Here is a 144,179-nt window from a genome sequence, read left to right as displayed (position 1 = left end):
AAAGAGTTAGCATAAATTATAAAATTTAGAAATTATGGAGAAGTTCTTGCCTAAAAAAAATTCAAGAAAAAAAATATTTAAGAATTTCTTAATATAATTCGTATAGCTATTTTAATTCCAGAGACGAAAATAAATTAATATTTATTCATTGCAAAGAAGTTCTATCCATATTTGAGTTTGGTTTGAATATATACATATGTATATTTATAAATTTTTTATGTGTTTGTTATTGTGTGTGGTAGATAATATTGTGTGATATGAACAGCATTCGGGATTTTTTAATACACTTTTTTCATGAAAATCGAATTTCAATCGAGTTTATATTACTACTTAAGACCTTCTGCCATTTTTAATGTAACTTCATAATCCCATCGATGTAAAATTTTTGTCGTATATCAACGGAAAACGGAAAGACCAAAACAAATGGCAATCAAATTGTGATAAAGATAGGCTATCTGGTGGACGCATTTAATCTTCCCAACTAGTTCCGTCAATTTGTTTCAAGTCATCAACGATGTATGTAGCCTGACAACGTCTTAATGAAACATTATTACCAAATCTTTTTGCCTATTTATTTGTCTGACATACTGCGTGTAAATGGGTTACAGATTTCAAACACACCTTTCGCATCGTTTCAGTCTCTATCTGTGTTCACTGAAGTCGTTAAGGTTTTAGCTGAACCTCACTTCTCTTTAGTTTTGGGTCATTCAAAATAACTTCATTTTCTTCCAGTGGTACCGGTTTGTAACATTAGAAAAACCGATTCATTTTTAACTCTTGAAGTGAAGATTCGGAGAATGGAAATTGCAGAATAAGCACAAAGTAAACTGTAGCTTATATGTGCGGAAGTTAAATCCGAAAGATTATAGATAAGACTAAGAAATGCATCCATTTTCTTTGATATTGAAATTTTTCGAGTTACAAGGAAATGAGTGAAACGGAAAAAATGTACATAACTGATTGATCCTTCCAATAAAATATCAATCACTGCCTGAATTATTGAATATTTCGACATTCTTTGTATAGAAGAAACCTGCAACTAATTACTGTGATATTCTTAATACCTTTAATAGGTTTCACATTCCTTTTCCAATCGTAAAGCCATACGTGTTATAGATTAAGATTTAAGTATGCGCATGTTGTGTCCTTGGCTCGGATTAGCGACCGGTGCACGCCGTTCGTCATATTAAACCCTGCATAGGAATTTAACTTTTTATGGTTTGCAAGAAACTTTTACAAATTTCAATTTAAACTTTTAAATATTAAAATAAACTTTAAACTTTAAGTTTATTTAAAGTTATGAGCACATATAACTTATAAGAAAGGAAAATGCAGGAAAAAATATAATAACAAAATGGTGGAATGCAAAGTACATAATACGCTCGACCATGACCGAACTAGAAATTCCAAATGAAATCTGCTCCACTGCTCGCTCTCCACACAATGTCCTTTGATATTACTTTGGCAACACTATAAAGAAGTTGCACACATATATTATAAGAACAAGGCTGCGTATAGGGAGTAGGGGAGATGGAGACGTTGGGCGGTTGAGAGGTTGAAAACAAATTGGCACACATTTTTATATATACAAATAAAAATTTATAAAAAATATAATAAGTGATATGAAAAATTTATTGTGATAAAAGTAATCATATTAAGCACAGCAACTGCAAACAAGATGGTGGATGCTGGATGGTAACATTGAAATCTTAATTTTCACAGGAAACCTACATTTCCGGTGCGATATGATGCGATGTAGCAGGAAATTTGTCACATCGCAATGGTGCACAGCTTCAGAATATGTTATGCGAAATTAAGTAAACAAATAAAATATGCATTTCACTTTAACTACACATAGGACAAGAACAAGCACAAACAACAAAACCAGCAGTGATAACAACACTGGTACACTCTTGCTTCCGAGTTTTTAGCACAAGCTTTAGCTGGGGCTTCGTCTAATGCAAGCGTCTTGAGTGTTCGCAGTGTTCGCAGTGCGAGGAGCTCCTAGCGCTAAAACAAAGCACCAAAAAATTTTCTTACATATATTTGTTGTTGTTGTTGGTGTTGTTGGTGTTGTAGTGTCAGAGCCATTTGCTTTGTATTTTCTTTTTTCAGTGTTGTTTTTGTTGCAGTTCCTAAGCTCGCTTCTTACTAGCCGCCGCTTCTCGCCTTTCGCTCCTCGCCCCTCGCCAAGCGCCCTCCGCCAATAACGAAATAAAGCATTTGCGTTTCCTGTGACCCACTTACAATATTTTTTCATGGATAAAACGTGAAATAAAAAAAGAATCAAGAGAAAATATTAAAAATTGTGATAATAAAAAATAGAAAAAAAGAAAAAGAAAAAGAAAGCACAGAAATATATTTATATATTTACATATGTATAAATAAACTAAAGAAATCATATATTAAGTAAAAAAACACAACACAACACAACACAACAACACAGAGGAGATGGCGAAAGTAGCGATTGTTTTTTTCATCCATGTTGAAAGTCGGGACTGGTACGTGCTTTATACATAGAAATGTACTCGTTTCTTTGCGGGTAACGTTACGGCATGCCTTAGCAGTCAAATATGGTATCTTTTCCTGTACTTCTCGTCTACTTCCATCTGTTGTTGCTGTTGTTGCTGTTGTTGTTGCCATCATATGCAATATTGGCATAACGTGACTAACAACAACAAATACAATAACACGTACCTTAAAGCAATAGCAATAGCAATAGCAATAGGAGCAGCAGCAGCAGCAACAGCAATAGCAACAGCAACAGTAAAAGCAAGACCAAGAGCAATAAAATGTTGCCATATAAAATAAATACAATTTGAATATGAAATTATGCAAAATGAGGTTATGTTTACTAGCAAACGCCATTTGCATAAATTGTGCTGCAATTTTATAAATGTATTTCAGTTTGCATATGAGTGTATGAATGTATGTGTGCGTGCGTGTAAGTGTGCATATAAGTGTGCGTGCATGTTACAGTTTGCACTTTTTTGTATGCCACACAGTCTTCGTCATTGATTCATAGTGGCTGTCTGCCTTCTTAAGCGTATCCTTCTTGTCCCGGCCGTTGGCTAACTTATGCTGGCTAACTTATGCCACAGCAAAGAATAGAGAAGTAAAGGAATATGAACGAGAGCAACAACTCGAACAACAGAAAAAAAGCAACAACAACAACAACAAAAACAATAACAAAATAAAATTAGAATAGAGAAAATAAAATTGCTCCAAAATTAAAGTTAATAAAAATATATTTCGAAAATCAAAAGTTACCAAGTCAAATATATTAAGTTACTCTGGCTATTGACTTGATCGACACATCCATGGTCTCTTTTGTACTCCACGTAAGGGGGCAAGTCTGCACTTCTGTTAAGTCTCAAATAGCTTTAGGAAGCTTCTATTGACACAGTAAAAACTAAATTTATTTCAGGCGAAATTATTGATGGAATTCTTATCTGAGAAGCACAAAAAAAAGTCTTACCAATTTATGCCAGAATAACTTCTTTCATAAAATGAAGTAGCAGCCAAGCCCCATCAGATTAACTTATACGCTACAGTTTTCTCATCGAGGACTGCAGTCTACAAAATTAGTAATAAAGAATAGTTTTAATAAAGTATATAAGTACAATATACTTTTACTATATGTCAATTTATATCAATTTAAATATGGTAATCCTTTCTGATGAAAGGTTATATTAGCTTTTTAATCAGTGGTAACTAACATCGCAATTGATCAGGACATAGACTTCTATACGAAAAGATGAATAAAATCAAAGAAGTGTTTTCTAAGAAGAAGTGGAAGTCTTGTTAAATGATAGGAATACTAATAACAACCGCTTCCTTTGTTGTTTTCTAATATTCAATGAGGCCTAATGATTTTTATGAGACCTAATGATTACTTTTATGAAACTCAGTATAGACTCTAGATAGTCCGAAATGTGTGAAGTGTATAAACTAGGCGATCTTTTCTTTCAACTATTGACAATCAAAAAGGATTAAATAAGAAAACAAAAACATGGTTCCAAAAAATATATAGGAGATAAGTCCTTGAACGTTATATCACATCATTAAAATTTTTTAATGTTTATTTCTGACTAATTAAAGAGCTTTGTATTGTATTTAAAATGTTTTTAAGCAATAAAAATAAAGTGGATTTTTTAGAGAAATAAGTCAGATATAAGATATCTTCGTAAAAATCATGTTAAGGTTAGCTAAAGACACTATCTATATGACTTTAAGAACTTCGTTTCGTGCAGTAGGACTAAGTGGTTTCATGGGATCGCTGTTATAATCCAATTGTTAGAACCTCAACCTTGTCTAAACTAACAGTTAATTTTTGTATTTTGGAATACACTTTTGTCAATGGTCGAAATACTAAAAAAAAATTAGTTCTTTAAATTCATTATAATATATATGTTTCTTTATATTATGTTGAAGCTAGTTCAGTCAGTGCACTTGAGCACTTTTACTTTTTCTTAACTGCGAGGTTTCTTCAAAACCGCTCTCTACGTCTTGACTGGACTATTGCTTATCACTTCATCAGACTAAGCAATAATTGACCTCTAACCATTCTGAGATTCGGTAACGCGGTGTTGGTAAGTCTGTCAGTTTTCATAAATAATTTCAAGGCTCTATCCTTTATATATATTTTGATTGGATCAGTCTTAAGGTCCTTGGGGATGTTAATCGTCCTAATGTACCATGGTACCTTGACCACTCAGGCATTACATAAACAAAACATTAATATTTTGTATCATATAGATAAACAATATATTAACAAAATAGTTTTCTAGCAAAGAAGAAAACTATATTCTATTTCTAACTATTCTATTTCTAATATTACAAAAACTGAAATGATGTGTGATATTTCGCACTGAACTACCCAAAATACTGTGTAACTGTGTAATAGCTTAGAAATTGATATGTCTCGGAGTTCTGCAAATATTTGAGCAATAATGGCGATTAACATTTTTTTCAGGAAACTGTTCGATAGTTTTAAGAAACTAACGAGAACATCGATAGGACTATCGATAAGTTGCTGCCAGCAATATAGACGTTTTATTGAAAGCAAAAAGTTGGCAAAATATAATATCTCATTCTCTCCAAATCGACTTCTGTGAAGAACATAGAAAAAACTATACAGAAAACTGTGCAATATTAAATATTATTATTTTTTTTGAAGATAATGAAATAATTTTATTTAATTCACTTCAGTTTACTGAAAGCAATAAAACGTAACAAGCTTGCTTATTACTTTTTAACTCGCATAACTTGGAGTTGTGAAAGTGTGCCAACAAGGACGTCAAAGGATTAGTTCAAGAAAAGTTCATTTAAAAAATTTCCAAAAGAAAAAGAAAAACAAAACGAAGAAAACAGAGCAAGAAAGGAAAACTTTAAATTAACAATTTTTATGCTTTACTACATTTCGATTTGCCTGCTCTACATTTCGCTTAGTTTTTTGGTACTTGCTTTCCTTTCCTTGGAATATTTTAACAGTTAAATCGAAATTATTGCCTCTCACGTGATTAAGTCCTGAAAAAGTAGCGAGCAACTAGCAGTGAAAGTGAGCAATGGCGTTCTCGAACATAAAAAGTGAAATGAATTACTTGCAGAAATATTTTCACAAAATTAATGTACTTTTGTCAAAAATATACATAGGGTTTGGTATATGGGTGGAGTCGGAGGGAAACGTGTATATTTGCGTTATTTAAACATTGTTATAAGCACTGTTCCTCTAAATAATAACACAGTGTACATATATCTGAATACCCTACTGTTAATCCTTTCCGCTGGCATACATCACAGTCTACTGATGAAGCCAACATTATTGACATGCCCTGTTAATCAACACCCCACGCTTATAGTACAGAAATCGGTATAAGCCTGTAGTACAACCAGTTAAGCTATAGCTTCACAGACCCAGCACGACAAGTGCTCTACTGAGTTTAAGATCTATAGATTTTATAAGCTTTGAACGTATTTATTATTCCAAAGATCTACTTACTGTCATTTGTTTCAGCATGGAGAAAGGACTGGTTTTATCGATTCGTATTTTTAGATTTTGTCTGATATCAACAAATTTTATACACTGTCTGGTTATATGGCCAAGACAGCAACACCATTTCCGCCTAATTTTAAAAACAAATCGATACAAGTATTCAGGAAAACATCAGTGACCAGTGTTTTTAGTTACTCCATTAATGCACACTTTTATGTTTGGAATTAGAAAATACGTTCATCTTGACTTCTGGCAGTTATCCGACCGATCTTACCATTCATTATGGCAATTACCTCTGATTTGTAGATAAGAAACTGAAAAAGATTACATACGCTTTGCGTTATGTGTACACCAGCACCTGCAAAAATAATGCATTACCTTAACCGCTACTTGATCAACTGCCATACATCCAGCAAGCACTCCTGCTGCATAACTCGAGACTGCACTTTTATTTGCACTTGACTATGAGTTTTCAGATATTTTATAAATACAATAAGACTAAAAAAATTTGTATTTGTACTAAGATCATCTGTGAGTTACTAGACGAGTACAATTTCAGAACAATACACTGATTTAGTAATATCATCGAAATCTCATTCACAACTGTGCTTTCTTAAAATTTACTTTCTAAACTACAAAATGGATAGACATAAGTCATATCTAAAATGATACAATTTTTCCCCGATTTCGAAAAAGGTGGTCGCTTGGTTATTATTCTTACGTAGAATGAGTCCCATATATACCTATATGAAAGAGGTACTTACGCAATACTCAATGGATGAGACTTAAAACTTAAAATACTGACAAGTATTAATATATTGATAAAATATCTGCAGAGAATAGCAATTCTTAAATTATAATAATCCCCGAAATTATAAATCATACCATGGGTTGCTATTATTTATTATGGATCGTGCATACGACGTAAAACGTTGAGAAACTTGCTTATTTAAAAGACTATGACGAAAATCTAGTAAGGAACCGTTATGGAGTTGTCAAAACTCAAGTGAAAGGAAAATGCAACTTAGTGAAAATAGTAACAACTCTACAATACTTCGATGGTGAAGGGGTGACGAATAATGGCTACACGTCTTGATTTCGAAGTGAACAGGAAAATACCTGCTCCTTACTGCTCCTTATACCTGAAATTAATTTTTTTCATCCTTTCCTTAAGTTTTCCTTTCACCGTTCACTGCGGTTTAGTTTCTTTTTTAGATTTAATGATTGTTGTTGTTGTTGTTGTTTGTTGTTTGTTGTAAAAAGTATAATGGAAATAAGCTAAAGTACAATAACTCGCTTAATTATGAAATTTATGAAAATGTTGAAAAGGAACGCAAAACTTTTACTCAAAACCGAAATAAACATGAGCTCGAGTAAGTAAAAGCCATCTAAGGAATAATGGGGCGCCAAATAGGATACGAAAAAACAAGTGAAGAAGAAAATTGTATTATTAAGACAAGTTTCCTTGCTATTACGGCTTAAGCTCATTATTAATGCTGTTGCATGAAATCATATTTTTGTAGTAAGTTCTCTCCATGAACAGCAAATGGAAATGTTAAATTTATGTAAAAGTAGTTTGCATATCGCCCGGCAAGGATATTGGGGGTAGAATAAAAGCGAAGTTATCGGAAGTAGGCCAGGCGCCAATTTAATGAGGGTAATCAAATATTTGACATTTATTTCGGGAAAATAGAGTGCAGCTAAATTATAAAAGTTGTGTGCAAAACGTGGCATGATATGAGCAACTTTCTCTTCGCCATCCGCTTAAATTATTTGTGCTGTCCTCTATTTTAATTGCAACTCAACTTCATATAAATAAATAACCAAATTAACTATTTTTTTTGTTCAAAAATGTGATGCGAAGTCAATTTTCAATTAAACAAATTATAATATATGAGATTGAAAATTATTTCTTTTTCTGCTAAGAACATCTTGGCCAGTGGTAATGCTTTAAACATAAGCTTTTTATAATATTCAGATATAGAGGTTTCTTCGAACAGTAGTGAACTACAACAACAAAAAATTTATTTTTTATATTATTTTATTTAATTAAATTTGTGGCTGACCATACAGTTGCTTCGAGTATTGCCAAATACCCATCATCAGTGGTCTTGGAAATAGTTCTTGTATTTAATTATTTGTAAATAATTATTTTCGAGACTAAAAGTACCAGGAATCGAACTCGGGTCCTGCCAAATGTGAAGCTCAGAATCAGCACACCTTAACCAACTGATCCAAAGCCGTACTTGACTTTTTGGTTCGCATATTTTTCTGGAGTTTTGTTACTTTTCCTATGAAAGTTTTTATTAACAATTTTACTTCCTGTGTTTATATTAGAACAAAATCATAAACCAGCTGTAGAATAAATGAATTAATTAATTTATTATATTTTTAATTTTTACTTGTTAAATTTCAATACTATTCTTTTCGTAGAGCCATTATTTGTTGCATAATTTGTTCTTTCTTATGTATAGAACCTAGGAAAGTAATGCTGAGAAATTCAAATATTTTATTATCATAAGCATAGATCATGTATGGCATATTGTCCTTAGCCTAGAAGTGTTTTCAAAGTAATACTTATGTAATATTGAAAAGACGGTTCATGGGGTTTTGAATTAATGTGCTTCATCGTTGGTGTAGTTATGGACCTTTATACCCAGTAGAAAAAGTGGTCTTCGAAGACATTGTCTTCAAGACGGTCTTTGATACCGCGTCCGCATGTTCAAGCAAATTTGCAAAACAATTGCTCAAAACATGAATATAAATACTCTTTCTTTGCTTCCTCTCTCATTTTTAGTGTTCATAGCAACGTATTTGAATTTTGCCTCAGATGACGCTATGTTTTATAAATGAAGTGACGCAATAATTTTGAAGTGTAGTAAATAAACATTTGTGAAATAAATATTAAAAAAATCAAAATGAATAAAGAAACAAAATCATTAAACTATGAAATATTAAAAAAAATAAATTAAATCAAAACAAATTAAATATTGACTTAGTTCCTGGAAAATATATTGATATTAATATTGAAGACAATAATTCCAGTGAAAGTTGTTTAAGAAACGAAACAAAGGATGTTGAAAATAAAAAAACTAAAAACACTTGTGAAAAATTAGCTGTTATATTTAAAAAACACAGGATTAACAGGCGTTGTGGTAATGATATTTTAGAACTCCTAAGATCAGAAGGTTTAATTGTACCAAAATCCTTTTCAACGCTTTTGAAAACATATAAAACTTCAACAATAGATGATAGCGAAATGCTATAAATTATTTTATATTAATTTTAGTTAATTTTAGATATGCTAAGTTATATTAAGTTAAATATTTAAATTAATTTTCATTATGTTTTCTTAGTTTTTAAGTTTTATTGTTTAATTTAATTTATTTTTAATGTCTTAATAAAATTTATAATTTACTTTTAATTTTGAATGTAATGTAAAAAATTATTATATAAAATAAATAAAAGTACAAAATACAACAATTTCTTTCTACTTATTTAAAGAGAAAATTGAATTTAAAGAGCGCAATAAAAGAGGAGAAATAAAAAAAAGGGTGAAAAAAGTATATGAGCACTGCACTAAGAGCGCACAACTTTCTGTCGAATGCGTCCGTTATGCAAGACATGGTCTTCGAGACGGTCTTCGAGACTTGTACGCAATAATTCATTGAAGACATTTGGCTATTTTGTATGAAAGTGTCTTCGAAGACCGTCATACATTTGGATCGATCGGTCTTCATGTATGTATCCATGTCTTGAAGACGTCTTCGATGACGGATCGATCCGTTTTCTACTGGGTACATGCGGGTAGTTGTGTGAAGGTGTGCAAATCGATTTGGTGCGCTGTATTAAAGATTGATATCAAAATAGGTTTTAATTAACTTATTGTAATAATCTTTCCATGTTTCTGTTTGTATAAACTTTTCATGATAGTTTATACAAAGAGATATCTCTTTAAATATGACTCCTCCATGGCTCACTTGCTGGCTAAGTCCGCGCTGACAATTGCTTAATAACTTAAAAGAAAAGATGTGTACTGAAAAAGTGGAGAGATTAATAAACATAAATATCTATGACTAAATAAATATAGAGTATTTTCAAAACGAATTCCTTTAACAGCCCAAACCGACTGCAGTAATCCCATTACAGTAACACATGCCTAATCATATGTTTTGTGCATAATCGCGTTTGTACTTTCAAACGGAATCATGCAATTGCTCAATATTAATAAATCTGATTAGGGAACCCAGTATGCTCTTGCTTACATGAATGTTTAATAGCTAGGACACTGCTGTAATCCAGGCACTGCGATGTCGGGACTCAATCTTTATCGCAATCTCTCTTGCCGGACAATAAAAAATTTTTTTTAATTTTTTCTGAATTTTATTTTAGTATATCCTATTTATTTATTCATAGTAGTAGTACTTTTCAATAAAATTCTAAATTAATATTGTGTTAATTTTTAGTTGAAGTTGATTTTTAGTACAGAAGAAACCATTGAGAATTAATATTGACAATGAATGTAATACAGTAAATATAATATAATTAGATTTGTAAGAGAAATAAGTATACTCACACACACACATACATAAATTGGCTGTGACAATAATATATAAAAAAAAGTAATAGAATAGCAACGGAAAATGAGGCAAAATATAAAGAAGGAGTTACCACAGTCCATTTAAATTGACTACTCTATCTATCCTAAATTAAGTAAAATAGAGTAGACTATGAAGTAGGCTATGAGTTGCTGCCAGTTTTCAGTAAAATATAATATTGATGAATAATAGTATTCATGGTTAATTATAGTTAATACAGTTATACGTAATTTATTCCCAATTGGATCTAGTTATTTCATGGATCATTTGTTTTTGTTTTCTCTCTTGCTGCCCGCAGTGCACTTGCTGTTGTCGCTTGCAATATATGGACCTTTTGTCAGTCTCTGTATTTCGATTCTTGCTTGAAATATCAACCATATGACGGCTCTGCTTACCATGTGGCTACTGTGCTTTATTCATGAAACTGCTGCTCATTTCAGCTATAATGTGATAGTTTATAGCTAGATCTCTCTTGTTCACAATCTGTGGGGTTTTAGTCTCTGATATTCTCTAAAAATTCATTTTGAAAACGTTTGTGTTTTTATTGTATTCAGCCGCTAGTAGATTCCGCTGTTCAAAGAAGTGTTATCTGATTTTACGGACACATGTTGTGACTATTCTGGATAAACGGTTTACAAACATTTTCATTACATTGTTTTAGTATTCAAAACGTGACTGTAAAGCGTATTTTGACTTCATCGATAGACCCGTTTTCAGAAAAATTACGTGATTCGGGTGGTTTGTGAAAAAAAAGGCTTTGTATAAAAACGAAATAGATGTTCCATCTAATTGTACTACGAATTTCTACGAAGACCAATAATTGTCCCAGGTACTCTTTGGAGATGGTGTCCATAATTTTAGTTATATGTGAGTGTCTAAAAAATTGTGTTTCAACTCTATTCCTAGTTCCTAGTTCTTGCACCCCTATCATTCATTTTTCTAATAATCAATACTTTTGATATTGACGCATTTTTTTCCAGGCTTTGGGTTTTCTTGTGAAGACACAAAGATCAGGAAGATCAGATTATTGGCGAATTTCAAGACTTTTATTTATTCAGCTGCATTGAGTATGGATGAAATACGAGTATCTCTGATAGATGTTGCAAATGCAAGATAACTGAGAAGTCAACTTTTTTTCATGCCCATATTGCACTCGAATCAATCCGATAACTGATGCCCATCCCAAATTCTTCTATCGTTTTTGTTACATAGACTTTTAAATATTGTTTATAAATATATTGCAACTTTCCTTGCAAGTACCTATGAGAGATAAATGAATCAAATTTGATTGTAAAATTAATGTCATATAGACTTGTACGACATACCTCCGCCATATATTGGCTGATGCAAATATAACAAGGTAGTTTACACAAAAAAAAAAACATTGCAGTTTAGTTAAAAATAAAGGTAAAGGTCTCCGTAATCCAAACAACCCCTTTATCATAATTATGCGTATTATCGAGACCATACTGTATACAAAAATAGCAAAATGAAATAATTAAAAAAATAGAATATAAATGGGAAAATTAGTAGTCAAAAGTACTTAAAAAAAATTATATGAATGAATCTATGAAATGGCGAAATACAACAAAAACCATAAAAAAACAATGCGTTCAATATGTTCGACTAAGCGGCTTTGGTTGTTGATACCGACGCCGACATCGCTGTCGCTCGTGTGGATCGAAGCAGGGCTTTGACAATAAGGCCGATGAATTCAATGTATTTGTGAATATTTACTCAAATGCTTGTTTATTTATGTGATTACGACTTTTAATAAAAAACAGTAAATAATTTATTATTTTCATATAGAACAAAAATAGTTTCTTTGCGACTTCGACTGAAGTGACCGGGACACCGTAAGAATGGTAATGACCCAGCTAAATAAATTTCACATGCTTATAATTTAATGATGGTTGTTTGTGTATTGCAGGGGTCGGCATTAGAATCTTTTACTTCTTATGACTGAATTTATTTGTATACGCACACAAAACAGACCAAAAATATGTAAGTGTGTATATAGCAAAACACTGTTCTTTATTAATACAATTTTTGAATTTCTGCGATATAAATGGGGATTAACATTTTAACAAACCTTCTCATACAAACCCGCTCATGCATCAAACGGGATTAGTGTTCTTCAGTGGGATTTCAAGTTTTCTTCTCCCAGCTACTGCTTTAAATAACATTATCGCTGGAGTAACATTATCCATTCCAACGACATGTTCAAGTCGGCGAGGTCCCTGAATGTTGATTCGCCCATAGATGTCAATCTCGTAATAAAGTTCGTACAGCTAATAATTTATACTACACTAAAGCGTATGCATAATGTAGAACTTATATAGTGTGAGTTTTGTAGGTTGAGAAATATATCTATATCCCAATTCCCTGCTTAAATTATAGTAGTATCAATTGGCAGTGTCAGGCTAGTATCTTTGTTTGATCTTCAGGATTACATCGTTGTTGTTAGCAGCCGTGATGCCAGGATAGATACTACTTTCTTACTTCGTTTTCTATATATCAGACTCCTTCTCAATATTGAGAAGGAAAAGGCGTAAATAAGGAACTGTGTACATTTGCAAAATATTGTACTTTGACGATAAACACCCGCTTAAGAGGCATACCGAGCTCCTATACTGCGGCTTCAGATAAGCACGCAAATACATATAACTTAGAAACAAGAAGGAATAACCCATCAAAATTGTAAGGATTTCTGAAAACTAAAAAAAAACTCTCTTTTAATAAAATTAATTAAAATTCGATATTGTGATTTATTTTTTGTTTTTACAAACATTTATGCATTGCATTGGAAAATCATTTTATCTAATTATGAAAAGTAAGAATAATTAGTAAACGCTTTCTTAAGTAGACCTCAACGGGTACAAAAAAAATCGTAAGTTAAATTTATTATCTTAAATATTGCAGAATTTCGCAGCATATACTGTAAGTTACCTTTCCCTTCATTTAAGAGAAGAGATCTACGTTCTACAGACTTCTTACTTTATTATCCAATTCTTATAAATAGCAAAGCATGTTATTACTTTTTTTTTAACCATTAGATTAACCATTAGAAGCCATTAGGAAGATGTTTGGTATGTATACATTATACTACACAAACTGTTATCTTAAATACTTATAAGTTATTAAACTTACTATGGTCTACCCCTTGGTAGCTGTCCTACATTATTTTAGCCTATAATCGATGTCATTGGAAAATAAAGCTGTCGCCGTTAGCCTTTACATGATCTCCCATTTCCTGCTGTGTTCCAAAAACTAATTTTTATTTCTGCGTTTATCTATGCATTGTGTATTCGTACCGCTGCGTCTCAGCGTTCTGGAAACAACTGCCGGTGGTGATTTGTTAAAATCGTTTAAATCATTTAAGCTCGTCAAATTTATGTCAAGCGATTTGCGCATGTTTTGTTTGCTTATTTCCCCCTTTCAGTGTTGTGTACCTTTACGTACTTTACGTACGAAATTAAGATATATGTACGCCGCTCCTTGAATGAAAAAACGAGTACGAATTCAATGAAACGCTACGTACCGTGAATTATTTCTATAGAGTAGCAGCAGTTTCGAATTAATAAATATTTTTTTTTCCTTTTAAATGCAAAATAAACAAAAATGTTTTATACAAAGACAGCGGCGTGCATATTCTATTTGTGAAGGGCTGTATTCAGAACACAATTTATTGTAGTCACCCCAAAAAATCACAAGCAGATATTCAATATGCGTATTGAATCCGGTCAGCAAACGGGTTTCTTCAGGTAAGACTATGGGTTAAAACAGAGTTAATTGAAAACCATAAAGTTTTGAAACTACACCACTGGCAGTAAAATAATCCCCCTTCAACTGTTGTGATTGCTTTTATTTACTTTTCAGTTTTTGTTGGATATTTTTTTTCAAAAATTTTTTAATTAAACGGAAACACAAAACACGTTGTTAAGCGATATTCTCAATTCCTGTTCAGCGTACCTAAAGCGGATTAGTGAAAACCCTTTTTGACTCTCAATGAGAAATCAATTGAAAAATCAAATTATTTCAAATCATATCATTGCAAACAAAGCAGGATATCGGACATTTATTCTACGTTGCAGTTAACAATTGCGTTAAACTGTAAACAAAGGTGACTGACTGACTCCATGACTGCCTGACTGACTGCAAATGCGTACATGTACTATCTGAGATATATAAGTTACAAATCGTTACAACAAGGGATAGAAAAGACATCACAAAGGAAGAACAAAAGCATATTAGGATTAGAATTAGAATAGAAAAAAGTTTAATAATTCATTGCAATTCATTCGAGGGTAATTTCAGCAAAGTAAATGTCCTGGAACGATATAACAAAACAGTGACAGAAAAAGGTAATATAAATGTTGCCTTTGAAAGACATGCAAGAACCTTGCTACTGGTAACCTTCGCACACAAATGCTCAGGCCGACTCTCTGATTATGAAGACACTACTGTTAATGATGTTCAGTGTTAATAATGAGATACAAGGACAATATGTCCTAGAAGGTGAGCCCTGGTTGCTGGTTGCTGTGCACTCCGATGTGTACACAGTCTTACTTATGCACAATTATCGCAAATGCAATGCATTGCAAGTAAACAGACCGATTAGCGTAGATACAAGTAAATATGTATTTACGTATCCCAAGGCTTCCATATATGAACAACGAACACTAACACAACAAACAAATGTATGTAAAGATCCTTTTTACTATTGCGGCGCTTATCATGCGTTAAATTGATTCAATTTGACAGTTTATCTTCTTGTATCTTTGCGTAGACATCATTTTATGTTTGAGGATATGTAGAACGTGTTGTGCATCTAATAGAGTTGCCATTAATAGATTTATATATTTATAATTTTGTATTGATAAACCTTTAGATAGTTTTACCTATCTATTTATACAAGAACTATAGATTTAATGTGATAAAATCAAAAAAAAAAGAAATTTGGAGCGCAGTACTCTCGGATCTTTTAGAGAAGCCATTACCACTTTGTACGCTTTTCCCCACGGATCAATATTTGCATTCACTTGAAGTGTTTTACAGTGGTCACGGGAGCTCTTTTTTATTCTTCTGCTACACTTCGTATGTTTGATTATGCTGCCGTCTCTGCAGCCTTCTTCGTGTTCTGTTGCACTACTGTTGTGGTTCAGTGATTTTTACGATCCATCAAAACCTAGGTATTTGTACTAGTTTGGGTTTTGCGCTTGGCATCAATGCGTTGCACACTGTTTTTAAGTGTCTTGCAATACCAGTCGCCATATCTCTAGCAATGCTTTCTAAAATTTTCCCATCTTTCGATACTTGAAGGAACATTTCACTGTAGATTTCCAGCCCATAGTTTGTGCAGTTTTTATTTACTCTTTTCACCCATCTATCAAATCACCCACCTTTCAAAGGTATGTTATCCATCGTTTAGCAAATGAGGTATATAGAAACGTAGCGTTGGATGATTTAGCTTCGATTTATTTTTTACTACCCCATGTAATGACTACACATTAAAGTCTGCTGCGTCAATTGCGAGGAATTTATCACACAGTTCTGTTACAATTTCTGACATCATGCCTTTGAATTATCTTAGCTTCAAGCTAGGGGGTGCGTAGCAAAAAAAGTAGTACACTCCTCCTCTTTTAGCTCAGGTGAAACCGTATTTTGAAGAAGAACAAAGTGATATACTCGCGCTATGGAACTACTTCTTCAACTCTATGTGCACCGCTGCAGAAGAGGTGATTAGCTATTATCGTAGACAAAAAAATAGCTGGTAGGACCAAGAGTGTCGTGACACTACTGCACAGAAAGACGCAGCATATCCAGCTACCCTGCGGTCAGCCACTATGCAAAGCGCGGTGTTAAAGAACGATAACGTCAAAACAGAAGGGAAGAGAAACGTCTTTTCAGGCAAAAAAAAAGAAGCAGAAAGACATGAGTACGAAGAGGCTGAGAAGCTGGACGACAGGAATATGACTCGAAAACTCTACCAAACAATATAAAACGCTTTGCTAGATAATTTGTATCGGCAAATACAAACAAAAGCATCCGTGGGACAATAATATGTCTCAGAATATTTGGTACAATCAGTTGGTTATCAGTGTGGCTTCAGACCCAGCAAAAACACACTACACCAGATATTTACAGTGCTACTTTACTCTGGAAATGATAATTCGAGCAGCAGATTTAAACCGCACTGGCACAATACTCTACAAGAGTGTAATGCTGCTTGCGTATGCTGATGATATTGATATCATTCGCCTGAACACCCGCTCCATTAATGCGGTATTTTCCAACTTAGAAAAACAAGCAAAGCAAATGGGTCTTGTGGTAACTGAGAACAAAATAGAATACTTTCTATCAACAAACAAATCTCCTGAGGATCTTAAGACCCACGTCACTATTGATAATAATAGGTTCAAAGTTGGTAAAGACTTGGTTTATTTGGGAAGCAGCGTAAACACCAAAAATGACGTCAGCCCAGGGATTCAATGAAGAATTACTCTTACCAACAGATGTTAGTTCGGGCTAGTAAGCAATTGAGAAATTATTAATAAATTTTATTAAATTAATTAAATTAATTAATTTATTTTGAATATTTCAGACCATTTTTGCGAGGTTATCTGTAACAAATCATTTGTCATTTAATCCTTAATAGTAAATGAGTATTGATGCCAAAGGATAACCTATTCGAGTTTATAGCATTGCTTTTCAACGGAACTTTCTAATAAAACAGTCTGTCAGCTGTGTCTTATTCATCGTGTAAGAATACCTTGCTAATTTCGAGATGAGTAGAGATTATAATTTTAAGATTTCTTGACTAGTCCATTCCACAAATCACTTAAAACATTTTAACCTTAAAATTTCTTATCGGAATCTCTTATCTGGCAAGACTGTCTTGCTTTTTTATTTAAAACTGCAAAAATACATTGAACAAAAACTCTTGAATCCGTCCTGGCATACAACTATTATTTCAGCCTTAAAATCTCCTACTGCAGTGTATTGTTTCCTAACAAGTTATATCCGAACAGTTATCATAATAAACACATCAAGGGAATCTTTATAGCAGTATAAGAGAAAACTGTAATATTTTATACTAGTTTGCTCTTCTTTGAAACATAAGAAGGATACCGGAGCAAGTTCTTTTGACTCTATTGGTAACCAAAAACCAGCCAAAGACATTCTGCATATAGCGAAGCGCTCGGTTTTAATATAAGGGAACTAAGTGCTTGCACGACCTCTTCTTCATTCAGTAACCTGCTTCCCTAACATCTATTTATTTTTCTATTTTCAGTAAAAAATAAAACAAAATGTCTAAACGATCTAAATATCACCGATCTAAAATATCGTTAGTTAAGTATTTTTAAACAGAATAATGAGAACATCATATCCACCATCCAAAGAAATATTAGAACAATATCGCCGCCTATTGACCATACGCTTCATTTTAAATAATTTCGGGTAGGTTTGGCAACTCTGTTGTGCACTACGGTTGCATTTTGCTCATATAATAGTTGCAGATATATTGAAAGTGTCCTTTTCGCTGCACTCCTGTAAACGGCATATCCTGCATTTTCTTTTATTTAAATGCAGTTCTTGTGTTTATTTAATAAATTGTACTTGTTTTATGCTTGCATTACTTTTGTTTTTGTTGTTGTTGCTTTCTACTATCTGTTGTTTGTTGTTAAGGTTATTGTTAAATTTATAAATTTGCATATCCCTCGTGTGCCTTAATATGCAACTGCAAGTGCACTATCTGTTGGCGTACTGCTTATTTACACACTATGAATGCAATAATTGGTAGCGGTTTCATGTTTTCATGTGTGAGTGTATGAATGTTGCCCTCACAGCAGATTATTAAGCGAATATTATTAGCTAAGATATTTCTATTTAGGTTAGTAAACTTTACGAAGAGTTATAATGTATCAGAGCACAATATTGTCTCTTTTTTAAATTAGTCAAAAATTCATTGCATTTGATGGTGCGTAAGAAGCACGATTTTAATTAAATAAAGGACTTGAAAAGATATCCTCGTAGTCTTACTAAGCCACTGATTTCCTTAAGTAAGGTTTGGTCAATGTATCAGTTGGCCCAAATGAGCAACGCGCTTAGAGAGATTCTAAAGAATTTCATCAGCTTTTTTAACTTATTTTGTTAAAAATATGAAATAGTGTTATGCTTTTTTAAATAACAACAGTTCTTATCTAACATATCATTGAAAATATACTTCAATAATGGAAATAGTGGCTTAAAAGTTTAAATTTTATTCCAAATTTATTTTATCTCCTTCAAAATATGCTTCTTTTGAAGCGATACACATGTGTTATGTCAACGCTTAACCCAATCTTTCATACACTTTTCGTAGGCTCGTGAAGGTATGGCTTTTAGTTCCTTCAGCGAATTCTCTTTTACCGATTCAATCGACTCAAAACGCTTACCACGGAGTGGCAATTTGAGTTTCAGGAACAGAAAAAAGTCGCACGGATCCAGATCTGGTGAATATGGTACCTGAGCGATGACAGCGGTACCGTGTTTGGTCAAAAAATCGCGTACGACAAGAATTTTCCACAGTAAAAATCGCTAAATGTACTTGAGGTATTGAGGTAGTCTCACATTAACAGCTGCTGTAAACAAAGGGTGTACCAACATAACAAAATTAAAGTTTTTTGAAAAAGGTCTATTACTTAGGGAGTAGTTAACAAAAAACCAAATCCGGTTACTTTTGGTTAGAAGTACTCGCAAAGCATCACTTGTACAAGACTTTATTCTCTGTGATACTAAACTACTAAATTAAATGATATGGTTTGTTAAGTTTATTTCCTGCATTTCTTTATTATTTTTCATCACAATACCGGGAAGACAAATGGGACAATCACTTTCAGCACAGAGATGAATAGATCATTCTGGAATTTCTTTAATAAGCATATATTATTCTTACAATTATATTAATTCACTTAATCATGGTAAGTAGTTGGATATTTCGTACCTTGGATTATTCCAACAGCTGTATGGTCAGTATAGGAATTTATTGGATATTAAAATTTCCTCACTAATACCCCCTTACGTAGTCTAAATAAATTTCTTTTCATATGCCTTTCTCATTGTTAATGAGAAATACCAAATTTTTTACAAAAGTCATTACAAAATTTCACTAACTTTCAGTAAGTTTTTGCCATATCAAGTGGTGATATCACAATCGCAAGTCACAACAGTGACTTAAGTAATACTAAATTCTGTCACTTAACTAATGAAATGCATATTTAAGCAGTTTTGGAACTTAAGTCATGACTGTGAAATCGGCCTTAAGGAGTGTTTACGTCATGCTTTTTCTGGGGATAGTTTCTCTTGAATGCTTGTTTATCCTGGCTTGCACCCTCAACATCTTAACGATTTTTTTAGTTTCGTGGGAGAAGAAATCATATCTTACCTTTATTTCAAGAAGTTCTCTGAAAGCACGTTATTAAATAAAGTGAACTCAAAGCAATCATAAGGATATATTATGTACGAAACCTCATATTTGCTGAAGTGAAACAACAATCGAATCACTTCACTACAATCCTGTAACGATCCTACTCGCTACTTATTCCAGGTACAATCGATTTCTAATCAAGTTGCTTCTCCAACATTCGCTGTTGCTTATGTTGTTGCAATTGCTTATGTTGCTGTTGTTACATTTGTTGTTGTCAGATAGTAATTTAATACAAACATTACCACTTATTATTTTCATAACAATTTTTGGAGTTTAATTCCTGCAAATTTAGTCAGTTTATGTGGTTTTGATGTGGTTTAATAAACAATTTTCCATTCGAAAACTTAATTATTTATTGAGTATGGCAGAGTTTAAATTATGTTCTGACAATTAGTACACAACACAAACTCACTTGTGTGGAAACATGTGTACACACATAAACAAACTCAACCAAAGGAACTACCTATTATATATATACTGCAAGGATATTGGTTCGTCATTCGGTTGCTGTGAAATGTATACGTAGAAGGACTATGCTTCTACGTCTCCTGCTGCTGTGCATCTGTTCAAATGTCAGGAATTAAAATTTATTTGAATGCAACACATCATTATAATTTTGCATAATTTTGTTTAAAACTTGAGCACAATAAATCTGTATACGTAAATATTTAATAATAAATTTAAGAACGATTTAACTACTTCGAAAGTAGCAGAAAATCCTATTATTTGATATTTGTTAAGTCAGTGTAGTTTTAGGACGATGTACTGAAAAGATGAGGAGGAGGAGCGGGAGAAAGGGAAGAGCAACAAATTCGAATCTGGATTGAAGTGTGGGTTTCAGTTATTGTCAGCAGTCCAGAATTGTTAAGTATGAGTTGTAATTGTCAGTTCTATATAAATAAATGTATTAAACTATTATTGAAATAATATTACTAATTATTTTCCATGAAGCTGCTGTGCGACATTAAGGATTTCTTGCCACATACATTGGAATTTTTAACAGTCTTTAATTCGATTTACAAAATTCCTAAAATTAATTGCCCTAAGTTCTTCAAAACTTAATTTCAATGCATTATCTGATTATTATTACTTGTTGGCTGTGTCTGGAATAGACAGGTTCTTGTTACAGATAATGGCTAAGATTATACTGTTGCATTGGGTTATCAATGTGACACTGTTGAATGAGAATAAAACTCAGTTCGGTTAATTTTTGTATTAGTGCAGATGATATTTTTTTCTGGAAAATGATATTAGAATAATGAGTAAATAACCATATTCTTCCAAGCAAATAATATATACAACATATATATATTACAAATACAAACAATATATATATACATGTACAAAATACATATATGTAATATATACAAATATCAATGTGAAAATCGTCATTTTCATGCTCATTTTCAAAAAAGTTGGTTCTATGATGTTTAAAAAGTGAAAAACACGACAACCCTTCTAGGTGGATCAATGATCACACTTTAAGAAAAAAAATAACATGCGAGATTGAACTGAAACCCTCAAAGTGAAAACGAAATCACAGCAATAATACAGTATTTATGTAATCACATATTTTATTCCTTGAAATCTTACAAGCATGCTATACGTATATCTGTATGTTTATACAAGCATAATTTTAATGTTCCAGATTTAGTATGATTTAGTAGACGTGAATAAAAGGATACGATAATTGTAACTATAAAATTTTCTTCAGAATGGCTAATGCTTTAAATATTAACCTATGATGTAAACTAACATAGTCTGTCTGCAGGCCTAGTCCAAGCACCCATTCTAGTTCAAACACCCATTCGCATGCCCCCATCATCCCCCTCTGTAATCGTGGCACTCGTGACCCCGATCACAGAGTCTATCACCAGTCCACCACAGAAGATTAATCAACTGGTGTTGTTGCTTAATCAGCCTTCAGCTATCCGCACTACACCCATGCTTTCTGTCTGAGATAAATCTACTCTACTTGGGATTAAGCCTCTCGCTCACATCTCTTTCCGCTAACTATTCGAATGGAGCTTCTATATTGCGCTAAGTGGTGGTTTTCAACTACTGGTCGATAATTTCCATCTAAAGCTGTTAAAAACTAACATACTTACGTTCAATATATATATTTTCTGAATGGGGAAATATAATTTAACCGATCCCAAATTAATTATGTTATATTTAGCCTGGTGCATTTATTGCTACTGGCTGTGTGTTCAATATACATGTGTAGAAGTGTTGAATATTATATATCCTCTGATGAAATAATTTTATTTGTCGCAGAAAAATGCTTAAAAAATTATGGTATCGGTATATAACTGTAAGTAATCTCTACATTATGCTTTTGTCACGAATCCTTTACTCGATTTTAGTTTAATAACAGTCTAGAAGAATGCAGACTATTGGAGATTGGTTGTTGCATGCAACTATTTCACCTCCACATTTATGGTAGGAAAAATACTAGTAGGATACTTTATTTTAAATTTGGGAACGTTATCGTTGAAGAAAGTTTCCTAATTATGAAAATGTTGTGTGAGGCCAGCTTTTTATCTTACCGAAATCTTATTAAAAGTTAGTATTTAGAAATCTTCATCAATGTTTTCAGTTCTACTTTTGTAATTTACTTTTAATACAACTGGACGTTTTGGTAACATTGATTTTAAGTCTTGCTCTTTTTGCCATACTTATCAAACGATTTAGGTTGCGAGACCTGTCATTATATCTATGTGCCAGCACATAAGTCATCGGCGTAATCAAGATCACTCAAGCTATCTTGAAGACCCCAAGTTATTCCGCCACCTTGAGTCAATGCCTCTGACAAGACTACGTCCAGGAGGATGTTGAACAGCAACGGCGACATTACGCATAACTGTCGAACGCCGGTTTTTATGAGTATTTTGTAGGTTAGATATTTCTCGTGCAGTATTCGACAACTTGCATCCTCGTATAGGGCTTTGATGAGCCTGATGATCTTTTGCGGCACACTCTTATGTTCAAGCGCGTTCAAAATGACGGTGTGACATAGTGTGTCAAAGGCTTTCTCAAAGTCTATATATAATAAATATAGAGTTGATCTCCATTCTAAAGACTGTTCGACGATTACTCTTAGGCTGTTTATGTGATCAATACAAAACTTGTGTGGACGGAATCCAGCTTGTTCTCTATGCAGCGTTGCTGTTAATGCTGTTGAAAGTCTGTTGGTGATGACGTGCGCTATTATTTTATTAACCATGTTCAACAGAGTAAACATATACGAGTACTATATGTCCTCTTAACTTAAATATACTTCATCATGTTGGTTTTTCCCTCTACATCGAGGCTGTACGTCGAGGCTATGAAACCTAAGGCCACTTTGTGCAATAGAGAAGAATACATCCGTTTAGATGGATGATATGTTAAGATGTGGTCTTATGACAATAAAAAGTCTATAGACAAATGAACACCACAGAACACGCAGTAGTGTAGTTACACAGAAACTAGTGGAGCATTTAATTCTAATTTTTAATAACTACAACTACCTGAATGGGTTCAATCGTTCCAAGAATAATTAACTGTCTTTGCATCAAAAAATTAACGACGCAAATCTTTTTTATTTCTTTACTAGAAAACTGTAAGGCTTTTTACTTTATGTCAATTAAAAACAATTCCTTGACAAATTTTTTGATTTATCTATAATGTCCTCTCTTAATAAAGTCACAAAGAAAAAAGTATTATTTTTTTCCTTAGCAATTTCCTTTAAATGCAGCAACCGTGCCGCACATATTATCGATTGTGAAGCAAGAAGACCTGGGGAAAGCAACGCATCATGGCTTCAATTAATAGAAAGGAAACAGTAATATTGATATTTTATTATAGCACATTTTAAATTTAATAAGAGTGGCAACCGTGCTCTTCAAATGAACGCCAGCAAACTTCGACTGCAGTTCAGCGTAGAGCAGAGATGAAAAGAAACTTGGAAGGGGAATGGTGTTGTGTATTAAAAGTAATAAAACGTGGAACAAACTGTATAATTTCTCAGAAAAAATGCTGCAGAAACAGTCGGAGGAAGGCAGGAAGAGAGCTACAGACACATTTCGATATCAATAAATCCATTTGTGGCTTGGCTAATTAACGCCACCGTAAAGTGGATGCAATGACTTTGACACCGAAGCACACAAATTATATATTCTCCAGCGGCAAACAAAGGAGCTACTCATGTTGCTGATGCATCTGAGTTTGTTGTAGGAATATTTACGATTCATCGAGCATGTGTAGCACATGGGGTGCCGTTGCTGGATTTCTTACGATTTGATGGCAAAGATGTATGATACTACTTGTACATACTTGTAAAACACGCGTTAAGGACATCAAATTGCACACAAAAATGACGACGATTTTGAAGGAATTATTTAAACGGCCATAATTTTGGTATTTTTCTGACAGTTTCTGTTACTCAGTGAAGCATAGAGCATCATTTCGGAAGCATACGAAAAAATAACAGAGGAACTAAGCTGAAGATAATTATACGAATCATGTGCTGATCGGCGAAGAAAAGTAACACTTCTGTCTGCTTATGCAAACCATAAGAGTGTTTTATAGCCTCACTTGTCTTCCACACATTTTGCGTCTATTTTTGTTGTATTGCATCTGTGTGAATCCGAACTAGCCACCGCACTGTACTGTACCGTATTGCACTAAGTTGAGGCTTTGCACTGCAATCCAATCCAATTCGATTCAACTCAATTCATTTTCTTTCGATTTCGTTGATTCGATGTTGTCGTTTTCTGTTCCTACCTCTTTTTGGATTCTTCGCTTTGTGGAAAAATGAAAACAGATGTCGAAAATCAGGAGCACATTAAGTGCAGTTCATGTGGAAATTTGATTGTTACCACAGCCACACAATTGCGTTCCTGCTGCCGTCATGCTACTTTGTCGTGTGGAAGTAACATTAAACTGAGGTGCATTTGTGTCATGTTCATAGCTGACTGTGTGCTTAATCTTTTGAGCCAACATGCAGCCAATGTTTTGATTTTATTAAACGATTCTGCTGCCCTCTACTTTATACTACCTTGTGCTTTGTGCGCCTCCTTCTCATCTTTCCATCTTCCACCCCGTTCGGTACGACACACAAAGTATTTGTGTTCTTTTGTGTTCTTTTGTGTTGTGTTGTGTTGTGCTGTGCTGTGTTATGTAGTGTTATTAGTCGCATATGTTACCCAAATCATTGGTTAATGAGTCGCTGCATGTCATTGGAAACTGCACTGCAGATTGTTGTTGTGGGCAAATATTGGAGTTCAATAAATAAACAATCCTTAATAATCAGAAGTCAGAGAAATTATGAATGCAATATCATTCTTCCATATATTAGATTGGCTTTTGTGGAAAAAATTCAATGCAAATATTTTGGGCTGTGTCCAACCAATATGAAATTTTTTTGTGTATTTTCACAAATTAAGGGATGATTGAAACACTACTTATCGTGAAGTTTTATACATATAAAGATATACAATCTTAAGTGATATGCCTCGAAGATCTAACTGATATATGTGATACAAATTATTATGTCACAATTTTTTTTGTTTAGTGTTTATATGATATGATATAGTTTTCATAATATCACATGTTTGTAAAGATAAGCCTTTAAAAGTGCTGGTAGCTACCCATAAGATCCAGTATGCTGTACCTAGTACAATTGTTCCTAAGTTATGTAGTTTAATTTCTATAACAAAGTGCTTTGTTCAATTTTTAAGCCTCCTTCCATTTAATGCGAGAAAATTATAGCAAGTACTAGTCTGTGTCATGTAAGTGTAACATAACACAAGTGATAAAGATGGTAAAGCCTTAGTAATTTCAAATATGTGAACTATAATATTGATAAACATCAATTTCAAAATCTTTAAGACATTAATTATTGTAAGTCTTCCAAGAGAATATAGCCGTACTTTACATTCTCTAACCAAGAAGCGCCGCCAAGCACCCAGAAAACTAAAGGTAGAAGAACAAGAAATAGAATGGACTGATACTCTCAAATACCTAGGCACAACCTTTGACGACAAGCACTTCTGGAAAGCACACTTCAAGTCCAAACCAGCTCAAGCTGCCCGAATATTACACTCCCTCCACCCACTCATCAGTAGCAAAAAGCTCAACATAAAGAATAGAGTTAACATATTCAAGCAGATTATTAAACCAGGACTACTCTATGGCAGTATTGCGTCTTGCCAAGCGCCAAACTCAACATTAAAAATTCTTCAAAGAGGACAAAATATCGCCTTAAGAAAACTGGTTAACGCCCCATGGTAAGTAAGAGGAGCGGTCATCCGCAGAGATCTGAGAGTGGATTCAGTCGAAAAATATATTAAAGGTCGTGCACTGAAACTGTTCAATAAAATTGACAATCACAATAATCTAAACACAGGCAGATACAAAGACATCAGATCCTTCATATTATAAAGCCCCGTATTCAGTTATTCTTAATGTGACTTAAAACTATCCACAGATATAATAGAGTTAAGGTGATGAATCACCAACTCAGACATCTGCATATCAACATCATCTAACAACTAAATTGATAACAGAAATAATTCCCAACAAATTTCGAGAATTTTGAAAATATTTTATGTATTTCGTAAGAGAACCACAATTTTTTCTGGATTTTATAGGATTGTGTATGTTTGCTGATTATTTGTGTTATTAATGGAGATGATGCAAATATTCCATATGTATTATACGTTATAACAACAATCCACTAGTGGAATCTGAGGGGTTGACTGGATGAAGTGGACAGATCTCTTTCTCGACTATATAATCCTAAGACAATAAAAACTACAAAATTCTAATTTATTTTTCATTACCAATATTAACGTATAATTTTAATACTATACTAGGTTAAAAGCGTTGCAAAAACTTGTCTACTTTTAAAAACATCTAGGAAAAAAGATATGGTGATGTTACTAAAGAGTGTATAAAAAGATATAAAAAAGGATCTCGACAATAACACCAATGGAAATATAGTTTTCCGTATAAATAGACATCAATTTAAATGGAATTGGTTCAAAGTATTATTATAATTATATTCCAGTGTATACCCCTTTTATGCCTTGTCATGGGGGCAGATACTATTAACTATTAAACTATTTAGATATATAGTATTGAACTTGTAACATTGTTTGGATAATACAAATATAACTTCAACTCCAAAACTTTGTAATGGGGACTAGAACTAGAACAGGGATTTAGGACTAGAACAGAACATTTGATATTGTTAAACATGAGTCAAACAATTGATCAGCTCAATCTGAACGGAAAAAAACATATTTTAGTGTTATCTGACAAAAACCGTTTATGAAATCAAGTCATCATGAGATGGAATATATATTATATGTAATAATAAAATAATAAATATTGGAAATTATAAAAAACAATAAAAACAATACAGATGTAGCCTTACTAAATGTGCCGTAAAATAAAATCGATTTTGAAATAGTAGACATCATATAACGATAGTTTGAAAAAAAAAAATAACCGGATTATATAGTAAAAAGGCTTTTGGGTAATAATAGAGAAACATGGAAGTTATATGTGCCACATAATAAGGAATTAAATAATAATTGTAAGCACTTGGGAACGTTATTGATAATAATAATGAAAATAATAAGTAATGCTGTTAGCATTGGCTCTGCTTAAGTTAAGACACCAACTGCACAAAATGTTGACTCCACATTGAGGTTTCGTTTTTTAAGACAATATATATTTATATATATATATATTCATATATTATACATAAATTTATATGCATTAGTTATAAGAATTACTTGAATTTTATCTTAATTTAGATGCACACATTTATAATTAAATAATTAATAAGGTTGTTCATTGAATAACATGAATCTGAAGAATCTATAGAGCAAAAGAAAAACGTGTTCCCAAATCGTCGCCTTATTTCTAAACTGTACCTGAGTCTAAACTGAGCAATTCCATTCTTATTTTACAGTTTGCATTCTAAAATTAGTTCGAGTTCTATATATCAAGTACATAAATTAGAAAATAAAAAATTTTTTTCTAGCAAAAGCCTGTGTTTGATTCAACAGTTTAGACAGTAGCTAACATATATCGAAACTTAAATCGATGTGAATTTTGTGTATTCTCTCACATCTGAATATTCAGCAATAATTTCATTTGAATGCTTTAATTACAAAGAGAGAAAACGTATATCGGACGGTTTAGTTTATACGACAGCTATAACATATACTAAACTACTCCTGAATAATATGTGTGCAAAGTTCCTTAGAGTTATTTGGAAGGAAACAGACAGGCGGTCAAACTGATGGGACTAACTTAGCGCGTCGAGTTAGTCTCGACATACCTATACTCTTCTGTTGGAACTCAAGCCTCCTCTTCGAAGAGCATATATGTTCAAGATAATGCTTAATTAATAGCTACTTATGCTCCATTTGAACTTGCCTTTAAGCTATATAAAAAACTTGAAATAGTTCCCCAAGCTAACGTAGATATGTGGTTAGTTTTTCAAAGTTTTGCGATCTGCCCTTCTGCGTAAGTGGATCCAAACAGCATGGAATCATTGACATTGTGTTACCTAATTTTGCAGTTATCATTGTGAAAATTAAATTTTTCACTTGTTTTATTTAAAACACATACATGGTATTTTGAAAAGTAATTTTTACATTTTATTTCAAAAAGTAATGAAGCAAACGCATTTTAATGAATATGTTTATGCATTGGGTAGAGTCGACGTACACCTGAGTTCTGTGTAGTCAGTTCATTTCTGAACTCTGTGGAATATCAACTCTGGCACATGACTCCATCCACTATCTTTATTCGACACGAATACCAACACGGGCAATAATAGAACTCGTTCTACTCTTGGAACTCGTTCATCCATTTACAGAAGCAGTTCGCGGCATTTCAAGGATTATTGACCGCAGCTGATATCTGCTTTAATTCACGCGTATTTTTCAACTATAAATAAAATTGGCGTATGAGCAGAAGTGACTGACGGCAAAATTTGTCTGTCCTATGCAATACCATCAGACGCAAGTACTCCTCCAACCACCGCTCCTCACCATACCTCACACCACCCACTAAACGAATTATTTATATAAATTTGTGCATTTTTTTCGAGTTCAGTGCTGTGCCAAATTTAATGTATTTATTTCATTTCACGCTTCACATATTGAATTGAGTACTTTGGATTTTTTACAGTGTACTAGTATTCCCATTCATTTCATACGGAACAAAAATAAGGAACAACAATGCATTTAAGTAAACAGTCCTGCCACATTTTTTGCTGCTACTAGCACTCGTCTTAGGTTTCCTATCGTTGAATTGACACTTTCAGTTGTCATTTAAGCAAATAACTGTCAAATTTATCAGACAAGTTATTTAACATTTCACTATTATTGTTACCACCATTATTTTGTTTTGAGAATGTACACAGAAAGGGTTGGAAGCAGTTTTCTACTTCTCTGAAGAATAGTATTTGCTGAACTATTTGCAAGGAAGCATTCGGCGCACAGTGTCACCCCTTCAATAAAGCATCTGTTCTTGATTTTTTGTTGTCAAATTCCATTTTAATTATATTTAATTTAATTCACTACGAAATCTATATAAAAGTGTTTTGGTAAAATGAATCTATTAAACTAATAAACGATTTTAATGACTTTGATTCAAAACCCGCAATAACTAAGGTGAACATATTTCACCTGTCCTATTTGTCATAAAACGGGACAATTTCAAATAATCTGAGGGCTTGAAATTCGAACCTCCATTCTTTCCTTTTCTAATGACCTTATATTTTTACTTTTGAAAAACAAACCAATAACTAATAAAATTCATAAATAAATCCCGGAACATTGTAGAACTTAAAAAGAAGCTTAAAAATTAAACCGTCCCGTTAAATTTAAGCCGAATCGGCTGGACAACCAAAGATTTCAAAAGTAAAGTAAGAATCGCCAAACCGAAGGAAAGCATCCATTTAACCGGGAAGTATAGCTCTTATGTAGATTAAATTTCACTGGGTCTCACTAATTTCACTGGGTCAGACTGCTGCATTAGCCCTTTTTTTTAGCTGTGTAATCAGTTCTTGAATTTAAGATAAATACTGTTGGATGACATACCTCATGGAGACATGAGCAGCACATTATTATTTCTGTTGACATGATTCTGAGCAGTAGCGTTGTAACTGCTGCCAATCAAACTAAAAATTTCGGGCTAGCCATATTAGTCTTAAATCTTTCTATTATATTGATATGAATCAGGTTTTGCATATTCAGGATATTCTTAAATAAATTCCATAATCTCAACATGATTTAGTGATATCCCTAACTTAGCGTCTTTTTAAGAACTATGAGTAAAAAAATGGGATGAAAGATACTATGAACATATTTGAGATTTCTATACAAAACCAAATGGCGTATAGCATTCAATCCATAAAAGGGTTATTAGGCCCTTAACCAGAAGTTTATTTTCGAGAAAATTTCATATAATCTAAGTAAATTTAAGAAATTTCTTGTCTTATAAAATAGAAGTTAATGGTATATATTCCCTCCGATTTCTTCGGAGGGAGGTCTGTAGGCTCTGAAGGAACCAATCTCGACATGTGTTTGGTCGCTGTATAACAAATTTTTGTTCTTTATCGAAGCTTATTCAAGTGGTTGTCCTAATCTCCAGAACAATATTACTAGTTGAAGATATAGAAGGTCAAACTTAAAAGCACTGCTGTTTCTTACAGTGTATTTGCACAGCCGAAATCAACTCGACAAATATGCAGAAGGAATGGCAATTTTTCATACAGATTCCGTATATAACTGTGGTTATAAGATGGGATAATAGTCGGTGTAAACCTAGAAATAACTGTAAGAATTGAAATAAATTAAATTAAAAGTAGGCTTAACATTTTTTTAAATATTTTATTTATTCATTCAGTGTTTTATTTCAAATTCAAATATATTGTATATGATTTTATTTAAATTTTTGTGTTCATTTTGCATTGCAATACATTATTATTTTCAATTTCGTTAGTTTTGCAATTAATCATGATTTTTTAGAGTGTACTTAATGACTTAATTTTTTATAAATTGTATTTATTTTTGTTGAGTTCTTGCGCTAAATCGATTGTTTGCAATTTCATTAAATTTTATTGTTATTAATTTTTAATATTAGTATATTATTTACTTTTTATAATTAATAATGATAATCAATAATTTAATACTAGGCTTTATATATTTCATATATTCATATATATATGTTTTATATAAATATATATAAATACATATATTCAAGTAATAATTTATTTAAAAATTAAACTAGGCTAACAAATTTATATAATTATTAATACATATATATTTAAAATATAATTCAATTATAATTTATTATGTTTTATTTATTTTTCATTTCAATAATAAGCAAATTTTTTGAAAATATAAAAACAATACAACTAAAAACAAATATAGTCAATATATAAATATAGATATAGTATATGAAAAAATGAAAAATAAATACAACTGCAGTACAATAAATGTCTTGCTGCTTAATAGTAAGTAGTCCATAATTTTTTACAGTGTAGCAATATAATAGCTTTAAATTTAAGTTTACATTTTTCTTTTATTTTTATTTAATATTAAATATTATTCATAAAATTTATATATATTTTACATTTAAACTTAGATACTAATTTTTACAAGTCTTGTGATTGCCGAAATTGGGTAGAAAGTTTTGATGGAAATGGAGAAAGACGGAGCTAATGAATGAGGTGTAAGGTTGTCGTAAAGAAGATATTCCTTCGCACCAGTTGATGATTGAAGTAAATTTAATGCGTGGGTTTTATAAAGAAATTGTATAGTTTTCGCATGGGTGTTCGAGGACCTATGCTGGTTGAACGTTTTAGTTCGGCTATAGTGTGCAAAGACCTTTGATTCCGGTCTAATTAGTAAGAAAATTAAGTGAAATCTAAGAAATACTTTGTGAGTGAAGAGTAGGTTTAGTAGTAAGGGCAATAGTATTTAGCATAAGTTAGACTATTCTGTATGCAAAGAATTAAGGATAGAAGGGAGTTGGTGTTGGTGTTGATAAAAAATTGTAAAAGACAGGAAACCAATAAAAGAAAATGTATGTAAATCGAAATGTGTTGCTGGAGGACGCCATTACCATTCTTAATTTTAATAGATTGCTGTTGTTACAGTATAGGAAATGTTATTTTTTTCGCGGATTGCTTGAAACCTTTTCAAAATTTATTAAAAAACTGATAATAATTATCATTATTTATTATCAATTTCTACTCTTTATTTCTTTTATTCTTTATTTCGGTTAATGAGGACAATAGTTTAAACAGCAGTAACGAAGAAGAGAGCACATATATAGTGCTTGTAATATATCTTAAAGAAATAAATTTAATTCACAATTCTGTCTTGTTGTTGTTATAGCACGAATTTACGTCCTATCTGTTTTGTCAATTCCTATAGATTCCTGTCATCACTGGATCTACTTTTCTTATACAAAAGAAAAAAGTAGAAAGGAAATTTCAACAGCCTTGTGGAGACAGAATGTACCTATGTAGTGTGTGTACTTTGAACAACTATTTGGTGTGAATATACATACGAGCTATATAAAAGATATATCCGCTCAATATGGAGCAGTAAAGGCGTTCCTTATAAGAGCAAATTTTAGTTAAGAACATAAAAAATATTGAAATTTTTTTAGCAAATTAATAGCAGAAAAGCAATTGTGTTTCTATCAGCAAAAGGACAAAATAAGTTAATCCCTAAAGTAACAGTAAAAGTAGAGATTTACTTATGTTTTGTACTTAGCATAAGACTGCACATAATTACTTTATAGATAACCTTGAAGTTGAAGCTCTCCCAGTGTTGGCTACTAATCCCACAAACTTGTTTAAGTACACGATGTGAGTGTAATATGCCCATCACCAGAATTAAGCGCCTCAAGTGCAGTCGTAGCTTTTCATGCCAAAGTACGAATTCACTGTAGGGGTCGGATATGTAAGTATGGCTTCTGATTGCCAGTGTTGCAAAAGGACATATATAAGTTACGTACTTTCATTGTGAGTTTATTTAAAAAACTACATTGCTACTTTCACTTTTTCTTGCAAATATCTTATATTTATTTAAACATTATTTATGCTCACTAAATTTCTTTTGTTTCAAATTGAAAACAGTTTTAGAAATATAATAAAATTTTACATATACGAGAATGAGAATTACCATTTCGTACATACAAGTATATCATGTATGCATTTCAATGCGATTAAATTTTATTTTTTTTTTAATTATTTTAATTTTTCTTAACAGATTTTTACTACCAAGCATTACTACGTTTCGATTATTTCTTTTTCAATTTTTTATTTTCATTAATAATTGCTGTTTTAAACTAAAAAGGAACATACATGTTATTACATATATATATTTATATATTAATATAAATATGTATAAATATTCTTATTTACCTCTCCTCAACACATTAATGTTATCAATAATTTTTTTATTTTTTTCACTTAATATTTATTTATTTTTTACTATGAAGTTCATGTGGTTTTATAACATATATGAAATCGCAACTTAAAAATTTAATTCTTATTTTAAAAATAGTAAAACAAATTTTCAAAATTTTTATGAAAATAATTTTGAAAAAAATTAATCACAAATCATTGATGGAAACAATTTTTTTTTTTTAAATTCTTTTTTTTTTTATTTTTTTATATAGATTTTAGTACTTTTAAAAGACTTTTTTGTTGCTTCTTTGCAATAGATTAGGCGACTCTTCTCTTGGTCCGTTTAATTCCGTTTTTTAATGTTCACCGCATTTTCTACAAGTTTTTCAAGTTTTTCAAGAAGTGCAGCGTTTGAGAGCGGCTTTAATTGTCCCTCAAATTTACACTTGCTCGCTTTTATATTCAATACATATATACGATTTTACATTTATACATATATTATATATATATAAATACCTCTTTTATATACTAATATGTGTGTTTATTGGGTTTAATATATACGATAAGATTTATACAAGAAATTTACAAGACAGGGCGCGTGGGTTTCATAGAAATTTTACAGGAATTTACATAGGTTTTACTACATATACATAAACATACATATATAAAAAATATAGTCAACAGAAAAAGGTACTAAAAATCTTATATATTATCGCAAAAAATGCCAAATTTTCTCTTATTAATTTACTTCACAGTTAAATCCTTTAAGTTCTGCTGTAGACGCAGCTTTGGGTGTGTTCCTTAGAATGCGTTTTATAATATGTGTAGGTGTGTGTGTGTGTGTGTGTTAGTGTGTATGTGTGCAAAAGTGTTGCAAATGTACACATTAAATACTCAAATATTCAAACGTATTACTACTTAATTATTATAGATATAAGTTTATATATTATCATCTTTTAGTACTTAAATTCGGTAGTGTATGTCTACTTAAATGCCTTTAAAATTCAGCTTAACTTACGAAAATTGTTTTCTTTTTTTCACATTTTTTCACATTTTTTCACATCTTTTCACATCTCTTCACATTTTTTCAACGTTTTCGTAGAATTGTTTTTCCTAATTTTTTTTACTACTTTTTAGTATTTTAGTATTTACTTGGTTTGCTTGTTCTATTATAAAATATTTACAAATGTGCTATTAAAAATGAAAAGTACAAATATTTTATTAAAAATTTATTTTGCTTTGCTTCACAAGAGTTCGTTGGCATTTCTACTACTTTTTGCTGCTTCCCGTTTCCGTATCGTCAGCTTTAAATTCAAAAATATTTTAGCAATTTTTTCTATTTCAGTGTTTTCGTATGTGTCTTGCATGTTGCACTTCTACTACTTTTTAAATACATTGATGCATTATTCGAAATTGTTGTGTGTATTTTTCAACCACAATTTTTTCTTTTTCTTTTTCTTCTTTTTTTGTTTTTCTTCTGTTTTTTTTTTTTGGGTTAATGTTTTTTTTCGATTTCTGCTGCTCTTATTTTTTCAGGACTTTAACAGGATTTTTAGTTGATTTTGTATTTTTTTTTTCAAAAGCGAGTTGCACTTTAAGCTCAAATTTAAATCTATTTAATGCTATGTCCTTATATTTCTCAGACAATTTCTGCTGTACTTTCTTTTTATTTTTGTTTAAATATTTTTTTTTTTCCTATAGGTATTTTTAATATTTCATGGTCTTCGGTTTTTTATGCTATGTCAATATAATTGCATTTTCAATGCAACTCTTCTCCTCTGCTGTTGCCTTAGAATGTAATATCCATAATATATTTGATTGTACAGTTTAATTTGCTAAATCTTTACGATATATTTCTGTTGATCTATTTGGTTTGAAGTGTATATTTTAAGTAGTTTCAAGTAGAGTTAAGTGCTGCAATAATAATGAGAATCAGATAAAAAACAATTAAAATTGATTGCATACAACATATAAACAAAAGAAAAAATCAAACCTAACAAAGGTTTTTAAATAAATTATGCTAATGTCTATGAAGTGGAGACCTTCACCCAATCTGGTAGGATCATCGCAGTAACGCTTTGGAACATATGGAAGGAAGCAAGTATTGAAACGACGATCAGTACTTTTACACACTATTCATATAGAGAATATCGAAATTGACAGATTCCATTGCACTGTTTATATTACTTAAGGACTGTAAGGTTCTTTTTATATAACCAAATTGTATTGCATTAATACAAACAACCCAATAATAGATTAATATACAGCAGAAATAAAAATAACAACCATTAGGGTTCCCCAAAATCTACATTAGAACACAAAAGTTAATAGAGATGCACTAGCAGTACTAGAAGGTGGAATGCGAAAAAGTGTTTAGTAGAATCTCTATTCTCTGACATCAGTTTGAAGCACACGAAGAACTCCCATTTTCGGTTTTTTAAAATATCATACATTTATTATCGTATATGTACATATATTTATTTTTCAATGCCTCCTTCGGCTGTGCATTCAACTGTTTCAATCTTAAGACTAGCTTAATCTGATAACAGAAATTCATCTTACACTATGAGAGCGGGAGAGAATTGCTTACAACTTGCGTAATATTATCCTTAAATTACCACATAAATACAAGTCGCTCAAAGTCAGGCTCTCCGAAGGCTCTTCAAAGTGCCTTGGTACATCCGCACAAACGACGTACTAAGAGACCTTAGAATAGACCCGTTCAAAAAATATATAAGGGACAGAGCCCTGAAGTTATATGCGAAAATTGACAGACTATCCTACTTACCACTAACTAATCTTAGAGTAATCACTCTCCGCACGGGGAGGTATGCAGATCTTAGATTAATCACTAAATAATGATGTAGCTTATAGGCAATACATAAAATAGTCAATTAGATGGATGGGACCCTGTGGTACCCCAGCTATCAAAGAGTAAAAGTGCTCAGTTGCGCTGACTCGAAAAAAGGATCAACATATATATGATTAAATTAATTAAACATATATGAATAATAGTATCCTAACATTTAGTAAAATAGAGGAGTTCATTTTGTTTCCAACAAAAAATATAATACCGTTTATAAAATTGTTCAAAACTAGTTCATTTATATTAGGGCAGGTATGTCTGTTTAGATTTAATTCATCACATACATTAAGAGTCTTTCTAGTATATATAAAAAAGAATACATAATATAAAAACTAATGATCAAGCAAGTTTGTTGTAGGGAATGGAACGACTACATGACAAAAGTCATGGAAAATTAGATTTATAATATCTATTCTCTGGATTCTAACAATTGTACTAAATTTGAACAAGAGATCTCAGTGCCTATGCTCTGTACTTGTATTTGGAACCAGTATGTGTTAGTAGTTCCAATTTTCTTTAACTACAAATTAACGACTGCTCGGATTCTACTCAACTATCTTTTCAAATAATGTCAGAATGTCAGAACAAAATTTATCAAGACGTATTGCCATTAGACAAATGTATGGTAGCATTAGCCCAATATGATCCCAGATTCCTGCAATAGGACCTGACGAACTCTTGTCACTGTACTCGAAAAGCATTGTGTTATAAGTGCAATAGTTCTCATTTGACTTGGGCAACACTCCCTATACCATTTTGAAAAGTTAAGTTTTTTTTAAACAAAAAATCATATGAAATCACCTCCTTACAAAAAATATATCACAAAATCACCACTGCAGTGCACTGCAAAAAATATTTGTTTAACATAAAATTCTTGAAACTAACCTTAAATCCATTGGTTTCATCAATGATACCACAGCCTGTTGTTTTGTGTACGTAAAATGTTGTTAGCATTTGTAGTTGCGTTTGTTGTTGTAGTCAGAAGCGTAGTTGCTGTTGTAGAAGTGGTGGCTCCTGCACTTTCCGAGTTTATATTGCGTGCATGCATTGCTGCAGCTGGGGAGATCTTTTTCGCAACGCATGCTGAACGTGGTTTATATTCACCAAAGTCGGCATGAGTCAATTTTAAAACTTTCAGTTGATTGCGTGGTGTGAATGGTAGATTATGTGGGGTTGGCCGGTGATTGTGGTGTATTTGGCAATTGTTGCTTTTATTGTAGAGTGTGAGACTATATTTGGGTCGACCATTAGTTGTGCTGAGATGTTGTTTTTTTGGCATAGTATTGACTATGCTTATATTTTCATCAGCATCATTTGCAAAACCGCCATTTAAACCATTTATGTCAAGTTTATTTTTCTTAATAGTGTTAATAACACCACCACCGGCTACATTACCACCCGCACCAACGTCAATACCGCCGCCACCGTCACCACTTCCTTTCTGCAACGTTGTAGCTTCAAACTAAAGATTGTCTGGATAGCTGCGGAAGTTATAGGTTCTGGCGCGCTGAAATTGCATGGTGTCACTGCTGCTGTATGGATTAATCATGGGCGCTGTAGATTGTGAGTTCATAGTACCCATGCCATCATCGTAATTGTGCTCATTGCTGTTGCTGATGCCGCCAGAGCTGGTCTTGCTACCACCTGTATTGCTGCCACCACTGCTGCTAACAGTGCTGCCACCTTTGATCGGCTTAAATATAGCTGTGGTTGCATAGTATTTCTCCATAGGTGGTGGCGGTACCGACGGTGGCCTTGGAAATATGCTGCTCAATGGTGGTGGTGGTGTGCGACGCACATTTACATAACCACCGCCGGACATTTTTGTTGGCATATAATCCTGCATGTGTGGCACGGCATAGCCACCTTCAGGCACATCTGTGAATTAGCAAAACAGAAGAGGAAAAATAATTTATAAAATTTTTTATGCAAGCAAAAGGGCGCAAAATAAGGCCGAAGGGAGTGTGTTTCTGCATTGCTCTAATGTGGCCATATCGGTTGATCGTATTACATAGGTAAACGTTGTTATTATAATTGTTAGTGTTTAAAAGGGGGGATATGTAATAGCTGAGTATGTTATGGCCAAACAAACTGATATGCTAAAATACTCATATTGTGGCTTTCATTTGTGCTCCGAATATTTAATAACTTCGAAGGTGGTTAAGTTTATGGAGTTAAGTATATACACACCTGTGTAGTCCGGTGTCATATTACATTGTAAATCATTAACCGCTGCATAACCGTTAACACCGCTCGTATACATGTTCACATTGAATGGCTCGTGGTAAAGGCTGTTCTTGCCAATGGAATCGTTATCATCAACACTTGCCTAAAGAAAAATAAAATGTAAAAAATTACACCCTACATACATATATCAAGCCAAGCCATTCAATTATTAAAGCTTTTAACAACGAAAGAAGAAAGAAAAAATACAAAATAAAAATATCGTACAAACTAATGAAAATGGAACTATTTCCAGTAACGACAGTAGCGAAAGGTTCAAGATAATTTTTATCAAATAACGTTTTAATCTGAGCGATACTTTCTTAAAATAGCATTTTAATTATATATAATATATATATATATTGCACATAGGTGTATACTATAAGTTACTACATTCAACTTAGTTAAATTAAAAGTTCTCAGGAATATACTTATGAAATATAAGTTTCTTAAGCCTACAATTAATCAAGTTTGATGACGTTTTTAAATATTTCTATAGACCTCAGCTCAGATGCAGCTTACTAGAAACAAACATTGCTATTTTAAACATATTAGAAAACTAATTTGTATAATTTTATAATATCCGTTCTATACTTTATGACTTAGCGTAGATTTCGCAGAGGTACTTTAACTTACAAAACTGACTTAAGTATGAATTGAGTCAACAAAGTTCATGACTTAAACATAACTCAAGTCAATATTGAGACTTAAGTCACAACTGTGAAATCGGTCCTTTATGTATACAAAGTTTGGACTAGCTTTTAAAAACGAATATGTCAGTTACTACCTGTGGACATTAACTACCTATGTGCTTTATCACAAAAAGATGTATATGTTCTCTAAAAATAGTAATAATATGACATATATTTTCTATTTCATGACTATTATAGATTTTTAAAAATTTAAATAGGACTTGAAGATCAAATCTGTGGCTGCAATAATTTAAAAGTTCGCGGTAAAGCACCAAAAACGATCACAACAGCATCCAAACGAGACGAGACTTAAACGAACTAAGCCTTCAGATCTAATCCGGAATTAGTAGTCTAATAATAATTAAGATTACTACTCTATTAGGACTTAGTCTTTGACAACTTGACAATTCTAAAACGTATTCTGAAATATAACCAAACTGCTTGATAGTTCTTTTTACTTGAACTAGACGTAGTCAAATGAAACATGTAATTATATTATTGTACGTATTGTGTTTCACATAATAAAAAACAAAAAAAACTGACTATTACACAAAAAACAATCACGTTCAGCTCTATTGAATCGTTTGGCGTTTATATTAAAAAGATCGGCTATACATTTCAAAAGTACGCTCGATATGTACTGAGTGTTTTCCTAATAAAAGCCATGCATAATGTCATATTAGAACATAGAACTTCGTTTGTATAAAGTTATAAAATTATATTGTGTAATAACTTAAGATTCATACTCCGAATACTGATTATTGAAAGACCCAGTTCTAAGCACATATTTTCCCACATCACAATTGAATAGAATATTTTATACGTCTCCCACTGTGTGCACTTGGTTCATCATTTCAATTGGAACATGAAAGAGGACAAAGTGATACTACCTATCTGCTTTAAAGAAAATTTCTTCCACAGTTTTACAGACAGAAGTGACATTCATTGAAAATGCTTAAAAATATGATGAAAATTTCTATCTTTATTATACTCATAGAACTGTAAAGGTATGTAGATATTTATTGCAAATTATTTCCAAACTGGAACATCATATACCATATAAGTTTGTCCAAACCTACAAGAATCACATATAAGTTCTTTAGTAATAATAAAGTAACAGTCGTTTGAATACGACTACTATACTTAAGTGCTTCACTTAAGCAACTTTTTAACTTAAGTTAAAAAGTTTTTTTTTGAATTTTAGTATTGTCTGTATTACATCGCGAATCAATTTTAAATCGTTCTTTCATTTTTCTGAGTCAATCCAATTCACCCCTTTTTATTCAATAGCCTTTAAACCTTTCACTCCTGTACAAAGCCATTGTCAATTTATTACAAGAAACAATAACGTACTAATACTGCTACTCTAGTAACAGCACCACTTTCCAAAACCTACTACTTTCGCCAGGAAGGTAGTAGAGAGGAATAAAGTTAAATTTTAATGCAGAAAGCACTTAAATCACAAGGATACACAAGCCAAGAAGAAACAACAATGATTGTCATTAGGTAAAAAACACACGTCTTTATGGCACATTTTAGAAAAAGCAACTGACTGCAGTAAAGCTTCCATTTGCTACAAAAAAGTGCAACCGTGCAGCAGTGTGCAGCAGTAAAAGTGGAGTAAAAGCTAAGTATAATCGGGCTTTGTTTAATGCATGCACTAAAATTGTTTCGCAGCCAAGTACCCGTCTTTCGTGCTAATGCTCAGCATTAGCCGTCAATGTGCGCTTTCAAATGCCAGCAAAACAGCAACAACAAATTAAAAGCAACAGAAACTCAATAGAACAAAAAATTAAAAAACAATAAAAAACAGAAATAACATAAAAATAAAAATAAAATGAAAATAAAAATAAAAAATTCTGAATAAAAAGGACAAACTAACTACAATGCTCACCTTAATTCCGCCGCCATTTGGACGATGTTTATCGACATTGCCACCCAACGTATTCGGATTAAAACTGTATTGGAATGCATCCAGGACATTGCTGCCACGAGCACGTTTCGTACGCGATACAATGAATAGGATAACAGCGACTAAAAGTATAATTATCGTTGTTAGAACAACAATTACAACGCCAATGAAATTCTCATCTGACGGCTCCTGATCGATGGGCTTTGGCGCAATTACTAAAAAGGAAATTAGAAAAATATATATATTCATATATTCAGTAGGAGCAAGAGAGGTAGAGATAAAGGCACATTATTAGTACACAGGACAATGGTAATAATAATGGCAGCACTAAATTAAAGTGCCACGTCGTGTGCATTTGTGTATTAGTAAATTAAAAGTAAATATTTTTTGTGAAAATAATTATTTCAATTTCAGAAAGTTTCAATTTACAAATAAAAACTAAAGGAAAAAATAAATTAAATTCACTTTTTTGTATGATTTTTAAACATTTTTTGCACAATATGTGGTACAATACTATATGTGGTATATACTCGTACAATAATTTCCGTGAATTCAGCGAATTTTCATGAACGATTCTACTTACATTGCGGTCCATTGTTGTAGCTTCTGTCACCGCCATTTGTCGCACCAATCTTGCCATTTTTATTGTGATGATATTCATTACTTTGCAAAGGATATTCACGTGTGTCCTGCGGCAACATGGACCGTTGCTCCTGTTCGTCTGTGAAATTTCCCACGGCTGGAACTGTTTGCAAATTAAATGAAGAATGCATAGATATGAAAAATTGAGATATACGTAAATGAGTATGTTAATTACACAATAATTTTAAATATTCAATTTTCTGTGCTTATATTTTCTGCACTTATTTGAAGTATACGAAAATGTATGCTTCACCCATACACATCGCATCTCATCGCATCTCATATATTAGTTACATCAGTCTTAATCTATGCACTAGCACTTAGTGTATTAACTCTTAGCACTAGCAAAATAATTAACTCTTGTATTAAATCAACAAAATTTCAAATAAAAGAAATAAGTTTGCAAATATACGCTTTAGGTATATTATCCCTGAAATTTACTAGCTGCATCCTCTCTATATATACAATCTAAAGAATACGCTAACATTCTAAGCAGGTATGATTCGTCACGTTCATATGAAAACCAAACTAATGCCGTGTGCGAGTTCGAGTATAATGAGGTAAAGTAAATTAAAATTTCCTACGGATTTTTTGCACTGCACTTATGTAAATATTTATTTATGTATTGATTATTATTTTAATCAATACAATAATAAAATAATAAAATAATTATTTATTATTTTTGGTTAAAAGTTTTCAATTTAATTTTTATCTTATTTAACTTCTTATAAAATTTTCACAATGGTAACAGCTAATTTACTATATTTTTGTCTAATTTACCCTACTCGAAATTGTAGTAAATACCAACACTCGCTGCCATACGAACATACATTAAGACTGAAAAGTTTTCGGAAATTCTCATTTAAATTCGCGCGCTGTATATTTTTCGATATTTTACTAATTTACCCTACTCGAAATTGTAGTAAATACCAACACTCGCTGCGGTCATACAACGTACTATTTACTATTTCCATCAATTTACCATCAATTTACTCGAACTCGCACACGGCCTAAGTTCTCAAAAACAAAATACTACACATATAATCTGGTAAAATACTTGCAGCGGAATTCCGATATTTCTGCATGAATGCAGTTTCGGGATTCTTACAACACATCTGCTGGGAAAAAATGTATTCCTAATCTTTCATTAACGAAAGAAAATATGCAATAGGCATGAAATTACAATCCAAAATGACATCGAACGTAGCTTACTACACAATTCAATTGTAGAATAGTTGAGACCTCTCTGCAGTTATTAAAGCTATTAAGTAAGATGTACTAGTAAAATTCTATAATTTTTGTAAGTGCTGTATGAATAGTATAAAATAGTATATAATTAATAGTATATAATTATAAAATAATTTGAAAAAAGTACAACAACTAATGTTTACAAAGGAGGTTTTCTTTGAAGCCGCTTAACTTAAACATAATACAAGGCATACGATCTGCAATCTGTAGAACTTTCTCTATTGAAGAATACTTGTTGAGAAGCATCACAAACGAAATGGTTCAGTGCAGTATACAACCACCAACACTTATTATGTTACTTTTCACTTTCCGCTCTAATAATAGTTATTTTCAGATAATCGATGCAATATAATAAAACTGTAGCTTTAGCTGATAGCTAATATAGCTAGCGTATAGCTAGTAATTCGTCATTCGATCACAATTTGATTTATTTTAAATTTCGCTTAAACAGTTTATATTTAAACAGTTTATAGTTATTGTAAACATTTACGTGACAAGTAGATTTGATGAACTTATTATGCATGAAATACAAATTGCCCAGTACACGGTACGGCATATTTCAAAGACAGAAGAGTTGAAAAAATTGGTTGTAAGCACTTCTTCTAATTTCAATTATCAATTTTTTTCTGCTATTAATAATATTTTAAGATATGTAAATATGCACCCAACTGTTTTCTATTTATAATTGAAAATGATCTTTTTTTTGGAAAGAACTGCTTCTACATCTCACATCAACGTCGTGTGTTCTGTCTAAACACTCAAGCAGACAAACTCACAGATACTCAGGTGGAAAAGTGCTTCAACGAGCGGTACATGCACAGAAAATGTTTCTATTTGATAAATTCCCATACTTAAAGGATTAGTAAGCATTTAATGAGGCATTACAAAAATGCTCTGATTTTAGGGTGAACACTAAAACAAAAAACTGAAATCACATAAATGACAATGAATCATTTTGATTTAATTTCGTGGTACTACAAATTGCGCACAACACCTTCGGACTCGTTTGATATCTTTTCCTCCTTCAGTACAGGGATTACGTGTACGCACGGCAGGCACCCCAAAGAATGTTCTTAAGAATCAGCCAAGTGTACGGATGAAACTTGCCCCTGCATACCTTCTTATTAAAATAACTAAAATTTTTAATTACTTTCTTCAGTTCTACTGAATTTCCAGGAAATTATTTAATTCGATCTCAGTGAGGAACATTTCGAAATGCATATGTGACGTTTTCGAACGGGAATGAATTTCGGAAATTAATACCCGTTGCGGCACTGTTCACCGAAATGAGTTCAGTTCGTGAATGTCATGAAATAAAATACGTTTGTATATCGCATATATGCTATATATCTCACATATGTATTACTTATTGTTTTATTTTTGGCTTTTGGTATTCTATATTCTGAATTCTGTAAACCCTCAATTTGCTTCTTGCTTACTGACAGCTTAGGGTTGTGCTTGAAGGGTCCATTTACGTGTTAAGTGCTTAAATGTGCATTTGTGGCGTGTGGTAACACCTTTTCTTTTGTTTTTAATCCGAACGCAGGAGCACACACAATCCGTTAATATATATTATATATACATATACCTACACGGTTATAAAGGAACGATATTATATTCATTATGAAAACATAAAATTAAAGAGTTTAAGCATCACTTCCGCTCTAATGGCACATACGCACTTAATGATGCGTTAAATCTTATGGATTTCGTGCTTCTTTTGTTTCGCATCAAATGCATTGGAGTTCCATAAAAAAATACTTAACAATGCACCACTCACAATTGAGGTGCATATTGGATGAGATGCATATTACATTACTGCGGAGATTACTGCGGAGTGCATTTTTTCGAAGCAATCGTTAAATGCAGCTAAGAAATTGCATTTAATTTTTATGATATTTCCCGCAGAGAGTCTGATACTTAACACAAAGCTAGCCAGCTTGATTGGAATGCACAATACCATATGATTAGGCAATGAAAACTTTTGTGTTGTTTTATTTCAACACAATGTGTAACTAAATTAAAAAAGTGCTGTAACAGTTAGCCAAAAGCTATATACAAGCACTATTTTAAACGGAGCACTTTTAAAAACTTATATAAAGGCTTATCGCATACTTTTTTAGTGATTTGTTTAATATATTAAATTGTTGAGTATTTAGAGTTTCAAGAAATCTTTTAAAAATATGAATATATGTAATCGGTTGTACTTATCATACTTATGAATATAATTTGGGCCCACTAAATTGTTGTTGTTTGGTTGTTTAATAATGTTAAATCACCAGATGTGGTTTTGTCATAATTTTTTAGTGGGTACTGAACGGTTGCACATCAGGACTCTTAGATATTAGCAAATTCAGATACTATAACTAAATTTTGTTATATTTTCTAGTTTCTAGTTTCAGATATTTTTTTGTTCGTAAGGGGATATTACCCAACTCTTTGTTATTTTATATTCTGTTCAATTTTACAAGTGGCAAAAAAATATTAATAACTTAACAAACGCACAAAGAATTAGTCCTGTCCACCACTATGTTTAACTATGCCACTTAAATTGTCTTTTTGGAGAGTCAGTATGAGTTCCACAAATATGATTTGTCATCTGAAGCAGAGAGATTAAATTTACTTTCAACGGCAAAAAGTACTGAAAGAACTAACATTTCGGAAAGAACTAACCTTGTGCAGGTGACTTTTGGTAAACTGGAAGCGGATTTTGCAATTTTTCTCACTTATGACAAAAGTGACGGCTTGTTCCAGGCAGTTCGTCCGTTATAATTAGCATTTTCTAAAACTCAATTTTGGCAATAGACGAAGCACTTAATTTAAGATTTAATATTAATTTTTCTTTTCATTTACTCAGAATTTTATTTAGGAATTCTTTGCCTTTGTTTTGCAAGCAATTTTCTAGAACAATACCCGGAGTTATGATGATATGATGATGATTAAGTCAGTGCACTTTAACACTTTTACTCGCTACTAACTGCGAGGTTTCTTCAAAACCACTCTCTACGCCTTGACTGCATTATTATTTATCATTTCATCAGACTAAGCAATAATTGACCTCAGATCTGCATACCTCCCCAAGGAGCCAAATCATTCTGAGATTTGATGACGCGGTGTTGGTAAGTCTGTCAGTTTTCGCAAATAATTTCAAGACTCTATCCTTTATGTATTTTTTGATGGGATAAATCTTGATGTCCCTGAGGATGTCATTCGTCCTAATGTACCATGGAACTATGAAAAGTTTTCTCAGATCCTGGCTTTGTGCAATTTTTAGCTGGTGAATAGTAGTGTTTGAAGCTTTGCTACACCCTACGTAACCATATAGAAGTGACGGACGAATTTTTTGGTTATATATCAGTTTGCTGTTCTTAGCATTGAGATTTTCATTTCTGAATAGCGGTTGGAGGTAATGAAGGGTATTTATTTGTGAATTAATATTTGTGTACTTTGCATTTGCGTTAATTATATTGTATATTTCACACCAATAATTATCAAATAATTACAGAAAATGATCATTAGAATGTGTGTGACCTTCTTTATAAGACAGACTTAACAAGATATAACATAACAGTAATGCCAACTTAACTAACTCAACTACAGTGTTGTATATTGTGTAGATAAAAATTTACCTATAGTAATTATTGTTTGTCGTACAAGTCGTAAGTCGTAAGTCCTAAGCTTCTGCATAATTTTGTGTAGCTATAAAGCACACTTTTCATTGTTTTCAGTATTAATATCTTAATTTTTCAAGCAAACCACAAAACATTTTAAGAACCCATTTCAAAATGTTTTATTTTAATTTCTTGTATTTTTTTTTTTTTTGGTTAACTGAAAGGATTTTAACAGACTTCGAGAACACATTTTAATTCAGGCAGCTTTCAAATCAAAACACCCACTTTTGCTGTTGCTTTTAATCCTTTTCAATCAAAAATGTTTGCGAGCCCGTAAATATAAAATAAATGTGGAGAACAACGACAACAACAGCAACAGCAACAACAGTAAAGCACAGAGAAGCATTAACACAATTTCTTTTGATCTTGTTTAGTCGACTTTGTGTAAGGATTCTTAAATTTTTTTATCCTTCTTAGCAGAAACATTAACCAAATGTCCTTTTTTTGCTATTATTTCCTAGCAAACACTTTGCTTTCATGGTTAATGGTTACGCAATTCGAATTGTCGTTTGCTTTTGCCCGCCCGCGCTACCTTTGCCACAATGCTAACCTAAATTCCTGCAGCAATACCGACCCAGATACCAATTGAAATGCCAGTCCAAATATTTTAGCAGATAAACAAAGCATTCCGGGTGCTGTGGTGCTGTGGTGCTGTAAGTGGCGAAAGCCGAATATTTGCCCGCTTGATTGCCACTCGTTGATTGTTGCTTACTCACTACTCATCACATACTACTTGCTACCCATTACTCGCTACTCGCTACTCATTACTCGCGACAACGTTCAATGGTCGCAGGACTGTCCAAAGCATTTGTGGTAAGTAGTAATTTTTTTCTTGGTCTCGCGAAATTGTGTTATTGTTGCAATAACTAAATGACGTAATTATTGTTAGCATTTATATAATTGCCAGCTGTTTTCATTTAGTAACTGCCATAAATCATGCCACTCTCCGCAATATATCTCGCTATCTGTAGTCAGTATCTGCAAGTGGCTGAGCCTCAAACCTAACGCTCGTCTGTAGTTCATACAACTTCTCTTCTTCTACGTGCGAGTATCACTGCTGATGTCATTGTAATTGTCGTTGTTACGAGTTTCGCTTGTTATGCGTATCTTGTGTCCTGAAACGTTTAAAATAATTAAAATGTTTCGTGGCACATTTAACTCACTGAATGCAACTTCAGCGGCACACAGCGTACAGCGTACAGCAACCAGCAACCAGCAACAAAGGCTCCCGCAAACAATAGACAGAATTCTAAGCGAGGACGAAGATTTTTTCCTTTCGCATTTAATTTTATTTATTTAATTCTTTCCTATTTTCTCACAATGCCATCGTTTTGTTATTTTTAACTGCTTACGTATATGCAACTAATTACAGCGGTGAGCTACATTTTTCAACCGGTACATTCAGTTGTCACACATTGGACCACTTGGTGTTATGGTATATGCATTTAAAACCAGTTATTCTTGTTGAGAGAGCAGTAAACTATATATTTGAAGCTCTATTGAGTATGTCAGAGAGGACCATTAGTTTTATATTGTAGGGTCAAATACTAACTTAATACTAACTTGCGACACTTTCAAAACATAGTTTTGTCGATTTTGTCGATTGTCGATTGTCCGCGGAATTTATTCTTGACGTTCGGGAATCTAGAAGGAGTCATTGACCCAACAATGCGATTTTTTGAATTCTCATCTCAAATAATCGGTTGTTAGACGAGATGTGTGAGCACTTACATTGTCTTGATGAAGATAGACAATGAGCCGACGGCGCTTGTTTGTTTTCCGTATTTCACTCAAGACTTTCGGTTGGTTGTAACAAATGATTGTACACCAATCGAAATTGACGCTTTTACATTTCTGTAATGGTACTCGTATAGTTGCCAAATGACCAGTTTTCCCGAAAAAACTAGTGGTCATTTGTATCGAAGTGCTTCCCCAACAGTTAACGGTTGCTTTCTGCTGTTCCAGCTTATACGCTTATATCCATGATTCGTTACCTGTTACAATCGTATACTTACATATGTCTCTTGTAGATCCACCATTGAAATTCTTGAGCATTTGTACCTATGCACCAAACGATACGAACATCTTTTTGAGATTTTGTAGAATGATATTTGTAGGATTAAATCAAGTACTGAGTTGCATTGCACTCAAAGGATCTACTTGGAAGGAGACAAAACAAATGCTGAACTTTTATGTTTCATGTGATAATTCTGGATACTGTTTAGACAGAATATATATCTAGTTAAATATTGCAATTCATTTGACCAGAATCATATTTTTGTAGGTTTAGACAAAACTAATGGGAACTACTGCCAAAATCAACTTAGTATCCTAACGGCGCTATGGCTAGTACCGCGCATTTTTATTCTATGAGACCGCTTCATAGTACTTAACACGTTGTTACTTTCTAACTTCTCGGCGAGTATCTACGACGCAATAACAACTACGAGTTCGCATTGTCGACAGTTTCGTTTCGTTATACCCGTAAGTACGCTCGGTTTGTCTGTTTTGTTCCTGGGCATCTTACAAATTAGGGTTAAATACTTTTACGGACTGCACTGCAGGCTCTCGTACTGAATTAGGTAGGTAGATTGTCGGTATTCTCCTTTCCTCATTGCGACGTGTCCTGCTTGTGAGCCTGTAAGGCTGTGAGGCTTTGAGATACAAGTACGCAACTCTTTTTACTGGTTGGAATTATTTCATTTGGTTTTTTTGATTTTTTTTTTCCAAAGTGTGTCCTATGTAGGCCTTCACTTTGCTGTGGTTTGCTTTGTTATTTGTTTGGTTTGCTGTTATTTATGAAATTTTCTTTTGTGTTTAAATATTTTTTAAGTTTTCAAGCGGTTTTTGCGCTGTTAGCAGCTCATACGAGCGCTTCACCACTCAATTTTTTTACTTCAATTTGCTGTGTTTTGCTGTTCTTCACTTTTTTTTTTGTGTTTTCCCTTGTATTTTTAGTTATCCTGCGTGAGAACAAAAGGATAACAGCTGCTTTTGAAATTGAAATTGCTGCTGCTGTGCGTGACAAATCGTTCAAAATGATTGCAGCACTTTTTTTGTTTTGTTTCGCACTTTTATCTTACATTTCTATTTATTTATTTTTGTAAAATTTATTTTCATTTTATTTTTATTTTTTTTTTTAAGAATTTAAAAATAATATTTCCACGAAATATGACACGAATTTTATTTTGGAGCCAACAGTTTAACATGACTTCGTGAGGTACGCACTTGAAATCAAGTCTTAAGAGATTTGGTAGGAATTGAAGTAGTTTCAATGGCCCACATAAGTGAAAATTGTTTCGTCATGATTTAAATACAAAAAAATACTGTGAATGTCTTTTCGAAAAGAGCAATATTATTAGGAAAATTGATTTAGAACACTTAAAAGATTTTATTCTTTCCTGCGGAGATAAAATGTCGACATCAAATAAGGACCAAACGTAAATAAATAAATTTGATAATAAAAGCCGTAAAGACATTATCGGTCATTCAATATAATTAGTTTGATTTTATTTGAAGTCTTATTTTCAATCTTATTTCTTCAAATATTTATTTCTCTTTTTTGTCTAATTCCACAAACTCAACTCTTTAATTCACTATATCACAGCTTCATGTTAAACTCAATCGATGATTTTGACCGAGTTGAGGTCCGAACCTGAAAATCATTGCTAAATTTTATTACTATAAATATGTCAGTTTTTATTAGCAATTTGTGACGGGAAAAACCAAGCTGTATTTTAAGTGTCTACTTAAATAATAATATAGACTTTTCTACAAACAATCGATTTTGAAATTAGTCAGATCTGCTACCCGATCCTAGTCTTTTATTATCATTTATATGATTTATATGATAATTTTTGAATTTTGATACATTTTATTTTTCACACATAACTCACACATAGCTCACACCCAGTAAGTAGTTACTGTCTTGTTAATTTTGCAGAACTACTACATCTTATCAAGCACTAATGTAATTTAACAAGTTCCAACAAAAGTCTTCATATTAAATTTACTATTAGAAATATTTATTTGGATCCTAACCAACTCAAAGTAGAATGGCCAACTTTACAAAAAATTTCTGCGAAATTGATCAAGTCAAGTCCAAGTCTTATATCAATTCAAATATATTTGAGTCAAAGGTTCCTTAAAATAAATTCAAAAAGTTGTTCATCTCATACTGTATGGTCACCGCTTGAATGGAGATCCTATTATTTCTTTTTCATAACTTTTAATAGAAGCTTGAGTAACAATTGCGTTTAACTTTCCAGAATTACTTAAAAATTGTAGTATGAATTGAGTCAAGTGTCTAACGCGTGCACCTAATGATTTCGTCTAACTATTTCGCAAAAAGCTTTCCTTGCTTGATTGGGGAATTGTTAGTCCATTCACGGGTAGCTAAGAATCTCGCCTATTGTGCACCCAACTACTCTCCAACCATATCGATTGCTAAGAAATCAGCTTAGGACATCCTATTGTGCTGGTGTTGCCCCATTGTGCCATATATTTTCTGCCATTAAATTCTAATAACTTGTATTGTGTATTGTGTTACTTATCCTTCTTATAAATTTAAATTTAATTTAATGTATTGATATGCAAATTGTGCAGAAACTTTTATGTTAAACTCAATATACTTGACATTTATGCTTATACAATGGCTAATGTAACCGAAGCCCTTGGGCACGAGCACAATTCAGAAAAGTAAATATACCAATTACCTACAACTAAGTTGAGTACTCGGTAGAACATGTAGTCTGTGAGATGTTGGTTTGATGGTATGATGGGATGATGGGATGGTGCGATGGTGGGATGTTCATACACTTGATTGTACGCCAAACCAAAGTCGTTTAGAGCATGAGAGGGGCATTTTCTAATATGTACAATAAAAACGATTTCATAAGCATGAAAAGGATATTCGCACACTTGCATGTTGTTGCTTCATTATATTTTTCTGTGGGTTCATATAGAATATTTACGACTGTTATTGTACGCCAATGAGTGCATAAAATGTTATAGCAACCAAATGCGCACCGCAGTCCATGGACTGTATTGTATATGTAAAACTGATGAAAAAAAAGGATACACTATTTTTGTATCCTTCTTTACTACTCGTAGGTAATATTAACATATTAGAGCGTCATATCGGAATGTGAAATTTTACACACTTTTCCAGGATGACAGGCTACAGCAGATTTTCAGCTGTGCACCACAAACTTGTGGTGCTTAATTAGAGCAGTTTTAAAGCAAATACGTGTATTTAAGTAGCAAATTCTTTGAAAGTCATGAGAATTGCACTAGATGTACATACAATGCACTTGCATTCTGTGCCATAACCTATGGCACTCAACGAAATTGGGTTCGAGTCCAATGCCTGTCTACAATGCAAACGAGCTGCTTCAATATGCAGACGCTTCTTGTTTGAAAATAAAAATCTGCACATTTGACTTGACTTTAATTTTGTTTAACCCTTTAACTCTCCATGAATGCCATTTCATTTTTTGCATTTTTATATACTCATATACTTTTTCCGACATTTTGCTATATAATTTAATCAAAATAAGCAACAAAGTACTACTATTCGTGCCGTCCGTGGATACTCGGTAGAAATAGAATGTATGTGGCTCCACATGTGAAACACAATTGCGGCACATTTGTATCCGTGAACTCATATCGGATAGTAGTAGAAAATTGCATTGTGAAAAGGTAATTTTGCAGCAATGCATTTTACTTGTACTAAACGAGATTGTTTATTTCTGTATCTTTTTTTACTTATCATTTTGTTTTTGTTTTCAGATACAAATGCTCGTAGGTTTTTTACTGTCGATGATGTTACCATTGTTCGAGTAGCATTTGTCAGGACCTTTGGGCATTTTATTGCCATTTTGATGTACTTGCTTTACGATTTTTTCTCTTCTCGTATATATTTGTTTGTATACGAATATATACATATAAATAAACAAATATATATATTACTTTTTATAGTTTAAGTTTGTTGCTATGTTATGAGGCAAGGCAAAATGCTTTCAGGTTTCTGCTTCCTAAACGCTTACATATGCATATCCTTTCCATTTGCTGCACTACGCATTTCTAGCTGTGCAGATATAGACATTTTCTTATATCTATATATACAAATATATATATATATATAAATGCATTTCCCTAGTGTAACACTTGAAAGTGAAATGAAGCTGAAAATAATTTTTATTCAAATGCAATAAAGACAAATTTAAGGTAAATATAATATCAGAAAGAAAAAAAGAAACAAATCCTTTTTCATTTAAAAAATTGAATAAGAAAAATTGAATATTTTTCAAGTGATTGCATTTCAAGTGAACACAATGAAGAAAAAAGTATAGAAAATCATTTCGCAATGATTTCTTGGCTTTTGATTTTGAGATTTGTGCGTACAAGTCCTGCGAACCCTGCAAACCCTGCGCGCTCCTAAGTAGAGAAAATTTAATATAGAAATACATAAATTGATATTGAACAGAACATTAGGTTTTAAGAACTATTATAAAATAGATTTAAATATCAAATAGGAAGGATATGCAAGTATCTCCATCTCTGTAGTTGTTCCGACAGATTGCAATACAGTAAGCAATGATTTCGTGTATTTAATTTGTTCACAAAATATGAAAAGATAAAAAAAATTTGGACTCTGGTGCATCGATAAACATAATTAGATAAAAATTAGAGTAGATAGCATCGATATATATACAAGAAACGTAGTTAAATATTAAGTTTTAGTAATTTATATACATATATAGAAATAAGATTATCTGGTTTCTTAAGTAGAGGTGATTTTCTTAAGATGGATTAACAAAATACTGTGCAAGAACTTAAAAGAACTGATCCATATCCTTAATCTCTTTCTCACATATTTTTTAACACACTTACATATCCCTCTGTATAATAAAGGCATTTGAGTTGAGTTGGGAAAAGTATAAGGACATTGTTTTTGCAACGATTCAAACGCAAAAAATATGTACAATCGAAAAACAACATATTTGCAACATCAACGATGTTGTCTTGTTTACTATAGAAATTTGTTTATATGTAAAAAATTAATTTTAGTATGAAATATATTAACATAACACAAACGTACGCCTAATGAGAACAGTTTTGATGACTGATTTTATTACTTCAGTAAATGATATTGATGAATTTATTAAATTTTTTGTAAATTTACTGAGTTGTTTATCGTTTATGTATAAATATTCTGCGTACACATTGTCCACTGAATTGAGACAAGATAGTTATGATATATATAATTGCAATAATTAGGTATTATGTTGTTAGTCACTTGACGGTTCTAGGAAACAAGCAAATATCAGAATACTGGAATTTTCATGCCAATAGAATTTAAAGCAAATACGACAAAATAAGGTGGAAATATATACAACTAAAAAGCATATTATACCACTACTACCTTCCATATATACATTAAGACTGAAAAGTTTTCGGAAATTCTCATTTAAAATTCGCGCGCTGTATATTTTTCGATATTTTAAGTTTATGTAGTTTGGCAGCACTGTCCTTAATTACTATGCCAAAAATGAGCTCGATCTGTCAGACAGTTCGTTTACGGCAGCTGTTGAAACCAGTTCACCTCAGTAGTGCGTTGCGAAATGTCTTCGACGGTCGTACGACCGTCCTGGAAGGCTTTGTACCACTCATAAACTTGAGTTTTCGATAAAACTGATTCCCCATAAGCCTTTTGTAGCATTCGCAACGATTCTGCACACGAAATTTCGTTCGAAACACAAAATTTGATGCAAACTCTTTGTTCAATATTTTTTTCCATTGTTTTTTTCGCAACGCCCTACTGAGGTGAACTGGTTTCAACAGCTGCCGTAAACGAACTGTCTGACAGATCGCGCTCATTTTTGGCATAGTAATTAAGGACAGTGCTGCCAAACTACATAAACTTAAAATATCGGAAAATATACAGCGCGCGAATTTTAAATGAGAATTTCCGAAAACTTTTCGGTCTTAATGTACTACATATATTTGAGTATTTATACAGAAATATCTATCATGAAATATCATGATCTATCACGAAATATCATGATCTATCATGAAATATCATGATCTATCATGAAATATCATGATCTATCATGAAATATCATGACCGATATTTTTTATTTTGCCACACAAAACTTAATTACTTTCAAGATCACATTTCTTAAGATCCTGATTGAATTTCTTTGAAATTGATACATTTAATAAAATTTACCTGATATAAATGAGATTTCAGATAGCATAATCCATTTAACAGCGAAGTACAAGTTGATTTTAAGAAATTTGCCCTCTCTGTGATGCAATTTTATGGTGACATCTCTGGCATGATCCATTATAGTATCAGGCATGTAAGAGAATACTACAGGTTCAGTGGAATAATAGCGTCCACCAATACTAAAGTAAACCTTAGCATGTACAAACACCTGTAATAAGAGAATAGACAATAACAATATAATATCCGATAAAATAAAAGTATCTTTAAATAAAGATAAGAAAATATTAGAATTATAAACAAATTAAAAGCAGTAGCTGAGAAAAATATTTATAGCCGCATATCTGAACCATTCCAAATAGGATCAGGTCCTGCTTCTACATAAAAAACTAATTATATGGGGACTAGAATTTAAATTCCTTCAAACTTGGCGAAAATTAAATCAGAAATCAATAGGAATAAAAATAATTTTTATAAGCAACTAGTTTAACTAGTTTTTCAGTTGACAAATGGACTATATAAGCAGTTTTTCGTTTAATTGGACGATTGCTGTATATAATAACTCTATATGTGTAAGTTCCATGATTACCTGAACATCCTTGGCGAACATATTGTTTGTATGTAGAATAATGGCGCTAAAATTACGTACTGTGTCGAACTCAAATATTATTTCAACTGGTTTACCCAAGAGACCAGGAGTATCATTGCGCCAACCAATCCATTCATAGCCTGAAAAGAAACAAAAACAAAAGGTATAGAGAAGCTCTTAATTGCTTATTTGTTATTAAAAATAAATGAAATATATATAAAGTATATAGTGTTTTTTAGCAAAATGAATGATCAGAAAGATTGTTCACTGCTAAATTCATAGATCGGTTAAAATTTCACCTAAATAGTAAAGTTCCTTATAAAGGAAAATTATGTTCCTTATCTGTGTACACTGGCTACTTCTCTGAAACTTGTTTAATATTTATAGTCTTAAAATAAAATATTCGTTATAGAAATTCTCAGATTATATATTACAATTTAATATATATTCTAGTATTTTCTATATCCTCTTCTCTCGAAAAATTGCATCGCTGTAATCTTTCTGTCCCAGTATCTCTAAATACTTCCATTGACTAATTTCTATCTTTATTTGTCTCACAGCGGCAATAAATCAATACTGAATTTTTCATATTTTGCACTGTATTTTGGAATTTGTCCGTTTTTAATAATAATAAGGATTATGAGTAACTCCGTGTCCCACTCCCCACTCTGCACACTAGGCGTCCGTGTCCATGATTTTATGTCGTTTTTGACATAACTGCACTCAAGTTTTTACTACTCATTGGAATGCAATGTCAAGAATCGGAATTTGGTGAACGCAGCGATTTTTTATATTTTTTCACATAAAATTGTCAATTTTTATGGACACAAAAGTAAACACAAATGGTGAGTGGAAAACAGAGAACAAAACACGAAAAAAAGCGACATAAAAAATAGAAATAAATATTCAAATGGACAATAAAAAAGTTTTAGCATAAGAATGACTGCCGCTATTGCCGCTATTCCCAACTCATGCCAATAGGTTTTTTGATAATTTGTTGCTATCCGAGTTACATACATATCTACATAGATATATGTTCATATTAATAAACTCGTACATGCAAACGAAAGTCTACTTATAATTTACCAAATGCGCGACATTTAAACCTTTTATTTGCATAAGCGCCAGCCTTGGTTCTAGTTTTGTGTAGTAGCTACCCTCGTCAAACTGCACGTACTCCGTAAGTACTCTGCTCAAACTGCTAAGTCGTATCATTAGTAGTAGAAGGAAAAGTCTGATACCTTCCAGTTCGGCTTGAAAAATTCTAAAGAGTATTTGAGTGCACGGCAGGGGTTTGCTAGGGAGCACAGAGGATGGGGACGCGTTAGAGTTAAAAAACCTTTGCTATACATAGAAAACAAATAACTTCAATGCATAACTCTATTTTGTCCCCATTTTTCCTTTTTAGGGAATAATAATAATAATTCCCCAAAAACATACAAAGTCATGCAATATTAAGCAGGACTAGAGTTGACGGGATTGCATAGAATGACTATACAAAAACAAAAAAAAAAAAACAAAAAAAAATAAAAATATATGTATATGTATGTATTCCGAAAAAAAAAAATAGAAAGGATAAAGCAAAGAGCAAAATATATATTATAAAGGCTAAAATGATGTAAAATGATGTATTTTCCCGCCAATGCCAAACAATGAAAAGAAATTCAAATTTCTGCTTAAACACGGCGCCCAAACAAACAAAATAGAGACACGAGACATTGGGTATGAGGCGCCCGAAACGTGTTGGAGGAAGGGCACGAAATGGGCAACACTGAAAATCAATATGGCAAATGGGTGTGGAGCGTCTACTCGTACATATACAATGTTCATTTCTATTTCGCTTTCCGTACAAGTTCATTTTGCTGGGGCTAAATTGCGAACGTCTATGTTTCAAACATTTCCACTGTTTCATTTCATTTACATAAACTTTCTGGACTAGACGTCCTTCCCCTCGATACTTAATGGAAGTTAATATGTATATCGATTTCGTGCATATTTTTTTACAGTTTTGTGCTTAAAGTGCTTTAATTTAACTATGAAATCTATGCGGTTCTATATCCGATTGCCGTCTGAACTTCTAGTTTGGCATTTAAACGTCTTCTGGCGGCAAAATTGCATATTTTTCTGAGTATCGTGCAATCGGCATAGACTTTTACGAATTTCTTTGTATAAAGTTTCTTTATTACTCTGTTTGTCTCAACATTTGCCTGTCTGAAAATATTCCAACTCCAATATAATCGGTAGCAAATCAGTATGTTTCTGTTTGTGTGTATGTTACTGAGGGTAAGAGTCGTACTCTTGAAATCAGAAAGCCAACTTGACTTTTTTTTGTTAGTTACTTATATCATTACAGTTTTTGTATGTTTGTTGTTGTAGAGTTTGTACCATAATCAGAAAGTTTTCTACTTAAAATGTAAAGTTTTCAATAATTTTCGATTATTGGCGAATTGCCAAAATATTGGGTATGACGAAAAATTACTCCATTCTATGCCACATAATGCACGCAAAAGTTTTCCAAGTTAAGTCCTCGCAAAATAGTTGAGACCCTTCACTCGACTACACACGACTTCCAGAATAAAAACCAAAGCACAGAAGTATGCGAATTGCAAGAAAGCAGTAAGTGCCAGTGTTGCCATAAATTATAAAATATGCATAATATTTACATTTTGTTGTTTCGTTTTGCTTGTTTATTTGATTTCTAGGTTGTTATTGTTATTGATGTTACTGTTGTTGTTATTGTTGTTGTTATTGTTGTGAAAAATTATTTATTTTGCTTATTGATGAGGAAATTATTTATTTGCGCAAAAGTTTTTAATTTCCCAATATTTGCTCAATGCCGCTACCAGTGTTGCCGGTGCTGTCAGTGCTGCCAGTGCCGCCAATGCTGCCTGCCATTACCGCCACACAACTGTTTCTATTGCCTTTTTAAAATACCATACTTTTGCTGCGATGTTGTTTCGTTGCGATTGGCGTACCGGAAGCGTATGCAAAGCAAAGCGTTTCCTTTGTCAGCAATAAGTATGAGCGTATGTCTGTCTATTTGTCGATCTGTATAACTGTCTCTCCGTCTGTTTCTCTATCTGGGTGTCTAACTGTCTGTCTGTCTGTCTGTCTGTCTGTCTGTTGGTTGATATATTTGTTAGTTGGTTGGTTGGTAATTGGATTGTAGTTAAGCCTTCTTTTAGGCAGCTGCAAAATTGTTTTTACTGCTGCCGCCTCAATAACTCAAAAAATTTCTTCAGGGTAAGAAAATGGACGTGTAAAAGTTCATTTAAAACTTATGGAAAAGTTTTGTAATTATTTGAGACTAATCAGTTTTAATGAAGTAGGTACATCATTTCTTTTACTATTTTTTCCATTTACATTTCTAATTTTGTTTTATTTTGATTTTCTTTACTTTTCACTTTTTTTCAATAGAAAAATGCTTGAGTTACTGTTTCAATTCTCTGTTTCAAAGATTTCCTCTCGAAACATTTAAAAAAAGTTTCGAGGGTAATAAAGAAAACTTTCCTTTTACTTGCCAAAGACATAACTTAATTATTAAAGCATAAAAGGGTTAAGGAAACAAAATTAGTAAATGAAAAATTACACAAAAAAAAACATATTTAAGTAACATATTTTTACTTTAAGGTTGAGGTTAAGTAATTGAGTGTAAAAATATAAAAATCTACAGCGAAAAGTGAAAGATAGTTTAATTATTCACATCACTATCTAATGTCCTGATATGAGCGGGTGAAAGGAATTTCTCCAAAAGATTTTATTAAAGAAATTTATTTTTTGTGTTATTTGTTTGGGTTGGGTATCTATTTTATATAATTACTACCTATGTAAATACTGCCGAAATTATTTGGAACACATTGGTACACAATTTAGTGGCGTGAAAATCCAAAGAACTCACTATTGACGCGAAACCACCCAACTAAAACGTTGCTTAGTCCAAACAACTAAGTAAGATATCCCTACTCAATGGAACTGATTTCAGATTTTGGTGAATATAATAGAAAAAGAAACTGTATCAAATAGGAAATATGACATATAACCTGTGGGCTAGAAGCATTTTTTGGTGGAGAATATTGTAGCTTTCTGTAGCGGCTATCTATTAGATAGAGAGTTCTTGTGTATTTAGTGTGTTTTTGTATTTAGTAGCATTTAGTGTATTCAGTAACTTAAGTACAATATGGTGTTTGGGTATTAATATTAAGCGAATACATTTGATTTTGAAATCAACCTTGTAAGAATTATACTTTGGATGTCTGTCAGAGTCATTAATTGAGCAGTGGTGTTTAACATATCTTTTAAACATCAAGCCATTTAAAAAAGTATATTAATTTGCAACTACTATTATTGACATAATTTGATTTCATTTTACTTTATTTTATCACTTTTCTGAATATACGTATATCTTTTTATTTTGTTTAACATGTTTTGAACAATTTTCTATTTATTTCATTTAATTTTTTTATAGAAAATGAGAAATATCTTTCATAAACATATGTATTAATAAAATAAATTTTTATATTCGTCTTACCTTTGCCGAAACCATGTATATCGGTGCGAAAATTATCTTTGCCTTTCTGTCCATCGACTAATTGTCCCAAACCATCAACGTAGCGATCTCCTTGCTCGAAACCATCGTAAGTCTTATCTGATAGGTCAACTTCCATGCCACGTTGCACACCTTTTGGTATACTATAAGAGACAATGCCCTCTACAAAGAAATGTATTAAATTGAAATTGAAATTAGTGACTTATACAAAATGCAAACATGAGTATTTTAAGGAAGTACAAGAAAGCTATTATAACCGGGGCAACAACAACAATAATCATATTAATAATAGCAGCAGAGTTTTACGTACCGCCCAAATTGAACCAAATTCAAATCCAAATCAAAAAATGGGGTGTAACACTAGACGTTGCGACATATGTTTTTGCCACGGATTTGATGAAGACAAATGAGCGACAAACTGCTGCCACCATTGTTGCTAGACTGCAGTAGAAATAAATACCAGTGTAAGAGAGAGTATGAGGAAGAGCGATTAGAAAAAGAAGAACTGCACCATATTAAATTACAGAAAATTCATAAATAGTTTAAATTATCTTCAGTGGCATTTGTGGTTGGCGCATTTAACGGCAGTCGTTGTGGAAAATATATTCAATGTCAAATTAAGTTTTCGTGTGCCTGAAATAGTGGCAAGTTTGTTATATTCTTAATAAATAAAACACACACCATACTAAATAAATTAAAAAACTTTTTCCAAAGAGTATTCTTATTGGTAAGAATTTCAAAAATAAACACTCATATTAACACTCATGAAATTTAAGCTGACCCTAAGCTATTTATGGTGTTTATATCGCACAATGAAAGGTCACTGTGGATGAGCCATAACAGTGGTATATAGTAGAGTTTTATCATATCCTTAGCCCCTTAGCCCGTTAGCCCGTTAGCCCCTTACCTCAACCCACAGCAATTCTTTATGTCTGCTAATATTTTAATGTTGGATTTTATGTGCAATTTTTACACATTTCTGTGTCATGCAATTTCCGACGACCCCCATTTTCGCTTTAGCACATATCAACCGCAAGACCGGTTATGCAAGCGCTGCAAGGACTAAGAATAATAAAACTTTTTTCAACAATACAACAATAAGACAATAGGAGAAGGAAAGAGAAGGAAATATTTTTCAACTGATAAAGTAGCAAATGAAAAAAATTAAAAACGAAGTGAAAAGAATAAGCACGGAAAAAAATTAATTTGTTTTGTTTTTTTTTTGTTTGTTCTCAAAAAAGAATTTGTACAAGTAAAAGTTCATAAAAACTGTACTCATTTGTTTTGGATTTTGCTTGATGACACGCAATAAAATCGCATGCAAACATGAAACATGAAAGTGAACAACCCTACCAATAATAGTGGCAACCCCAGCAAACCCCGGCAACGACACAATTGCAACAACAGCAGCGGCAGCAATGGCAGCAGCGGCAGCAACAGTAACAACTGCAAGTTATAAACAAACAGGACAAGAGCAGCAACCACAATGTGCAGAAATGACAAGAATAACACAAAAAGGTTTGCATGTCTGCACGCTTATTATGTGTAATTGTGTAATGAAAGTAACGGAAAAAGGAATTCAAAAACGCTTCTACCCACATACCTATGCTTTATGAGTAAAAACGTTTTATTTTGAATGTTTATGGCACAACATACATGCCAACACACACACATGCATGCACACATCCAAACATACACACAGGGAACAGTGTCCAGTGCAGAATTCTCTTCTGTTCACTACAAAGCATTGTTCTTTTTTTCTTTGTACATTTGTGCGAAGCTTCGGCTTCGGTTTCGGTATCGGCTTCGGTTTCGGCTGTGCGCGAATATGTGTGTATGTTGGTTCATGCATCCGTCCATGCGGTTCAAGTGTCCCTTTGCTTTGTGCTTTGTGTTGTGCGCTGTGTGTTGTGTGTGCACCTTCTGTGGAAATCTCACGCAGCTTTTTAATGCGGCGGCGATTTCTGATTTTCCGTGCTTGCTTGCCGAATGACAAACTGCGACAAAAGGCGACAAAAGCACTAAAAGGTATTAAAAATTGTGTACAAAAATGCCAACACGATTTTGTTGGACTTTGACAGAAACTTAGACATAATCGGTTTTAGAAATGTAGTAATATCAAGAGGACAAGAGGACATCAGACAAGAAACTGGACTACAGGAAAAGTACGAAGAAAACTACTAAAATGCTTTACATAAAAAATGCAATTATTTTTAATGTTCCTAACCTGAAGAATAGCAGAGTCTTTAGTTGCTCTACCAGAACCTCACTCAAGCTGTATCAATATTTACCTATAAATTTCAATGTATTAAGATTTTCGCTAATTAAGCAGAATATCCAAACAATAAGAGTTCTCCTTAAGAGAGCAAGACATTCTTGTTTTTAGCAGAATTCTCGCTAAGGGAGCAAGATATTGCTGTCGGTTAAAGTCTGAAGATCGATTTCATCTGATAACTTTATTCAAATTTTTTCTGCTTATATACCTTTCTCTGAGGACTTTTAGTCCCATATAATGAAATTATTTTATATAACTCAACTTCCTTAATCTAGAATACTTAACGTAACTATTCAACATTCACATAGCTTTCTTAACATAACTTTCTTAACACAACTTTTTTAACATAACTTATTTAACATAATTGATCTTAACATAACTTATTAGAATATGCTACAGAACACTATCTTCTAAACGAAGATTGATATTATTGAGACCTACGCTAGAATCAATCTTAATGAAAAGACGAAGAAAGATAAATTGTCAAGTAGCGACTAAAACATTGTCTTCTTGTAAATTCTCTTGACAATGTGTAAGGAATTGTCACGACAAGCAACTGGCAGCTGGATTTAATGGCAATTACGCTCATTAAGCCAAATTGGGTTATAATCAAAGAAGTCCCTACTGATCGCGACACCTGCTTTTCACCAGTAGAACATATAATTGGCTGATTATTTAATTTGATGATAATGGCCTACATGACCATATCAACTAAATAGATCGGCGGTTTGAAAATCGGCTGAAGAATCGGCTGTCTGAAAACAGATACGGAGTTATAATCAAAGTAGTCCCAACTGGCCTCGACACCTTAAATATCTGGTTCATTCGTTTAACTACGGTAACGTGTTTTCCACCAGTAAAACATATAATTGACTGATTATAAACAAAATAGATATGTCTTAGAAGAATCGGCTATTTGAAAACAGATGCGACTTTAAGTCACGTTTTTTGCGCCTGCCTGACTTTGCTATCATAAAATTCTTGATGCGTGAGATTTTGGCTTTCATGCGAAAGACTGTAAGTTTCGTTCAAATAAATTCGATTGTTGACTAGACTTGAAAGCTATACAAGTCTAGTAAGTCTAGCAAACAAGCCAATAACCTGATCAAAAAATACATAAGGAACGGAGCTCTGAAGCTATATGCGAAAAATAAAATGCTATGCACTATTTAATCTCAGAGTAATTACTAACCACACAGGGCGGTACGCAGATCTTAGATCAGTCATTGCATAAGCATAAAGCTTATGAGGAATACTCGAATTAGTCAGTGAGATGGGTAGGACTCTGCAGAAACTCCCCAGCTATCAAAGAGTAAAAGTGCCCAGATGCACTAACTCGGAAAAGGCGCAACATTATATTACTAAACATTTTGATATATGAAGTCTCCAACAGATGCTAACAGAGTTGGGCTTCCCCCAAACACTTGTTTTAAAGAAAGTGTGCTTTACCGATTTAGAAAATCATAAAAAGAATTTTTCTCAAATTTCGTTGTCTCTTTCAAAGACTGCCTTGCATTACAAATGAACTGAAAAAAGATACTTTAATTTCTTAATTGTGGAGTTGTGTGACTTTTCAACCAAAAGTATTGTAAATGCAGTTAATCAAACACTTTCAGAGCCAAATGCTTGAATACTCCTGTCAACACAATCCGATACATGCACTTATTTCTCTGTTCACATGCGAAAAAATTTTAAGTCCTTCCATCCGCTATGAATATTTTATTTATATTTTATATGAATGCCTATATGTGTATGCATATATCATCGCATATTGTCAACTCGCCTGCATTTTTTCTATATAAACAGTCCGTAACAGCCCGAAACAGCCCGAAAGAGCCGAAAAACGGAAGTAATTTCAGTAATTAAAATGCCTGCAGGACATACGAGCCGTGCCAAGTAATGTCCGCGCTTCAGCAGGTTTCGGTTAAAATTTGTTGTTTAAATGAATTAATGTCGTACATTACGGTGGGGTGAGTCCACCAGTGCGTATGTGTGACGGGAAATAGGCGCGAACTCGCACTCGTAGTTGCACACACATGCATTTGTCGTACGTTGTTGCACTAGCATTTAAACGTTTGACTCCTCGGGTATCTGAGTTGCATCTGAGCTGCTGCCGTCGCTGCAGTGCAACCGCTCAGCTGCCTGTTATTGATTGCATCTTACACATTATTTATTATTAATTGAACAGTTTTGTTTGTGGACTCGAAAAGGATATGAGCAGCGTTTATTGTTAAAATTAATTTATAGCAATTATTTATTTAAAATAAATTAACAATAACACTCATAAAAGCAGATATATAGTAACGCGTCTGGTGCTGCGTAAGTGCCTCCAGCTGGAGGACACGCGCAGTATACGTGGGCTTGCCACACTTTTAGTTACAAATTAACCGCAGCCGATGAAATACTACAAAATTAATACATGAAAGGTCATACACTTACCATAATACACTGAAAAAAATTCTATTTCTAGTCGTTTTATTGATGATTTTGCTGGGTGTAGTGTCGTTTTTGTGGTGGCGTTGTTATAGTTAATAAGAGTAATTATGTGATTTTTAGTAATTATATGGAATTTTTACTTACTGGTTACTGGAGTAGTAACCATCATTGCAGTAATAATCATTTTATGTGGCATGAATACGACTGCGATATTGTTTGCTCGATTATAATTAGTGTGTTTGGAAACTATTGTACACATTTTATCAGCCAGGATAAAATATCCAGGATTCGTACATACACATTTAAATAATTATAGTTTGTAAATTTGTTGGCGTGTGGGGACATAGACGCCGATATCGCATAAATTATCTAAGCGGAAATTGAAATAGTGAAACTGATAGATAAAGCATTATTTCTGATAATGTTTACAAGTGACAATGTATTGCTCACATTTTAATGTTTTTTAATATTCATTATTAAATTTACTTCAATAATTGCATTATAATTGTTTTCTATGCCATGCAACTCTATTTCCCTTTTTCCCTTTGTACGTCAATATAGACATGTAAATCGATGGTTTGTGCTTGTAACATAAGTACATATGTACTTTTAGTACTTTAAAGGACATCAAAAATTTTAGACATATTTAAATGGTCGACATTTGTTATTGGCTACACTCTAAATATTTTCATTAATCAGCTATTTTTGAAAGAGTTGATTTTAAAGGTTCTATACTGTCATTATAGAACCTATATGATATATGATGTCATACTGTCATCATTTCATTAAAGAAATCGGACTTGAAGGAATACTCTTACCCGACTAAGTGCACAATAGATATTTTAGGTAGCTCTGCACGATCCCTTCTTTTTAATAATAATAATAATGTACATTTACACTTATACACTTATACATAGCTAAATAAATAAATAAACGCACAGATGTAGATTATAGATAGCTTGCTAAAAAGAAAGGTAAAGATATAGTTAGATGAGAAGATAGATAAAAAAATTGCTAGACAGATAGACGACGGATCAAAAATTTGCTAAAATCTTTAATTCACATAAAGAATGGCAGTAAAGGTTAGAACTTCACACATTTAAGAGTAGATGGCAAGAAAACATAATGCACAAAGCACCATCCCAATTGCATAAACAGAAAGAACATTTAGAATTACACCTAAGTACACAATTAATAACAGGATCACCACAAGGCATCTCGACACAACAGAAGAAATATAACTAACGCTAATATAAGAAAATATACGTTCGTTATAAGCACAACCTCTTGACGAAATAACCTAACACAGATTCTAAAAGGACTAATCATCGAACATCGGTGTGATTTCAGGTTTTTAAAATCTCACACTGTTATGCGTTTCAACCCGTTCTTCATTACATAGGACTGCACCTGCGAGGAAAAGTTATTTTGAAACCTAGGTACCTTTTGTGTTACCTAAGTTAAAATAACAAGAAAGGCGAGAAAACGTTCTTTTTTATTTACACAACCATTAATTTATTGTATTTACTCTTACAAGGAGACTAAAACCACCATATCTCGGTTAATGGCCTTAACTCGTTCCAAAAATGTGTGTATGGATATTAATTAAACTGGTTCCAAAAGAAAAAAAAACGTATATATAACGACTTCAAAAAAAAGAAAAAAATTTGTATTTTATCACTAAATCGGAAGAGGCAATAAAACTCTTGAAAGTAGGTTGTATACTATTTTTTATTAACGAAACAGAGCCTAAAGACCTACTCAAAGCTCAAAAGAGGGCACAATAGACCCGTTAATCGCAATGCCACAATCTTCATGATTGCTTAAGAAAACAGCTAACAAATGTTTGACTTTTTATGTTGCACTTTTAGAACTTTTTTTATGATTACATAGCTTCATTAACTTTTTTGGGAACGTCTGAGCTTTGTTAGGGAAATAAATTTGCAATTTTGCTGTGAGTCACAGAGTACTTAATCAATTTTATCAAAACACTTCTTCAAACTTTGGGATGTTAATTCAGCACTATTATCTGATATGATAGCCTTTTCCTCATCGAAGTCTTCTGAACCATCTAGCGGCAATAGTTTTTCATTCCTAAGCTGTTCTCTGTCATTTCTCAAAAGTTGACTGACATCATCTATAATGTAATCTACAAACCAGCCTGTTAAACCGCAGTTTTAACACCATCATTATTTATATTCTGTCGACGCATTCTGACCATAAAGAATTGCAAAATTAATTCAGAGATAACACGATTGTTCCTATTTCCTTCTACGATTGATGTATATTTGCTATGCCATCTTTAATGTTGTGGCTTTTCCAGACACTTCTTTAGCCGCTGCAATTATCTGTTACTTGTATGAGTATTTGAAAAGTTTTTGTTGATAATGCGTTTTAAAAGTGTATATAGCATCTTGATCCATTGGCTGGAGTAAAGCCGTGGTATCTTTCGGCAAAAACTGCACTTTGATTTTTAGACAAATTGCAAAACGGCTTATTGGGTGTCATGGCGCTATATCTAAAGGAAGTAGAGGTTAAGCAGATAAATTCTTCTTCTCTAAATATGTTTTAACTTCTGAATAGAAATATGTATGAAACCATTCTTCAAACCAGCTTTTCCTTTAATAACGTATAAACAACTTGTAACAACTTGCTAACATTAAAACACAATGCATAAATAAATAATTGCACTTGAGCACACCTCTTGATTCAGTGCTGCTAAAGTGCCACTTTTTTTTGATATGCATTTTGACTGCACACTAATAATTTACTCAGAAGCAACTCATATATACTATACTTTAGCAAAATAATATTATAAATAAATTGTTTAATTTTTCTTGGCCGTTAAACGAGGTATTTTTCGGCTGCTAAGTGAAACATGGTTATATATATATGAAAATATGACATAAATATGACTTCTAATAATTTGTCTAGATAATATGGCTTACTCAAATAGACCTGATGCCAGGTCTATTTCGAATTGGGCTATAACAGCAAGACCTAACATGGGACGAATCAGTGCTAACAGTTGAAAATCGAGGCTGATGAAATGAAGTAATGGCTTTACTTTCTCTTACGAGCTAATTCAAACTTCTTTTATATGAAGTTTAATGAAGTTAAATTTATCGACTAATTCTTATTTAATATTTTTACAAAAATACAATCTAAAACTGAATACGCCTTCTTTAACTTAACACTTTTCATATAAAAAATAAAACATACATTCATAAATCAAACTTTGTTATTTGTTATCGTAAATCAAAGCCATTTTTAGCTTACAATTGTTAACAAATTGTAACCACAAATTATATTAGCAACAATAATCGTAACAACTACAAAAGTAACACCAACAACAACAACAGCAACAACAACAATAATAATAATAAACAAAAGTGCCATTAAGCGCGTTAACAAAGAAAAGTAGAAGAAATCCGATTTTAAGTCTAATTTAAAATAGAAATTTAATCAGAAATTTACATGTGAAAGCACATGCAAATCATTGGCTAAACGAAACCGCACCTGGAAATGCATGCACGGCCGCATGCGACTTCTGCACTGACTTCCAACACGGCCGGCCATGTCGTCGAGTCAAAGCCGACGCATGTCGCCGCCTAAACAGTGTTAAGGCAATGGAAATGGCACTTAAGTCGGAGAACCTTGGCTTTTCGATTGGGCTCACACCCAGTTCAAATGGTCACAATACCGATTTGTTAATTTTTTTTATTTCTGTTTCGTAAGCAATTTTATTTATTTTTAATGCAAGATAAGCCACACTAAAGCGCACACAAAACAGTTTGAACTAAAATTAAATAAAAAATAAAAAATAAATAATAAAATTTACAAAATACAAAATACAAAATATATAACATAAAATAGAAACGATTTCGGAAAAAAGGTTTTCTTCTGAACACCCATAAACGATAACTACACGCACAAAGCGATAGCAACACCAACAGCACCAGCAGCAGCAGCAGCAACAGCACGCAACGTGGAAATATTGTTGCTAAGGGGATAAGCGCAGCTTAATGTGACTTAGTGCGGCTTAATGTGCGCTTAGCCAATAATCGGCATTTAAATTGTCGTACTGATTAGCGCACAAGATTGATAGAAAAGTTGCATTCGGATGTTTATTTATTGATCGGAAACTTACACAAAAATTTACGGCAAGTCACAGATACATTTCTACTCCCAGGTCGCCTTTCAAAAGCAACTCAAGCTGAAACCCAAACTGAAACTCAAACTGAAAACACAACACAAAACATAAATAAAAGCGTAACTTATTTCTGGTTTTATGGCAGCCAAGGTGTGGTGCATAGGGGCGCTGCACGAGCTCGATTTTTCGGTTCCAATACCGCTTCAATCCGAACTGATTAGCTTGGTAATTAATTTTAGCTACTCGTACTCAAGCTTAAACGCTAATTAAAAGTGTATTTAAATGCTTTTGAATGATAATATTCGGAATAAATTCCAGTAAAATATTGCAACATTCCAAAACTGCGTGTGGTTTCTTGCGAAGCCAACGCAACATATAACGATTAGTTACTCTGTTCAACTAGTAGACTATGTAGAACACGTCTAATTATAAAAATTTATTGGTAAAAGTAGTTTTGGACAACAAATTGGAATGTGATATGCATTTAGTGCACATTAGGCAACTATTCTGATATTGCAGCGAATTGTATCGTCTTAGTTTTACGCGTTACGACACATACCCAACTGGGTGCGATGTAAGCTGAGAAGAAATAAAATGCTTCCATTCACTTTCTCCCAACATTAATCAAGCATAGCAAGCAAATGTGAAAAGTAAGAAGAAGATGAAACGAGGACACTGAGGATGACTTAAGAAAGATTAGTGAGCAGAGCTAAAAGGAATCAGTACTTAATAGTAAGATTTAGAGCGAAATCTTCTTAAAGAAGTGAAATCACTAGTTAACAAGGAGGTTGGCATAAAACCAAACGAATCGTTCTAAAATCTCAAATTTGACAAATTAGAAGCAGTGGATATTGTATAATTATAAGAATGTGATAACGTTATATGAAGTAATATGATAGTGCACCAAATAGGAAAGTATAAAGCAAAATTAAAACACTACAACGTTACTAAGGAAGTCTAAATTGTTTAGAATACTATTTTCTTATTAGTCTAGATACAGTTTATTGAAATTGGTTAAATAATATAAACAGAAAAATTCTCAAAGAATGTGATTAATGAGAATTGTATTTATATAAAATTAATGTACGCATTTTATTACAAAGCCAGTTGTGAATATTAAATAAAATCTATCCCTAAAAATATAATATGAAACGTATTAACTTTTCATGTATTAACGCCAAAAAACAACAAGTCTCTTGCCAAAGTCTCTTGCGGATATACTATTGCTATAGCTTTGGTAACATACTTCCTGTAGTCTCTTAGCTGTTAAGTGACAAAGAGTAATTCATAAGATGTTTGTTAGCACAAAAGAGATGCGTTGTTGTTTTGCATATAAATTAGAGACTTCAACAAGAGACTTGTTGTTTTCTTTCGCACTTAGGAGCAGCCAAATACACCAAATATTAGGTCTGTTCCACTAGCTACTCGTAGTAAAACTCAAGTAAAACACAAAGTACAAACTACTGGGAGCGTAACACACAGATTTTCATGGAACAGCTTTGTTCAAAATCTGGTGAAAGCGATAGTGCCATGCAAATAAACAATACGCAAATCTAAATTTTAACCAAAACAGCTGATTTCACACATTAACACAAATTTTACTTGAAATAAAATGTACGAGCACAGTTTGTGTAGCATTTTCAAATTTCAACAGGGATGTTACGCTCTGGTGGAACAGACCTATTATTGTTCAAATTTATTTTAACTTTATTGTAATATACTCGTACATTCATGTTCTAATAGTGTTGATGTAGTACAAGTCAATTACAAAACTAAATTAAAATCACTTACTCGGTATTTCAAATATATTGATTATAACTCATATTTGAGAGCTTTTCAAATTTGTATGTTATGCATTACTCAAGACATCTGAGCAGTGATGTACTCACTCGCTACTTTTAACCAATCGATTGATTTGGATAGCAAAGCCATGGTTCTACCTTACAAATTACTTCAAACTTTGTTTCTCATCAGGACTCACTCGCTACTTTTAACCAATTGATTGATTTGGATAGCAAAGTCATGGTTCTACCTTATCGCTTTCGTTCGTTTTAATAGTTACAAATTACTTCTAGCCTTATTTCTCATCAGGACTCACTCGCTACTTTTAACCAATTGATTGATTTGGATAGCAAAGTCATGGTTCTACCTTATCGCTTTCGTTCGTTTTAATAGTTACAAATTACTTCAAGCTTTACTTCTCAAATTACTTCAAGCTTTTTTTCTCATCAGGAGTTAAATGCCTTTCTACCACATATTCTATAGTTTTAAGTCATTTTAGTTTCGACTAGTAATTTATAAAGATTGTTGTTCACTTTAATTTATAATCGCTGCCTTTCAAAATTCCTTCACAACATTTGTGGTTTATTTAAATTGCGTTAATGTCGGCCAAAAGCAATTTAAATGCGCTCATGATACAAACAAACCGAAAAACGACAAGAATTGTTTGTTGAAGCTCCATAAAGCCCTCGCCAGCCAAAGAAAATATGGGCAAAATAAAAACCTGACGTCCCATGTCAACAAATGTGTTATCTTGATTAATTTACATATGAAATGTTGCACACCCAAATATTGTAATTTCCTGTTGGAGCCTGTTGGTCGACTTGATACGGCATAGTGTTACACTGTTACATGGAAAAGAATGAAGAATGAAGAATAGAGTTTGAGGAAAGGAGAATAAAAAATATATTAAATAAAAAATAAAAAATGGACATGCCTATAAATATTAAAAAGGTTTTACGCACTTAAAGCAACCATCAACCATCCCTTGCAATTAAGCTCCACTTTGACTACCCACACTTGCCCATAACAAGTAACATTTAGTATGTAAGTTACTATGTTTCCCGAAGGCCAGCACCAAAGGGATGAACGGGGCTTTAGTCAACACCCCCCAGAAATAATTACAAATAATAATTTTGTTTCAAGCGCCTAAATAGCCTTAACAATTTTATCAAATAAATATACTTACACGTCCATACATACCTCCATACACCTGAATAGGTATACATACCGGGGTATGTATGTACGTTTTTGTATAGTAAGCTTGGAAATGTTGGTATAAAAGCACTAACTATAGCTCATTGATGGGGTAAAGCGAAAGCTTTATTATTAGGTGCTTTGTTTGGCCTTTTTATGCATAAATCGGTGGGTGGTGTGGTATTGAGTCTGACACACAGCTGACATTGTGGTGTTGAAATTGTTGTGTTTGCTGACTGTGTAGTTGTTTTTGGAGTAAAATAGTCAGAGCTCCCACTTTTCTATTAGGTTTGTTGGGGGACGTGGTTGCTGAGTTTAATGGTTTTCTCGTTATTCTTACTGTTGGTGTTGTTGTTGTTGCTTTTATTTCTGATTCCTGACAATTGCATGCAAACAGTTGGCGACGAGTGTCTTTGCAAAGCGGAATAATAAGGCGAATAAAACACCACACACGGCATGTAGGTTGTGTTTAAATGTCTGCACGCGACTTTGAAGTAATTTTTTTTTAAATCAGACAAAAATAACACTAACATCCGATATGAATGTCCAGAACATTAAACTTAAAACTCCCAACTTTATATACGTTTGTATTTAAAATGAACTTAAAAACTAAATATTCCAGATGAATACGATTATTAAAATTTTGGAGTTGTTAATGGAAAGGAAACGAAATAATATTATTGGGAATATTGACAAAATTAATTGGTTATGATCCCATGCGTATATATTAGAAAAAGTTAGTTACTGATGTTATTAAATCAGTCTTCTTACAAATAGTATTTACCAATTACAATCGAAAATGGTTAAAGTAGAATATCGTAAGAGGTCCAGAACCAATTTCCTCCACAATAATAATACGATCGAATTTTGTACAAATATGTTATGTACGTATATTTATATGTACGTTCATTAAGAGCCTTAAAATATATTCTCAAGCACTTACCTTCCCATGGACATCCCACAATCTCGGCACGTAAGCATACTGTACGATCATATTGTCCATATGGATATATGCGAATCTTTGAAGCAAATATGATAGGCTGTAGTGCATTCTCGACTTCACTGTATGTATTGATATTGCCATTGAGAATCTGATAAAGAAGAAATATATACATTATTTAACAGCTGTACTAACATTAAATAAGAGAAGTAAGGAATAAACTTCAATAGAAAAATGAGTAAAAAACTTAAATTAAATTAATATATATAAATACAATTCTCACATAAATACAAATAGGCTTAATTCCTACTGAATTGTAACTCCACTCAAAATCAATTTATGTCCTTTAAGAAATAAACTTGAAGAAAGGCTGATATATATAAAACTATCGACTTTGATACAATATTTCCAGTTATTAAATTTTTGTATAAAACTGCACAAAAAGTTGACTTTGAACTTATCTTTTATAATGAATATGCGAAAGAAGAAGATACAGCAAAATCTATGAAATGCGGATAGGTCTATATAAGTCTTAATTGCATTATTTTGGTGTCAATTTGTGTCTTCTATGTGAACTGTAGATTTTGACTAAAGTAAAAAATCTGTTTCTTTTTTCTGTAAATGAAAGTTTTGTTTAATCAGCAGAAAAAAACATTGGAAGACAATCAAATTTTTCGAGATTGCCAATCTCACACCCTATGCATTTGTTACCCGTCAAAATAATCATGCATTCACCCACCAAAAAAACTTTACTAAACACATCTATACCCTGATGCTTATTAATGCTGCTTTGAAGCTGAAGAAATACTCTGTACCAAGCATTTAGTAGAGTTTACACTCTGTGATTCTGGAGGCCAGTGTATGATGAAATTGAAGAGTGCAGCATTGTCTCGCAGCCATGGTTGAGAAAAGCATGTTTTGTGTGATGTCTTTCACTGAGAAATATAATGGTCTACAGTTTTCAAATATCTTCCAGAACTTTGCTGCGAATATATTCACATTTACACTGAGGCTACGGTTTGACAACATTAACTAAGAGCAACCAACACTCATCAGGTAATCCATAAAATACGTTGGTGCTTGACTTCTTCTGTGTATTCGAGTATCGAATCTTTTAAATGACCTCTTCACTTTCTATTGAGTGATTTCTACCATTTCTGTCAGTAGAAACGCCGATTATTGATTAGCGATTGACAGCGTTCATGCAAGCACAACTGCTCCTTCGTTTAGACAAGTGTGCTTTTTTCAAAACTTTTGAGAATTCTTTTTATTTTTCAAATTACGTCCTGGTTTAAGTCGAGCACTACATGTTTCCAACATTCATTTGTGATTATTTATTCAGTTGTAGGGCTATAAGATAATTATTTTTGATTTCCATCACAAACAAAATTTTTTCCAAAAACTGATACACAAAAACTATCACAAATTTCTGAACCTAAGCAGGACTAAATATGGACACAATACTACCAACAATTCGAAACTAAACGCACTCGATGCTGTACATTTAAGAAACTATCAGTCAAACAATTGTACGATACTTTCTATAGTAGCTAATTGTGATGCACGTCAAATGTCAGACAAAATGTCAGATCCTTAATCACTAATTCTTGAAATATTTGAGCTTGACTTAATACTCTTTAAGGCTATTTTCGACTACTTGATTAGAACCCAAAACACTAACTAAGCGCTTTAACTTCCTTAAAAAGAACCATTTTAATTAACTGAAACGCAACTGCATTTCCATTAACAAAAAAAGTGCTTACCTCTTTGCCTTGAGTGTTCTTCCAACGTTGCCATTTGGTGAAGCCTGGACGCCAATATTCAAGCACATACATTTCAGTGTACTCCTGCCCTTGACCCTTGCCAAAACGTCCCTGTGTGCGAATTGCTGTTATCACGTGCGTCTGCAGTAAGTCCACCTGTAGATATTCCTTCAAGGCGTTCGAAACCATATGCTTTGGGCACCAGGCACCGCCATTATTATCGGTTTTCAGTCTATATGAAAAATGGTAGAAGAAAATTAACTAGAATAAATAGCGGCTAGAATAAATAGTGCGTTGCTAATTCTTTTTTATAAATTTTTGTAATTATAGAAACTAGTAACTTTAACTGCGACATGCAGAGTAGTTGCAAAGGGACTTGCATGTTAACTATTTAGTTTTTGTTATTCATGGCTAATGTAGTAGATTTTGTATTTTGAGACTTTTTTTCTTTTTAATTATACTTTTTTTTAATTATTTATTACGTGTTTTAATTCTAAAAGGTCTAAAAATGTAAATACAATTGTTTGGGCTGAACATGATTTTGCCTTACAAAATGCAAAAGTCGTTAAATTACATTACAAGCCCGATTTCATGTTCCCTTGTTGATATTTTTACGAGAAAAAGCACTGAAAATCCAAAAATTTAAATTGTAAGAATTATATATAATAATAAATAAAAACTGCAGCTGCAATTGTCAGAAGTAGTCGTGTTGCTGACTTTGTTGCAATTAAAAAAAACGCGAAACAAGACTCTAAGCCATAAAGTATCTTTACCTTGGCGCACTGCACATAAGGTTGGCACAGCACTAACTACCACATCGGCAATAACACTGAAAGCAAGAAGAGTTTCTGAAGAAGAAATATAAATTAATTTACATTAAATGACGGCACCACACAGAGTTTGGTGTGTTCCATACCCAACTTCCATTTCCCAATACCACAGTCTTCAGTGGTAAAGTTCTGCGGTACACATCAGCGCCGCAGTGCGTTCGGTGTCCTATGCGTGCGCTGCGTTCAGTTGACTTTAAGTGTTTGTGGGCTCAGCGGTTACGTCTGCAGCACATAAGGCGCTGGGGACATTCCGGGCTTACACCGGGTACTGTGCGGTGACTTTATAAGTTCGTTAAGCTCACAAAACAGCAGGATGTTGTCTTCGTAATTAAGGATTAATTTAAGTTATGGTTCAGTTTCATTCTGAACTCTTATTGATATGTTAACTAAAAAGCATCTTAGGCTATATTTTAATTAAACAAACATGTCGGTTCACTTATGAGCACATACATATTACATGTGCATTCATGTTTGTTCTTGTATTTGCGAGTGTCTGGGGATATTTTGGAGCGCTTATGTGCAGATTTCTGTGTATTTTTGCTGTGTAATTGTGTTCACTTGTAAGTTACATAGCTACTGGGTGTACATTTGATATTTTGCTGATACTGAAACAATTAGTTGCGGTATTGTTGATGTTCGTACTATTACTGCTGCTGCTGCTGGTATTGTCACAGCTACTGTAGCTGATATTTTTCTCAAATTCTTTGCAGACCAACTAATAGCAAAGTACTGCAGATTAATGGAATATTGCAATTGAAATTTAGAAATATTGTAATATTTTAAAAGAATTCTTTGAAAAAGGAATGACTCCTTTCCTATGCGGAACTCCCAATTTCTATGAAAGCAGTTCTCTATATTAACTGATTACCTGTTTGTAAAATATTATAACATCATAATGATATTAGAATAAATGAACTAGCTGCTGTGATGAGCAACAGGGGTTCGAATGGATATCAAATAGGCAAAAATATCAATACAAAATCCAATATGGGACCTGTTTAGGAACTTATAGTAGTTGAATTTGTAATAACTATAACTCATGAGTTAATCGCTTAAACTATGATGTTGCTAGGACCCTTGACCTAGATTAGATAGTAGAAGAACGTAAGATCTTTTGGGTTTCAGCTGATATGTAGTTCGTATCCTGATAATTGGATTATTTAAAAGTTGCCATGTTAAAGAGATAGTGGAATTAACCAAACATTTCTTATATATATATAACTGGGACTTCAGACTAAGCGGCTCTAATATCTAGTAAACGCTTCTGCAATTATCTAACAGAGATAACGAATGTAGACTCATGAGATCTCTTTAACTTCATTTGGAAAACTTGATCATTTAAAAAGGTAACAATTAGTAGTGAGGTTCGTTGAAATTTGTGTTAACATATACCTTCTTAAACTAATCTAACCCAACCTGTTTTATAACATAAATAATACTGTTTATTTCAAGGAAAATTTTGGAACGGTATGCACAAAAGTTTAAGCCTGATCTACATTAAAATTCTGCAATGCTTTTTAGGTTCAGCTTAAAATAGAAGATCCAAAAATATGGAACAAGGTATATGATAGAACCACATTTTAAAGGTATGGGGAATACGACAAGATTACATATATATTTGAAAAAAAAATACGAGAATATATGCGAAATATTTGCAAAGATAACTAGGACCATTGTCCTGTCCTCCTGTCCTTTCTGATCAAATTTTCGTAGATGTCTCTACTTATTTTAATGATGGAAAATTATTATATTATTGCATTTGCACAAGAACAAAAAAGTATATATATTGAACGAATGAAACTATAGAAAGCAAACTATTAAAAGTGGAGTATCTAGAATTTTCAATGTCTGATATGAAATATATAAGTACATAAGTTAATAAATTGTGGTTCCACGATCTTTAAATATAAAGAGTCGTCGTCGTCTATTTATGCTGGAAAATATTATTGTTATTGCTTTTATTAAAATAACTTTAAAAAATTTGTTTTACGATAATTTGAAGCACTTTTCTTGTTAAACTAAAATTACAAGAAATAAAAATTATAATAAAATTAAGGATTAAAATTATTTACTATCGAATTGCCAATATTAGCTTAACGACAATTGTTTGCCTGCAACTTCTGTAAAATACTATCGTGTACCATATCTACAATTGCGACTTCTCTACTATAGCAGAATAGAGCCGAAGTGCAGAGTTGATAGTAAAGATAACGGGCACTAAAGTCTGGTCTAGGTTTTCGATATGAGCAAATACTGAAATCGCATTTAAATTTTGTGTCGCAAACATTAAAAGAAACAATTACAACAACAACAACAACAACAGCATCAGGAATAGAAAAAAACAATAGAAAGGATAGCAGGCATGAAAGGAAGGCGAAGGCAACGAATAACATTGGCTCATGACAGCGGTAGATTGGAGAACATGAATATGTAGCGGCTTAGAGCTTACAGCCTATGGTTTGCAGCATGATTAGAGTTGCCAGTGTTGCGCACATTTGTCGTGTATTGTGTGTAACTGACGCATGACAGAGTTTTGGTTACGGTTGTATCTTGCAGCGGATGTGGCATTTGCCATTGCCGTTGCAGCAGCCATATTGCTAACTTTGGTCATAACAATAATTAAAGTGCAGTTGAAATGCACATAGCTGCAAAAATTAACATTTTTAATGATGTTTATATGCCGCCTCAGACCAGAAATAAATTTGAATGGGCAGACGCACAATTACTCCAATAGACAGTAGAAACGGCTTATACGAATAGTTTTGAAAATAATGTATTTATTAAATATTTTATTGGGTCTTTTATACAACGGATCACTGCAACGCGGGATATTTAATGCTAATGAGCAGATATTGAAAAAATTATTGTCAGTTGTTGTGTGAAATGAAATGAAATCAAGCTGCTCTGAAAGTGAATGGACACTACTCTTAGGTAGTGAGTAAAATTGCACTAGTGTGTTGAGATTTCATCTGGATTTGAAATTTGATACAATAAAGGCTAAACTATTTAACATGGTTAATTGTTTAATTTTAGTGATAATTCTCATAGTAAACAATGTACGTATAGCAATCATAAAAATATATTTTAAGTTCTTTCTGGTGATTCATTTTAAAAACTTTAAAAAGGTTAAAGATATTGTAAATAAAAAAATAACCAATGAATACTTTTAATATGCTTTTAATCTAGAGATAAATATATATGTCGAAGTTGTAAAAGATTTTGTTTATTTAGGAACCAGCTTAAACACCAAAAAATGATGTCAGCTTAGAGATTCAACGAATAATCACTTTTGTTAACAGATATTACTTCAGACCTAGTAGGCGATTGAGGAATAAAGCCCTTCCTCTGCAAATAGAAATCACGCTCTACAAATCTCTTATCATGCCTGTCCTGCTGTATGATGCAGAATCTTGGACAATCACCAGCAGTGATGAGAAGCACTCAAGAGAAAAGTTCTGCGAAAGATCTCCGGTTAGAAAGGTGTTTGTTTTGGTACCCGCAGTTGGAAAACGGGGTAGTGAACGTCCACATCTTTGATGGAAGGACTAGCTGTCCAACGATTTGGGGACGCTCAGTACTACCTATTGGCGACAGCAAGCAACTAATCGGGCTTACGCAACGACTCACGTCTGTAATGGCAAACTAAAGTTAATATACATATTAAATTAATTACGTGTTAAAGTATTTGCAGATTCTTAGGTTTTGTATGTGTTATCAGATTAATGATTAATATGAATATACCATATTTCTTTTGACAATTTTTCTCGCACGAAAATTCAATATGTACGCATATAAATATTAAAAACAGATAAAAAATAAAAGTAAATCCAGTGTGGTATTCTCAAGATACAAGGATCAAAAATTCAAAACCGACTTTAATTTACTACAATATAATTTGTTTCGTTCAAAATTCTCAAACAAATTAACAAATTACTAAAATCACGAAAATAAAATTTCACTTTTTTCTTCGAACTTCATAGTCTTAATCTCACAAACTTAAATTTATAGCAGAATTCTCAACAAGATTTACTGCAATTAATTACTACTGTTAAGATAAGTTTTAAAAAACGCTGCCTCACAGTCCCATCATTTCAATACTTCAAAAGTCACTTTTATAAATCTTGAAGTCCCAAAATGATCATCTTTCAAAGATTGAATAAAATGATCATTATTACTATTCTGCAGTTCTATACTTTGATCTAATTTAAATAGAATAGAATTAGAAACGATATTATTAACTATATGTGTAGTCTTACTCGTTGGATTAGATTAGAAACATTTCCATTGGAATAGCACAACAGATCTTAATACCTACAGTAGATCATTGCCCCATCAAAAAATAATAAAAATAGTGATAACAATATCTTGATATTAGATTTAAATAAATTACTACTTTAAATCATTGGTTATATAATGTTTATTAACCCATAGAACATATAGGGCCAATGAGTGTTCGATGCTACTACCACTATCATTGGCATTTATTTCCTACCGTTTTGTCCGTGTAAATAAAGATTTTTTTTGTTTTCTACAGCTCTGCGAAAGTCATTACAGTATCATTATTATCATTTGTCTTCATCAGATATGTCTCATCGTAAGACAGGAAAACCGGTCAAGTAAACTATTACCTAACTCAATTCCTTTCTGGTCATGTGTATTTTCAAAAATATCGTTTCAGTATTTACAAAATACATGATCCGTAATACATTCGCAGAGATGCAGACAAAGACTATGTCGAACAAATTATCTTCAAATACCGAAAGAGAATCAGTTGAAACAATAGTCGGTGAAATAAACGTCGAAGATATCACAACGAAGATGATGCTGTCTGAAGAAAATTGGACTGCCAAAGATCGTTTTGTTACGGTCATAATCAAACGTATAAAATATGATCTAGAAAATGCCAATTGTAAAAAAGAGAAAACCAAATAAGCCTATGCGAGGCCTGAACGCAGGCTAGCGAAGAAAAACAAATCTCTACTGTCACATTACTGACCGACCCTCGTAAAATTATCATTGCAATCGTTGTCGTTGCTAGCGCAAACGATAACGTTGCCATTAAACGGTAGTGCGTTGTCAACTTTGCTAATATCGAAGTGCTTTACGGATTGAAATACTGACTTTTTACTGCTTTGGTATTTCATTAAAGCTCCACAGACAGACAAACTATTTTCGCAGAGGAAAAAATTAAATTGAATGCTAATTTCATGCATCCAGCCCGAAGCATGTGCTAAATTGTTTATTTTAGTTGCTCACACTGGCAATTTTGCAGACTTCAAACAATCAGAAAATTATGGAAATTATAAATATGACTCTAAAACTACTATGAAATTGTTTCTGTTGTTCTTCTGAAATATTTTAAATTTTTTATGACTTTCTAAAGCTTCCGTAATTGCAAGTTATGCGTCAGCGACGATTGATTGCCGGCCATTACAGACTTCTACCAGATACGTTTCCACCATATATCCGTAATTGAGAACGAGAGTCCCCAAGCAATTAAAATCATTGACAAGATACTTTTTCGAACTACTTTTCTTCTCTTTTTTTGTAATATTTAATTTTTTATTTTTATTTGTTTTGTTCGGGTTTACTGCAGTTTTTATTGCTTCTGTGATTTTTTTATTTGAAATATTTCATTGCTTTAGTTTTTGTTTGGCATTTCGAAGTCATTGAAATAAACATGAAATGTACTTACAGTAGCGATGCGTCGGCATGAAGTCGGCGAAATTATGCCATAAAAAGCATTCTAAATAGTAAACAGCAATCAAAGCGATCCATTGAAAGGCTCTTAACGAGTCCAATATACTCATTTACATGTTGAGAGCTGTGGTGCTTGCAAGCGTATTGCCGCCGCCTCCACTATCTGCTACCAAGTCCAAGACTCCGCACACATAAAAAAGTACTTATTTTTTAATTAAAATAAAAGGTACTTAGTAGAGCAAACAGCAAAACTACAAAGCTACCGACGACTTTGCACAATCCTCGAAAAAAATATAACAACAACGCTACCCATTTGTGTTTTAGAATTTCACATAAATTTCTTTCCCTGCTACAATTTCAATATGAAGACGATGTGGGCATTATGGGCACTATAGGCTTATCTATTTTTTCTACCTGTAATTTCATTACAATTCCCTTCCTTAACTTCACTCATTAATTCTTCCATGTCAACATATCGCGTACTCCTCGTCTCTGCTCACACTCGGTCCGCTGCACTTCAGATACAAAATCACAGCAATTCATAAAACAATACTGAAATTCTATGCAAATGTTTGCCGCCTGTCTACCCCCTCACCTCACACTCCGCGTTCAACTCTTCGTACTTAATATATTTTTAGCTTTGGTTTTGGCTATGGCTTTTGTGAGTTCCAGGTAATCTTCTAAAAATGTTTTGTTTATCTTGAAAAGCATCACTGCATTCCACTTGTAAATTATTATTTTATTTAGGTACATTTTTCCCAGCCTCTCTAGTTTTGTTGTGCACTTCATTACAACAAAATCTACAAATCTACAAATTGCAGTACACGCCAGCGGAGACCGTTCCGCTAATTGCTTTGCGTACAAACTGGCGAGATGGCATTTAACTCATTGTTACTATTGGCAGATGCAGATGGTGGGAAAATAAGAAGAAGAAAAATATTAATTTTGTAGGAATTCGTATCGGCTTCAGGCTAAAAAGTTGATCGAAAACAGTTTCTCGAACAGTATCTTAAGTAATTTCAATAGGTTAGCTTAATCCAAGAACTGAATTAAATGGAATTGTAATATCTTTAATTTCTAGATTCCCCACTTTAAAACAATTAAAATGGTATATAAAACATATTTTGCAATGAAACTAAAGATATTAAAAAAAATATTCAAAGTTTTGTGCTTCAAGTATAGCACGGCCCCAATTTCGAACCGACATTGCGGAAAATGTTACTAACACATAAGAAATTATTTGAAGTATATTTTTATTAAATACGTCATTGTATAAAGAATTAATACAATATCTAAAAATCAGTTCCAGCAGTGTAATAATCCCTCATGTTTTAAACAGATCTACATATAACTTCTTCAAGAAATTCGTAGAATAACATATAGATGGCGCCATTATTAAAATCCATACAACTTTAGGAAAGTGAGGGGCTCTTTAAGTAAATCTTTCTATATTCCTAAGCGCATAGCTCGAAAATGAACTGCGGTACAAGAGCAGGGATCTTCGTACCATCTGAAAACATAAATAATTCTCATAGGCTACCTAATGAGGCTACAGTTTTTCAGGTTGAAATAGTAGCAAGTACAGAAACCTGTCGACAAATTGCAAATCACATCGAGGACACATATAGTGTTGCCATTTTCATTGACAGTCAGGTAGCAATGTGAAGCCACAAATGTAGTGAAGCAATTGACGAACGAAATCGGTTGGCTGATATCACCCTCATCTGAGTACCTGGACATAGCAATAACGAAGAGAACGAGAAAGCTGACAGTTTAGTCCGGTTTGATGCGTCCCTGGATGTATCCCTGGCGGTGCCGGTTTATATTACCCCATAGCCTATTAAGAGAAGTACCTTTCTCTACTTTCTGCAACTTGCCAATAACAGATGGAAAGCACTTTAGTCATGTGTAACTTTCAGTTTAACATGGCCCACCTGTAATAACAATATATCCTTGGAATTCATCAAAAAAGACCGCGTGAACATTGCAAGGTTTACTACAGTTCTTTCTAGTCATTGGTACACATGCAAGGAAACTGCGTACTCCTCATAATCCTCACTATAGAAGTTGTGAAAATCCGGAGGAAAAAGAAACCATAATACATTTTCTATGTGAATGCCGGACATTCACCGACGTCCAGGCGTCGGTAGCAAAACGACGAAAAATCTTGAGGTACATGGAATTATCTAATGGCCTACCACTACAGCCAACCAACCTATAGAGTAGTTTTAACTTAATTAGTTTAAGCATAGATCAAGTTTCCATTTCTTCAGTTATACCATTGTTTACTTCAACCGATTATTAAGTGAGGAAGGCAGTATTAAATCTCGGCGCGACTTCTGATGTTTTGAAGTTAAAGACTTGTTTCTTCTGTTTTAATTCATTTTATTTATGTATTTTTTTTAATTACATGCAAAAGTGCAATAAATATAGTCTGAGAAAATAAAGAAAGCCGAAAGGTTCGAAATACAAAAGCCAAAAGTAATTTAATTGCTAATTTTCTCCATTTCATTACAGATATCACATACGTTTGGTTGTTGTTTTTTTTTTCTTTTTTTATTATTTACACAACATTAATAACTGAAATAGTTTGAACTAAAAAGAACAGAGTTGTACAGCATGGAAAAAAAGGGGAGAGGGGTAAACAGCAGAACGGAAAAACAAGTAATATATTTCAAAAAATATTCAAAGAAAACTCATGTATTAGAAATATTAAAATATTAATACACAAATATTTTATATAGCTTATAACATTTATTAATATTAAACATATTCCGAAGGAATGTTCCTAAACTACTTTTTATTAACTTGGTTAATGTAATGGAACCAGCAACAGCAAAATAGCATTTTGTTACAGCAGTAAGATGATGCATTGTAGCACTAAAACTATAATGCAAGAGGTGCACTTTTTGCTTTAGCTTCTAAGAAATATAACTATACAAGTGATTCTAGCCGTTGTGACTGGGGCCACAAAAATTGTTAACACAACAAATAGCTAACATTTTATCTACTTATTGTCAAACACCAAATATTAAACAGTGTTATAAAACTTATTAAATTCTGAAAAATGTAAAGTGAGCGAGTGCTTGTATCGCGCACTTAATTTAAAACGTTGCATTTTCAATAAATATCGATTTAATCGAAAATAAAATGTCAAAGTGCAGTATGAAAATCCCGAGATGAGCCAAGAACAAAAGTAGTAAAAGTAGTAACGTCAAAATAATACTAACCGTTTTCCGCGATTCAGAGAAATTTGTTAAGAGTAACTTTATGGTAATAGGTGAAGCCCTAATTATTGTGGGTCAGAATTCGATGAACTCGAGCCAAAAATCGCCATTTAGCTAGCTTAATCTAGCTTGATTTTTATTGCGCAATAATGTGTCCATTGTAAAGCTATTATATCGTGTGAATTCTTGACAAAAAATAAATCGTTCTTATTGAATATCCACTATGTTTATTTGATTTGACTCCATATAAATTTTGATTTTTTCCCAAACTAAAACCGATAATAAAATAAATCTTACAAACGACACAGTATTGTATCGATCGACATACTAAAGACAATCAATTTATATAAGGATACGAGTACACATATTATGTATATAAACATAAACATTTACTATACGTATATATGTATGTATTATTTTATTAGCTAAAAATATTGAGCAATTATAATGATATCATTTGGAAACTGTAGTCACTTTTTCTACTTTCATACCCTTTAAAAAATGTTCCGACGGCGTTTCTCACGCAAGCAATAACTGTCAACAGGCGACGGCTACTCCTCACTCTCTGCACTGTTGCACCACAAACAGCAAAGATAAACAAGAACAGTTTTAAATAAAAACTGTATAAATATTTATATGGAGCAACCCTAATTTAAACGTTTCTAATGGACGTTCACAAGCTCCAAACTCATTAAACAAATTGCATAATAAAGCGAATGGAAAAGAAATTAGGTCGAAAGAAGCAGACTTTCCCTTTCCCAACTGCTCAAATTGGAAACTATAGCTGTTGCATGCTTTCGCCGTACATAACTCACAGTTCCACTCTTCACCGCTTAATCTTCACTGTTCACTGCTCACTGTTCACTGCTCACTGTCCACAGTTCAGAGTTCACAGGTTCAGATTCCTTTCGTTTTTACATATTTTATGAGTTTTAGTGGAAATATCTTTGTCTTTGGTATTGTCTTCGGTGGAATTTGTGAATGCATTCAAAATGCATTAGAAATTATTATTTTCGACTTAATTAACGATTAACAAAGGCACAAAAGACAAACGGTAAAATGGTTACGAGTTTTAAAAAATGTTTTTTTTTTTAAATTTGTACAAAAAGATAGGTATCAGTTCATCTAGCCTAGTGTTAGACGAGGCTTGATCTAGGCTACGAACAACAAACAAAAATTGAACACAACTATAAACTGCTTTTTATCTTAACTTTTATTTTCGATATATTTCTACTAATATAAAAAATCAAATATCTCTATTGATCTCTTAAAGTAAATTGAATCGAAATTATACTCATTGAAGCGTAATTTCAAAGCTTGAAAGAAATGAATTTAGCAGAGTTGCATTCCAGGAATCAGGAAGTAGTAGATTTATATTATATTCAGTAATAATGTTATAACAAATTGCGGAAGGTGAAAGCAAAAGGGATGTGCCCATATGATGTGATATCTATATGAGTTGTATAAAGATATAGATTAATATGATATACATATATTTTCAAAAGAAGTAGCCAATATAATTATAATTATAATCGAAAATAATTTCTAATGCATTTTGAATGTATTCAGAAATTTCACCGAAGACAATACCAAAGACATAGATATTTTATAATTATAGCTATACTATAATTATGCTCATTAAGTTTAAAGTTTTTACATACTAAATACTAATAACATCGTAATTATTCACAAAACTTCATCTATGCAAAATATATATCTTATAAATCGTTTGTATCTATTTAACTTTCCAAAACTACTGCAAGCATAAAAATTACCACTCCATCATACGCCATATAAAGGGCTCTATGGCTAACTATGATAATAGTCAGATATATATCAATAATCTTAAGTGTTGTGTCAAACTAAATACACCATCTGTCATAATGTAGCGCCAGGAGCTACAACAGCGAGAAAGTTAGAAACGTAGTTTGAGTTTATAAGATGCAGTACCAGTCGAAAAAAGAGTACTTATAACAGTAGTAGTAATAGTGGACGCAGTATTAGTAGCAACACTACTAATAGTGCTGGTCATAATAGTTGTATTAACAGAAGTGGTAGCAGTTGTAAGAGATTTGAATAAAAATGTAGTTAAAAACATAAAAACATACGTTTTGCAATTTATGACTTTCATAATCTAAACTTTTAACGGTTTCAACGGAATTTTGTCAAAAAAATTTATTCATTTGTATAAATTAAAAAACTAAGAATAATAAAAAATGTTTATATATAAAAAAAATAAAAATTATAACAAACTTGCATTAAAAGCGCTCATAAAATTGCCTCCAATCACGACTGCATTCGAGTAGTGGACAGGAAATGGCACTCATAGTCCATCGTCGCTGAACGATGAGCAAATGAGAAGCAATAAAAACAGAAATGCGGGTTTATGACTCGAGTGAATATACTTGTGTGTCTTCCCATGCTGTCCCTATAGATATGGCGGTGCGGAAGCGAAATTGGTTAGTACACTTTCTTGCAATTTATACATTTCTCATTGCTATTGCTGAGTACTAAATTAAAGTGAACAGATTTATCAGCAAATGAATCAGCAATATTACTAGAAAACACTGTGAATAAGTCTAATTTTCATAAATTATTAGCTAAATTATGAAAAATGATGCCTTAATTTAAAATACCCAATCTCTACTTTCAATCGCTTTCCTACAATAAAAATTGATTGTACGTTTGTTTAGATAAGTAGAAAAAACCAATTCGCAGAATATTCATGAAACACTTTCATATATTATAAACAATTCATCCTAAATTTGTGACAATTTACAGTCTTATTCACAAATTGAATATTTATTATACAGGGTTCTTCGTTTTTAAGTTTTAAAAGTAAACGCAAACAAAACACTCTTGAACAAAATTTTTGATTCTTTCTAATAATAATTTATTGTTTTAATCACCAAATTTTATAATAATAATCTTATTTTAAAACAGAGTAATCAATAGTTAAATACCACACTTTTTAAAAAAAAGTTTTTCCATTATAATTTATTACTTTAACCACTCCTATTTGGTATGAAATACAGCATCCTCCTGTACTGCAGCATTTTGAGATCATTTTTGATGACTAGTTGTCTCAGATGCCATTAATACGACCATAACTGGGCGGATATTCATTTTGTAGACTGTAGTGAGTTTGATGATCATGTCAAACCACTTAGTTTATATCAAGTTTTAATTTTATTGGGTACAAACATTGCTACCCTTACATCTGTTTAAACAAAGTCTTCAGATAACAGTTGTAAACCTGTTTCTGGTGCAATAATTCCATATTGCGTTGTTAATACCTAACTTATGTAAGAAGTTAACTATTGATGGATTTCTAATGTGTGTAGAGCCCTTTGAGAAAAAATTCTGTGTCAAAATATACTTATCCTATTTTCAAAAACGAAATTGGTTAGAAAAACATGTTAATACATAGTATATATAATATGAAAACCCACCAATTCCTGAAAGGAATCAGATCCTTTAAATTTAGCATGTCTAAATTGTATAATGTTGCCCAAGGTTTGATATTATAGTTAAAAGATATTCCTCCAGAGACAACGCAATATTTTTCTTAAATCACGTTGTATTGTTGTCTCTTCTATTATAGTAGCAATAAGGTTTCATATATTATGTTCCATATTTTATATTGAAATTTTCTTACTATTGATTGGTTTGTTGCAGTTGCAGGGCAGCAAAAATATTTTCGCTGACCACAAAAAATAAGCTGAATCCATCTCATCAAATAGATAGTAAGAATAATAGATCTTTGATTCTTACCAAAGAACAATCTGACAATTTACCAAAAAGTACTTCCCCAAAACCATCTATCTTCTGGAGGTCAAAATTGAGCATTTACATGAAAAATGCTTAGTGGTAAGTTTTCGAAATTGCTAGCGTAAGTATTGAAAGGAATGCGCAATTTCTCTGTGTGGATTCGAAAAGACTACTAACTGCAAGTAAGAACTGCAGTAAGCATTGCAGTATACACGCGGTCCCTTTTAATAAGTTTCAAGGCCTGGAAAGTGCATTAAAGCTACATATTATATGTAAACTGAAAAATGTTGAGTTAACTACTTCTGTTAACGATCTCTAGAGGATCATAAACCGGTACGCCTAGGGATAAATATAAGAAAACATCAGGCTTCCCTTAATATTACTTTTTCTTTTAAATGAAATACATTTCTTATGAGAGAATATACAAATTTTAATTAAAAATATTTATTCTGAATTTTATTCTGAAATTTCACTTTTACTCTTTATTAACTGCGCGGTTTCCTCAAAACCACTCTCTACGCCTTGACTGAATTATTGGTTATCACTTCTTCAGACTAAGCAATAATTGAATTTAAAATTTTAATTTTTTCAAAGTAAATTTTAGAAATTTTTATTTTTACTATTATAAGTATATTATATAAATATATATAAATGCTCGTATATAATATATGTATATGTATATGTATAGTAAATATATATTTTTAAACAGTTTTGAGTTTACCTTGCATGTTGCGGTCCAACGAAGCCTGTGTCATGCGCTGAACTTGCTGTGATTTGAGCATCGGTGATGGCACCAGATTCCATGCCAAGAGCCATAGTGCAAGTAGCTGAAAAAACAACAACAATTTCAATACAGTTATGCATGTAACTCACACATGTGTGATGGGAATATGACAAAATTAATTGATTAATTAGCACAGAAAAGTTAAATGACACACCCTCGCCAAGTACTTTGAATTGCATTCATAACTATGTCTGCAGAATAGAATCATACATACACACACACAGCTACACACACATATATTGCTACTGAAATTATTTAACATTTCCCCAACTTTCGCACGCACTCCACATTTCCCATTTCAAGCAACACTCCAATTACATTAGTTTTTACATTCTGTTTTTGTTTTTGCTTTTGTTTTGAAATCTAATTAATCCCTGCCAAACCGAAAATAAATTCAAACTGATTGCCTTTAAAATGCAAAAGCAAAATCAAAAATCAAAGCGAAAAAAAAAAATTAAAACCAAAAAAATATTCATGAAATGTGCCGTCAAATATATCAAAACAACTGAAGCGTCACTTTGAACTTTGTGTGCTGTATATTATCTCTTGCCCTTTTCTTCACTCACACATGCACACCACCTACAGAGCAGCTATGCTCAAAAAATACGAGCATAGCTGCTCGTTGCGATTTGCGAGTTTGCCTATTGCAGTGGTGGGGACTGACTGCGTCTGCTGTGTGCAGTATGGAGTGTGGGGTGTGATGTGCAGAGCCTGCGACGTTTTGCATGATCTGTTCGCATGAGAACATCTTCAAGTAGCTGGAACAGCAGCACCACCAACAACAAGATTACTGGAATAAAGGAATAAAGTTTAACAAGTGCTCACGGCGCGGTCGACGCCCGATTGACTCTGAATAGGCGACTACTAACCTTAAAATTGCGTAGCAGCGCTGCGCTAGCAGTGAAATATGCAGCATAAAAAAGCATCCAGAAAACGATACACTGCGAGGCCTTAAGCTTTATTTATGCATAACTACATACGTATGTATGTCGCCGTACAAACGTTAAAGTGGCGGCAACGCCATTGCATGCACAGTTTCGTTGTTGTTGTTGTTGTTAAACTGTTACGTCTTCACATGTTAGCGTATTTTTGTTGTTACTTTTTTAAATGTTACTGTTCTTGTGTTTAATTTTTAATTTACGTTCTTGTTTGCCAATTTTCCGAATTGGAAAATTTATGTTCTCTTATCGAGCGGCAGTTGCATGCATGCAACGTGGTATTTCCATGGAATTTTCGTTCAGCATATTCATGCAGGAATGTATTTTCTTGTATGTATTTTTTATGGCAAAAAAGAGAAAAAAGTTATGTGCACATACTCTGTTTCCGTATCGTTTGAATGATTTGCTACCGCTCCACTAATGTTCGACGTGTGCCTGTTCGTATCATATTTGACACAAGACTAACACTAAAGGAGTTTTGATATGAGAGGATACGAAAACTACCAAGGAAGAAGAAGAATTACTTCACACATACCGTTACCGATGAAAAAGCATAGTGCTGAAGAAAAATCTGTAGCATACGTTATACCGACATCGTATACTGCTGTTTGTATGGTATATTGTTCTAGATCAATGGTCGTATTGAATTATCTACAGAAATTGTGGTTTAAAATACTCAAGTATTCTAGTAAGAGGAGAAACAAGTACTCGAAGCTTTTGCGTGAAGTGCGTGAAAAATCATTTAATACTCATTAGGTAAAGTTAAGTTATAGAACGATCCAAATGATTCACTAAAGCTTGTTGACCCATTGTGTTACCATATAACAAATTAACTTTGAATCATTGGCAAAGCCAGAAATACTCTTCAGAGGGAGGTCCAAAATTAGTAAACCTGCGCTGCATATGCATTGTGCAGTAACAAACCAGATGTGAGGCAGTTTCACCATCCACTCCACAACGGCAAAAATGAACGATTCAATCTTCAATGGTTCAAGTTCCTCTAATCATCTGTAACCCATGAACAAACCTGCCACAAGTCTCGTAACTCGTTACTATGCTATTGAAGTAATGCCACTCTCAAATAGTAACCGCTTTTGGTATCTACAGTCTGTTATCTGCAAGTTCAACACAGGAGCGTGAAGAAAGTCATTTCTATTTAAGCTTCTTTAACCTCAAATTCGCAAACTCAAGACAAATTTAAAGCTATAACAACAACCGATTCTTAAGTTCAGTTGTATTGGAAAAAAATGAAACTCAAGAAACATGCATGCCATTAAACGTAATCAAAACACAGATTTATAAGATAGTAGTAGTATGGAAAATATCATATGACGCAATCTCTGAAAAGCCATTTAATGGTTTGAAGCTTCAAATCATACTTGATTTGGAAACTACAGTCGAAAATCTTTTAAGAAATAAATAAAGACTAAAAATACAAAGACTTCTCACCACTGAAGAAGTTATGACAAATTTTTAAAAATATTTAGCTTCCAACAAACTCTCTGCCATCAATCCCGACCGATACTTTTAGGTCAACTAATACTCAAATGACAACCTCAACCGTTGAAAACCTTAGATTGAATCTTAAAACACACTTTTCTTTATATAACGGTACGATGACTTCAAATAAAGGTCCATATATCGGATGACGGAATCTAAGTACAAACTATTGCTTACACTATGACTTTATCAATTATTTTTATTTTCAAAAGTAATTTAATAAGTTGTGTACTAAAAAAAAAATTTTCAATTAAATTAATTAAAAATAAAATAAAAAATTTTTGTTTTTGCACTTTCACTATGATTAAAACCTCTATTAAAAACAATAGTTTATATTAAGAATTCAGTTTATTTTGTCAAAACAGACGTTAAAATTTAATTTATTTGAATTATAAATTTTTAAAATAGTTTCAGTTGAGCTTTTGAAATAAATACTTTTATTTTTTCTTCTAGCCTGAGGATATGTTCAAGGTCTGAGTTAATTGCTTTCGTTAACAATGTTTATCTATTTTTTGTACTTAATACAGAATTCATACTACAAATCATTGATTGTACCAAATCTGTCAGTAGATAAATATTTTATTATCATTTCGTCCTCTCATTTAGCTAATTCCTTCACTTGCTTCCATCTCGGTTAGTGCTGCTTACATTGCCTTCACCATCTTACCCAGCAACATTGATTTAAATTTCAATTTAAGTATCAATTTAGATTGCCTCATTTACATTATGAAGAACCACAGGAGTTCCTTCATTTTATCATGCATGACGGACCAACTTCCACGATCTTAACTCTTTCTGACACAACCTCTTTTGAGCTGCCTTGTAAGAGTGGTAAATTTATTACCTACCGATTTGTTGGTTGGTTCTTAGCCACTTAAAGGCTTTTGTTGTAAGTGAGACAGGATCTCTCTCGCTCTTCCCCTAATCTGAAGTTTTCTCTTTTCGCCCTTTACTGGCGACAGCGCTTAACTGATTTGTGGCCCAAGAATTTTTGAAAAACTTTCAGCAAACGAAGACAAAGTATCAATCGAGTTGAGTGAAGTTAAGTTCTGTCGTGCACATGGTGCCTTCACGAATGCAACACTGCATTTGTTGTGTGCTTGCCTGCATGCTACACAGGCAAGCACGTCATGTCCGTCTGTATGTCGCTGTGTCTTTGTGTTTATCTGTTTATCTGTTTATTTACTGTGTATGCTTGTCTGTTTGCTTGTGCTTAAGTGTGCCTGTACGTTTGGTTGGCTTTAAATACCAGGCCTTACAGTCTGCTTTAATGTTGGTCCGTTGCTGGCCTCTCTCAGTGCGAACAGACAGCCTTTGCTTTGCTTACTGAGTTCGGAGCAAGAAAATGAAAACGTCTTTCAGTTGATTGGAGTTGATATGTGCTGTGTGTGTCGAGTTGACATATTCAAGTGGAATTGGCATACGTTGGATGCATAAATGCATTCATTTGGAAAATTGTTAAAGACACTGTTTGTGTTGTTCTTATTCTTATTCTTGTTGTTGTTGTTATTGTTGCATTAGTTGTGTATATATTTGCTGTAAGCTTTGTTTGTATGTCTACTATCAGAATTGTATGTCTACTGTAAGAATAACCTCTACTTGAAGTTGTTATTAACGAGGAAACTAGCAACTCTTTTTTTTTTGCTCATACCCCCCTCCTCTTCCTCCATCTCCACCTCCATCAAATGCATATAAGAAAATGTAAATTGGAACGATTCTGATGACACAAATGCAATTAAATAAATATTACTGATTTTATTGATAATAACGACGGACGACATCAACACAAATCTTCTAGTATTTTAGAGGAAGAAATACACACAGAGGTTTGTTTAGATCGAGTTCCGTTTATCAGAAATTTGTTTCGAGGGGCATTAATTAAAAAATGTGCAAATATAAATAATTTTATTTACTATAAACTGGAACTATAGAATGAGACGATTATGCAGTCATGGGATTCGCGAGTGGCAAATGGCAAAAGACATTGTAGAGTATCTAGTAAGGCCTCACCAAAGAGCAGCGTTCTTAGTCAAACGATTGACATTTTGACTTGCTTGCACTATAGACTATTTGTGACAAGATTAAGCGTATTAAATAGATGAAACCTGATAAGAATGTGAGTGTTACTGCATATTATTCAGTTTAAGTATTCCTTAAACAAGTATATTTAGTTCATCAAGATGTTAGTAATGCCATAAATAAGAAATTAGAGATAATATAAAGTTAAATGAAGTGGAGCGTACAGCTATTCTGCTGATTTGACAATTTGTCAAATAGTTTCCTAAGTATATTCTTAATGAAATATTAGAGAAGCCAAGCATTATACGCTTTTGGATGAACTCCATCAGAAAAATGAAACCTGTATGGCCCCAGCTGATTGATTGAACTATGCTTTGTTACAGTTAAAAATTCTATCACATAACGATTCCTGAAATTGAAGCTTAAAAAGCATTGCTATTTCGCAGATCAGAATTGAATAGCGCATATTTTTTAAACTAAGCTAACTTACGTTTCTTGTCCAAAAAGTCACTGCTTCCACCCATTGAAGCAGAAATTATATATTAATATCTTAAAGTGTCGATTCCATTACGTTTCGATAGGAATGCAACTGCTGCATTTGGACGAACCAGAATACGCGTTACATGTTAGTACTTCATAAATATACCAAATATCCTCATTAAAAACGGTTCGCAGACAGTTTACCAAAGGAACGAGTGTGCTTCTTCTATGCGAATTTGCATCGCAGCACCTCCTGGGGTGAGCTTGTTTCGAAAGCCATTAAAACCGATTCGTCTGTTGTCATTATTTTTTTGGCTGAGAGCACCAACAACAGCACTCAGCTTAACGTACACAAGTGAATAATAACTTTTCATAAAAAATACTTTTCAATGTCAATTGAAAAGTAAAACGACTAAAAGGAACAAAAATAAATAGGAACTGTAAAAGTTGGAGAAAAAAAATGTTGTGAAGCCCGCATACACACTGCGGGTCGTAAAACAGAATTGTCTCTGATGAGAGAAGAGGCACAGATTCACAGTAGGTTACCGCATAGAGTGATGATGCCAGAGTGGATCTCCTATAAACTTGTGAAAATCAGTGGGAAGTATAATGGCTTGCTTGTTTGCATTTTTACATATTTATTGATTTTTTTCTGTTTATAGTTTATAGTTTTCATAAAGCATTTTTATTATCTTTTCATACTCGAGGTGTTTTAAATTGTTTAATTTCACATTTATTTCGGCCCATACGAGTAAGTACAATGCGCGGGCAATGCGAAGAAAATTGATCATTGCACATTTATCTTTAGGCAATGTCTGTTTAACTACAATTTTTATTTTTCTACATTGGGACTAACAATCATATATTGTCTATATAAATTAATATAAAATGGATTGGATCCTTGGTAAATGAGCAGCTTGCCGACCCTAATACAGTCCTTTGAGCAGCTTGACTTTTATTATAATTACGTGAAATTTTATTTTCAACAAAACCTCTAATAAAAAGAGAACCACGTGAACATCAAATCTTTCTGATTAAATATAGTTATTACAGCCATGTTCTTGTAAACTCTTTAAAAGCTAACTGCATCTTGAGTTGAAACTTTTCTTCCACGAGCAAACCTTAATTCTCTCCTACTATTTTAGGTTTGGGAATAATTACAAATCTTACAAATTACAAATTGGTTTAATAAAATAGCAAATAAAAAATACAGCGCTTGAAAAGATGTAGTTCAAATGGATCATACTGTATATCCACTTATTTAGAAAAAAAACCGAAAATATTAATTATATTTTAGTTGATGAAAAATTTACTTAAATTTTACCCCTTTTCCTTCTTCAGATGCAGTACTTACCTATATCGAATGCATTACTTGGTTGTACCCACAAAAGAAGTGTGCACAATAGAGCGATTAGTTGAAAGGAAAGGCACTGTTGGGAGAACATCTTACGGGAGCGGTTTCTAGACTTTTGTGTGGTTAAGTTAAGTGATGAGGTTTGAATCATCTTCTATGTTTTTGCTGAATTACGATTTAGGTAGATAATTTCTGTAATTACTACTGGTTTGCTTTATAATTGTGCTGCAGCAAAGGGTATGTTGATGATTAGAACTGAAAAAAAGGAAAATACATATGGTTATTATAAAAATTAAAATCTTTAAAGGTTATATATAACAGTAAATAGTAAAATTGGTATACAATAATAGATAAACATAAAGTTGGAAATAATGTAACTGTCAACTATATAAACAGTAACGTTATATAGAACTGTTCAATTTTGCACTTATTTGTTTACACTTATATGTCTATAAAATTTTATATATAGTTTATGCGAGAACATAAATATATCACTTAGAAGGAATATGATTTCACGATCATAAAACCTAGTGAAAGAGTCTCAAGAACAAAGAAAAGGAAAAGTCAGAGACAAAAGCATGGATACGCAAACTCAAAAGTAACGATAAAATAAAACCAAGTCTTAAAAGCAAAGCAAGAACAAAATACAAAAAGTCAAAAACAAAAACAAAATAGCAATAACGCAGGCTTAAATAAACACAAAAAGAAACACAAATTTAAAGTAAAAAACAACAAAGACAATGTCAAGGCCAAAGGCAAAGACATATATAATACAAGATAAAATCAAAGATAAGAGCGAGAGCATATGTAGCGTCAAGGATAAAGATAAAGAAAAGAAAGACAAATAGAAATTAACAAAAACAAAGACGATGATAGCAGAAAAGACAAATGCAGACGCAAAGAAATATAGTAATGTAAACAAAGAGACATTGATAAAAGCAAGATAAAAGAGACGAGATAAAGCAAAGATAAGAACGAAAGCATATGTAACGCCAAGGACAAAGATAAAAAAGAAAAACAAACAGAAATTAACAAAAACAACAACTATGATAGTAAAAAGGACAAATGCAGACGGAAAGAAATATAGTAATGTAAACAAAGAGACAATGATAAATGCAAGATAAAAGAGACAAGGTAAAAGCAAAGATAAGAGCGAAAGCATATGTAACGCCACAGACAAAGATAAAGAAAAGAAAGACAAACAGAATTAACCAAATTCATAATAAATTAATAATTAATTAAATTAAATAATAAATTAATTAATAAATTAACAAAAACAACAACAATGATAGTAAAAAGGACAAATGCAGACGGAAAGGAACATACTAATGTAAACATAGAGACAGTGAGATATGCAACAACACAAATAAAGATGGAGACAATAAAAAAGAATAATTAAAGAAAAGGAAATTAAAAATTGCTTTTTATTATATATATTATATAATAGTAGCACTTATCAATTTTAACATGGTTAACTACATTTGCAATGGCTATATTTGATGGCTATGTGATTAATACCGGTTACGAATATTAACATCTACTAGATGCACTATATATTATTTATATGATATTTAACGTTATACATAAGAGTACAATATTTCTTCTTAAAGCTTCAGCTTTTTAATGAGAACTCGAATATATTAAAAAGTTCAAAAACCAATGTAGTTGAAGAAAACATATTGTGGGCTAATTTTCAAATATGGGAAATAAATGGTTTGTAAGGCAACATTAAATGCACTTACATGTCTTAGATGTTCTTTCTGTTACCTATTCTTGGATTTCGGTACTAAAATAAAAATATTTTACCAACAACAGCAGATTAGCTTAGTTCACCCGCAGTCCATGGTTTTCTTAGATACCCAAAAAATTTCATTTAAATCTTATCAGAAAACATTAATTCGAAGTAAATTTGTATGAAAACCCATTAAATATGTATTGCTGTCGTAAGAAGCATTTCTTGTTAGAAGATCAATGGCAAGTGAGAGTAAGAGGGGAGACACAGTAAAGACCACATGCTCTACTGGCTTCTGCCGTAATTATTGCCAGAGTATTGTGCCGTCTCGCATTGTAACATTCTAACTTTCTATATAGCGTTAATAAATTCAAATTATTTCATTCTTCATTTAGCCACACTTAATTAGTCCGCTTTGATCCAATAAGTTGCAACAGAAGCAACAACATCAGCAAAACTCATTAAAATTAAAGCACATCAATAGCGGTGTTGCCACCCTATTTTTATTGACTGGTTGTATTTTTCTTCCCCATTTGTTGTATACTGCGCTGTCTTCAGAAGCAAAACAATTACTTATAGACTATATTTAAGATTTCTCTGCATTTTTCTTTAATTTTCTGCTATTTTCTAAAAGAATTTTCTTCTTTTTTTTCTTCTGAGGCACAATTAAAGCGACAACTATGCATGAGCAGATTTGCCACACTTTGCTGCCCAGCTTTTTTGTTGCTTCTTGCTATTTTGCTATTTTGCTATACGTGAATGGCTTTTATTTTTTAAATTATTTATACTGCCGCTTAGACTTCTTTCCCTCCGCTTAATACATTTTATTTATTTTTTATTTTTTGCAACGTTTTTCAACATTTTTCAACATTTTATTACCGTGGCCTGCTTATGGCATGTGGTGGGAATTAAAGCGACTGGCGCAGCGAGCGCGTCTCTGGAACCTGCCTGGCGCTTTTCATTTGCCTTTTCTACGGCTTTGCCTTGTTGTTTGCTTTAGTATTTAAAAAAGAAAAGAAATTCTATAGAACAACACACACACACACACACACACGTGTATTCTATGTATACATACACAAAGAAAAAAACTTGGCTAAGGAAATTGTAGCAAAAGAAGTTGAATGAAAAGCGCAACGTCATCATGAATGAAAATTGCATGAAATTGGTACACAACACCGCACCGTGCCGCACAGTGCCGCGCATTCCGCGCAATACACAGCAAAGCCAGGCTAAGTAAAGCAAATCTAAGTCAAGCAAAGCACAGAGCCACACCGCACAGCACAACATAGCACAACACAGCACAACACAGCACAACACAGCAAAGCATAGAAACATTTTAATTGAAGTTTTTTACAGTGTAAGTATGTGTGTACACTGTATAGTGTACTTTTCATTTGTACTGTTTGGACGGTTTACTTTTACACCAGCAGCAGAGCTTGTTGTTACTGGCAGCACATATCATAATGGCCTGGTGAGTTCCATTTTTCCACTTGCATTTATTATGGCACCGAGTAGAATAAATTGGAAGAGAAGTAGAGAAGCAATAAGCCCAAGAAATTAGATTATGAAATATGCTTTCCACAAACTGGATCAAGTTAAAACGATAAAAAAAATTAAGTTACAACTGTTATTGATTTAATGGCGAACATATGGCCTTCTTCTCTATTCAAAGAACTACATTCTACTCTTGATAATATAAAGAAATTGAGCGCTGAAGCCTTCGAATTTTTCATAAGTTATAAAAACACAATTACACAATTAATGACTTTGTTCTGAAACACATAAAGACTTGATTACATAGAAAATTTATTAAAGCTTTTAATCTCAACATTGTGCAATTTTTTGTAATGCTTAACTATCTATAAGTTTATTAGACAAAACCGGATTTGCACTGATCAACCCAAGAAGGAAGAATATTTAGAAATTACACAAAAATTTGCAACATCAGTTAAGAATAAAGTATACTGTAAATAATATTATAATATTATCTTTGTGGAAGCCAGTCAAGTCTCACAGAGACTTGAATTTCTAACTAGAACCTTTGCGACCTCTACTAAGAACAAAAAAAAAGATATCTAGCTAGCTCTCATCTATTGTGCATAAATCGTCTATCAGTAACCTTCACAACATTCTTCTACACAAAGGAAACCAAAATCATTAGAAGAAACATGAAGTACAGCTATAAATATAAAGATATAAAGAAATATATGGGTTATCTATCCCATAGATAGATAGATGAAGAATGATGAAGACAAAGAAAGTTAGAAAAAATATAAAGCGAAAAATTAAAGTAATTGCAATTAACAAAGAAAAATAGATGAGGAATGATAGAAATGGAATAAAAACCAGAAAGAAAGAGTTTATGAATAAATGTAAGAAAAAGCGACACAAGCGCAGAAAAGAAAAGGGAGAAGGAAACAAAGACAGATAGAGAGAAAATTATAAAAAAAAGACAAAAATATTTAACGATAAGAAATGTTTGAGGAAAAAATAAGTGTGAGGTGGAAAGAGAGAGGAGAAAGTTGGGGAAAAAGTGACCGAAAAAGAGAGAAAACGAAATGAAAGAGAATAAATAACACAAAAAAATAAGAAAAAGACAAGTGAGGAGGGAAAAAGACATAAAGAGAGCGAGAAGAGAAGAAAAATAAACAAAAAAAAAAAGATAAAAACGAGCTAGAAAAGGAGAGAAGAAAAAACGATAAAGAGAGAGAAGAAGAGAGAAAAAGACTTAGACAAAAATTATAATGAAAATGAATCAAACGAATTAACATGAATTAAAAAACGATAGCTATATGGTCTTTTCAATTAAAAGAATATTTAAAGGTACTGTTAGGAAAAACATGTTTTAGTGATTATACACTGATACAATCTCGTGATATTTACTATATAACATGGTTGTTGCTTGTTTTTGAAAATTAAAGTTTTTTAATAAGAGTTGTATATTTTTCTAGTTAATATTTTGCGTTAACATCAATATAGGATCTTATATAATACAATTATAAAATTTTGTTGCTTCTTTTACTTCAAATCTATGAAGCTGGTTAAAAAGTAAGCAACTAACTTTCACTTAAATACATATTGAACTTTGTTTTTATAAGTCAAATGGAAATATATCATATACGGTAAAGCAAAGCACACATTTCACAACTTTACGATTCCCTCCAGACAACTAGTTGCTCTTCAAATCCTACGAATGATCTTTTTGGAAACTCACTTTAATCATTTCAATAAAATGAGTTGGAAACAGTGAGCCAATAACAGTACGCTCACGTTTCGTAAAATAAGTATCCATTATTTCAACTGCACCTTAGTCGCCCCAACAGTTTGCAACTGCAGTCAGAGCCAGAAAACACACTTCATCGATTGCACTTGAGCATATGGCATTGTAGTGCAATTCCGTTTTTCTCTTGCTTCTTGCCCCTTCTTGACTTTTATTTATTGGTCGCTGTGTTTTATCAGAACAGGAACAAGTTATATAATCCGTTTGCTGGATAGCACGCTAGAGTTTTCAGCATTGTCAATAATTCTTCGGTTAATTGTTCATCTGTTAACGTTCTTTCATCCTATCGTCGATTCGCTGCACTATTGCAAATGTTGCACGTTTAAAAGCTGTATCGCCTTGCCGCTATCTTTGTCATAGGCAGACTCCGTTCCACGGTTGTATTTCGATGTTGTCGGCATTTGCGTCTTTAAACGCGGCTGCCTTAGTAAACGTCCTTACAATCTACACGCATTGATAGGCCATAGCGTCAGTGAAGTAGACACGCTTGCGCCACGGACTGTGTAGGTAAAAATTACATACATATTTTATAAAGTAACAGAAACTACTACGATGTACTCTCAAGCAAAGTCTCAAGCCACGAAAGCAAAAGATGATAAATTCTCACTGTCATACTACTTATTTCCTACATAAATTGTAAACATAGAAAAAGCATGCTTCATTCAACTCTCTTATCTCCTTTATCTAACTATGTGAATTTTTCATTTCATCAAATTTTTCACTCTTTATTTTTTAATTTTATTTCAAACTTTTTTCTGTCATTATTTATTGCTTTATTTTGCTTTACATTTTGTTTCTTTTTCAGTTTATTGCGTTTCCTTTACCCGTCAGTTGCTTTCTTCCTTTTTTGTTTTTGACTAGCCCGAGGCTTCATTTTCAAAATAGGTTAAATTAATAATGACACCCATGCAGATTGCGATTTGCCTGCAACCTGAGGACGTTTGCCTGCCTGTTAACCGGGCGGCTTACTTGCCTAGCTATCTTACTCTTATGTATTTATGCCGCAGCTTGCTCAACGGCACTTGTTCGCTGAAGTTCAGTGAGAGTGGCCGGCATGAAGTGAAGACGAGTACTTTTCACAGACTCAAACGGATTGGAACGTTGTTCCACAGTCGCTGCATGATGGTAGTTTGTATTACTGTTAAACTGTGTGACTTGTGCCGCGTGTTGGCCTAGCCTGCGCCGTGATGAGTGCTGTGCCGGGTTTAATGCCTTCAATCGGTTCTTATTTCTGCTTCAAAGTTTTGTTTATGCCTCGAATGGTTGTTGGTGATTCTGAGCCCATTGGGTATGTTTGTTTTTATATGGATACTCTTTGGCACATTATGTATGTGCAGTGGTCGGTGATGTATTGCCTTGTATATAAATTTCATTTTACAGCTATATATAAGTATTAACAATATGAACTAGGTGCGCTTGTTTGCGGCACCGTGGGGTTTTAGGGTTTCTCTCATGTATTTGAAGCCGCTGCGTTTTTCCAATTTATATTGGCCGCCTTGATATATGAGCTAATACTGTGCTTTCGGCTTTTTTCGCGGCTGAGTTGCAACTTTCTTCTTCCTTCTCAACGCAGAGTTGCAGGCTATTTACAGAGGAATTTTTCTTATATTATATTACACAGGTTTGTACTTTAATAAATGGCATGAATCCAGTTTTTCTAGACTTTTGAATAATAACTTTTTAATTAAAGTTTACAGTTAATTAATTTAATAAAGAAAAACCTGGACACCGAGCAGGAGAGAAGAGGGACACCACATTTATATTTTATTTATAACATAAATAAAAAATATTAGTGTTTACAAATTAATATAACCTTAATAGTTACGTTCTAATAAATGAACGCAGAATAAAGTTTTATAAAATATAAAGTTACCGAGTTCGATCAAAGTAGCCATACATATCATATTGCATATTTAAAAACGAGAATATCGATAAGCTCGGATTTAGTATGGGGGAAAGATTATTCGAACTTCTTGTAGTATACTACATTAATGTATTCAAAAATATATTCCGAAAACGCTCTGTCACAAAAAAAAAATTTAGTGTATTGTCAGAAATAGCATATTTTGTTACATTTCGAGTTAATTTTATTTATTATTGCCACTTCGAACTGTATCTATGTCACTCGGTTACTCGGTTAATGGTAATACTCTATTCTCTTTGGCTACAACCCTCAGCAGTAGCGGCCTAAACTGACTCTGCACGTCGATGTTATCAGAATTAAGAAGTCCACTTTTATTACCGAGTTATAAAAGTAAATAATTTACCGTCACTAAAAAGACGCAACATGTATTAAAGTTTCATTGCTGATCAAATTAAAATAAATAAATTTTCCTAGAATTAAATGCAGTTAGTCTCGGTTGGCACATCGTACTTCTCAAGTAGGTCTAAATCAATTTTTACTTTGAGAAGCTTCTTTCAGCATAAGCTGTACTGACTGGAACTGTGAGCATGATTCTGATTATGGATTCTGGTTCTCATAAATATTATGATATACTTCCTCTGGATTATTTTCTTTACTTTCTGCAGTTTCTCAAACAGTTCAAAAAGATGAATATCGATGTTTCACCTTCCCAAAATATCATACTTAAAGCATTACATCAAGTATTGTAAGATATTTTTTTGGAATGCTTTCCATATGACTAATGTCGTATATGAAACCAAACCGTGCAAAATTTTCATTAAGTATTTTAAATTGTTGCTTGGTATCAATTATGAGAGCACCTATCATTGTGATAAAAAGTCTATTTTATTCTGCATTTCAACGGATTGTATGACAGTTATTGACCAATATTCTGAACCCTAAATATTAATCCAAGAGTATTTTTTACGTCTTGTGGATGCCAAAGTTTTTGATTGACGCAGCTTGTTTTTCTACAACAGCGAATTTTTGTTATTAATACGTTGCAAGGCTCCCGTAGTGTAAGATCATATTTGGATATCAACTTAAATAGATCTAGCGTCCAGAGTAAGAGATTATCGATAAGCTTTAAATGGCAGTTTATGAGAGGCTAAGAATCTTTTTATGTCAATGAATGTTGCGCCTTACAGTGAATACCCCCATTGTTGAAAGACTCTCCTATTTACGCAAAAAGAGACAAACAAAATCATTTTTCTCTGGCAAGTGTAGTTAAGGTATAAGGCTTAATATGTACAACTTTTTACAAGGCCGTCGACGGTTGCCGATATCCCTGACGCCCAGTACCGCCACTGGATAGTATATCTATCCATCTAAAGCTAAACTTGTTACAATCATAAAAGGCTTGGAAGTTGCTGATGGGAACAATTTCATATGATCCACAAAGCCATACTTGCACACAGCTCGGACAAAGTGAACAACCGGGTCCATACTTAATTTCAAGTTTTAAACACCCACTTTAGGCTGTACTTCCTCTATACTTTCGAAGTAAATTTTCTCACACAAATCCCATGAGTTCAGCTTTTATCGTTTGCTTTAATACTTAAGTCAAAACATTTTTGTGGAAACTTCAGATTCGCCTGCACCGTTGAACGTAACCCAAATTAAATGAATGAAATTTATTGTATTCGAGTTGAAAGCAACTTTACACAATTTGCATAAATACTTGCTACAATTGAGCGCAACAATAACACCAGCAATTGACAACTGTCAACTGTCAAAATGGGAGCAAGACACACACAACCATAGCTCCACATAGCCCCACATAGCTTCACACACATGCACACCCAACGCACTCAGCTGAGTGTCAAATTAAATTGATCAATTAACCACTTTATCACATACGACAGTTAAAATTTATACTCGTGTCTATGAAATGCACAAAAGCTTAAATTTTTGTCAATTGGGGGTAAATTGACAAGTTAAAATATCAAAAAATCAGAAAATCAAAAAATCAAAAAATCAAAAAATCAAAACCTAAAATAGATAAGAAGTAAAAGTCAAAAAAAGTTAAAACGAGTACGATATTAAAGCCAGCAAAAATGGCGCAACGACGCAACGGCGCAGCGGCGCAGCAGCGCAGCGACTCAACGAGTCTTCAATTGCATGTGTGTGTCAATCAGAAGCACACAATCGTACGTACGCAACAGGCTTACGTACGAGTACACGTCACCACTGCACTTATAGTACAATGCCACGGGGTGGCGGAGTGGCGAAGTGGCGGAAAGCCGAAATGCCGAAGTGCTTGCTATGGAAGAAGAAGCAAAAAGTTACCCTAATAGAATTTGGACGAAAATTAATGTCAATCGTAAATTGTGCCAACAAAATTATATGGAATAGTAGCGCTCCGCATTGAAAATTTAAACTCATTTAGTTTTGAGTTTTTAATTCTCGGAATTAAGTTCTCACTTATGGGTTCGTAGCGGCTTACTCGGTCGTCGGCTGTATGAAGTTGTCTGAGAAATGTCACTTTTGACATTTACACTTTAATGAATTAATGAATGCAGCGCAAAAAACTGTTCGCCTTCACCACGCTAAAGCGTTGCGAACACACATTTTTTCCAGCTCAAAAGTAATTTGTGAATTTTTTACATTTTAAGTTTCACTGAAGTGTTCCGACAGTGGTACGCAGTGTAATGTATTTACTATTTTGACAGCTGTCAAAGAGACAGTCTTCTTCAGAGACACCACTAAAACAGCAGCAGATTAAAGTAGTGAAATCAGTACGAAAATGGCGAAATATGATAGAATGTAAATAAAATGAAAAGTAGATAAATGCAGTTGTATTTACAATGAAATCGTGGAATGAGGGCTTTAAGGGGTTAAAAAAATATTAATGGGTTAGACTGACCTCAAGTAAAGATATTTAAACATAACCTTCGATAAATATATGAAAACTTCTAATCGTCAATACCGAGATGTACATATGCCAACATGCAGAAATAGTGAGAAAGTGCTTAGAAGAGTTCCTTAAATTTACAAAGAATTACAATCAATTTAATGGCCTCATACACATGGGAATGTATAGAACTCAGTATAGACTGAGCTCAAGTAAAGGTACTTAAACATAACCTTCAATAAATATATGAAAAGTACTAATCGCCAATACCGAGATACACATATGCCAGCTTGCGGAAATAGTGGAAAAGCATTTGGAAGAGTTCCATACATATATGAACAATGATAGTTAATATAATAGCCTCATACACATGGGGGTGTAAGGACTATTAATGAAGACAAAATATTATCGTTGACACATCTCGTTTAAACAAATCACGTAGCTAAACGTTATATTCCTTAGTAGTGCCGTTTCATTCTTCTTTATTAAAAATCTCAGAGCATATTTAAATTGAAGTGTATAATATAAAAAATTTTAGTACGTTCAGTTCTAATATACGACTTATATGAATACTTGTAGCTTAAGAATGCGAAAACTTATCCGAATTAATCCCGAACTGGAAGAACTATCAAACTTCGAAACAATCACGAAAAAGATTTATTGCCCACGTTAATCGAAAACGAGATATTAGCACACTAAAAGGGATTTTTGAAAACAAACAAGTTGCCACCAAAGCAAAAGAATGACCGAAAAACAATGGGTTGAAGAATTATGAATATTTAAAATGTACCTATGATGATAATGTACATTTTAAGAGTTAGTTCAGTTCAGTTTAGCTGAGTTAAGACTATGTTATATTTTGCGTTTGCAATTATTTTCCCTGCTGTTTATTTGTACGTGATCAAAGTTAGGGCTAAGGATCATTTTCATGCACAGTGTTACTGAAGCCGGTGTATTTAATTCAATAGGTGGATACGACTCTTCAGATTAAGTTTTTAGTCGAGCGATTCTCGTACAAACTTTAGTTGTGGCAACGTAAATCTTTTGGCATAAGTTGGTTCTATCAATCCCATAAGAGATGTTTTATAAGACAAATTTTTTAAAATCTTTTTATTGCAATTTTGTATTTTGTGGAATAGTATATATATTTTCTGCTGATTATTGATTAATATTTACAATGATTATGTGATAGCTACGATAAAGTCCGAAATTATGTACAAAAGGCCCCAAATTCGAAGAAACTTCTTAAGGACTAAAATATTGTACAACAATACAACAATTTGGGCTACTGCAGCATATGTTAAATCTATGAAAACAATTCAAAGCATACTTTATGGCTGCATACCCACATTCAAGTGCTTCTACAAACGCCTTTGCTTGCTTACACATACATAAATTCACAGTTATGTATTTGCGGTTCTTGTAGTTGTTTCCGTTTTGCAGAGCCAATTTAGCAACCAAAAAAAAAACAAAAAAAGAAAAAAACTCGTAAACACTAAAAACTGATAAAATGTCAAACCCCCGGTACACATAAAAGTCAGTCCACACGAATACTCGCATTCATTACCATACTGCACAGTATTGAGTTTCTACGCTTACATGTGCCTGTAAGCTTGTATATGGTACATGTATGTGTTTAATACCGGACGCTTGCATGCACACTAGCATAGAGTGACATATTAAGCCCCTTTTCGCACTACGGTGGAACAGTCACTGTTGCAGGTTACGTACTTGCAAATTTTCAAATCCATAAAAAACCATAAAAAACAAGACGACAACAAAAAAATCGGTGTGGGTTGAAGGAGAAAAAAATCGGTTGAAAAAAATCAAGGCAACCGGCGACGCAGAACTTACAAACATGTCGGAAGTTGGCTAACAGAAAACAACTACAACAACTACAACAATAACAGCAACAAAAAATGGCGTTGTTACTTTATAATGCCGTTGTATACGCGTAGCTTGCAAAAAATGAACGCAAAATTTCATCTTCAATTTGGTCCTTTGGGGCCAAATTAAAAGGCGCAAAATATGCAAAATAAGTGAAAAACAAAGCCGAAAAGCACAACAACAAGAGAATGTTTCAAAAAGATTTTATAGTGCTTTTTCCTATTTTTTTTTTTTCGATTTTTTTGCTCTTCTTTTTGAGTTAGGTAGACAGTTTGTACTATTTGTGGGTTGTTAAAAATTATAGATTGACATAAAAGTGGTTAGAGAAACATATGTACGAATATAGTTGGAAGACCAAGCAATTGAAATTTAAATATTTTTGGATGAAATTTAAAGCAATATGGCTACAACCGCAATCTTCAGAAAATAAGTTATAAAAATTAAAAAAATTAAATATACCAGAACTGTCTTTAAGTGTACCTAGAGAGACACACATTTCCAACCGTGCATACCTATGTAATTATGTACTTTGGAAAATGATTTTATGACTCTCTGTTTTGAATTTTTAAGATTTTTCAATGTAGGAGATATCTATATCAGGTTTATGTATAGGGTTTAAGCAATAGATAGCGGCAGCGTAAGGCACTCAGCGTATTAATATGACACATACGTCACTTTGTCCGTCTGATATTAAACTGCAAATACACAGAAATTGAGTTTGCCGTGTTCATGTGGACTTTTGTGGCTAAAAAACAATATATGCGGAACGCATTGAAAAACGCAGTAGAGTCACTCGTTTTTCGTAGACAAATGTGTTGAACACACTCCATAGATTAGAGCATGTGATAGAGCATGGTTGTGGTGACTTCTATGTAAAAGACAGTGAGCGACACTGTCCAGCAGACCACAGAAGTGTAAAGATGAGCAATTGCAAGAATTACTGGGTATTAATCCGATGTCACCTGTGAGATGCTTTTTCAACGCCAGGAAAGGAAATGTAGTGGAGGAATTGTGGAGGGTGACGAAAAATGGATTTTTTTTTAAAACTCAATCAAAAGAAAAACTTAGAATCATCACAGGAATCCTAACAGGGCATTGTAGACTAAGATACCACCTTACAAGAGTGGTTATAACTACAGATGCAAATTGTAGATTCTCTGAAGAGAATGACGAGAATGAGGTGCTATTAGAATATCCTGCGGTAATGCACATACGAAATAGACTCCTGGAAATGTATATTCTTACGGAAGAGACAGGTTCTATACTACTTTTTATTGACGCAACCGGGCTTAGAGACCTATTCTAAACCCAAAAGGGGGCACAATAGACCCGATATTCGCAGTGCCACATTCCCTTACAATAATAATAAAAAAACCTAATGCGGATACGCTGATACAACGCTTTATTCAGTACTACATTTTTTTATAAAATTCAAGCTCTCAAAATGAAATAAAGATAATAAGTACTAATAATAATAAAAATAATAAAAATAAAAAGTACTACATAAAGTTTTTCAAGACTTCAGTCATCATCATTAGAGCTATTAATCTATATCCTTAACTATACATTTTTTTCTTTCTATATCTTTTTTTTAAATATTTTTTTCAACTTTTCTTCAATGATTTGAAGATTTTCAAAGTCGATATGAACTCTCAACTATTAATTAATTAATATTTTAAATAATTCTGTTTTAATTCAGATATAACCAAAAATGCTTATATTGACCATAAACTTAAATTAAAGATTTCCTAATTAAGCAAACCAATTAATTAATTAGCGTGGACCACATTGGCCTTGTCATAACCAAGAATTCATCAGTGAACTGAGCAAACATGCACTTCAGAGTAAATATTTTAACTTAACTGATATTTAAGATACAAAAAAAAATTTTTAAATCATTAGTGCCGGTTTTATATATAGACTCCCCTTTACTACATAAATACAAATATTCATAGATAAATAAAAAAAATGTGAAAAAATCAAAAAGCCATTAAAAAAGTCCATAATTTATGTCTTCATAATTGAGATTGTCGAAATAAAATTGATTAGCGTAAAATTTCGTAATATACGATTACATGGTGTGATGTCACAGTACCAGTCATCAATGTGAGAAATTTTTGAAAATTTAAATAATAAATATATAAATATGCATTATTAAAACATAGATGTACAAAAATATTTTTTCATGTTAAATTGATTTTTAAAGCTTCAAGACTTCATCGGAGTAGTGAGAATTTGAGTTTAGGCAACGAATTTTCAATATAAAAAAATATTTGCTTAGCCCTAATCGAATACCACTTTTATGGCGGATTTATAATAAATCGAGTGGATTTCAACCAAACTCAAGGAAATTCGAGTTCATATAAGAGGTAAGGTTAACCTTTGTTCATTGATCAATTGTGATATCTAGAACATTTCACTTTTAATGCAGTCTCTTCAGTTAATAAAAATGCAATGCCTGTTATTACTTTAAAGAGCATCGTAGCACACCAACAGCTATAAAATATATTTTACAACATATATCTGAAGAAAACTTGATATATTCTTGTTTTATCTGTTCTGTTTTCAATACTCAATAAGCCACTTTTGTTATAAATATTGTTATATTATATATTATGAAGTGTTTTCGTCTACTCCGATGGGCTGCAAAAGACTCATTCAAAGTCTCATTCTAAAGTCTCTAATTGGTACGCAAAACAATATTACTAACTTTTTCTAGCAGGTTAGTTATTATGTATCAAAAAATCGTTATAAGACTGAAATGCCTTTTATTTAACTAAGGCTTGTATAGGCGTATACCCTAACATTTACTACGGAGGGGCTTTCAAATTTATTTCCGGAATAAAAAAAATAAAAATATTTATTCAACAGTCATAATGTATCAATAATGTTTTTAAATATGTGTAAATATAGTCTATCATTTCGCTACGCATTTCGACCACTCTAACAACCTTCTCCCTGCCTATAAATAGCGTAAAAATATTGATGAAAATCGTAATATTCTTATATACAAATATGCTTTTGTCGGTATGCAATCGATATCGAAAATAATAAATTAGTGTCCAGTCATTTATATACATATTTTTACATCTTTTTTTTTTGTCTATATACCTTCTGCTCAAAAAGTACTCGGATTTTGTAAATAAAACACACAAATTTAAATTTTATTCCAAATTTATTTTATCTCCTTCAAAATATGCTCCTTCTGAAGCGATACACATATGCCAACGCTTAACCCAATTTTCTATACACTTTTCGTAGGCCCGTGAAGGTATGGCTTTTAGTTCCTTCAGCGAATACTCTTTTACCGATTCAATCGACTCAAAACGCTTACCACGAAGGTGTCAAAAAATCGCGTACAATAAAAATGTTCCATAGTAAAAATCGCTAAATGTACTTGAGGTAGTCTCACATTAATAGGTAGTCTCTCAAGAAAGGGTGTACCAACATAACAAAAAAAGTCTATTACTTAAGGAGTAGTTAACAAACAACAAAATCCGAAAACTTTTTAAGCCGGTACATTATGTACATTTTTCAGTTTTTTGATTTCGTTAGGTGTGGGTTTTAATCACTTTCACCCACCCCTTGAGCTTCGAGCCTGTGCATCGCTTAAAAACTATTGATGAGCTTTATAATTGTCTTAAGTGAAAATATGATTTCATCGATATGTTATCGATATCGAAAGTAATAAACTGCTTTCGAGCCCATTAGAAAAGTATACTATGTGGTGCAGAATAACTTTAATACGGAGAATGATTACTGAAGTTAGAATGTGAGAAGAAATACTGATCACATTTAATTTGAATATGAACGCATCAAGAATGCAAATGGAAGCAAAAAAAAGTGCACCAAATTATTTACACTTGTGCGAAATTTTTTTTTAAATTATTTGCACCAAAAAGCCTTTCAGAAAAAAGTGCAAAAAAGTGCAAACAAATATCCATTATTTGTTTATTATTTATTAAAGTATTGTGAAATTAAAAATTGTGTTTTTAATATAGATTTAAAACCGATTCGCTGCATGAGTTGGTTATATTTATTTAATTTTTTCGATGCAAAAACTAAGTTCACTTTTAATATGAATTAATTACAGTCAATAGCATTTCTACTCAAAAATGATATGTAAAAAATTTTTAAATTCCAGCCTTATCTGAAATTTATTTAAATTATGTATGCAAATAGGCTTTGTTTTATGTGACTTGTGTGTAAAAAATTTTATTTATTTTATTTTTTTATGTTTGCAATATAAAATATATGAAAATATATGAAATATATGAATTTTTACACGGCACGGAAGCTGTAATAAACGCCATAAAAATTCAAATTACAAAAATTTTTCTGTTTGTTTCTTTACATTATTTTATTATTAATTTTTAAACAATTTATTTTGGTTTTGAATTTTGTATTAATTTAAGAGACTTTTTTTCAAAAAAAAAACAAATCATACAAGCAGAATATGTCGCTGCACGTCAGCGTTTTTGCACGATTTTCGGTTGTAATTTCAAGCAAAACTGAAACTACGAATTCGTGCAATGAAGTTAAAAAATTCATAAAAATTCTATGTAATGATTTGTAATAACAAATTAACATTTACAACAAATACATGATATAAATGCACTTTTTTTCACAATTTTTAATTTTTAATTTTAATTTTAATCGAGCGTGTAAGGCACAACTTAATTGCTTGCATCTACAAACAGTTTTCGATGCGCTTTGCTTTGGTCGTGCAGTGCTCGGAAGAGTCCGCATGTGCTCCCGCAGTTTTTCCAATTTCCTCATTACTAATTTTTATGTAAATTAAATTATTTTCACGATAAGCATATGTTTAACCGTTTTTCATATTTTCCATTATGTAAATTGTTATTTCATTTTATTACCAAAATTGTTGACAATTGTTGAAAATTTTTGTACAACACAACAACAACAACAACAACGGCAACAACAACAACAAAGATCTACAAAAAACTTGAGTCCAGCAAAAAGGGAACTCAAGGCCAGAAAAGAGCTACTCGTCTAAAATTAAGCGTGACACCTGTAGGTGGGCCCTTAAATATAACAATGCCGCAGTTTTTTGCTTGTCTTTCGATTTTCGAACATACTATCGCTCATATATATATATATATATATATATATATGTATATACATAGATTTCATGTTAACAACTTTTGTTTACATTTTTTATGCCGCCGACAAAGTATATAGCCACATGCGACGACGCACTAATCATGCACGGTACGTTGCTGTAGTTGTTGTTGTCCCCGAATCGCTGCATGCAGTTGATATTATGGAAAACGTCATATACACATCGTGTCTCTTTTGCCTGCACATACGCATTTATCTATACTTTTACTAGCAACATTGTTACCAAAACGCCAACGCCAACGTTGTCACTGTCGCAGAGACTGTTAGTGACAGTGGTACTCTTGCCACTAAATACAACAACTGTTAACAACCAACCAACGACAACAACAACAACGAATCTACCAACGCCGATTTTAGGACGAAATTAAGTGTACTTCATGGCTCATGGTTGGTTGTTCGGTTAGTCCGGTGTTTGAGTGTTCGGTCGATGTCGGTAAATTGCAATCTTTCTTTCCCTGCCGTGTAGCTGTGTGTCATAAAAATTAATCAAGCGTACCTAATTTGGGCACAAAAATTTTCCCAAAACACACATTTACCATTATTAGGTAAATAACAAAAAAAACTAACAAAACAGAACAATGCATAAAATAACTATTTGAGCACCTATAATTACGTTGCATTATATCGGCAAACCCTTTGTTGCACTTCAGTGCAATAACTGAAACGGCACTAAAAACAATGGACCACATACAGTTTTAAGGTATGTGACGCTAATGACAGTTACTGTGTAGCTGTAATTGCTTTCATAAATTGTGTCGTGTGAATAATTGAATACTTTCCTATAATTTTAGGGACTCTAATACCTAAAGTCTTAAATGCATTTATATACACAGTAATTGCTCATAACGATAAGCTGTAGTTTATCATTATTATAACATGGGATTCTGTTAGATAAACAATTTATTATGTATTTAAATACAGATTCTGGGGAAACCCTCTAAGAAACACATTTTGATCTTCATTTCAAAGATTATTTATCGTATTTAGTTACTTTTCGGTACAAAGCTTATACTATAGACACAGTACTCCGCTATACTAGGAGCCCAAAATTCTATTAACTTTTATTTTAGATACATATTAGAAAAGGTATTACAGTTTAAGAATAGTGACTAAAATTTTATTATTTTTTAAAACAAATAATTCTTTAATTTATTTATGTTTATAACTTTTCCAGTCCCATTTAAGGAGAACTGTTGAAATTCTTTATTTTACGTATTTTTAAATTTGCTTTCTTTCCATTAATTAATGAAAAATATTGCACTTTTTTGTGTTTTTGGAGTTCTGAAATAGAAAAATGTTGCAGGGATTCATGCCTAAAAATCAAGGATCACTGTAACCTGTTGGAGAAAAAACAAACTTTCCACACAGTTTTGCTGTCACTCATTTCACATCCATAATGTATGTGAAAACCTTTTCAAATAGGCAGTATGACATTTCTATATCCACTTTCACCTCTCTAAAGGTATTCCTTTTGTTAGTAAGTACAATATGTTTTTATCATTAATGAACGTTTGGCTCACTCATTCCTTTTTCGACTTCCTAACATAAAAGCTTATTATTGTCTTCAAGGGCTTTCTTCAACATTTTAAAAATTCCAAATCACCGAATGCAATAATTTATGTCGGTTGGCAAACTAAACATCGTAACTGCCTGATAGTTACACCCACTTTACCGATAGTACAGTAAATATTAAAAAAAAACTAATATACAATTTCAATATTGATTTCGTTACTTTTTAATCACACTTCCTATAAATTTATATATTGGTCAAAAGTATGTCCTCTTAAGTTCTATTATAGATACACAATTAGATCATTATAACAGTATAATATGTGCTTGCAACTTTTATCTTAGAAATCGTTTGGATAACATTACAGCTATTAGAGGAATTTCAAAAAAAAAGAAAACCTATTACGTTGTGGCTAGCCTGGTGTGTTCACCGGCATTGAGATGTGAGTCGCTTACAACACTTCACCATATAAAAAAAAAATTATGCCGATAATAAAATTATAAACAAACATTGCCGACTTCAGTATATCATTGTCCACAATCCTCCATAGTGTCAACATATATGTCCAATTCTTACATATTCGTTCCTCTTGGCCATTCGACTTCACATCCACACATCAATGTCCGTGGCCCAGAATATGTCCATCCTCGCTACAGTGCTACAACTACCGTTAAACTGCGATGTAAGGTCCTACACATTTTTTGGCGGTTCCGAAGGATGTGTTGATCGCGATATTATATTACAATGTTTTAGGAAAATTTTGTAACTGTCCTGATGTCATCATACCATTGTTCAAAGAGGAGACTTATCAGATTTTTGTTAAAACTACATGTAGTTACTATGTTTAATATATATGTGAATATAAGATATAACTTATTCTCTCTACGTTCATACAATCAAGTATTAAGTATGGTATGTGTGACCACATTGAAATACAAGTCCTTAGTGGACTTGTTAATTCAGCTTGCGCCATAAATTATAAATTAATCATATGAACAAAGCCAAATCTTTTTATATTCTTAGTAATTACTGTCATTAAAATAGTTTGATTAAATTAAACTATTAAATGTTTCTGTTGAAGTTCAACTTCCCGCATTTGATTGATTCCTCCATTAATGGTGAATTAAATATAACAACAGAATCCACATAAAAAAATCAGAATTATTTCTGTTGAAAATGGAAATCATAACCTAAACAAACCCTTGTAACTCACAGTACATACTTCGTTAACTTAGCGTTCATTGCAAAGAAGTATACAGACACTCCCAATAAAGATGACAATTCTAACTTTTCTAAAATTGCTGCACCCACTTCTACTGCACTCATATTGCTTAATGAAGCCCGTTGTCTTCAGTGAAGCATTAAATTCCTTATTACTGAAGCGTCCATAAGAGCGAATTTAAGAGTCCATGAAATATAATTCGCTGGATCATTACAAGCGGAACAATAAAATCGAAAGACTCTCATATGTCATGTAATTGGCTTGGTCTCTTCTGGATATACTTGAGTATAAACGGGAAACGTCGTGACTTCAGGCTATGACCATGAGTTCATGTGCAGAAAGCCGCAGCTCTACAACAATGGCTACATTGTCATTGTTGTGTTGATCGTTTTTGTGGTTGATCACATGCGGGAAGTACTTGAATCACTCCACATCCGCTCCTCTACACTACCACTAAAACATTAATTATTTTTTTTTTACATTTTCATGTTTAATTGCTTAAAACGGTATTTGCTTTTGAATGTCTTTAAATTACTCTAACTTGCTTATTACAATCTTTTTGATTTGTGCTTTTCTTTGCATTCTATTTCCTTAGGATGCCTTCTATTATTCTAATGCTTTTACTTTTTTGTTGGCTGTCGCTTTTACTGTCGCTGTTACTCTCGCTATTCGTGATGAAAAAAAAATTGTCAAGCAACCGAACTGTAACCAAAAGTTAATTAGCTTGTAAGGAGCGCTCGGCTTCGGCTGCGGCTTCGGCTTATATGACGCCGACAGCAATTGGAATAGTAATAGGAACAACAACTGTGACTGCAACGAGTACAACAGTACAACAAAAACAAACGAACGTTCGGAATGTAGGGAAATATGAGGGTTCGTGTGAGTTTTGAAAATCACCAAATTTTGATTAATTTTCATTTGATGATTTCTGCATTCGGGAACAGATCACATCTCCGTCAGTTTTTAATTCATTATGCTTTGCAGTGTGATTTACAAATGTCAAATATTTTTTGTTGTGTTTCAATTATATTGAAAGGGTTCTCATTGCATTACAATAACAAGTAACATACCTACAATGAGGACTATGAAATTGTATCAGTGCCATTACGAAAAATTAGAAATCCCCTTTTCAAATTAATTCAGTAATGGTTTTTTCTAACCTACTAATAATTAAATAATTAAATTATATATATACATGTATGTAGATGTGCCCATCATATCTAAACTACAAAGCGGCAACGTACTCCGGAAAATGCAGAAAGACTTAAGTTCTAGAAAACATAGTCAAATCTTAAATAATGAAATTGACATATATTTATATGTAGAAATCGGAGACATGTCTTAAATATACACAAGTATAGAAAGTAAAAACATCTGTCATTTAATTATATACATATGCACGTATATAGATCAACCACCTTGAAATAATTGACTGACTCAAAATGATGGGTGTTTATTTTGACAACTTTATGTAAGGGAATGTTTAGAATATGTTCCAAAGGTTTTATTTCATTTTTGTTAATTGTATTTATTTAATAATTATTTATATGATTTTCAGTAATATTTTTCTTTTTTATCTTTTAAGCATTCCTGTTTTACTATATCTTTTGTATTTCTTCTTATCAATATTTTTTTTCAATTACATAAAATAAATTTTCATTATTTAAAATTTTTTCATTTTTTTTTTTAATTTTCTTGTCACAGTTCTAAGTAATATTTTTTTAAGGCTTCAAAGAACTGTTAGACATTCATTTACGAAATTTCATTATAGTTTCTTATTATTGCATTTTATTAATTTTAAGTCTTAAATGTTTTCTTATTTCTTATTCATTTATTGTATAATTTTTAATTATTTATGTTTTGTTTTTGTTATCACTAATTTTAATTTTGTTAAGTAACGTGTACTTTTATATTTTACATATTAAAATTTTTTATATATAATTTAATATAATAAATGGAATCATTAATATATTTAGACGGAATCTGATGAAATTAAATTATGTTAGAATAATGAAAATAATAAAATTGTAAGAAAAAACTGTTCCGAACACGGAAAGCAATTTTTCATCGCTATATCAGACAACAAAATGATGGGGTAATTTTTTTCCGAGTTTTAAATATTTATATATAATACATATACATATTTATATATGTGCACATTTACATATATATATATGCAACATGCAGACGCAAGCGATGTGAAGCTTTGAAATTTTTTTATTAATGAACCCAAAAAAATTGGATAGAAAAATATGTATATAAATTAGTTACTTCGTTATCGTCTCCCAAGTGAATTAGGAACGCACGCCAGGTGTCAAAAATGTATAAAATTTCGAAAATAATTACAAAATAGAAAATTATCATTATGTACGCTGTTCCCATATGAAAGAGCAGCCAAGTTAAAAGCCTCGACAATGCTAACCTGGTACATCATTTATAAAAGTCCACAACAGAAGAGGAAGGTAACGGCTTTTTTTCACATTTTTGAAATTCAATTATTTTAATTTGTTATTGGATGATAAAACTTTATCAAAAATAATTTTATATATTTTACATTATTTCGGAAATTAATTATAAAAAGCGTGATAAGCAAATTTAAATTGTGATTGTAAATACATGTAATTAAAAGAGTAAACACAAAACTTTTATTATAATTAAGTTTATTACACAAAAATTAGTTGTATTCATGCGGAAGGCGGAATGCAGTTTGACAATATAGACTGACATATGCAGATAGAGATTAGGTATATAAGACATTAACCCCTCTTGATTGAATGTTGTATGTTTGTTGTGTAATGGGTGAGTACTGGGCGCTAGTAGATTATATTTAAATCATCAACTTAGAACAGTTTGTTCCCAAAAGTGAAATTATGTTAAATGTACTTAAGTGGATTACAAAATGTCTAAAGAAGATTTTCTTTTTACATTTATTTTCTGTTCTGTCAACAAAAAAATGAAATTAAATAATTGAAATATTTTTAAATATGTACATTCTACATGAAATGTTCATTTAAGTGTTGTTAGAAAAAAGTTTATCAAACAAAAATATTTTCTGTTGTCAAAATCATGTCAACTTTTGTGGAATGTAAATCCTACTTTTGAGATTTTAACACTAAAGATGACTGTAATTTAAAACAACATATTTTTAAATGAATCAGACACATTGAGGAATTAAAAATTAATTAAATTAAAAATAATATATTCTAATAATAAATAAATCCATAAATTCTTATTGCAAAAATCGGACAAAAATTTATCTTTTATTTTTTTACTTAATATCATAATCATTTAACAGAAACTGGAAAACTCATAATAATAAGTGGGACATATTAAAAAAAATTAAAAATAATACATACTTTTAAATATAAGTACTATTTTAAAAAATTTGTTGACTTTTCACAGTAGTGTTATCCAAAATTATTCATGAAGGATATAGCCTCGCCTTGTTTATAAGCCCATTGCACTACACTTAAAGAACTTAGCTTAGTTCCTCACTAACATTAACTACAATGGAGCATATTTAGAAGATTTTTTTGTCTCTATTCTACACATTAAAATGTGTTGAATACGCACATAAATGCAATGTTAAAATTCAATAAAAATTTCTTTTAATTAAGTTTTTAATTAAAATGAGTCTATGTAAGTCTTCAGCAATTGCAATGAATTTAATTTAAATATTAGAACAGATTTTATATTCCGATTGCTAAGTTGCTTTCAACCAAGAAACAGCGCAGAGCATTGCCTCAAAATTAAACTCAAATTGGTTTCAATCAATGTACCCCACTTCGTCTTAATCAAAAGACTGAAAATCTTTATCTTTGGAGCAAAACTTACAAATACCGCAAGCTTTTATTATCTACACCTGAAGTATATTTAGATTTAATTACTTTAAATGACAACGCTTTTTAATAAAAAGTTGAACTAAGCCGCAGTTGTTTGAAACTTTTAATGAAAGTTATGGTATGTTGAATGGGAAGTGATACTTCATTCATTACTTCATTCAAGAACGACTTTTTATTGTTCTAGACTCATGCTGGACCCTCTAGTTTCCCAGTTCTCCAGTTGTTTTTGTCTGGAAAACAGGAAACTGAAAATAGTTTTAAAGTAAATAGCAATATGTTTTTGAAGAAAAAAGTTTGTAAGTAAAGATAATGAAATTCAGCAATATCCTTAAAATCCTTAAAATTTGAAGGTTTCGCAAAATTTTGATAATTGGCACTATCATAGCAGTTTAATTGTAGGCTGCTTTAAGATATTATATTTGTGTATATACAAAATTAAGTTAATTTCAATTGACTTTCAATTACTATGAAAATGCTATCACATTACATAATTTCCTTCCTCTTCTTCTTCTTGAGCAAAACCCCTCTGTGACACCACTTTCAAACCAATGCTTGTGTAATTGAATTGCTGAACATTGGTTTGAACTAAATTTAACGTTTCCTACGTATGTATGCATGTGTTTCTTAATTAATTAATTAATAAAAATAAATTATAAATTTTATTGCTTATACATTTCTTTTCCAATTATGTTTCAATTATGTCAAATAAAACCTTTTTGACATGCGTTTTAGAAAAAGAACAATCACGGAAATCTATCGCTTCCATTAAGACAAAATAATGAAAATTTAAAAAATTTCTCAAACTTCAGAAAATTTAAAGCATTTTTCATTCGATAAAAAAATAAAAAAAAACCAAAAAAATATACGAAAAAACAACGCAACATATTGAAGTGTTGGCTGGCAACATTTTGAATATTACCATTTCACAACAACAATAACAACAACAACAACAAAAACTACTGCTGTGAGAGCTAAAACAACAAATAAATAAACAAGTAAGCATCATAAAGTATACCAAATAAAAGCTTTGTTAAAAAAAGCACTAAAAATGAAAAGAAAAAAATTAAGTGCAGGTGTATGCCCACAACGCCCGCCAACAATATTGTTTGGTATAAGAAATAAAGCAAATAATGCAAGAAAATTTCAGCTTTTATATTGCCTAGTTGATGGTATAACATTGTTGTTGTTCTTCGTCTATTTCTCCTTGTTTTTGGTTTTGTTTTTGTTTTTCTATTGCTCCACTATAATTTTTATGATGCTTAGTGTTTCTGTTTTTTTCTTTTGCTTTTGTTCTTGTTGTTTTTCTTTGCCTCGTCTTTGTTTTTCTTGGATGAATGCTAATTAATTAAAAACGTCATAAAGTTTGATGAAGAAATGTGGAGTGGTGGCAGCAAATTTCTGCTATCTCTGTTATTGTTGCATCTTTTAATATTGTTTAATAATTTTAAAGGTATGCGCATACACATATATGTATGTATTTCAGTGTGTATGTAAGACAATAATTATATTTATTTTTATTTCTGTATTTGTTTATATGTACACAAACAGTTAGTGTATGTTGGACTGGCTTTTCTTGGTTCCACTGTCTAGTGTGCAGCTTAAAGGTTTTTAGGCTTAAATGGTTTAAGTGATTGTTAAGTATTGCTTTTGTTTTTGTAATTCACATATTCATGTAATTATCGGTCTTGTATACAATATGTTTTTCCATTCACGTGTTCATTTGAAGCTATTGAAAATTGCATTATTCATATACGGGCAAGAAAAACAAATGCTTGAAATAGTTTTTATTTATTTTTTACAAATAATGCCTCTAAAAACAGAATAGTATTGAAATTTAACAATTAAAAATAAAAAAATTATTAATTAATTCAATTATTCTACAGCTGGTTTATGATTTCATTCTAATATAAATCATCAAGTAAAATTGTTAATAAAAACTTTCATAGCAAAAGTAACAAAACTCCAGAAAAATGTATTAACAAAAATGTCAAGTACGGGTTTGGGTCAATTGGTTAAAGTGCGCTAACTCTGAGCTCTAAATTTGGCAGGACCCGAGTTCGATTCCTGGTACTAACAGTTTTAAAAAAATTATTTAGGAATAATTAAATATAAGAATTATTTCCAACACCACTGATGATGGGTATTTGGCAATACTCGAAACAGCTGTATAGTCAGCCAAACATTCAATTAATTAAAATAATATATAAATAATAATATATAAAAATAATATAAAAAATATATATAAATATATAAAAAATTACATATATTTGTGTGTGTATATTTTTAAATTATTTGACTAAAATTATTTCAATTTTGTTTTAAAAATCTTTTAGGTATTTATTTTTCGAATTGGCATTAATTTTATGCACTTAAATGGCTCACTAATCTTGTTTATCTGTGATTTTAAACAATTAAAATAGTGCATTTCTGAACAAAAATTTTACCCAATAATTATCTTAAACGGTTTGAAGAGAAAAAACTGAAAATACACATTTATTTTAATTTGTCTGCACCATAAATGCATTGAAAATAAAAGTGCCAAATGAAACATACACAGAAAAGTAAACAAATGTAAAAAGGAGAAATGATTTTTGTACTAAAAACCAAAAACCAAAAAAAAAAACAAAAAACAAAAACAACAACAAAAACAAAGGAAAAGTAAGGTTAAAACAAACTGTCAACAGATGTTGACAAATTTTTAAGCGTATGCTGTGCTCCCTATATGAATGCATATCGTTCTGCATATGTACAGACAAGCGCACAGCTATGTATGCTGAAGTCCATACACCCAACAGGAAATAAAGGAACTAGTTAAGTGTTTAAATTTGTCTAAAAATTTAAATAGAAATTTTTGATTATCACGTTTTGAATACAGATGCGTATATGTTAAAGACATATACTGAATGTCTGCCAACTTAATAACATGTAGTATAAATTCTGAAGTAACCGCTTAGAACGCAAAAGCCTATGCGTAATAGCTTGTTGTTGACCAATCCAACCTATCTTATGTTTGAAAAATATTTTATAATTCAAACTTTTCACTACATCATCCAATCAAGTAATTTCAACTAATTTAAGGCGAAAAATGACAAATGCAAAAATAAATTTCCAGTAAGAAATTTTACCTATCGAATGCCACAAGAAATATTAGAAAATATGACATATTGTCATTTGTCATATGTGAAGTGTAAACAAACAAAAGTTGAGCTGTACACAAACGTGCTAAGAAATTCGGTATTTAATAAAATCTTTGTTGTTATTAATTGAATATGTAATAATTTATAAAATATATATAAATGAATTAATATATCAATTTTCATGTTTTTATTTTTTGTCTGGCATATTATTAAGTGAAATTTATTTATTTCAAAAAGAAGTACGTAGGCCGTGTGCGAGTTGGAGTAAATTGAGGTAAATTAAATTATAACTTTCCTAAGGATTTTTTGCAATTCACTTATATAAAAACTTTTTTTTTTATTTATTGCACTTATTTATTATTTTTGCTTAAAACTTTCCAAATTTTTCATTTATTTATTAAACATCTTACAAAATGTTCACAATGGTAACGCCTAATTTACCTAATTTTAATTTTTATCTAATAGGGTACATTAGATAAATGTAAATATCAACATTCGCTGCCATACCGACTAATTTACTATTTCCCTCAATTTTCTATCAATTTATTCGAACTCGCACACAGCCATATTAGTATTAAATAAAGCAATACATATTTTAACAATTGATTTGTGATTTATTTAAATTGAGAGAAAAGTTAATTGTATATTGTTGATTTTTAATAATTATTAATTTTTTCCGATTAGATATTAACATTATATATTTAATTTTTAGTCAGTTTCTACGCTTCACGCTGCTTTAATTAATTTCTGCCATCAAACAAAACTAAATATATTTTATTTACAATTGAAATGTGAACAAAAAAAAGCTCTTCTAAAATTTACATGCATAAATCAGCTTATTTCAATGGAAACCATTAAGTCTTAATTGCATTAACATAAGTAGTTTTAGCTGCAGTGGAAACTTGATATAAATTTGGTATTGCCCAACAGAGAAAATTTTAAAAAAAGGGACAAAATCTTAACTATACTCGTGTAATAAAATGATTTTTATATTTTGATCTAGCTTTTAACCCTATCAATAGTAACTGAAGACATTAGACAGTTCGTCAATTATCTCAATATCTGGCTAAGTAATTTGTTTATGTATTTCTAGTCACTCACCAAGCATAGATCTAATTAACACTATACTACTGTTCATGGCATAGTAATAACTGCAGCTGCATTGATAACTACATAGTGTTAATACTAATACTTATACTATCTTTATTTAATAAAATAATATAAAAAATAGAAAAATCTCTTTATAGACAAACCGCTTAGCTTTAATTACGCCCCTCAGACCGAACTCAATGCCACTGGGCAGCTTTGCAAGCATTTTGCGTGCAATGTGTGTGCTCATATCTCAAAAACATTACAGGCTTCGCACCTAAGTTCACCGCTGCTGCTGCCGCTACTGCTGGTGCTGGTGCTGCTGATGCTAGTGCTGGTGCTGGTGCTGTTCCTGGTGCATTTACCATATAATTTTTATTAAAATTGTTGTGTTTGTTGTTGTTGTGCTGTGGTTGGTGGTTCCACATTGTATACGAGTAGTTGCAACTGAAATTCAATTTGAGTACGCGCATTATTTCAATTTTTTTATGTTTTTTATTCATCTTTTGGCTCACGCTGATAAAATCCAGAGATAAATATCTACTAAATGATTTTTTTAGTTTCAGCTCGTTTTACACTCTTTACTTCTCCTGCGTTGTTGTTGCATTTGAATCATATTTTTTTCGTTCGTGTTTTGCACTTGCAGTTTTTATGTGTTTTTCATTAATAATTTTAATGTGAAGTTGCATATAAAAAATTTAATGATATTTAACAATTAAGCTAATTTTTTCTTTGGGGTTTGCTTTGCAATTCCAATTTGAAGTGTAAATGTCCGTTAATAAATAAAAGTGCAATTAAATAAATTAAAATAAATAGCTTTTTTCCGCTGCAGAATTGTTTACTTAATTTAATACTTTTCCTTTTTCTTTGCAGTGTACTTAATTCGCATTATGTGTAAAAAGCAGTGCAAAACCTTTTTCGGATATACGAAATTAGAATCCTGAAGAGGTTGTTATTGGAGTTAGGATGAGTTGGAGCTGGAATATTGCAGCCTTAATAGTGATCGTTATGTTGGTAGGTAAGTAGAGAGAGAGATAGAGACAGATGGACAAACATATTTCAAATCATAAGGACTTGTGCACAATGGCAGTAAAGACATGCAGTTGATGCGGAATATGTGGGTGTCCATCCTTAAGATAAAAATATAATTTCGAGTTATGAACATATTCTTCAAAATGTATATAATTTAATTATTTAAATATAAGGTTTTAAAACATCTGTATAACAGGTTATGTTAAAATTTTGTATATACATAAGTCTATTTTACTGTATATTCGAATCTATATTTTTTATAAAAAACTTTGTTAAATTGTAAACATAATATACATATATTCCAAAATCAAACCAACCCATATCCGCCCAAGGATTTTTTTTGAAATATTTGGTCAAAATGTTTTTTTTTAAAGCTTAATTAGTAAAGGGGTGGAGGGTATGGAGTGAAGTCACAAATATTTTTGTAAAGTTAAAGCTTCACACATTCAAAGTAATAAAATATATAAACTGTAAAGTTTTTCTAATATAAACAAAAAATTAATCGATCGTTGAGCGGATATGGGTTAATATATCTGTAAACACACAAATAAATGAACAATTTTTCATATTAATGATTTTCAATTTTTTGGTTTTTATAGAATATTATGGAACGAGGGAAAAAGAGGCATATCTTATTCGAATCTAATCAAAGTTATATCATATTATTAACTTTTTATTTAGGTTATGCTAAAACAACTACGGAAAAGAATGATATTAAATCCAAGAAAAAATAAAATCTATGATGTGATTATAAAATAAAAAGATAATGTGAAATGCATAACAATATATACACTCGACTATACAATATAAGGATCAAGAAACTAGTATGGAAGAACACATAGTAACTTAAGCACGAAAAAAAAAATATTTTTAAATAAATAATCAGATCCAAACTCTATGGAGGTGTATTTTATCCTAATAATACTTCATCCACCATCACAAAATTTCAAACTTGCAAGAATTCTCTTTTAAGACAACTGTTGAAATTGCTTTCCCGCATTACAAACTCCTTAAATGAAATCAATTTTCAATTAGAGAAAGTAAGAAAGTAGTTTATTTTAGTTATCTTTATTAGACAGATAAATCAATCTAAAAACTTGTTGTTCAATAAAACAAATAGCAGGTGATATATATTTAGTTATATAATGCATTTTGGTTCAAAGCTTATATATACAGTTATTTTATAAATGTTTTTACTTTTATTATTTATTAATTATTTATTAATATAACACATTATTCATATTATTAATCATAATATTAATGTGCAATAATAATAACATTTAAAGTGTATATAAATTTTTATGTTATAAATGAGTTTATTAATATAAAACATTTTTTTTGAAGAAGTAAATATTTTTATTCATATATTCAATATATATTCTTAATATATTTAAATTAATAATCTTAATATATAAAATAAAAAGTTGGAAATAAATACCTCCATCGACTTAGCCGATGTCTGTTTACACCACACTCAGCCATAATTATGTTTCTTGACAATTATTTTGATATAAATATTATAACTAAGACACTGCTTAGTAGTAATAGTATTAGTTTAATAGCACCCATTTTTTATAAATAATTGTGCAGATATAATACTTTACTTTACTTGTAATTTTGCAAAGGAGAGAGTTGGGACGCTTTCTAAAGTGAAAAAATAGAGCAAATAGTTTTTAATTACTAACAAGTAAACATTGTCAACGATATTTCAGCTCACCGCATTCAAAAATCTTGCGAAAAATCGTTTGAAAGATTTTTCCTATTCCGGCAGGAATCTTTTGAAAGACTGAAAGCTGTTTTCGGTCTTTCTGAAGACCAAGATTTGCTATTGATCTGAACTTTCAATTATCTGATAAGATTTTATTTGTATTTTCCGTGTACAAATTCTTTTATATAAAATAAAATACATATATTATAAATTTACATACATATTTTTCATATATTCAAATCTTAATATTTATTAATATTTATTTAACATTGATTTATTTATTTATTTATGTATGTATATTTAAACTATAATTTTAAAACTAATTAATTTTTTTTACCATTGCTATTGGTCATTTAGCAATAATTGCTACCATTTCTTTCATGACATGAGGTGAATTTAGTAAATAATTATTTATTAATAAATAATAATAATAATGGAACATACATTTTGCGACTTACTATAATATTTGTATTAAATTTCAATTATCACGGTAGCGATTAGTAGCTGATTTTGAAGAAATAGAACAAAACAGCTTTCTACCACGAATTACAAAAGATAAAATTTTTTTTGATAGACTTTTGTGCCAGAATAGCTAAAACATTACCAACGGTCTTTTGGTCGATATTATAAAGATCTTACGAAAGACTTTCAGTGATCTTTGCCAGAATTGCCCTGTAAAAGTGGCGATTAGAATTGATAGAATATGTCAAGATAAATTCAATATACTGAATTTATGTTTTGTATTTTGTGTTATAATATTCTGTTAAAAAATCATAAGTAATTCTCATATGGTATAGTTGTATATATTTGATGTCTCAACGTTTTATTGAGCCTGCAAGTGGCAATATTACTCAGCGATTATTTTTGTAAAAATGTATTTAGAACATGCCACTGACTTTTAAGTTATGAAATCCATTCTGTTTTTTTAAAATATTTTACTACTAAATATCTTTGTGGTATACATTGCGTCACTGCTTTTATAAATATATATTTGGTGAAAACACAATCAGCGTGCAGCGATACAATCCTAAAATTTACTATTGATAATTTAAGCACTTTTTTAAAATTATATTAAAAATTTCTAAATTATTATGTAGTATGGTATCTTTATAGCATGCAAAAGCGAACTTGTTTATTGTAATTCATTGAAACTACTTATATTTTAAATTTAATTAATTTTATTTGGCTTTATTTGTTATATGATTTATATGAGTTTTGCAATATTATAGTTTAATTAAATGTTTTTAAAAGAGTAATTGTGTACTTATACAATAAAATGCATTTAACTAAGTTTTTTCGTTAAAGATTAATGTCTCATTGATTTATTCATATTATACAGAAAATAAAACTTATTTAAAATACTACATTGGAGTTGAACATTTGGAATCTATGTGAAACGAATTATACAGACTATAAAAGAAAGGGAACATATATCTCTAATGTGCACGAAACAAATTTCTGTTAATTATTTTTTATGAGCATATTCAGTAATTACACTGACAGCCACAAAAATAGATCAAATTTGAAATCTGTTTTAGACTTCAAGCAAGGATGTGGCAGCATCGATGAAGCAAACAATCACACTAACAGTGCCAGAATGACTAACTTTTTATGTAAAGCTCACTAAATAGCCCATCTAGCTCGTCCACTAGTTCCTTGTAGTTAGAGTGAACATATCTTACGATAAATACTTATCAGGCCACCAAGAATGTTAGGTTATCGTTACGCCAATAAAGAAAATGAGGAATAAAACAATATTTCGTTTATTAAAATTATAGAAAAAGAGTAATTTTTTAAAATTAAAATAAAAAATATTAATAAATAATTATTTTAATTTCAATATTTTATTAGAGTTAATTAACAATTTCATTCTGCATTAATAAAAAATGTTAAAACTAAATTTGTTTATTTGTTATTTGTTTATTGATTATATTTTATTTCATGTTATTTTTATATTATTGTATTTTATTTTTATATTATTAATATATGTTATTTTATTTTAATTTCAAAATTTTATTAAAGTTTATTTATTAACAATTTTATTCTACATAAATAAAAAAATTTAAAATTGAATACGTTTATTTGATATTTGTTTATTGTTTATATTTTTTTAATTAAAATAATATATAAAAATAAATAAATAAAAATAATTACTTAATAAAGTAATTTGAACAGAAAAATTATATTTGTTTCAAATAATTCTCTGGCTCCAAACGTATCATAATTATCATAATCATAATTCTCTAGCTCCAAACGTGATAATTAATTTTATAGTTATATATATAAGCAATTATAGTAAATTGTAATTATAAAAAAGTTAAGTTAATAAATTAAAATTAAATTTAATAAAACTAATTTTTATTCGAATTGTAAAATGTGAAGGAATAGTTTGTATCTTGTGTAAGAATTGATCTGAATTGGATCAAAATTTGTGATTGGATTGGTGTTTACTTGGATGGGAAAAAAATAATTTTACTAATTTTAATTTAACCGATTAAACATAAAAATGTTTTTTTAATAATAATAGAAAGTATTACTAATAATAGTAATTTAATAATAGTAATTTACTAATAATAGTAAAAGTGTTGTATTTTGAATTAATTAAAAATTAAAGCATATTTTTTTAGTTAATATTTATTTTATTTATTCCATTTAATTCATTTTTTTTATTTAATATTCATTTCATTTAATATTAATTTTTAAACTATTAATTTATCATTAGTTCATTTTCTCAATTTTAATTTTTTATTTATCTTTTCTTTTATCAATAATAATTTGTTATATTTATTTATTCATTTAATTTATAATTTTTTTATTTATCAGCTAGTTATTTATTCAATTAATTATTTATGTATTGAATAATTATATATTTATTTATCTTATTATTTTATTTACTAATTTATTTATTTTTTTATATAATTATAAATTTATTTTATTTTTATATTTATTCTAGTAGGGCTCCACTAATCGAGATCTATTAAAGTTACGCTCGATCGGGGCTACTAAGAAAAGTCAAATATATATATATATATATACATATATCTCTAATGTGCACGAAACAAAGTTCTGTTAATTATTTTTTATGAGCATATTCAGTAATTACACTGACAGCCACAAAAATAGATCAAATTTGAAATCTGTTTTAGACTTCAAGCAAGGATGTGGCAGCATCGATGAAGCAAACAATCACACTAACAGTGCCAGAATGACTAACTTTTTATGTAAAGCTCACTAAATAGCCCATCTAGCTCGTCCACTAGTTCCTTGTAGTTAGAGTGAACATATCTTACGATAAATACTTATCAGGCCACCAAGAATGTTAGGTTATCGTTACGCCAATAAAGAAAATGAGGAATAAAACAATATTTCGTTTATTAAAATTATAGAAAAAGAGTAATTTTTTAAAATTAAAATAAAAAATATTAATAAATAATTATTTTAATTTCAATATTTTATTAGAGTTAATTAACAATTTCATTCTGCATAAATAAAAAATGTTAAAACTAAATTTGTTTATTTGTTATTTGTTTATTGATTATATTTTATTTCATGTTATTTTTATATTATTGTATTTTATTTTTATATTATTAATATATGTTATTTTATTTTAATTTCAAAATTTTATTAAAGTTTATTTATTAACAATTTTATTCTACATAAATAAAAAAATTTAAAATTGAATACGTTTATTTGATATTTGTTTATTGTTTATATTTTTTTAATTAAAATAATATATAAAAATAAATAAATAAAAATAATTACTTAATAAAGTAATTTGAACAGAAAAATTATATTTGTTTCAAATAATTCTCTGGCTCCAAACGTATCATAATTATCATAATCATAATTCTCTAGCTCCAAACGTGATAATTAATTTTATAGTTATATATATAAGCAATTATAGTAAATTGTAATTATAAAAAAGTTAAGTTAATAAATTAAAATTAAATTTAATAAAACTAATTTTTATTCGAATTGTAAAATGTGAAGGAATAGTTTGTATCTTGTGTAAGAATTGATCTGAATTGGATCAAAATTTGTGATTGGATTGGTGTTTACTTGGATGGGAAAAAAATAATTTTACTAATTTTAATTTAACCGATTAAACATAAAAATGTTTTTTTAATAATAATAGAAAGTATTACTAATAATAGTAATTTAATAATAGTAATTTACTAATAATAGTAAAAGTGTTGTATTTTGAATTAATTAAAAATTAAAGCATATTTTTTTAGTTAATATTTATTTTATTTATTCCATTTAATTCATTTTTTTTATTTAATATTCATTTCATTTAATATTAATTTTTAAACTATTAATTTATCATTAGTTCATTTTCTCAATTTTAATTTTTTATTTATCTTTTCTTTTATCAATAATAATTTGTTATATTTATTTATTCATTTAATTTATAATTTTTTTATTTATCAGCTAGTTATTTATTCAATTAATTATTTATGTATTGAATAATTATATATTTATTTATCTTATTATTTTATTTACTAATTTATTTATTTTTTTATATAATTATAAATTTATTTTATTTTTATATTTATTCTAGTAGGGCTCCACTAATCGAGATCTATTAAAGTTACGCTCGATCGGGGCTACTAAGAAAAGTCAAATATATATATATATATATAATATATTATATATATATATATATATATATATATATATACACTCAACTAAAACAATGCACAAGAACTAAACAATAACCGACTAGTCATTGATTCAGTCCATAAATTATCATAAGTGATAAAATTCAATAATTCAAATTTACTGTATATTCTTCGTCTATGAACCATCAGCAATTTAAGTTCATTATCAGTTCCAAGATGTTCTAATTGCAAAATGCTGACATCTATAATGAGTAGCGATATTTCTCATATTTATATTACATAAATTAAATGTCTCAATTTAAGTTGATTATCCGAATTAACAAATTAATGAGTAATATCGACTATAAGGTACATAATGCAATTTTATCCAGGGAATATTGAAGATCCAGACTAGTAGAGTTCTTTTGAAATTAGTCTGTTATTTATAATGTTAAATATAAAACTATTTGCATATCTTTTAATATAAATTTAATTATTATTTTTTATATTTTAATACAAAACTTATCTATTTAGTGTATAACCTATATATATATATATATATATATATATATATATATGTATATTTACTCTATTATACAGTTTTTATTAATTTATATTTATTTCGTTTATTACACTGCATTATAAATAATTTTTATGTACATATTTTATAATTATACTTTGTTATTTACTTCGTTTTTCTTTTTTTTATATATCATAAATTTTTTATTTAAATTATATAGTTCAAATGTCAAAAACACAAATATTTATTTATTTTTTAATTCACTTTCATTCTTTTATTTATATTTATTCTTACGTTTTATTATTTCATTATTAGTTAACATAAATTCATTTATTTAATTATATTTTTATTTATTAATTTTTATAAAATATTAATATGGTTATTTATTCATTTATATAATAATGCAAAGTTTTTTATTTATATATTTCATTATATATAAATTTATTAAAATACTTCTTCATTCATTTATATACTAAATTCATTTTTTATTTTTTATTTTTTATGTTGAAGCTATTTGAGCCAGTGCACTTGAGCACTTTTATTCTTTCTTAACTCAAGGTATTTTCGAAACCCCAATAATTAACCTCAGATCTGCATACCTCCCCGAGGAGCCTATAACCATTCTGTGATTTGAAAACGCAGTGTTGGTAAGTCTGTCAGTTTTCGCAAATAATTTCAGGGGTCTATCCTCTATCTATTATATATTTTTTGATCGGATCAATCTTGTGGTCACTGAGGATGTCATTCATCCTAATGTATCATGGTATTGTTCAACAGATTTTACAAATTTGTTATTATATTTGATTTGTTAGCAATATTTCTGATTAAACTAAAGGCTGGTTAAAGGTGGATCTTGATAAGAAGGAAGGAATCTTATAAGTCACTAAGAACCTGAAGAACAAAGAGAGGTAGACGACGACGCGTCATGGAATAATATGGATAATTAAGTTTTCTGTAAACAAAACACTGTATGATTTCTATTACTGGGTTTCTGCTTTCAGTAATTTTGTAATTAGATTTACTTAAATCTGAAATAATTGGAATTTTTTGTTTAATTTAAAGTTCATTAGCTGTAAAGTAATATAACGCGGTGTGAGATTTTTAGTTTTTTCGGTCTAAATTATTAAGTTTGAATGGAATTATTTGTGTTTAAAAAGCACACATTTTATGTATTAAAAATTAAACAATTATATTTTAGTCAACTTTTCTGATATAATTTATTATATTATATACAAAATATGTTACATTTTTATGTCCACGCAGTTTTAAGTTTGATTGCTTAACAACGGCAGGACGTACCGTTGACATTAAAAGTTTTGGAAGAGGAGATAATAACGCAGAAGTTCATGGGGTTCCTCCTAAAATCGATTGTTCACCGATTTTTTCGAAACAACATCGACAAAGACTTAATAAACTAATCAATATATTATAAATAAATGTATAGAACAGACAGACATTAAATACTGTACCTGTTACGCCTTGTAAACGGACTTGGTAAAGTATCGGACAATCAAATCTGGAAAATTTAAGTTTCCGTCTTTAAAGTTTTAATTGTTATCTTTTATTTTTTAATTTTTAATTTTTAATTTTAAATTGAGTGTAGCGCAAGTTTTTTTTTAAGTCACGCTTTTGCAGTTTGTGGTATATTGAAGCACTTATTTAGTCCAGTGCTTGAGTTTTAGCCAAAATACTTATCAAATGTCACAAGTAACTGACTTCAGCGTCAATTATTTAAATAGTTGAAATAGTTTACTGATAAAAATTGTTATACATTTGTTATTATATTCTTAAATTTATATAAAGTTTAAGTATATACTTGTGTGTTTATAAACAAAGGTGAGACTAACCCGAATATGCTTTTGATATCCACTTGCGTTTGGTTTTGCATTGGTTTGTGTTTTGTATCTTTGAAATCGACTTATTTTTTAACTAGAAATGCAATTTAAATGCAATTGTTGCGAATATTTAACTTACACGAACTAATTAATTAATTTAATTCTACTTTAGCACACTTAATCAATTAGCTTAAGCTTGAGAACACCAATTACACGTTAACATTGAAGTTGAATTGAGACTAATTTAAACTGAATTTGATATGCTGTAAGGTACACAATATATTTTATATCTGAACATTTACTTAAAAATTTAATTTTGTTTTTTTTTATTAATTAATTATACGACATATATATCATATATATGAATATAACTATAAAACGCACACACTCTGCTACCAATTTAACTATTACTATTAATTTTATTATTTATTCACATATTTTATCTTTAGAAAATATTATTCTTATTTCAAATTCGAGTAACGAATTTGCGTTGCTAGACTTTGCCTTCAAACTGTTACTTCAAGATACTTTTTGTTGGTGCCTTAAGAATTCATAGAACATCAGAACATCAGAACATCAAAATATGCACTTCATGACACTTGCACCTTCGCTAAATTTGTTTGTTGAATTTTTAATAAACGCGTCGGCTTACGTTCAAAATTTGTCGACGCGTACATTTTAAAAGTGCTCAGATATTATTGTATCTGCTAAATACTTTAAGCTTGAATTTGCACGCTGGCGATTGCAGAAAGTAAATAAACACTATTTTAAAACACTTCCTTTCGGAAAAAGCGGCGTTTAGCAATTGCCTGTCTTCTTAAGGAGCAAAATAACACCGTAAATCGTTCAACACTTCCAGTATCTGAACACAAAATACTTTTAGTTTAGATGAACCGCACGTTTAACTACGGATGATACGAGATACAATTGATTGGCTTGCGCTACGACGACGTTGCGTTGTTTATGCCACAAGGTTTAAAGTGAGTCTGTTGTTCGTTATCGCAGGCAAGTCGTTTGCTTTGGCAACGAAACTGAAAACACTTCGTTCGTACGTATTGCACTCAGTGTGTAGATACTTTCTCAGATTGCCCGGCTTTGAGTAATAGTTCGACTATAGTTACGCGTCGACCACGTACTTCAAGAACGATTCGTAGCACGCCGTACGAAGGTTAGCGAGCGATTGAAGTGCCACATTGCTTCAACATTTTTGTATGGCGAGCGCAATACACACGAAGTATCGCTTCGAACGACGGACGAATGCACGAAACGAGTGAGGATAATTGCCACACATAAACAAAGTATCTAGAAGATACAAAACACCACCACCGATTGTGCTGCGCTGTTCAGCCGTTGTGAGTTACATTTTGAGTTGCTTTTATGCCGTCTTTTGAGTTGCTCTTCATACGTTTATGAGCCGCTATGGGTGCAGTGCACATTTACTGTTGATTGTTGAATTTATGTAGCATTTTTTGAGTTCTTAGCGCAGATACTTTTACAACCAGTAGTTTGGATTTAAGAGCGTAAGTTCACATGAAATGAAACACATCAGGGGGATTTTAAGAGAGCAGCTAAGATACTCGTATTAAAGTAATATTGCATACTCTAATACTTAAATTGGGTAACTTTCAATTGAATATATCAATATATAATGAAGTTATACTCATGTCCAAATATAAACATATCCCATTATAATATATAATCACATTACGGTTGGTTAATTTGGCTTGATGCTGGCCTGCATTGATCTACTGGGTTAAACTTTAGTAGTAGATACTTTTGTGCAAAATTTAGAAATGCTTGAAGATTTGTTTCGAATATGGTGTCCCTGTTTAAAGATCAGACCTTCATGGATTTTCGACCCAGATTTTATGTCATACTTTTTATAGACAGACGTCGTGCTATTAGACCAGTATAATAATACGTTATTCGGTGGTTTGAATTGAAAAAAGAATTATTTAAATAAATATACCTGTGGTTTCAGATTCTATGTCATGATCTTTGTAGACAGACGTCGTGCTATTAGACCAGTATAATAATACGTTATTCGGTGGTTTGAATTAAAAAAAGAATTATTTAAATAAATATACCTGTGGTTTTTATGTTTACAATACTTGAAGTGCCAATTGGGCAGACGCTCAACCCACTCGCTGAAAAATAGTATTCATTCGGGAACAAAAACTTATTAACCTAAACTGTATACTGAACTTATTACTTACTTGTTTGGCTACAACAAGTTACTGGTCGTCGGCCTGACGTAGCATGTCTCTCATGTATATCAAGTCCAGTCATTCCATCGGAGACACGGTATACCTTTACGCCTTCTTCCTCCAACTACTGCTTAAAATACCTTTTTCGTTGAAAAACTTTTATCCATTCTCACGACATGACCAAGCCAACGAAGCCACTGGACCAAAGATTTTACAAAGCACTCTCGAGAAGTCTTGGTGTGGTTCATCATTCTGTTATAACGTTTATGCTTCTTCGTCACACAGAAGCATAGGAAGTATAAGTGACCTATGGAACGTCAGTTTTGTTTGTCGAAAGGCTTCTCTACATAATAATTGTCTTACCGTGCTGGCATGTGTTTTCAACCTTTCATACACACTTCAAGGACCCTGTACACAATATAATTTATCTTGATACCGCGATAGTTGGTGCAAATCGTCAAAACGCCTTTTTTCAAAGCAGAACAGAAAGCAATGAGTTTTAATAAATTATATTATTTTAATAAATTGATCCATGCTTCCCATCAGCATATCGCCGCCGACTTGGAACAACTCTGCAGGCAGGCTGTCTGCATCTGCCGCTTTATTATTCTTTAGTTGCCTTATTGCAACATTTATTTCATATGTGAGGATAACAGACTTAATTTTGTCGATTTTCAAAGTAGCTGCTAAGCGAGTCAGTGTCATTTTATCTAGACGATTTCTAATAAAAACATTTTTATGTATCTATTACAAAGTATCTATTTCCATGAAAAAGAGAGTTCTTTATAAAGAATTTCTTTTACATTGACATAAGGTCTTTCTTTTGTAAGCATATCACAAAAGAACAACTGCTTATTTTGAAAATAACATATGAAACAACAACACTGCTGGCTTATTTATTCCAACCTTTTTAAAATCGCTTAACTAATAAGCAGCTCTAATCACATGGTTGCCATTATTAAAAATTTGTCTATTGTGAACGAGTTTTGGAAGTCCATACGAAATTTCCAGTTAACTTTCAACGAATGATTTCGTTAATTATTAGTAGTTCGTGTCATCATTGTTCGTAACAAATAAGTTATTTTTTCAATTTATTTTTTTGATTGTTAAAGGGCATGAAAAATTATGCTTTATTCACAATCAAATTCAAAAAAATATACTCACCAATAATTGCAAAAAATAAATATTAATATTTGAAATTTCAACGTGTTTTGCACATATAAGCCGAACAAATTCTCCATTTTGTCCAGAGTTGCCATCAGAAGTAGTGCTTATTTTATTTGTTCTTTTGCGACATGTTTACTAAAGAAAAGGCCTATATAAGAAAGTTTCAATTAGGATTAATCTAGAAGAAGGGATGACTAATCAATGTTGTGTATCTGATTCGCTTAGCTGCGACTATTTAACACAATCCTGGCATGAACATATAGGACTTCCTTTTCCATTTAAATAGGTTATTTTCCATGGACATATGTAAATAAATATATCACTATTTCGATTATATCGTTGAGATATCTACAGATTGTTGAAATAATATATTTGTTATCAGAATAATTAATTATTGATATTTACTTCGATATACTAATTCTTAAGCTTACGATTATATCTAGAGTAGTTAAATCAGGTAATAAAAAATTTATTTAATAATCCTCTTCTTTATTCTAATCTGAATATATTTTGTGAAGAGTTGAATGTATTCCACTCATTATTTTGCTCAAACACGTTCTCTTAATTGTATCTGCTCTCCACAAAACTCACTCAAACTCATCATCAATACATGCAATGAAGTATAAGAGTTTTCTCATTTCACTTTGTTTTAAGGCAATGCCATATTGTGAGGGAGCAAAAAAAATCCTAACTGAGAAATCTGCTCAACAGTGGAACCTCCAAATGTTTCCTGTTGCACATTTTGTGAGTGAGCGGAATATTTATGAGTTGCTCCGTCCAAAACATAAGCTCGTAAAAACTCCTTTTACCTGTAAAGCAGGCAAGATTTATATCCTTGTCACGAATGTAATCACACAAATGTAGAATTTTTATTTATATTTTTTATTGTTATTATATTTTCTCCTATATATTTCTGTAATGTTTCTGCCTTTAATATTCACTTTTTAGCTTTCTGAATTTATATTTTTAAGTACTCAGACGAGTTCTCCTCGATAATTACTTAAGCCGTTAATGGTACAGACTTTACTACTCAAAGATACTAACATATCTAACATATTCCATATTCGCAGTCACAATTTTAATACTAAAATGAAGACGAACGTTTTGTTCAGTGAAGCTCAGGTATGGCATTTCAAGAACACAAGTAGTGTCGACATTCAATCGTAGCCATGAATGACATGAATTAGTTTACGTTTAGTAAAAGCTTATCTAATCCATAAAGTATGTAAAAAAAAAAAACGAAAAAATAGTAATATTAATGGATGAACTTTTGCATGGCTTAAACTGGCTATAGGCCAACCTTGTCTGAAAGCACCAATCGCGTATAAAAGATTTGAAATACTCCTAATTTGATATTGGTTTATGGGGAAACCCCTTCACGGAGTCATATATTTGAATCTGTCAAATGGTTAATTTATTTTTCCAACGAATTGTTCTAATATAATAAATCATATAAGATATATAAACGCACTCATTAGCTGCCCACTTCACATAATTTACGCAGAACGGAACCAACCGCAGATACTTTATACAATTTAATTTGTTCCTATCGCTATATACGAGTACTCGTATATATGTACTCCTATTTACTTTCGTGTGTATGTAACGCGCATTATTTACTACAAGCTCATAAATTTGAAATGCATTTAAAGTCAATCGAGGTTCGTAAATGGAACAATTTTTATGGCTTATCGAAGATGTTTAATGGCAATAAAAATCCAATACGAATTGCATTTATCGTACTGCTCGCCTTATCAGTGGAGCAAATTCAATTATTTGTACAAGTCAAGATAGAATCATTGGATAGATACAAAGACTAGATAGACAAGAAAATATTAAAAAGCAAAACTAATAACAGAAACTTAAATAGAAAAGTTTCAAGTGGAGTGTCAGTGTGGAAGTGCCCGTGCCTATAAATGCATTTCGATCAGTAGTGGACACGGCCGGATTGGGTTCTCATTTGAACTGCAGTTGTATTGGATTTATTTCCAATGTTGGTAGAGATTACAATTTTTGACTGTTGGCAGAATGAAGGAATTTGCAGGGCAACATAGCTAAGGTGAAAGTCAATTTGAGTTTGTTACTGTAGGAATTACTGGGCTGGGCACAATAATCTTTGGTACGTAAAGTAATTTTTCAAAAGCAGACATCCCTGAAGTCAAAAGAAAAATCCATCATGAGATTAAGTTCACATAAAGAATATTGCTACATTTTATTTCATTTTATCTTGTTTATTTTAATTTAATTTTTACATTTATTCATTTTTATTATTATGTTGAAGCTATATAAGCCAGTGCACTTGAGCACTTTTATTCTTTCTTTACTCGAGGTATTTTCAATACCCCCCTTTACGCCTTGACTGGATTATTGTTTATCATTTCATCAGACTAAGCAATAATTGACCTCAGATCTGCACAAATCCCCGAGGAGCCTGTTACCATTCTGAGATTAAAGAAAGCAGTGTTGATAAGTCTGTCAGTTTTCGTAAATAATTTCAGGGCTCTATCCTTTATGTAGTATTATTATTATTTATAATTAATTTTTTTTTTCTTAAACTTTAATAACAAAATGTTTAAAAAGTGAACATTTTCGTGCTTAATAAATCACTTTTATAATGCAATTATAAAAGTTTCAGTCGGTCTATGACCCTCACATCAATTATCTTTTGATATTTTGAGTTGTCGTTGTTGTTGCACTACCCAGCTGATAAGGAGAAAGAATGGACTTAAAATGGGTGATATTTAAATTGAGATTAACTTGCGTCATGGCCAACTACTTCAATGAAACGGCTCCAAAAAAGAAATGAAAACATAGGCATTCCAAGAACGGTCGGGTCTACGCCCTAGAGCCACTGTTCGAGTTCGATGACGAAAAGCTGCTCAACACTTTGTATGTGTATACACTCAATATGTACCCCTAATTACCTTAAGCACCAGGAAAAAAATTGAGCACCTTATAACTAGCAGGGCTTAAAGATTCGCCAAATGCAGAAATTGTACACCACATACTATATAGCGATTTGATTTAAGGTATATCAACACATTTTACTTTCTTCCCAGAACACGATAGATGATAACACCAAAGATGCTAAAAGCATATGAGTTTATAGATCAGAGTATCGTAAAAATCGCTGTAATTAGGACGTCTTTTTTAATTTTTTGCGTTTCAAGTTAGGGTAGTCCCCTACAAAGATTAAATTAAGACCATTAACTTTTAATAAAGAAAAGAAATAGTTTAAATAGTTTAAAAAACAGAATTTTATCTATAATTCGTTAATAATTGAGGCAGATTTATGCAGATGGCTGCGTAATTATATCAGAAAATATTATAAATGAAGATGTAAAAGGACTATTATCGCCACCACAGTTTTTAAAAAATTATTTGATTTGATTTGTGCTTCTATACATGTTCCTAATTCTTGCCATACATACATTTGATATTCACCATTCAAATTATCGAGGATATATAATGTAACAACAATTTAAATCCGACCCATCTTCCAATCCACCAAGCAATTCCAATCTAAGCACTTCCTAATAATGCCCTCTCCTCTCACAAGGCTATTATTCATCCACATCTTAGCCCATGTATTCGTCACGTAATTCTTTTCACGACTTAATAAATAAGAATAAGAAACTTTGATCAATTGAAAAATCAATTACGGAAGTGTATTTCGAAATATACACTGATGCTTCTGGAAGCTGACACCTGAAGCCATATCACATTTATAAAATAAAAGTGATATCTGAGGTAAATCCAAATTCAACACTTTTTTATAAAATGCTGAAAATATAAGCCCTAGATTCAATCCATCAATTTATATGTACCATGAGCAAGACTTCCCTCTAATAATCAAAGTTAAGTATAGAGGATTTAAATAATTCAATTTTACAACACTCATAAGCTTTCCAATTATTAAAGAATAGACGTTTTAAAGTTAGTTTGTTGTAAGTGGTAAAAAAAATGTGTTAAATCTTAATCTTCAGCACTTATCAGCAGATATAAAGCAACGACAATCTGTCAAAATAAAACACTTCAAATTTAATTTTTTATCGGCACAATCTGTTCGTTTGTGCGTTGCCACTGACGTCTTGTGCTGCAATAAACCTCTTAAGAGCTACCATAATCTCATTTAATTCCTCGTTGTGACATGCACCAGCAACACACATTAACACTGGGAGCAGTTGCCAAGCGTATATACAACATACAACCCACTGCCCCACACTTACAGTAAAACTTAACCACTCATATGCTTAAAATAATTTACAAGAGCTTACTTGCGCGGTATATGCATTGCTGCTCATTCGTTCCTCTGTTCATCTGTCCATTTGCCGTCTTAAGACTAAGTCAGGTATACATCACTTGCTGCTGTTACGGTCTATGTCACATATACGTTTGCGGGTTTGTTCGCCGGTCACATTTGTGCCTTTATTAAGGACACAAATCTTTACAAATGTCTATATACCCCAAAATTATTGAAAGTTCATAAGCTCATTTAATTCTGTGCTTGAGATTTCTCATCGCTGATATGTTAGACCTACAATGTTCACAAACAAATGAGACAATGTTTTGACACAAATTAATCAGTAGAGGTAATTTATTTCTCCATCCCTATGTGAATTTGTCAGTCAGTGAATTAACCTATCCGTCTGTTTTTTATACGCCTATTAAAATGCATATCTCCATCCATGTATCCATCTGTCGTAACGTCCTTTTGATCATATATCTGATAATTTTTATGATCACATGTCTGTCTAACCCTTCAATTGCCTCTCCATGTGACTACATATTCATCTATCCACCTGTCAGTCTATATAACTTTTCGCACATCAGTCTGCCCATCTGTTACTATTTGCCCTATCTGTAAGTGAATTATATATCTGATATATAGAAACCAATTAATTAACTAAAAGGAACGCAACATTCACTACTTTTGTCACTCAACAGTGGTTTCTGTTTTCTGTTACTAATATGTTACTAATATTACTAATACTTGCAGCAAAAGTTGTTTAAAGTTTAAACTTTTTATATCGATAAACAATCCTAACATAAGTAGAGAAACGGGAAAATAATCGGTAAGTTATATCCACCAAGTTTTCAAATCATCACATTTTTCCACATCAGCCATCACACATCACACGTGCGAGTTATCCTTCTAACAATAACAATTGATATTGAGTGGACATTGCGTTCATCTTTTTGGACGTGGAAATTGTAACCATTATACTTGATGTTGAGTGAACTTACACTAGTGCATTCTGTTTTGACCGTGGAAGCTGTTCTTGTGACAATCACGTATGGCTTCCAGTGAAGCCACAATTTACGAATCACACTTGCTCTTCTGCACTTTATTTTGGGAATTCGAAATCAATCTTAGTAATTAATAGGCGTGTTTCCTATGTCAGTTGCACAATAACCCAGTCTAGTATTCTAATCTTATGATCAATAAACCGTAAGAACGCGCAAGACTAATATCAAACGGTAAGGAATGCCATTAAAATAGCATGCAAGGCACCGATTTCCAGAAACGACTTACACAGGGTCAGTAAAACAATAGCTATAACAGTAAAAACTAAAGACGATTAGAACAATACGAATCTAATAATCTGTAAATAAAAATAAATTAAGTAGGAATAATTCAAGGAATGTTTTAATGTTTCCAATAGATTTAAACTTATGGACTGTGCTCCAAGGGAATTATTTCTACTACAGCTATAAACCTCGATGAAAGTAGAAGTCAGGTGATATAAAAGGGGAATGTTGAATCAGAGATAATATATAGGCGTACGAGTATTTAAAAATAAAACGATAAATTTCGCAGATAAAAAGCTGATATCATAAATCATTTGTCATCCAATGAGTAACTTAAAATTTAACAATAATTTTAAGAATTTTTAATTCTTTATTCGCTCTGCAAGGAACGTGTTAAGTAATTTATTTCTATTCTATCTAGTATTGCTACACTAATCTGTAATATTTGTATTCGAAAGAACCCCGTTTCGGTCAATTTAAATGAAAAAGGTTTCCTTTCTTGTAACTGAATTTAGAAACTTAGTTTATTATAATTATAAGTTTTTCACAAAATTATGAAATATATGTTTGCATTCTTGTAAGAATTTTAATAAAATCAGAGACCACTAGTAAATACTTATACAAAAATTTATATCTTTTTCTAGTGTATACTGTAGTAAATACTTTGCCTACAAAATAATACTTGCATTTTCATTGGCATTCATTTAATCCAATATTTCCTCTGAAAGTTAATTTTAATTTTAAGTAAACAAAAATTTAATTTTTAATCAAATTAAATTTTGATCCGATCATACAATTCTTTTTCGATATCACCAAATATCCGACAGTTTAGAATTATTAGGTTAATTTATACAGCTGTGATTTAGGCTTTAGTTTTGGCTTGTAGCGCAGCAGGGTCAATATTGTTTAACGACAGCAAACGATGATAAAACTCTTAATTTGAATTATAGTACATATATGTCCACCGCCTTCGTTAGACCAGTTTATTTACTTAAGGTTGCTAATGAAATTTGATTAACTATGCAAAGAGCTTTTGTGCTTTTTAACTTAGTTAATAGCATATTCATGTTGTTTCATTTAGACAGTTTTACTTATTAAGACCGGTAATGAGAATAATTCACTACACAAAAAACTTAAATAAAAACTCATATGAATGAGCTCATTATAAATAAATTAACTCATTTAAAGCGAAAAATGTCGAATACAACCCTTGAAAATAAATTTCCTTTAGAAATAAATTGCCCACAAAAGTAATTACCAAAATTTGAAATATTTTTTATATGTTTTACATGTAAAATGTAAATAACAAAAGCTGAGCCGTAAACAAACGTCATGAGAAAGAAAGTATATGATAAAATTTTTTTTATTAATTCAATATGCAATATATATAGGTATAATAGGGGTACTTATCTAAGCATGTAAATGTTCAGACAGCCAAATTTCCTTAATTTCGTAAAAATGAAATTAAGATAATATCGAAAGTGTTCATACTGTCCCAAATTAAGGAAATCATATGTTTTTTGTTTACAGAGCGAATACTAAAAATCACATGCTCCAAACACCATTTCAATCTGGGAAATTTTGAAAGTTTATTATTAAAACTGTAAAGAATGATATTCAGTAGTTTTATTAGCTTTAGTGGATTTCAGGTACATGAATAATTATTTTTCAATTTATTTTAAATTAATAACAGTCACAGTTTTTTTCTATATTCAAATTTAAACATTTGCACTAATTTCAAAATATTTCCCAGTTTTATTGAAATTAACTGTCATTGACATTTATTCAAAAAAATGTCACTTTTTCGTTATCTCAATTTTATCTTTTGCTTAAAATTTATGTTACGTATAGTTGCATTTGAAATGTCCCTTAATTTCAGCCTTCGTTCTAACCTTAAATTTTGATACTTCATTTGTCAAGCAGATAAATTTATACGTTTATAAAGTTTATAAGGCATTTATCAGTTTAGATGAGTACCATAATATATATGTATATATATAAATGTATATATATATATATATATACATATATATATATATATTTATTTTTTTGCGTAATATTTTATTGAGTGAAGTTTATTTATTTCGGATGGATAGCGACGAGAATTCAAAACTACAATGGGAAATAGAAGTACGTACTGGTGTTAAATAAAGTCTTTTATTTTCATTAATTGGAAATGCATTGGATATTTATAATAATTGATTTGTAATTTAATTAAATTGATTTAATTAATAAATTAATTAATTTCAGTCACAAAAATGGAAGGTTAAAGGAAGAGATGCCGAAATGCATGGCTTTATTTTTTGACATATAAAAGCTCTATCAGCTGCATAAATGAGATCATTATAAAGGTTGAGTTAATCGGTCAGTAACGTAATAACTTAAGCACAAACGAAATGTACACTTCGTTCCACTCTAAACTGCAATTAGTCCGTACGTAAGCAGCTGTTTTTGTTTACATTTGCATAGGTAAACAAAATGTTTTCAAAATGTGCACCTGAAATAATAGTTAAAATATTTTATTGAAAATTGAATACAATTATAGTTGGTGGCAATATATGTTCTATATATTATTTTTCCAAGGAAATATTTTTAGTAACTTAATTAAAAATAATTTATGAAAAATATTGTGATATATGAATTATTGTGACCAAGCATTTGCTGATCAAATTGCCAAAACGTTTCTGAACATGTTACATATGCATAGAATGCGAAGG

General features: G+C 31.6%; 1 pseudogene; it reads right to left on the bottom strand.

The window, feature by feature from the left end:
- Positions 1–34,671: 34,671 nt before the first annotated feature.
- LOC119689938 lies at positions 34,672–132,290 on the bottom strand (annotated as a pseudogene).
- Between the last annotated feature and the right edge of the window lie 11,889 nt (positions 132,291–144,179).

Source organism: Teleopsis dalmanni, chromosome X (genome assembly GCF_002237135.1).
Source record: "Teleopsis dalmanni isolate 2A chromosome X, ASM223713v2, whole genome shotgun sequence".
NCBI classification, from domain to species: domain Eukaryota; kingdom Metazoa; phylum Arthropoda; class Insecta; order Diptera; family Diopsidae; genus Teleopsis; species Teleopsis dalmanni.
This window is presented reverse-complemented; position numbering and strand designations above follow the sequence as displayed.